General features: G+C 38.6%; 5 protein-coding genes and 2 long non-coding RNA genes across 13 annotated transcripts in view; 1 reads left to right on the plus strand and 6 right to left on the minus strand.

Annotated features, from left to right (window-relative positions):
- The window catches only part of rnf19b (ring finger protein 19B), a 21,552-nt gene extending 3,890 nt beyond the window's left edge, over window positions 1-17,662 (minus strand). Inside the window, exons 1-8 of the mRNA XM_026930053.3 lie at window positions 17,363-17,662; window positions 5,857-7,091; window positions 3,438-3,637; window positions 2,560-2,704; window positions 2,269-2,431; window positions 1,018-1,132; window positions 358-498; window positions 36-225 (exon numbers count right to left, since the gene is read on the minus strand). Coding sequence (XP_026785854.1) covers window positions 36-225; window positions 358-498; window positions 1,018-1,132; window positions 2,269-2,431; window positions 2,560-2,704; window positions 3,438-3,637; window positions 5,857-6,443 — 1,541 coding nt within the window. The 5' untranslated portion in view covers window positions 6,444-7,091; window positions 17,363-17,662. The remainder of the gene's footprint in view (window positions 1-35; window positions 226-357; window positions 499-1,017; window positions 1,133-2,268; window positions 2,432-2,559; window positions 2,705-3,437; window positions 3,638-5,856; window positions 7,092-17,362) is intronic.
- An 819-nt stretch (window positions 17,663-18,481) lies between these two features.
- On the minus strand, window positions 18,482-24,240 carry ak2 (adenylate kinase 2). 2 transcript variants are annotated; one of them, XM_026930014.3, is made up of 7 exons: window positions 24,049-24,239; window positions 22,967-23,092; window positions 22,702-22,812; window positions 22,519-22,613; window positions 21,650-21,722; window positions 19,358-19,553; window positions 18,482-18,670 (listed from the first exon to the last, which is right to left on the minus strand). In XM_026930014.3, the coding sequence occupies exons 1-7, from the start codon at window positions 24,145-24,147 to the stop codon at window positions 18,663-18,665; spliced, it is 708 nt and encodes a 235-aa protein (XP_026785815.2). In that variant the 5' UTR covers window positions 24,148-24,239; the 3' UTR covers window positions 18,482-18,662. The 2 variants fall into 2 exon arrangements, with proteins under 2 accessions (XP_026785815.2, XP_026785813.2); XM_026930012.3 differs by having other exon boundaries at window positions 18,482-19,553; window positions 24,049-24,240.
- Window positions 24,241-27,873: 3,633 nt separating this feature from the next.
- On the minus strand, window positions 27,874-39,433 carry anln (anillin, actin binding protein). Of its 4 annotated transcripts, none has more exons than XM_026929908.3 (25): window positions 39,206-39,433; window positions 37,201-37,351; window positions 36,467-36,886; window positions 35,923-36,257; window positions 35,440-35,818; window positions 35,112-35,311; window positions 34,916-35,020; window positions 34,575-34,671; window positions 34,264-34,356; window positions 33,949-34,088; window positions 33,496-33,644; window positions 33,260-33,401; window positions 33,038-33,173; window positions 32,774-32,962; window positions 32,205-32,331; window positions 32,069-32,117; window positions 31,936-31,989; window positions 31,769-31,801; window positions 31,176-31,197; window positions 30,975-31,087; window positions 30,616-30,669; window positions 30,217-30,303; window positions 29,995-30,102; window positions 29,734-29,906; window positions 27,874-29,514 (listed from the first exon to the last, which is right to left on the minus strand). In XM_026929908.3, exons 1-25 carry the CDS (start codon window positions 39,221-39,223, stop codon window positions 29,400-29,402), a joined length of 3,489 nt encoding a protein of 1,162 aa, XP_026785709.3. In that variant the 5' UTR covers window positions 39,224-39,433; the 3' UTR covers window positions 27,874-29,399. The 4 variants fall into 4 exon arrangements, with proteins under 4 accessions (XP_026785709.3, XP_026785705.3, XP_026785707.3 ...); XM_026929904.3 differs by having other exon boundaries at window positions 33,949-34,187; XM_026929906.3 differs by having other exon boundaries at window positions 33,949-34,169; window positions 39,206-39,432.
- Window positions 39,434-43,088: 3,655 nt separating this feature from the next.
- On the plus strand, window positions 43,089-47,176 carry LOC113536353 (uncharacterized). The gene is made up of 3 exons (XR_003403676.3): window positions 43,089-43,149; window positions 43,519-43,625; window positions 46,889-47,176. It is a non-coding gene; the product is annotated as an uncharacterized LOC113536353 (long non-coding RNA).
- ptp4a2b (protein tyrosine phosphatase 4A2b) lies at window positions 43,817-67,660 on the minus strand. The gene is made up of 7 exons (XM_026930236.3): window positions 67,501-67,660; window positions 51,235-51,512; window positions 50,822-50,930; window positions 50,606-50,698; window positions 47,181-47,311; window positions 45,030-45,104; window positions 43,817-44,945 (listed from the first exon to the last, which is right to left on the minus strand). The coding sequence occupies exons 2-7, from the start codon at window positions 51,237-51,239 to the stop codon at window positions 44,834-44,836; spliced, it is 525 nt and encodes a 174-aa protein (XP_026786037.1). The 5' UTR covers window positions 51,240-51,512; window positions 67,501-67,660; the 3' UTR covers window positions 43,817-44,833.
- A 2,693-nt stretch (window positions 67,661-70,353) lies between these two features.
- On the minus strand, window positions 70,354-115,995 carry col8a2 (collagen, type VIII, alpha 2). Of its 3 annotated transcripts, XM_053228460.1 has the most exons (5): window positions 115,682-115,995; window positions 115,366-115,454; window positions 88,362-88,419; window positions 79,408-79,594; window positions 70,354-75,392 (listed from the first exon to the last, which is right to left on the minus strand). In XM_053228460.1, the coding sequence occupies exons 4-5, from the start codon at window positions 79,559-79,561 to the stop codon at window positions 73,489-73,491; spliced, it is 2,058 nt and encodes a 685-aa protein (XP_053084435.1). In that variant the 5' UTR covers window positions 79,562-79,594; window positions 88,362-88,419; window positions 115,366-115,454; window positions 115,682-115,995; the 3' UTR covers window positions 70,354-73,488. The 3 variants fall into 3 exon arrangements, with proteins under 3 accessions (XP_053084435.1, XP_026786034.2, XP_053084434.1); XM_026930233.3 differs by lacking the exon at window positions 88,362-88,419 and having other exon boundaries at window positions 115,682-115,993; XM_053228459.1 differs by lacking the exon at window positions 88,362-88,419 and having other exon boundaries at window positions 115,366-115,993.
- A 22,116-nt stretch (window positions 115,996-138,111) lies between these two features.
- Window positions 138,112-144,179, minus strand: part of LOC113536340 (uncharacterized) — a 14,242-nt gene continuing 8,174 nt past the window's right edge. Inside the window, exons 2-3 of the long non-coding RNA XR_008300808.1 lie at window positions 138,869-138,944; window positions 138,112-138,439 (exon numbers count right to left, since the gene is read on the minus strand). This is a non-coding gene — a long non-coding RNA (uncharacterized LOC113536340). The remainder of the gene's footprint in view (window positions 138,440-138,868; window positions 138,945-144,179) is intronic.

The raw sequence follows: 144,179 nt of genomic DNA on the forward strand, positions 1-144,179 counted from the left end.
GCTAGATTATGTTAACAATTGGGACTCTGTCACACCTGCTGTATTTTCCTGTCCGGGCTCCGAGAGCTCCTCCAGCTAGTGTGTTGAAGTGGGGCGTGTCGACGAGACCCCCGGGGGCCACAGACAGGCCTTCACTAGGCGAGGTGGTGCTAAGGCCACTGGCTGCTCCCTCTAGGCTGCTCTCACCAAGGCTGGGGGACTTCAGTGCACGCCATGCGTCTGCAACTAGATGAGCAAAGATGGGGAGCAGAGATGTGTTAAACATTAAAATGAACAACTAAAAGCATTATTCATAAATAACAAACAAGATATTATTATTATTATTATTATATGTCATGTTACAACAAATGCTGTTACCTGTAATGGGTCCATCGTCTTCATCAAAGTCAATCCTGACGCCTCGTCCCTTCCCTCTGCTAACCCCACAGCCCCCACCGCGACACAGTGATATTGGCACCACACCATACACGTACGCCAACATGATCGGTACACCAATACCTAAGAGCAAGACAAGTGATTCATCACTAAACATGTCTTTACTCGTAAATGTACAAATAATTATTAGGAACAAGTTTAAAAACCAGACAATATTTGTTTAACAAACTACAAACATTTATTATACAACAGTTAGTTTCGGTCCACTAATTTGACAGGACGAGTGGCATTACAAGAGTGCTGATATTTAGTATAATTGCACTGGGATGTTTGACTGTGTGTATCACTCTGCTCACCTGCGCTCACCACATAAAATTCCACTTCCTAGTTCGAAACGTTTACTACAGTAGTTTTAGCGACATCGTCAGTGGACATGGCAAACAATACTTTTTTCATAAATATGATTTGGACTTGAAATATGAAAGCTTGTCAGATGAAGATGAAAAGGAAGAAGGGAAGCCAGTTTCAGCCTGCTGCTTCATGCCTACGCCGAATCACAGCTGTGCCGATATTCAGTATGATCGCACTCTTGCTTATGATATTGCTTATTTGACTTTTTCATACTTTTCCACGAAAACTTACCAACACTGACAGCTGCAATAACCGGGGCTGTGATGATTGACAAGGCTACACCTCCAGTAATGGCCAGGTTTCTCCTATGCTGAGAGTTCTTCTTCCCCTCATAATGGGCATATATCTGTGCCAGGAAAGTAAAAATAGTATTACAATGCGCTGCCAAGCGGATACACACTATGCTTTTAAATGTGCACATTCACACTGACTTAAACATGAAGACATAACTTTTGCACAGTTTGTGCAAAAGTTATGTGCAAAACTGTGCCAAACTTTACATAGCATCTGATGTAATAGAAAATGAAGTGCAGTTCAGGAAGTTCCCTTTCAGGAAGCTGAGCTGTTATAACAAGAAATGTGTATTTTGCTTAAAGCTCCTGGTGAATTCCTGTTTATTCAGTTTCGCATTTTCGCTGCTGTGGGTGTGGTACATTTCGTAATTGAAGTACATGTGGAAAATTCAGGGGAAGTGAGACTTCTTATTTTTGGTGTACTGTGCTGGTCATTTTGGGGAAAAAGTCTAGGGATTTTTCTGTCTTTAGAGATGAAACAATGAAGATTACAGTAAATGTCATAAAGAGTGAATGCTTGTTTCAGTAAGGTCAAACAACCCACTACAAAAAATTCTTAGCAAGTAAAAATATCTTGAAAATAGGCAAATTCAATTAATATCTTTTAATTAAACTTTTCAAACAATTATAAGCTTATTAATCCTATTTCTAGATAGATTTATCTTTATCTACCTCATTTCAAGCTTGAAACTGTCTTATTCTATTGGAAGACAATTGTGCTCATTTCAAGGGTTTATTTCTGCCAAGAAGCAAAATTATCTGCCAATAGAATAAGTCCATTTTAAGCATGAAATTAGTAAATATGTTTAAAAATAGGCTTAAGGGTCTTATATTTGTTATATAGCAATCTCATATTGAGAAATATTAGGCAAATCTTCCATTATTCAATATATCTTCACTCGTTATCATTTTTTTTAAAGAGAAACAGTGCCTTGCTTTGTAGTAATGTTTCAGTAATGTTGGCTAATGTCCTAACAGCTAGTACTACACAGTAACAGTATTGCAAGGATAATGTACAAACCACACTGTGAACAAACAAGGAAATGCTCAGCCATATCACTGACAAGAAATCATTAATTATTAAATGTGGTTCCTCATAAAGTCCCTGGTATTAGTGTCTAAATTCCGAGAACTCCACAATAAAGGGAGTTACTCATGGCACTAGTGTGACAGAGCAGCAGGGTCTCACCTTCCTTCCTACGTAAACCGGGATGCCAATGACCATGGCAGGCACTGCAATGCCAGCGATCAGCGTAATGCCAACCGGCGCACCGATCAGAGTGCCAAGCTGCCATAGAATCTTTTTCTTTCGACTCCATGGCTTTTTACCCCAGAAAGTACAACCTGATGGACTGAAAAAGAAAAAAAAACCAAAAAAAACATGAATCGAAACCAAATGTAGGCAGAGAGGTAAAATACAACACATTTTATGGACGTTATAGGAGTTTATCAGAAACTACAGAACACTGCTCTGTGATACCTGAGGTAGTGCAGGTCAGAGATTTCCTTCATACACAGCCAGCAGAACTCACAGCCACACACAGCGCAGGTCATGTGATTACAGCTTCCGTCATTCATCTTGATGATGTAGGCGCCACATCGGGGACAGGGCTTGATGTCATCAGCTGAGTGGGGATTAGTGGAGTTAGGTTTAGTATAAGCAGAGGCATACAGAGACTCCTGTAACAAGATATGCTGAGGAAGCGCTTTCCAAATGTCAGCTAGTTTAAGAATTTTAGAGCAATGATCAGGGGTAACAGTTTGAACACACATTTTTGCTGTGTGCTGTGAACTCACAGCCTTACTAAAAAGGTAAAATTTGGGTCAGAGGCTGAAAATATATTTTAGAAGGTAAAAACAAAGCATGCACTAGTAAAGCATCATTATATTATTATAGAACATTCATGGAATTTCAGACTTTTTTTTATCAGAATCCTAATTACCAGTTGGAAGCTCACTATTTTGAGGTTGTACATCCATAAGCACATTCAACAGTTAAAAGTAGCTACGAGTTTAATATATCAGGAATTGTAATCTGCTGCATTTGTCACATTTCATCAGTAGTCCATTGTAATGTAGGGTTTAACTTGTTACAGTGTGGTTAAGAAAACTGCTAGTAATCATATCCATTAGTGCAATATGCATTGCCATAGAAATGACATATTAGGAGATGAATAACTCGAAGTTCTCATTCTTTATACACAGTCATTACGACATGATGTGAACACACTGTTAAACACTTTTAGTTATTATTTTATATGATTTATCGCTATGAGTTACACTGCATATTGTTTTGAAGAAAAGCATCAGCGGTATAAAAGCTGAGACTGAAAGATGAAGTAGTGGAGATGGACTCACTGGGCCCTTGCTCGGCTGCGTAACTGGGTGAGTGGTTGCTGTGTGTTCTCAGAGACAGTGCCCTTTGCTGCCGGGCAGAGTCACACGTCTGGTTCGGATGCCAGGCCTGCTTGCAGTGGTAGCAGAACTCGGCACCGCAGCCTTCCCTGCGACATACAAGCCTGGGGCAGCTGGCACAGCCTGATGCAATGACAGCAAACCTGGCAGAAGCGACAAGAGCAGGTCAGGGGAGCTTTCTGATAGGCTACAATACACTAGTATTACCTAGAGCACAGTTATGCTTGCATGCTACACACAGGGAGGGAAAAAAACACAAAAAAACCACACACAGCTAGTATGGGCGCAATTTACAATGCATTTATGTGCCATACAATAGTTCTGAAGAATGTTAAAGAGAAAGGCAAGAGGGAAAAAGAGAGAGAAAGAGAAAGAAGGAGGAAAAAAATAACGAAGAGGAGAGATTGAGGGAGAGAAGCTGGGCCCTACAGTGTGCACCTTTGCTGTGTGTGTGTGTGTGTGTGAGAGAGAGAGTGAGTGATTAAACTAGCGCTGCTGATTGGTGAGCTGTTTAAAAAAAAAAAAAAAAAAAAAAAAAACCTTCTGTAAAAGATATTCTGTCAATGTATTTCAATGGGAGAATTTTCCACTTTAAACTTACTGTCAGATTTATTTATCTTCACTGAAAATACACACTATAATGTTGTTAAGCGTTAATAAATTCTTATGGATTTATGTTATGCTGTTTTGGGCTGAATAATAATAATGATAATAATAATAATAATAATAATAACAATAACAACAACATGAAGTACTGTAATAACTGACTAAGGAGGTAACCCAAAATGCCACACTGGTGTATCTAATTTCATGTTGTAATATCAACAAACTTGAAAAACAACTCTCTTGACCTGCAAGTTGTTACGTGTTGCTAAAGACAAAGATTAGGACATTAAGGAAGTTTTTTCCTGTAAAAATGTTCCGTGGAAAGCCTACACATAAACAAACTAGTCTGATCAAGTTCAATACAGAACAATAACAGTTCAGAAAAATATTATACTTTCAAAACCCAACATGTTTTTACGGACTCAGTCAGGGAAGTAGGGGAAGCAAGGCCTCACTTTATAGTTGACAGAAACACGCATTATAGAACACACACATGGTCCAGTAAGGAGGTAATGACCGCTTTAATTAAATCCCCTCCTGTGTTACCCCTAGCAACGCTGGCTCCGAACTGCATCCCAGTCGCCATGGAAACTGATAGTAAAATGGAAAGAGAAGCCTCAGATTGGGAAAGAATGTTTCAAGATGAAAATCATACACCGGCCTTAGTCTGACCCTGAGTAAACTCACAAGCGGCATGGAAATTAACCATTACAACTGCTACTGAAATGCATTTCTCTTTCCCTCGAACAAAAACGTCCCTTTCTGAAAACTCCCGTCTGTAGGCTGGAAAAGGAGGGGTGCTGACTCAAAAGACAGACACAGGCATGTCCCTGATATGTAGGTCACCAACCCACTACTGAGATTGACAAATCTCTTAAATGCCACAATGTCGTGCACAGTAAACATATAGTCTCTAAATGACACATCTGCTGAAATAGGCTTCCCACACAGCACTCTCTCCCTGACCTTTAAAAGCACCTCCTACACTTTATAAAACAGCCAAAAAAGCAGGGATACTCACGGTGTCAAACATTTATAAACCAAATTATGTTAAAAAAAAAAAGTTTCCAATACACAATATAGAGATTACATCCTAAGATACTGAACTATCAGTGAATGAAAGCTGGTAGGAACTAATGAGATCTTATCATTTGATATGATTATGGTTACTAACATTCTTATCTCATTCTGACATTTTATATTTTTAAACCTATTCATGTAACCCTTTAAATTCCCAGGACAGGGAATGTCAGGGAATCAGGACTTGTATTCCATACTTCTATAACCATAGACCTTCCTTATTATTTTAACCCTTATGTACTGTACTGTTATGCTTGTAGATGTTTGCAGAACCAAAAAATAATGTTACTAAATGCTCCATTTCCTCACTATCTCATATTTCTACTCCCACCTGTCAATGGACTTCACTTGTCAATATTAAAGGTTATATTTACATCATTTTATGTAACAAGGTGTCAAATATGGTTTATATGAGTAATATGTGCAGTGAAGCCATTGACGTCTCGGAATTGTAAGCATCTATAATATTTTTATTTTGGCAAAAATGACTTACTGTCATTTAAATGCCTCAGATATAACCTCATAATTCCACAGTATGGACATAGTGTATTTTTACAACTGTATAGCTATGAGTAAAAAAGATAGAATGGGTTAATGAGATGTCACGTGTTAAGTAGTGAACAGAACATGAGGTTTAAGTGTTCTAGAAAGTGCTCAATATGACTTTCACTCTTACCCGCAGTCTGGAGCCGGACACCAGCGGCAGTCAGGGTCTGAGGCGAGGCACCGCCTTAGCAGAAACTCCTCATACTTTTCCAGCAGGGCAGCGTCATCCAGGATGAGTGCCACCTGCCTGGGCGCCAACCTCTCGGCACACTCGGGGCAGCTGAGCTGCACACGGCTCTCTGTGATCTCAATGCGCAGGTACTGGCGCAGGCAGCAAAGGCAAGAGCGATGACTGCAGCCCTGAAGCTCTGCCAGCTGATCCCGTGGCTGGCGCACCAGACATAGTGGGCACTCGAGGAGCTCCTGTCCTCCCAGAGAGGCCTGGCTGGAGGATAAAGGCTCGGCTGAGTCGGCAGTAAGAGGGTCTGGGGAAGCAGCGGTAGGAGTGGGAGGCTGAAGGAGCTGCTGTTGCTGCTGGTTGTGCTGCTGCGCTAAAGGTGTTCCCGAATTAGCTTTACTCCTCCTGGAACCACGTTTGCTATGAAAGAGGCTGGCGAAGGTGATCCTGCCCTGCTTCTTGCCCGGACCACGACATTTAGGATTGGGAATGCCACTGACAGAGGAATGGGGTGATTCAGAGTCTTTTTCTGAACCCATTGCCCAGGAACTATCTGATTGCCTTTAGATTCTTTCCTAATAAGGTTCTAATGACTTTGAACCAAAATCTTTAAATACAGACTCTTGTGTCAGGATTCTTATTGACAGTGGATGAGTACTTCAAATGCCAAAAAAGCTGTGTTGTCCCAAACCAGATTTTCAGATATCCAGTTACTGACACTAGTGAAAGATTCCCGGCAAACAGTCACTCCTTTTTTTCTGTACTTATCATGAAACAATAGAAACAGAGCTTACCCTCAATGAACAAGGTTGACGCAATGGAAAGAGAAACTAAAAAAAAAAAAAAAAACCCTTGGCGTCCTACCGGTTTGTTCTTGTAACACTCAAGCAGGCTGATTAGCAAACAATCAAGTAAACATCTATAATTTCCAATACTACAGACTCCAAAATGTACTCGTTTTTAGTAAAACTGGGGTTTTTAAGTTTAAAAAAAAAAAAAAAAAAAAAAAAAAAAAAAAAAAACGTAGATGTCAGCTTCTATAACAATATGAAATATAATATGCACTAGAAAATATGTCCTCCGGCTCAGACCGTCCTCCCGTCCTCAGCTTAATGTCCTCCGATGCTTTGGTTGAATCACACGGCTGTGCTGAGCTACTCGTCTCCTCTCCTTCTCAATCAGCCTGTCTGTAAGGAAGCGAAATGGCACAGGAAGTTAGCATGAAGAACCGTGTGTATGCGAAAAGGAGCATGCTCTGTAGCCCCCTCTCCCCACACACACACACGCACACACGCACACACACACACACACACACACACACACACGCACCTCTTCTCAGACAAGCTGTTTCGATTTCACTGTTAACTCTTCCCTCTCAGCAGGAGCAAAAGTATCACAGGTAGCACTCTTAATGATGAGCGATACTGAGATCATGTATTCAGAAATACCTCTACAAACAGTTACGTGGAAAACAAACGTATTTTCAAACACTGAGAAAAGAATCGGTCCATGTTCAACTGTAACAGGCCTCTATTTATTTAACTATTTAACATTTTACATGCATTTATGTACAGTATATGTCCATGTTCATTATTATATGCTGTGAGTGTGCCAGGTTGTAAGTATTAATAAGGAATAAAACACAACGGGCTGTGCTGTTACAGGAAAACAATTAACGATGATGACCCCCACACAAGTTATTCATGAATACCAGACAGCGCTTTTAACCGCTCCTAGTTACATTTAATATTATGTAATGTCTGCAAGACAAGTCATCACTTACGTTATAACAGCTATAAACAGTGACTCTCTCACCAACCTCTCTTCATGTCCCTTGATTTATCTTGAAGTTAATAAAAAAAAAAAAAAAAAACCCACAGCTTGTTACTGAGAAACCCTGGACGGAAACTTGTAACTGACCTTGATAAAGCTCTGACACTGGAGACATCTTCCGTAAATGTTAAATAAACGTCACCTTACAGAAAGCTTCACCAGATCAATGATTATACACTTTTCTTTGTTAATTAACAGCACATCTTTTAATTAATTTATTATTTGCTTCAGATTATGTGGCACGTCCTCCATACAAACCCCTGTCAATGAGCTGTTACTATAGAAACAGTGACGTATTAGAAAGAGCACATTAAAATAAACGTACGATTTGTGTCACAGCTGACGCTACTGTCAGAGCTGCCGTTATAGAAAATTAATCAACATCTTCTGACCAATCAGATTTGAGAATTCAACAGTGCTCTGGTCTAATAGTTATTAATGCCATTTCGTCAACCGGCTCAAGTGTATGCATAACCATGCTTCATATTTATCATAATAAAAATAATAATAACAACTAAAAGAGCAGTCAGGGCTTTTTCCTACATATCATTAATCAGTAAAAGAGTCAGTGGTGCATGTCTGATCACACACAGAACCCACACATGACACACACGACACACCATTGCACGATCTATTTGTCCAATTTTCAAACTGTCCTCATTTTTCTTCAGTCCTTTGTTCATTTATCTCTCTGTTCTTTCTTATCTCACTCTCACTGACACCTTCTGGCTTTCGCTTAAATGCACAAGCACACACTCTTCAGCTCTCTCTCTCCACTTCACACTGCGCTACTAGTGCGGTTGCCATGGTGATCCTCACTACCAGCACCACAAACACGGACGCTTGCAGTGACTATGCCACTTATGAATGCACACAAACACACACACACACACACTATTATACTATACTATACACACACACACATTATATATTATATATAATATATATATATATTATATACGCATACATATACACACACACACACACACACATGTATATATATGACTACTACGTTATGTACTGTATATACAGAGTGACAATTTTACATTTTAAATATTACAGGGTGGCTTCAGATCATTTGTGTGTACGATACAGTACTTAATCACACCAGCTATATACACACACAAAGACACACACACACAAACACTCAAGGCACATGTAATGTCCTGATTTCCTCTGTTAACTGGCCAACTGCCCTTGCAGTGCAAATTTGTTTTACGGGAACAGAAGTAAAAGAGGGAGGAGGGGGAGCGATACCATACTTGGAGCAACAGCTCTAATCTAAACTCTTATCTTTCACCATGATCAAAGCTAACGTGTAAGGACAAGTGCTGTACACTAGAGCTTAAATCAAGACAGTTTCTTTTTCTCAGTTAAGAGTTAATGAGATTTCTAAACACATTTGCCTCTTTCTCCTCTTCCAAAAAATCTAAAACACTCATTTCCACCAGTTTCAAGATTAGTACACAGATGAGTAGGCTAAAAGAGAATACGCTACTGATTCCTGTTTTCTGATCTTAATGGAAAAGGAGAGCCACGATTGGAGTCAGTGTGACCCACTTCTATGTTAATGCCAACAGGAATTATTGTGACCTGAAATCTTGGCCGATGCTCACAATCATATGCAATGACCTGCACAACATGTGCCCTAGACCCTAATAATAATCCTATTGTTTAATATAGCACACACAAATAACCCTGACCCAGGTCATTCACACACACACACACACACACACACACACAGACCATAACTCAAGGTGCTTTCCTTAGTCACAAAGGCCGTTCCACTTTAGTCTCTCTTCAGAGGAAGCAGCAGGCTCTGCTAATGCACTTGATTACAAATAATAACCATCTGTACTCTCTGAGGTTTGGTGCATGTGGAGTGTGTGGGTAGACAAGCAAGAGTTCACTTGAAAAATGTGTCACCTTTCAACACAAGAGAACAAGCTTTTTTACGGTGTTAATGTTTATTAAACCACGGAGCAGCAACAATAGCTTCAGTCTACCATAACTCCAATTCAACAGAAATGTAATCAAAGAACACTGGCTGCACGTAATGTCAAACGAAAGCCCAGTCAGGAAAAGGTCTAGTTTTTTTTTTACTGATTCATTTCTGTATCCAAAATGTTAACCAGGTTTTAGGAGTGTTGGACACTGGTTGGTGAGTTGAGTCGCAAAGACGTCTACGTACATGCAGACAACATGCAAATGGAAGTACTACATTCAAACCCTTGTTCCTCATTACAAACATATTCCTCAGTCCTTCTTTCTGAGCTTCACGCTAAATCAGCCACTCCCTTTGCTTGAACTGGAATTTTGAAGGAAGTGAGCCCAAGTCTAGTTTCAAATCTAATTAAGTGGAAGACTATTAAAATTCAGACCTATTGAATCTATACCCTGTATGATATGTAGGTCACCAACCCACTACACCCTGTATGCTGACCCAACACATCGAACCGTGGACTCGAAAAATACTGTATCAGATCTAATCTAGGTATGAAAAAAAAAACATGAACTGCCATGATATTTATAACATCGTGGGCTCCGTATGACAAAAACAGAATGTTTAAAGAGTGGACAGAAAAGTATGTGTTTATTCTCTTCATGTTCAGAACAAGTATCTCATTTGGTCGGAGTCAAAGATGGCGCTTGTCAAAAATGGTAATACGAAGCGCCAGTGCAAAACAAACATAAAAACATAACCACTTCAAACTGATGTCTTATTTGTGGCCATGAACTAATCATTAATGGTTGCGCATTAAAAGGAAATTGTCGTCAACATTCAGTAATGTTAGTTGCTTACCCAGACTTTTATTTAACTGGACTGATTCTAGTTGCCAGGGCCCTGTGGCTTTATTATTTCTCCCACCATAATTAAAGTGGTGAAAAAATATGGCTATTTAGACAAACTGGGATATAATTTGGCTAATATGATCTACACGGTCATCTGCTTATTGCTGTGCTGTTTCTTTTTTCTATGTACAATTGAGAGCAGTACGTTTCCATGTTTTTAAGTGGAAAACAGGCAAATGTACCTCTGTTTTACTGTTTCTTTACAATTGAGTAAGTTCCATTAATCCAGTAATGAGTTGGGGTTATATCAAAGCCAAAACACAAGGCAAACTCAACAGAAAGCTAGAATAAAATAAGACAAGCCAAAAAATAAAGAACATTTTGCCGTGACCCTTTCTATCTCCAAACTAGATCAGCAAGCAGCAGTATGACGTCTGGCAGCATTAATAAGATATGTGTCACAAACAATGGACAAAGATTTGCCAAGCAATCTGGCAGTTATAACAGATATGGCAGGAAGAACTGGGGTGTCGAATATTACATCTGAGACCCTGCAAAAGCTGCTCAGAAAATACAAGAGGTTGGAGGCAGGCACGTTATAAAAGAATATTTATATCACATTCAGAAAGGGAGAAACTGGCACTATACAGTGGCACCTTTCACAGCTCCTCTGGCAAAAGCAGTTCAAATAACCAGACAATTTCATATCAGGTTGATAGCAGCTAATTTTAGCAACACACTGATTAGGAAGTTCCGAAGAAAGTGAATAAGCAGCTCTAGTTTTCAAAAGCACCCGCGCTGATAAACAACAGGAAGCTAATCAATGCGATCCAATGTTCAGAACACATTACACACTAAAAAATATGCATTATTACATAGATATAGCTACGCTGTAGCAAGGTTTCGAATATGCATTAGTTGCATGAAGTCTATGAGAATGAACGAGGAATGAAGTCTAATGATGGAGGTTTCGCTGCCTTCATCCATCAATCACAGACAGAGAACCTAAAATAACACCAGCAACCAGAATGGAGCACCTCTATTTCGCTTTAGGAATTCACACTCCTTAAAATGTTAAAACAAAGCATGAGGTTTAATTTAAGTCAAATTATCTCTTTTTTTCCTTTCCCACCACCACCCCCTTATTTGAAGGACAATAAGGACTCCCTTATCAATATCTAAACTTACATTTATTATTATTATTATTATTAAAGCAAAGAGAGAGAGAAACACACAAAAACTCTCTTTGATAGCAAAACAGGGAAGAATACATGGGAGAACGAAAAATATTGGAAAAATTATAAAGAAAAGAACAATACAATGGGGAAAATTCTTGAAAGTGAAAGAGTAGCAAAAAATGACTAAAATTAACATTATAAAGTTATCATATGAAAGTACAGATGATACTTATTTATATGTGCAGAATTTCAAAATGGATGAGACTGATTTTTTTTTCTTTCTCGGCCTAATAGTTTCTCTTGAATACAATGCCCTCAGTGATAAATCCCAACCTGCCGCCTTTCAACAGCACAGACACAATGCAAATATTCACACACTTAGGTCTATGCCCTCTGTCCTGACTAACCTCCATCACTCTTTTGGAAGATAAGAGCGATCTCATCTCATTCTTCAGGTCTCAGCATTTCCAGCCTGTGCAGACACAGACAGAGCATCTCAGCACTTTAGCCTCATCAGCTCGGACCCTGCCGCAGTGCCACGCTATCCATCAGCAGCTCACTAACAGGGCTCCATCTCAAGCCCTCTCCATCTCTTTCAGCCATCCACACACACACACTCAGGTTACATGATCAGCTTTGTGTGAGGTGTGCCTCTGAATCAGCTTTCTGTTACATAATACCTTGAGTCACATTTGCAGCTAAGCAGGTACGTGTGCTCAGTGTCACACACACGTTCGGACTTGCTATCAGAACCTCTTCCATGACTACAAGAACAGGAGAAGGCTTGTTACAACTGGATTAGTGTCTCACTTATATTAATGCATTCCTCTGAAAGAACTTGTTTATCTAATTGACAGTATGCTGAAGGAAAATGTAACTTGAGCTTACTATACACATACACTAGCTGTGTGCCACTAAGTCTAGAGGATGGTGGTGTATTACACTTCAGATTAGCTACACAAAACCGGGTTTATCTCTGCAGACTGACAGAAACTGGCATCATCAGCAACAGATGGCCTAATGAACTAATGTGATCAATTCTGCGTGCTTAGTGAAGGGAGGCTAAATTATTCTGTGTGTGTGTTGCTGATCATTTTCACATTTTTACAAAACCACCAAACCGACTAACAGTACAGATTAAGAAACATAATATTCTTTAAGGACCACGAGACCACCACTCAATCATAATATCAAAGGTCTAACCTTTTAATATCACGTACGCACTATGCTAACACACTATGGTTACTCTTGAAAAAGGTGGCCTTAGTTATAAATAAATCCTAACCAGCCATCTATCGATAGCCATCAAAAAAGAGCAGAGTACAAGCTGTACACTCAGTCACATAAATGGAGGGGTTTCCTACAGAGCATTAAAGGTGCATTAGTCAATTTTTAAAAATTTCTTACCAGTACAGATAACCTGGAAAATATGTAGAACATGATTAAAGAATAATTGTTTAAGCAACAGAATCAGCACAAGTATATTACAAGCTGAGGAAACTGAGCCCATAATACACTGAGACAAAGCCAGGTCAGACTGCTTTGTCCGTTTACATGGCCCTGCTGTCAGTCTTTTTATAGGCACTCCCCAACACCCTTTCACCCCACCCCCATCTTAGTCTGTCCAGAAAGTTAAACATGGCAGAAACCAGTAAGAGCCCAGCACAGTCAGATACTGTGGGGGTGATTCTCATCTATATCTAAATAACAATGTCAGACAATGTCCTTAATAAAACAGCCTACCTCGTCACTTGAAAGTGATGCCATGATCAAACTCGAACTGAACGCCGCTGTAGACTATAGGGGCGTGGCTTTGTGTACATGGGTGGAATGAGTGGCACGTTCAAGGAGTTTTAAAAAATAAATAAATAAAAATAAAAAAATAAAAAAAAATAATTCCAATGTTGTTGTACTTCACCTACTAGAGCTCCAATCTTAACTAATCTTGACTAATGCACCTTTAAGATGCAACATGACTAAAGCTGCCACATTCCTAATCCTCTGATTGAATCTGCTGAAAGGGGTGAACACAGAGGATATCTCCAGCTGAAATAAATTCTCAGCACCCAAGAGGTTCTTACTGCTTCTGAAACAGGGTAACAACGTAGGTCTAGTCTTTAAATAAGAAAACACTACTGTAAACTTCGAATCAATTTCAAAGTCATTAAACTTTTATAAACTGTAATAAACAGCAGAATATATTTATGAATAATCTCACCAGGATACTGTAGACATGTACCCAAGAACTGCTGCTGTAATCATAAAGACTATTTGTTCCCATCCCAGGATTCCTGTTAACAATATGCTCATACTGTACATCCTTCTAGCACATCGGCTACTGTTCAACTTTATAGTATACAGGTGTAGAAAAATAATCATTTACAATGATTTATAATCCCACTATTCAATGCGTTCCCTTTTCAGCCTGCTTCCTCGGAACATTTCTTCCTCATGTTGTCTCAGGAAGTTTTCCCTTGCCATTGTCACCTCTTGCTTGTTCACGAGGGACCTAAATCTACATCCGGATTTCTACAAAGCTGCTTTGTGACAGTGTTTGTATTGTTAAATACACAATAAAACTGAATTTAATTGAATGGATGATCAAATATTTTGGAGTACAAAGAATTTTCTTAAATGTACAGCAGGATAATAAAATAATAAAATTACCAGACCTACAAGCAAAATACCAAGTATCAAAATAATAATAATAATAATAATAATAATAACCAATACAAGTATAAAGAGTAAAATATTATATGAAAAAACATTCTGATTCTTTATTAATTTTTCTATTTCTGTTGAGGAGTCTTTAACCTTTGGTACGTGTTTCCTTGTTTTAAAGTTTTGCTTCCAAGCACACACCTAAATATCTAATGGTCAACTGGTATTTGGATGATTAGCCACGCCCACTCAACAGCCCATAGCAGATATAGCTGAACAAGCTAGTATGTCTGAACTGAGCGCTCAGCAGCATATATTTAGTTTAGCTACGTTACAGAAGCACTGCTAACAGAAATATGATTAGCTTTTAATTTAAGTTGAGCTACTGCTTTGTTTGCATCCAGCTGTGTAGCAGTTCAAATAAGCTAACAAGTAGTCAGCTAACTGCTACGTTACAGAAATACATCAATAATATTTCTATATATCTATAATAAAATTTTGATTGAGCAATCTGGGATGATTAAATGGGTCAAAGTGTGTTTGAGAATCAGGGAAGTTAAAAAATGATCTCCTCTAGTTATGCTTTGATCCAGGAAATGGCCGTGACATAAGAACTGTATTTTAGCCACAGCCTACTAGCCCCAGTTACCTGTAATCTTACATCAAGTATTGTTCACGCGACTTTACTTGCTATTAAATATAAACAAACATTAAGGAAGATAAAGCGGAAATGTTTCTGTAAGTAAATCCATGTTTATTGAACCCCTGTTTACCAAAAAGTGGGTACAGATTAACTCTGAATACTCAAGATAAGATATGAAAGTAACTGCCCCGGTGTTGGAGTCACCTGAGAGGAAATGCGACGAAACTGTCGTAAGGTCAAGCAAAGCCTCTGGATACTGAATGCATCTGTTGCCAGGAGTGAATCCTCATTCTACAGCTTTCTGAAAGGTTGACAACAGACTAAAAGTAGCTCTGTGCCATTGTGTAACACTGATCACGAGGACTTTTGTGGCCTTATCAACCGTGGCGTACTGACAACAGGGTTTCCCCCCATTTCCCATTTACATAAAGTACATTTGGTAAAAAAAAAAAAGAAGTATACTATTTATCCAATAAAAGGCCTCTGTAGCAAAACTGTCACTGGAAACAAGTCGAATGTAATGCAGACAGTGGTGTGCTTATGTCTCCCTGTAAAAACCCTATGGAGAAAAACTATATGTCTGGATCGTTGTTTTGGAGTCACGGAAAAGCTTGCTTCATCATTCTTACACAGTAAGAACACACAGCACAGTGTTTTATCATTTTGACTTCTCTGTGTTCTACATTTCAGGCGTTCAGCCGTAAGTGAAAGTGAGGACCTGCAGATACCCATCACTGATCACGACATTCAACTGAGCAGCAAGCAGCAAAATAATCCCAGATACGATTTACAAGTGTCCTGTTCTTTATCAAACCACAACATAAAGACAAACTGTTTACTTTCATGCTGCAAACATTTCCTATATTAGGGATGACTTCTGTCACATCATCGATCTGCAGCTGAATATTACTGAAACTCCAAACCAAAGAAGGAACAATAATTTTATTTTAGTAATCACTTTATCCCATTTAGGATGGGTCACTGGAGGACTAGTAGCTAGGCCACAGCGTGGTCACCGCCACTGCCCGGGTTCGATTCCCAGCCAGGAAACCAACCCCAGCAACTGGGATTGCACAGGACAGTGCACTCCCAGTAGCGGTCCCAAGCCCGGATAAAAAAAATTAGGGAAGGTTGCATCAGGAAGGGTATTCAGCGTAAAAATGATGCCAACTCAAATATTCGGACCAATAATCTGCTTTGGCGACCCCTAACAGGAGCAGCCGAAAGAAGAAGAACAAGAACACCTTTATACCGTTTAGGGTCATGGTGGATCCGGAGTCTATTCCAGGAACACCGGATGTGAGGTGGGAATACACCCTGGATGGAACGCCAGTACATTGCAGGGCACCATGCACACACACTTTTTATACACGCTTTCTCTACACTCTTTCTCTTCGTGTCTGTATGGGTTTCCTCTGGGTTCTCTGGTTTTCTCCCACCTTCCAAAACATGCCAGTAGGTGAACTGGCTATACTAAATTGCCACTAGGTGTGACTGAGTGTGTGAATGTAAATGGCCTGAATGAATAAATGAATAAACACAACAGTAAAGACATTAGAAAATCTCAAATATTTATTGATCAATTTGGACATGTAATTAGATAAAGGTGGTAAAGATGGTGCTCCAGCTTGACCAGTTATTTGTGTGTTTGGGGAGCTGGAAGCTGCTCAGACTAAAATAGCTTTTTCAGGAGGAAGTTAAGTGACAAAATAAACTCCATATACTGTACAGACGACATGTAAGTGTGAACAAAAGAATGTGAGGTATACAGAAACTGTTTTTTCCGCCTCTGCTCAGCAGTTATGCCTGGCATTATACAGTGGAACAACTGACTTTCCACTGAATTTAGCCTGAACCCGGCCAGCAGCCAAGCCGTGCGTTAGACTTTCACTGGAACAAGCACACAGGCGGAAAAACGCTACAGGCCTAGGATTAGATCAGGAATAAAAGCGGAATGCTGAAGGAAATATGAACAGGAAGGAGGGGTTAGAAATAACACAGGCTGTGTGTGAAGTGTGTGGGAGCTAAAGCAAAGCCCACCTACACATGACACCTAAACAGCGTTATGTTTATAACAAATTATAAGCACATACACTGTCAGGAGCTGTTCTTTCGGATCATAGCAGAAGGTGATAAAGCTGTTGGGGGGAAGGATGTGAGAATAAAGCCAGGATGACGGAGTTAGGGGTGTTTTAATTAAAAAAAAAAAATCCTGACCGCATTAATCTGACCATCTCCCTGGTTCACACATCGATCATTTGTGCTCATATAAAAATATATACACATGTATCATCATTAATGAACATAACCATCATCATCCACGTTACAGAGCGATCACAAAGGCACGTACCTTAACCCGGATCAGTGCTGGTGGGAACAGGGCGTTACACTGAGAGCTGCTGTCTACTCTGTCTATTCACCCAACTCCCCCTTGGAAGCGTTTCCTTCAGCACACTTATGAAGCCCACACAGAGCTCTTCAGTCGGCTGGATGAGCTGTCTGGTTCGTTTTCTAGCCCTGCTCCTCTGTATCCGCACCGCACACCGCACACCGCGACGCCGATTAAACCCGCAGCTCGCTTCTCTTTTCCATTTACGTCATTGAGGAAAGCCCCTGCTCGCGAGCTGCGAGCTTCTGGAAACCCCGCCCCGTGACGTCACACCACTCCCTTCTGATTGGTCAGCGCGCGGATACCGGAAGCGGTTTGAACACTCAAGCCGAAACAGAAATCTAACGGGCAGTTCTACATTTACGAAATCAGTGTTATTTCCAGGTGAAATCCTAGACGCGCCATAATGAAAGAACATACTGATTTACTCATTTTAACACCAAACATCCCCCACAGAAAGGGGGGGAAAAAGCAAAAACACTGATTAGAACTCTTTTGATAATGATCTAATGACAATGAGATGATTTAAGTAAGGAATAACACCCTGAGAGGCGTGCTGTTACAGGAAAACAATAAACAAGGCCTTGTGACCTCTCCAAGTGTTTTATTCCTCCTACACCACACCAGTTTGTGTTTGATTAGGATTTTTAAATTTTTTTTAAAAGAATGTGTCATACCTTTTATAGGTTTATAATTAAGAAACATTTGTAACATTCTGATATATTAATTTTAACAAAATATTCCTCACACAGGAATAAAAGCACAAACTACATAATTAAACTTCAGTTTAATAAATAAAGATGAGATGATTTATATAAGGAATAAAAAATGATAAAGCATGCTGTTATAGGGGGGAAAATCCAATGTCTCAAATTGTTTAGTTTCTATTATACCACAGCAATTTTCCAACAATTATGATTTTTATTTATTAAAAAAAAACAACATGTTGTATGTTTTATCTGTTTATAATTAAGCAACATTTGGTACCCTGGTAACATTCTGATTTAATAATTTAACATAATATTCTCCTCCCAAGAAAGAAAAAAAGAAAAAAAAACACAAAGGGAAACTACAAGATGATTGAAGACAGTAGAATATTGCCTTTTATTTCAAGTGATGGTCAGAGTCATTACACTGTCTGTTTTAATGTTGGTAAACTCTACAAAAAAAAAGCAGATCATCGTACCCATGAATAAACTTATGTTATTGACACTCCCCCCCTTTGTCTCATCAGGCTCAGACTGGATGGAGGAAGCAGGTTTCAGATAGCTGTAGAAGGAAAAAAAAAACGGCTTAAGTAAATTAAATATTCTATTCAGCACATGGATGCAAAAAGGGAAAGCAAGGACATCAATTCTTTTCTTTTTTCCACTGCAGAATGCAGCAAACAAAAATATTAAATACACGTACCACCTGGTGGACATGAGTAGAATTACAAGAACAAAGTGCAACTACAAAAAACAGATGTTTTAGTTTTTGGAACTGATTAACTGTCATGCAGCACTGAATCAGAAAGATTGGGCAAGAAATAGGAGATGTTAGAAAGAAAATGACAGATTGGTCATGCGGACCTAGTGAGAGATTTCTGAGTAAAAACACATCCTCATGGTTTTTTTTTGTCTAGACCTACTGCTGGTTGCTTGGACACAAATGTAGAAAGCCTCTGAAACTTCAGCCTACTTTGTTTTCAGTTCCTAACAAGGCATTAATATTACACAGATATAAAATCTGTGTGTGCCATGGTGTGTAGTGTAAGAAAACACAGAGAGTTGTCAAAGCTGTCATGTTTCCACAGGCACAGGTCTGACAACTCAACCACATGCTTCCTCCAAACTCACACACTCAAGTGCAGCATTTTCCTTAAAGGCAGAACCCAAACCCTTCCATGAAAGAGATAGACACTAAGGAAAAAGAGCGATGGAGAAAATGTTTAGATGAAGAACACAAGGTCTTTACAGGTGGCGGCTGAGAAGGCAGCAAGGATGGAGGCAAAGACGATGTCGGGTGACTGAGCAGCATCGATGGCACGGTGTATACCACGTGCGCTATAGTACTGCACCAGCGGCACTGTCTGTTTGTGATAGGCCTCCAGCCTCGAGCGCAGCGTCGCCTCGTTATCATCACTACGACGAATCAGAGGCTCCCCGGTCACCTGAAGGCACAAGCAGAGAGACAAATATTCATACCAGTACATGAGACCAGAACATGAGGCACAGTTAATTATCTCATCAGGTCTAGGACAAGTGTTACTCAACAAAGAACTAGAGTCTATCTGACCTGGAAACCTCTCAGTGCACATTTTGCCTCCATCAGGACACACAACAAAAACACCTGATGTCACACTAATAATAAACCTGGATCAAAAAATTCCCTTCATCTAGGAAACTCTCGTTCTTCAGGCGGAAGTACAAAACATTTTTAACTACAGGTTGATAATGGGATAGGATAATGGGAAGACTTATGTACGGATTAGAACACAACAGGACATGTTGTTATAGGTCAATATTAAACAACCGGTTGTTTTAAAGCATCCTGACATCCCAAAGTGTTTTATTCCTCTTATACCATGACAATTTGCCAATGGTTACGATTTTTATGTATTAAAAGAACAATACTTCATACTTATTATGCATTTATAATTATTCCTGTTCCACTTATGTGACAGCAGTTATAAACAGTTTCCTCACCAGCCTCTTCTTTTTTACTGAACTTGCTGACGTTACAAACCGCTGACACCCAAGACTCCTTGCATGAGTGTTACACAATTGTCTTCTCACAGAAAGCTTAACCATATTCTTTGTTAAATAACAGCACATTTTTAACAGCACATCTGTTTGTTATTAGACTTTATATATGTGGAGCATCCGACATACAATTCTGACACTCTCACTAACTTCTTATTATAGTAATGAGAATATATCAGTACTAACACATTAACGAGTCATGCTGTTATAGAAAATGACCTTCTGACCAATCAGATTCGAGAATTCAACCGAGCTGAGGTGTAAATGTATTTATTCACCATGGCCTTATTGTTTTAGCTGAAATGTTAGCTCTGTAGGTAGTAGAACAGCTAGCTGACTTTCCTGAGGAGAAATCGGAGGAGTTTGAGCTTTGACATTACTGTAAAGCATTCTAGGTTTAAAAACCTTTCCAGCATTAGTGAAACAGGGCACCTTGAAGACACAGGACACATGTGGCATATGTAGAGCCAGGAAAAGAAGTGCACCTGTTGCATTCCTTATGCTAAACTGGCAGCACAAAAAGACATTCTGAATACCAGTTTAATACGGGCATGACAAAGTCCTTCATTTTTATCACGTTACCCATGTACAACTGTTTCAGTGAAATACAGGGGATGAGAACAGCCGAATTTGGGCCAGCGGTAATTACAACACAGCTTCATAAAAAGTGACGAAAAAACATTGCATGCGTCTTTTTCTAGTTACCACTGCTGTACAAACACCCTGCTGTGCAACTACAGGTTGCACAATCCTGACTTCTTCACAGATGACTAATATTTTAAATAAAGTTCAGAGCACAAAGAAAGCAGATATATGAGATTTAAATGCATAACAAAAGTGCTTCAGAAACAAGTGTGAAATGGACTTTAGTCACTCAATTATTCCAACATGTCCAGTGCTCCAATATGAACTTTTCTATGAAACTGTTATTAAAAATGGCACATAGATTTTTATAAAGAAAATGGGCTACATGAAAACAGTGTAGTTCACCTCATGAGCTTGCATAAGCTACCAGAACAGCAATTACACAATACTGAACACTTTCTATATTTTGGATCTGAGGCTGATAATGGCTGAGGCTGTAATAAAAGAATTACTGACTATCATTACTACTGAATTACTAATGTTTCTGGATGTAAAAATACTAAACACGTTAGTGATTTGTCATAATATTTACAGCATAAACTACACACAAATTTGGCAAAATCACAGACAACGCTAATGACGTGAACAAACTGAAAACTGATGCCTCCGGTTACAGGACACCTTTAACAATAATAGAGAATGACTGTAACCAGTAAACTTATAATATCTGCTGTGTAGAGTGTTATTACAGCAGAGCAAGCTGGCATTGTAATGGAGCTGCTGTGCTGATACCTTTAACTTTAATCTTTAACCCAAGATCCCAGGTTTATGAAATTTCCCTCTTCAGTTTTCTACTGGATGATTTGGCAATATTCAGATACATTATACAAACCTGTACTTCTAAACCATTTAAACTTACATCATCCTTCATAGGCTCCTTGGGCGGATTAAACTCCTCATGGTACGAGCGACCACTGGGCTGATGAACAAGTCTGAAAATGCAACAGACCAAAGAAAAAAACTCAAACATTCTTTAAGAAATGCTGCCAAGTCCATCTCCTGAGGGAATATACTACTGTAAGGTATAGTAACTGTCCTAACACGTCTAAATCGACTCAGAGGAATTAACTCGGAGTTGAAACGAATGATTTAGGACGCAAGACTGCATAATAAAGTGTCAGTATCAGACTGAAATAGGAATTTATGTGTAGTCTTGTGTTCTCATGCTCTGGTGCAGGAATCAACAGTCAACACCACTAATATCCTTATTTAGGGTCTATACAATGTTTGCAGAAAAGAAAAATCAGGCTTGAATAGTGCACTAATTTGTATGTTTCTCAGAATACTTTGATAAACACAAAAGAAATCAAAATAAATAAATAAAACAAAAAAAAAGCTCAAAGCACAAGTTCTCCTGTGGTTTTACATTTCCACCTTGATGGACTGAGGAGCTGTGTATTACAGATGCACTATTTGTTAATACAATTAACAATGGTTGGATTTCAAAATAGCAAGATGTAGCAGATCAAAGGTTAGGGAAATTTCAAGTGCAACGTCTACAATATTTTTAATTTCAACATGCACCAACCATATTTATATTCTGATCCTCACTCAGTGCTCGCCTCAAACACAGACATTCTCAAACTGACTGAGAAAATCAGATCAGTTTCAGTTCCACCTGTAGATTATGACTGATTTATGAATCAGTGCAGGCTGCATTCATACACAGAACTGCAGCAGCACACTACACACCTTTTGGTTTAATGCACACTTTTTTCCTCCTCTTACCTGCCACAGATCCTGCGCACAAGGAGAGAGTCATCTACAGAGAACTCGATTACAGAGTCCAGCTTCTCGGTGCGTTTCTCAAGCAGTTCATCCAACTACAGGGGAGAAGAGGAACATTTCATATAACAACAACGAGTGATTTATTAGAAATTTTTCTCACTAGTCCAGCAACACTAAGTTTACCATTTCTGCTTGTTTAACTGTGCGAGGAAAACCATCCAACAGAAACCCATCTTTGCAGGCAGGAGTACCCAGGTTCTTCTCGATGAGCTCGACGACCATCTCATCACTCACCTAAATCAGACAGAAATCAGACAGCGACCCAAAAAACAAACAAAAAAAAACAGCAACACTTTTTAAAAAATGCTAAACGAAATAAAAGCTTCTGGAAAAAGGTAAAATCTCCAGAGCAAAGGTGGACTTTTTTTTTTTTTTTTTCCCACATTACCAGTTTGCCAGCATCCATTGTCTGTTTTAATCTTTTGCCCAGGTCAGAGCCGGAGGCCACCATCGCTCTCAGCATGTCCCCAGTGGCCAGATGACACACACAGAACTTCTCTGCCAGCTTGGGCGCCTGTAAAAGCCAAAGGACAAAGCATTAAACCAGATATCATGTCCAGTTAAACAGGGTGCCTTGACCACTTAATAGTTTATTTTAACTTTTTTTTTTTTTTTTTTTTTTAGCTTTTTTCAGCACATTAACTTTCTTGAAAGTAGTTTTATTTCAGCACTCTGTGAAATTCACATATTAAAATCCACACTCTCTTTACTTAGAAAGTTTTTAGTGCTCATAAATTCAGATTCAGTAACTCAGTTCTCAGTCAGACTGGGCAGACTGGTGCTTCACACAGCTCCATGGTTCGATCCTGTGCTCAGGTTACGGTCTGTGTGGGTTTCCTCCGGCTTAATCGTCCCATTCGGGGCAAATTCTCCTGCCCCACACCCAGTGTTCCTGGTTCCAGGGAGAGGCTCTGAGTCCACAGCGACCCTGACCAGGATAAAGCGGTTACTGAAGAGGAATGAATCAATGTCAACACCACTGGAAAATGGTGATGGAGGAAAGAAGATCTTACTCTTTGGTTTTTCAGAGTGAACAGTGAAACCTGACTGTTATATCTTACCTCACAGGAATAACTAAAATACACCACCAAGCAACAAATTAGCAGCAGAACCACTAAACACATCACATATTTCACTAGAAACATATTTCATGGTGGAGTTTTCCATAATTTCAGGTCCTTCCTAAGGTAAAATGCTCCAGTCAGTTGAATCACTTTATTCCACAAGGACTTCAATAATGCCACAGAGTCAAAGGTTATGAAAGCGCAGTGCAATGGAGCAATCGATTCAGGAAACAGAGGGAATGTGCTGGATCCCAACCCGGAAACTGCACTGAACTTTATCCTGTATACACTGATAGCACCTGAGACTCGATACTCAAGCGACACGGTGCCATGAGAATGAGCCATGCACTCCATTCAGGCGCATGTTAGCTTAGCTAAGCTAGCTGACTAGCATATGGAGTCTGACCTGAGTCCCTTTCCCCGCGCCGGGGGGCCCCAGCAGGATGGCCCGAATCCCTTTCCGAACACCAGAGACAACATCGTCTGCCTGCGAGCTGGGCGCCATGGTCGACTTTTCACACCGCGCTGTGGAGCTCCGAGCCTCCGCCAATGCTCCACTGCTCCTCAGCCTGCGAAAGAAAGCGCTAGCACCTCCTTCCCGTCTCTATGGAAAAGTCCCGCCCCTTAGACTAACACAACACGCCCTCTGATTGGCTGGAGAGACGTCTTTCAAAATAGCTCGCGCTCGTCGCAGTTACGTAAAATCCGGCTTTTTTTTTTTTTGTTTTTTTTGAAGTTCTTTTTTGAAGTTTTTTTTTTTTGAAGTTCAATACCTGTAACGTTAACGTTAAAACCACTGACAGGTGAAGTGTATAACACTGATTATCTCATTACAGTGACACCTGTCAAGGAGTGGGATATATTAGGCAGCAAGTGAACAGTCAGTTCTCGAAGTTGATGTGCTGGAAGCAGGTAAAATGGGCAAGTGTAAGGACCTGAGTGACTTAGACAAGGGCCAAATTGTGATGGCTAGATGACTGGGTCAGAGCATCTCCAAAACGGCAGGTCTTGTGGGATATTCCCAGTATGCAGTGGTTAGTACCTACCAAAAGCGGTCCAAGGAAGGACAAGTGGTGAACCGGTGACAGGGTCATGGGCACACAGAACTGGACCATGTGGGCAGCCGGGTGTGTGTCCGTCGTTTACCTGGGAAAGAGATGGCACCAGGATGCACTATGGGAAAGAAGGCAAGCCGGCAGAGGCAATGTGGGCAATGGAAAAGCATCTCAGAATGCAAACACATCGAACCTTGAGGAGGATGGGCTACACAGGTGGGTAGAGTATCCAAAATCTGTACTCAAGTAAAAGTACAAGTACTTATGGGAAATATTTACTCAAGTAAAAGTAAAAGTAACGATCTTAATAGTTACTTGAGTAAGAGTAAAAAAGTATCCGATGAAAAAACTACTCAAGTAGCTACTTACTAGTTACTTCTGATCTGATTGATAGGAAGCGAAAACCCTGAATTTCAAACTACTTGGAGAGCTTTCACACACCTCTCCTTGCAAGTCTCTTTGTTCTGCTTATATAAAACCATCTCAGTCCTGTGATGGGCACATTAACATCACATAACCTGTCATTTGCAATAAAATCTCAAACACACCCAGATGTTTTTCTAACAGTTAACTCTGTCTTTATTTTCACATTCACAACACAAACAAGCTAACAGAGAACAAAAGAGAAGGTGTGTGTGCAGAGTGTGTGTTATTATGTTTGTGTATGAATTTGTGTGTTTGCGCTTCAGTATGTGGATGTTTATTTGGTCATATGTTCTTTCTTGAACAATCTGTTTTTACAGAATTTTAATGTTGAACTTCAGCAGTGCCCATAGTTACCAAATTACCATTAATAGGGTTCAAATAGGCGTAATTTTGACACTTATCGCTGCTTGTTTTTTCAGGTTGGAGCTGGAATTCTTGTACGCTGCGAGGTCAGTTCGTTTTGATGCACTTAGCATGCATCGCATTATGAAACTATTCTTTTTGACATCTTGGAGTGAAAACATAGACTGAACATGAGGCCACGGGTGATCTGCCTCCGATAACTCGCACACGTCTTCCTCTGCTTCAGCCATCATCTTCCAACTAATCTTTTTTTTTTTATCTTCCAACTAAACGCGCGCTAAACGTAAGCGGGAGATGCGTAGCAGCCTCTCGAGAAGCAGCCTCTCCAACGTCTCGCGAGACTTGCGAACAAGTCATATAAACTAATTTACAAAATCTCATATTTATTACCATTATCACCACTCTTACAAAATGTACTTGAGTAAGAGTAAAAGTACACATCTTTAAATATACTCTAAACGTACAAGTTACCCAAAAAATGTACTCAGGTAAGTGTAACGAAGTAAATGTAATTCTTTACTGCCCACCTCTGGGGCTACAACAGCAGGAGACCGTGTCGGGTTCCACTTCTGTCAGCCAAGAGCAGAAAGCTGAGGCTGAACTGAAGACTGGAAAAACATAGCCTGGTCTGATGACTCTTGATTTCTGCTGAGGCACACAGATAACAGGGCCAGAATGTCTAAAGGGATCACCCATTAATCCTTAGTAACTGTTTCATAGTAACAGAGTAACTTAGTAACAAAACTAAGTTCATTAGGAAATAACTGTGGGCGTGGGATTTAAAAAATGGTCTCGCGCACACCTCTATTTCAAGGTACACATGAGAGCTCTTATGTTAGCAAAAATAAGACAGGAAGTACACAAATTTGAGGGAAATGCAAATTTAGTTAATTCAGAATTTAGTTCTATGCACAAAAAAAAACAAAACATTACCTTAATGACATTTAAAATGTATAAATGCCACTTCCAACATGAATTACACAATAAATTTTATAGCATGTAAATGTGACATTCAATAAACTATTTAATATACCCATCAAAAATCACTGTTTCCCCCAAAAAAGTGATTCATGAGTCAAACATTTGTCTGGATGCTTAGTGTTTTCAACCTCAGTTTTTAGTGACACAATCTGTGATTTCAGAAGAGTGTATGCATTAGTCAGAGTAGCAACCAAGGCCAAGGGGCAACTCAGCCCAAATGGGCTTTCCTATGGCTTGCCACTCTTTCATAAAGTTCAGCTTTGTGGAGTATGTAGGCTATCACTGTCTTGTGAAGAACTTCTACCAAAAGAGTTGAGGATCCCTCCAGTTTCCTCAGAGGTACGCTGCCCATTAGGCAGTTGTGGTTTTGCCATATTGTTTACATATTTGGGGGGCAGTCGTGCCCTAATGGATAGAGAGTCGGACTTGCAACCCGAAGGTGAACCTGAAGGTTGTGGGTTCGAGTCTCAGGTCCGGCAGGGATTGTAGGTGGGGGGAGTGAATGATTGAATGAGTGAATGACCAGTGCTCTCTTCCACCCTCAATACCACATCTGAGGTGAGACCCTTGAGCAAGGCACCGAACCCCCAACTGCTCCCCGGGCGCTGCAGCAAAAAAAGGCTGCCCACTGCTCCGGGTGTGTGTTCACAGCGTGTGTGTTCACTACTGTGTGTGTGCGCACTTGGATGGGTTAAATGCAGAGCACAAATTCCTAGTATGGGTCACCATACTTGGCCACAAGTCACTTCACTAATTACTAATCACTAATTACTAATAATGAATTTAATGGTGCTGCAGGCCATGGGAAGTTCAATATATATTCGTCTTCGTAATAACCAAACCTTGATTGATACTTTTCCAGAACATTGTCCCAGATAGTTCCTTGGTATTAGTGATGCTTTTTGTATAGGAACGTTCCCTAACAAAGTCAGGGGCCTTCCATAAACAGGTGTATTTACATTATACAAGATCAAGTGTCACTTTAAACAGGTGGACTCAGGGAGGGTGAATCCTTATGTAACACATTGTACATGTTCATAATTAGTGAAATAAATATTGAAAATACCAACCTGGTTTGTTTAAACCACAGAAACATTTTTGAACTCTCCCAAACCTGACAGAATACACATGTAAAAGGTTTGAATGATTACTGTACTTAATTGGTCTGAGAAATTTATTAGAGCCAGTCATAGATTTGTTGCACTGCCATCTCATAACTAATTAGTTACTCATCACTGCTGCCAGAATTGTGGCTCTTGTACAGGAAAAAGATGGTTGGCTGTCACTCGCTAGTATGAACAACAGGGTTACTGCTAAAGTGTACATCAGCAAGGTACTGAGTGACATCACTGAGAAAGTAACCTAAAAGAATTAATGCATAATTAAAGTGATACCCATGCACAGGATTGGTTAAAGCTGCTGGCTTTTATTGGAGTGTCAGCACTGCATATTTCTTGACACTACATTTGGAGTGTTTAAAACAGGGTGGGAAACCAAGAAGCATACTCAAGTGCCTTAATAAATTTGTCCACTAGTCACAGCAAATCACAACATAGTGTTAAGGCTTTTAAGCAGGCATCTATGTGCATTTAAGCCATATTAATAGAAGAAAATGCTAGTAATAAAGGAAAAAAAGCCATTGTCTGCTTTGTGTCAACAACAAAAACTATATGTGTCTACATAGTTCACATACACTCAAAGTGAAACTGGTGTGATGTAGATCTTTTGTCTTAAAAGATCTACTGCAAGATAAAACAGTTAAAGCAGCTATTGACATTAAGTGTGCACTTTAGTAGTTTCAGCAGCTAAGAATACAGTCTTGGCACTCTGCATTATAAAGCATCTTAAAGTTAACTGATCACGCAAAAATAAATTTAATAAAATAAAGTGAAAAACAGTTCCGACGTCCATCGTCAGCCTTGTTGACCAGCCGAATTCAACTGTTCATACATGAAATGTTTATAAAGTACTTTGACATTGTTCAACCCACAGAGAATATATATAAAACTAGAATAAAAGTTCCCTGAATAAAAGCAAAACAACCCTCCTGATTATATATAAATGACATGCTCTCAGTATTTACAAATATACTAAGGTATAGTAACACCATAAAACTAAAATATATCTAAGATGTAAGCATGAAGCTTGACATTGTATTAATAAAATCCAAGACATGTAGTTCTCAACATATTGTGTGTAGCAAACACTCCAGCGTTAATATTAAATAAACACTGTCCTATGTTTTATGATTATATTGAGCACTGCTGAAAATAATATACTAAAAATGCTTTAGTGTGGCTTATGTTACTGTGTAAACATTATTCCACTATAACTGAAGCGGTTACTATTTTCATATTTTATTACAGCACACATATTGGCAGTTCAGCAAAACCTGGTTTAAATATAAAGATTGAAGCAGAAATTTTACATATCTGAATGCAAGCCAACTGCATTTTATTGAGGAAATTGTTCAGTATAGTCTAGAGCTTTAAACTGCAGTAACTATGCCAATCAAACTAAATCTTGCTTCCTGTATTTAAGAGAAACCCTACAAAGTGTGTCACTGATTTCATTAACCATGAACCAACACATGGCTTTCTTTTCGATATTGTAAACAGTCATTTGTGATTTATAATTCAATACACTGTTCAGGTTCATGATGTTAAGTTGTACAGTCAACATTTAGTTGCTCTAAACATCAGCATGTACCCTTTACAAAAAATGTGAGGTGGATTATTCTCTTCTACGAAATGCTTAAATGTTGAGCATTGCTTTATTAAATTTTAATCTCCCATGTCCATGACTTCACTCAAATATACACTTCCTTAACTTTATATTCCACTGTAAACGTTTTGTAACTTTGATATTGTATTGCACTTCTCAGCAAACAGTTTGATGTAGAATGAGAGCCTATGATCTTTTTCTGGCAGGGTCACACTGGCCTGTAACACGAGTCTGGCTGCCACATGCGCAGGTCCACTAGGATTTGATTGAGCTTCCGCATCCACAGATTTCTCTCTTCTTTTGTGTCAGCACTAAGCCAGTTCCTGTATGTTAAATGATGCAGACATAAATTACTGGTAAATTCCAGAACTGAGATTCCTTGATGCATACATACTAGATTTGCACAACATTTTCTAGCATTTCTTTATTTATCTTTTCACATATTATTAGAGATAGTTGGATAGTGATAGTGATATCCATTCCTAACCACTCAGAGTTACAGATCACAGATTGTACTGAGCATGTACTGAGTAGAGTCTTACTTTGTGACACACATGGTGTTCTTGCACTGGCTGACCAGAGTTTCTTTGTCATCGTCCCTTTGTGGTCTCACTGTAATCAGTTCAAAGGTGTTGGGCCGGGCACAGAACTCACGGTTAGCAGGCTCCACTTTACGACTTGTACAGCTTGCCAAATTGATACGACCAATAGGATTCTACAAAAAACAGATCACGTATTTAACAATTTATCTTCCGATTTGTCAAAGATATAGCATTGATGAAATCCCACTCTATTTTGCCGACCTTGCGTTTTTCATCATCAGGATAAGTCCAGTAGGAGATGCAGTACCCTGAGAGGACACACCATCTCCTGTGCCAGGCTCCAAAGCCACTGACATCTTCAAACATGGTCTATAAATTGTGATAGATGTGACAGTGCAAATATTATTACCATGTCAAGCAATAATATGTATTATAAAGAACTGATATTTTGTGATCCATATGCAAGGGCTATAGGACACTGACCAAAAAGCCCCTTTCCTGCACATGCGAGTCGACCTCACACTGCATCTTGAGGTAAATATGGCCTTCCAAAGGACACAGAAAAGGCACCTAGATGTTTGGAGGTGAAGATGGGAGTTTAGAAAACGTGCTTAACAGTTTCAGTTAAACATGTGGCATTTAAAAAAAAAAAAAAAAAAAAAAAAAAAAAAAGAAAGAAAGAAAAAAAAAGAAGAAACGAAACATACAGTATTCGCGGAAAAGAGAGAATACCCAATGGGAGGGTAAACAAGTGAGGACACACAAAGGTGACTTGGGTTAGTAACACAATGTAAATTAGTTGCAAAGCAAAATACGATTAAGACAAAACAGCCAACAAGCATCCAACCCCTGTGTTACTGAACATGAAACAAATATAAAAACCTTATTCTGAAACATGTCACTGAGAAGCCTGCTCTCACACCCTTCATATCTGATCTATAAAGAGAGAAATGAGTGCGCATAAACAAGCTGATCTCTACAAGTAGCACTGCACCATGCTAGTATTAGGAAGACTTTAATGCTTTGCTTGGGGAACATGCAAATTAAATGCATACAAAGAACTCTCTTTTGTGTCCTGAATAAGCCCATTGGAGGGAGAGGAGGAGAAAAAAGAAAAAAAAGAAAAGAAAAAAAAAAAAACCCAACAACAACAAAAAAAACCTCTCTCTCTCATCATGCCAAAACCATATTTTTTTTAATCTCAACTGCAAGAATCATACAAAGCACACCATGAAGTTTACCTTTTCCAGAGGAAATTTGTTTTTTCCAATAGCAGCCAAGGTTAACTTGTGTGATCCAACAAGAGCAAAGTTGCTGGTGCGCACTGCATTCGGACCCCCAGGGCTTGCCACTACTACAAACACAAACACAGTGTTATCCAAGCTGCATGCTTAAACTGTAATAATTAAGCAAATTAAGCATTGCTTTTACTGAATACTCACCAGGTGTTTGTAGATTGCTTTTCTGTTATAGAAGACAAAAAAAAGTTTTTTAATAATATCACAGAACTAAACACCTGTCAGCAACAGATTGTCCAAAGCCTTTAGTAAATATGAATTTAAGATGGAGAATGTTCAGATAATTTACACATTTTATTTATACATGTACCATCAGCTTTTAAAAACAAACAAACAAAAAAAAAACCTTACACTACAGTCAGGTTTGTCTGATATATTTGATAACACTAAGCTTTAAAATGATCTCTATCTATTTATCTATCCATCTATCTGTCTGATTCACTGGCAGTCTGCTACCACATCAGCCAATCACTTTTGCTCTTCATTCATGAAACCGTCATCTGCACCAACATGGTCAACACAACCTTTACTTTTAGCTCAGAACTCCTTAGTAAGAATTCCTCGCAGCACATTTGTGAATATGTTTTAAGGAGAAACTCTTAGTCCCTCTTAGGAGAACACTCTGCTCCTTAGTGCCTCTTAGTGGTAAGATAAGATTCTGTGTGAATACGACCCCAGAACATTGTGCATTTCATGACAGTGCATAAGCAATTAAGAATTTGCAAGAGTTTACTTACAGTGATAGCAAGGAATCTCTTGGGGGTGATTGCCTAATGGGAGAAGACAAAACATTAAACAGTCTCACACATTACATTTGTAGCACACCAAGGACAGCGAGTAGATTCTTAAAACCCTATATTTTCATTTGCACTAGTAGTAACAAACAAAACAGAAAGACTCGTACCTTGGACTTAGCGGGCTTCTTTCTTTTATCAGCGAACAGCTCACGTTTCAGAACCTGAGAAAACAGAATATCTAGCACTGAAAAATGTCTAAATTATGCATGATTAAAAACAGAAAATGAAAAATTTACTTACAAGATAGTAAACCTCAATATCAATCTCAAAGTCACTGGATACATCAGGCCTGAAATGTGAAAAGAAGAAAATGAAAATGGATGTAATAAAAGGTGGGAGTAATATCCACACTGGTGACAGAGCCATTTAGACTCACAGAGTGAACTTGGTGGAAAAGGTCAAGGCATCCCCACTGAGTGCATTGTTGGTGTTGGCCAGAGGAGTAGCAACTGTATTTTCAGCTCCAGCACGGATCATCACAAAGAAGTAATGGCTTCCAGATTCTTTATTTAAAAAAAACAAAAAATAATAAAAAGTAAAATAGATCTCCAACGTAACCACTGAACAGTGATAAACTACACATTTAATTAATGAAGTTTGAAACTGAAAACATCAAAATCACCATATGGACGCAAACTGCATATTTTGATTGGGGTGCAATATATCTTTTGATAAAAATATCTTATCACGATACTTGACATTTTCAAATGTAACAGAACAAAATAGATTTCACTGTCTAATCAGCTAATTTTACTTTAATAACAGAGTCAGTGTTATAAAAGTACTGACTATACTTACAGTACTCTCAGAAGGTGCATGTTGGCATTGTTTATTACAATATCTGTACTATAATCTTCACATCATCAAGACTTAATACTGATATCTAATCTTTTGCAACAGAACCTTTACAGAACACTGAAAAAAATAAAACAACACAGGACGTACCAGGCTTATTAGCGGCGGAACAGACAAAGTCGGCCTTAAGAGGTAATCGAAGCTCCTGCAGTGTGATGGAGCCCTTGGAGGCAGGCACGCCCATGTCATCCTGGGCTTTGGAAGAGCTTTTCTTCTGAACTGCTGGTCCCTCTGCCTTCAGCCGATCCAGCGCAGCTTTCAGAGCCACCCTCCTCTCAGCTGGACAAAGAACAGGCCATTATATCTAATACAAAAAGCAATGGTCTAGATCCCTGCTGGTCACTGGTCACTCACTGGCTATAAGCAGCAGCCTCTCAGCTTCAGCCTCCACCTGAGAGCCCTTTCCATGCTCCTCGTCTGTGCAGCAGTTCAATGCCTGACTGGCTTGATGGATCACTGTCTGCTGCATGTTCATCTCATTGGTCAAAACCTGAAAGCACCAACGAGACAACTTGAAACTAACTAACCACACAAGTACATATTTTTCCAGACAAAATCATTGTTACTTTGAATCACCTGCATCTTTTGTTTAATGCTAGTGTGACTGGTATTCCGTGGCTCTTCCATTCTTTGTGACACATCTTCCTTCCTCACAATCACCTGTTTCACCTCAGGTCTCTCGGTCTCTTTCACTCTGGTTGATCTGTATGCATCAATGCTGAAATACAGAGGTACCCATTCAGTACATATGGTGGTATGATGATGATTAATGGTATTTAGCTTCATATTTAATCATGGCACTGTATGATTACCTGTAGGGAAGTTTGTGCTCTTCTTCTAGGGTCTCAATGCTGTCAGAAGAGCCAGCGCGAAGCATTCGTGTCCTTTGGAATTTTGTGGGCCTGGAAACACCTTCAGGAGTCTTATTTTTCTCAATAAATGAGCTGGCTGGGGTTGATGTCTGATACACCACAAGAAAAACGTATGTAGTATGGAAATAAAAACGTTTACAATATTTTGGTGGTAATTATAGTTTTTGGTCCACCAGGCCTGTAAAGCAGGGGTGTCAGACACTAGTGTCGAATGGCCACAGCACCGCAGAGATCATTTAAACGCACCCAATTTAACTAACCAGGCTTTCTACGTGCTGAACTTAGTTCTTTACAAAAGGAGAATACAAATCTGATTTGAGACGTAGTCATCCAAAGTTTGACACTACAGATCTAAGCATAATAATGACACTGCCTTTCCTGTGCTAGACTCACCATGACTTTCCTCTCAGGGCTCTTGACCACAGCGGCTACAGTCTCTGCCAGCGGGGTGAGGAGAGACATGGAGGAGATGTTTAGAGCATCTTCCTCCTCATCTTCTTCAGCATCATGCTCATCATTCTCCTCCAAAACATCTTCAAAAAGATGGTTAATGACCTCAGAGTTAATGGAGCCATCTACATTCATCTCGATCTCATGTATCTCCTCCTCTGTTTCTACAAAATCAAGAGGAACTGTTTAAGGACATTCACAGATACGCAACTACATGCAAACATGACAAGCAACATGGAGAGCTTTTAATCTTCTTGCCTTTTTCTCTTTGCTCATCCATTCCTGCTTTTTCTAGAGGAACATCAACCTTCTTCATTGGGCTTGATAGGACAGGCTTTATATTTGATGTTTCTGATGAAGCAAAGAATCTGGTTAGAAGATAACTCTAGTAGAAGTTAATCATCAAATCATTGTGCCTAGGCCATCAGATAAGTAGGATACTTTAGTACTAATGAATAAATGCAAGGTACCAACCGTACTGGGTTAGTCAATCAACATTACTGTGCTGCATTATATTATTTCTCAAAAAAATTTAGACTTTTTTAAGGGTTAGACTTTTTTTTTTTTACCATTTTCACTGAATTTCGTGTGCAGAATATCCAGCTGTGGTGCCAATGGCTCATCGTTAAGGACTGGGACAGACTTTTTATTGGGTTCTTCCAACTCCTGAGAATGATAAGGAATGCTGCAATCATACCTGTGTTTCTTTCACTTTGCATTGGAGTAAACTCTGAGATTCATTTAAGCTATGAGGTTACATAATTCATAAAGACTGCTTAAAGAGTTGTTTATAGACAACATCTTAGTTTAAGGTGATTCATCAAACAACATTTATGTATATATACACCCAAGCCATTCAGTTCATTCTACATTTATTCAGTCATTATAAGTAAATAAAAGCATTGGCAACCTTAGATTCCGAGTTATTTGTGTCCTCTGTGAGATCCTCTCTGCTTTTCGACATCTTGCTGTTCTGAAATCGACTGCGAACCTGTGCCAATTCTGCCTCACGTTCCTAAGAACAAAAGAAAATTATTTTGTCAGATAAAAATTGAACTCTAGCCACTTCACAAAATATGAAGAGGAAAAAAATTAAGACAACCCACCATTTTCTGCTTCTGAGTGAGGAGGGTAGTACTGGAAGCTCCGTGTGTGACAGTAAGCCTCTCCTGAAGCAGTCTCGATTTGTGAGTGGATGACGGTGTAGCAGCAGGTGTACGAGCCAGACCCACACCGTTAAGAGGAGAACCCTGATTACGTTCTTGGCACTTTTCCCCAAAACGCTCCAAAAATGACTTAACACCCCCTAGGGACAATGCAATGATTTGGACAAAAAAGATGTACATAATAAAATGAAATACCACAGATACCTTGCTTTTTAACTTCTTGCTTTAAATGCAACTTAAGAAATATATTTTTTAATAAGTCACTCACCAGCAGGTCCAACTGGGCCACTTTTCTGTAGGGGTGTTGTATCCTTGTTCAGCCTCTCAGTAGCCTGAGGGAGCACTACACTGGAGGAAGAGTTGGCAGGAACGTTTGTTTTTGCAGGACTTGCATTAACAACTTTTCCTGGTCCTAGTTCTTTGCATGGGGCCTGAGTTTTCAGAGGGCTTTGGGAACACTGGCTAGTCTGAGGAGAAGACGGGACTCTTCCAGATTTGACTGGGGTGGAGTGCTGACTAGAGAAACTCTTCAGGGGGCTGGATGCAGGGGAGAGGTGTCCTTTAGCCAGTTTTGGCTCAGGCATCTCAGTCTTCTGTGGGCTTGGAGGAATCACCCTGGATGATCTGACTGGAGAATAGACTGGTGGCTAGAACAAACCAAACATGAAGTGTGATTAACATCTGGATTAAAAACAAAACAAAACAAAACTCTTTTTTCATGCTCTATGAGAATATGTTTTGTGTTTCCCACCTGCTGAGCGCTGTGCACAGGCTTGCTAGCAACCGGCTGGATAGACTTAGCTTGCTGTGCAGCAGCACTGGTCTTGACACTGGTGTTCATTCCCACACGTGCTGGAGGAGGAACACAGGCCGTGCCAGGCTGCCCTTGTGCATTGTCTCTGTAAGTGGGTGGATGCCCAAGATCATCTTCCCAGGAACTTATTGTCGCAGCAAGGTTTGCCAGTCTGCCCTTCCTGCCTAATGGCTTCTCTGATGTGATGGCTGGAGCTGGATTAGTAGCAATCTCCATCCTCTGGGATTTAACAGGGGACAGGGCTGCACTGTTGGGGACCGGCTCAAAGCTACCTGTAAATACAGTTCAATATGAATGAACATTTTGTATAAACAGTCCCACTGACATTTTAATTAATTCACCACAAGACACAGAGGTGAATTTAATAGTAATCCCATAATCAAATCCTACGGTGATAAGCAACCACATCATAACTTAATAGGCCAATTATGTAACTAAATAAGGTAGCTATTCATCCAAGAACTAACTGACTCAAGCTTACCCTCTGAGTCCCAGTAGTGCCTCTGTTCTGCCAGTCTCTGTAGACGACATTTCATGCCGCTGGCAGCTGGAGTGGGAGCAGGATCGCCTTTGAGAGCTTCGCTGCTTTCCTCCATCATAGAGTGCTTTATCACCTTATCTGTGCATCCTGTTATGGTCTGTGAAGGACAAGCCTCCATTTTCTCATTGCCTGGAGGAGGGTGTGCAAGCCCTGTGCTCGAGTCTGAGCTAGAATGGACAGCCAGTCTCTCCGCTGTGGCTGAGCGGATACTGCTTGGTGCAATGGGGGGCTTCTTGTCCGTTGCGGGATCTGAAGCTGTGACCTGAAGAGCCATGGGCTCCTTGTTCTCCTCTCCAGTGAAACGAGCATTCTCCTCTGAGCAGCGACGCTTAGAAGGAGAGGGTTTGGAAGGGGGAAGTACTGTAATGCAAACAAGTTATTTTATAAAGACAAATTTAAAAATCTGAAATAACAGCACCATCAACAGCATGGTCATTCTCCTAATGAAACAACAAACTTTTTAAATCTTAGCCAAAATTAAGCTATGGGAATTGCATTTCAAAAATTAAGCTAGCGAATGATCGATACTGAGTCTAGTGCATTAAAAACAAAGCTCATCACTCGTATATATTTTGACCCCTGACAACGGATGTTTTCTGTTGATTTAAAATGCAGTTATTGTGTAGCCTCATTCAAGTTAACCTAAACTTAAACTAATCTAAACAAGATGGCACCTTTTTCAGCTGGTGGCTGACTGACGACACTGTTTGTCTCTGTCAGTGGCTCTCTTGACCTCTTGGTCATTTGTCGATTGGCTGCTGTGGGTCTCTCCGCCATCTTCTTCTGAAGATTCTCCCTGCGAGCTCGCGTGCGCTCTAACAGTTTCTGAGTAAACAGTAAAAACACACAGTTCTGTTGAGAAACTCTGCAGGAGACTGTTATATGTTAACAAGGATGTTCAAATGACAAAAGGACCAATATAAAGTTTTGTTAAAAAAAAAAAAGGAAAAAAGAAAAACCGTGATCTGCATACAGACCCAAGACATTTTTTTTTTAAACAAATTGTCTGAATAAAGAAAGGAATTATTTGTAAGACTGGACAAGTAATTGGTATGTTAATATACATTTTAATACCAAATTTTAATCCCCTTTTGATTAATTAATAAAGAACATCTATCCAAAGGTCTCTATAACAGCTGCTAGTCAACTTCTTTCAACTAATCTTTAAGCCTGCTTGATCACAATCTCATCTTTAAGCTTCCCGTTTTAAGCACTGTACTGTTTTTAAATGAATTTGAATATAGCGGTTTCTGTTCCCTCCTCACACTTGCTGTGTGCCTCGTCTGACTAACTGTTCTTCATAAGTGATACAAGCAGAAAGCAATTTCAGTTTTAACTGAGGTTTTATATTTTAAAAATCAGTAAAAAGTAGATATTTTCTAATACAAACTCCATTTTATTTGCTATTAAAAACAGGAATAGAGATCACAGGATGAGGCCAACATGAAGTACTGTCCTCACAGTATTATGCGAGTCATTTTAGTTATCTGTATTGATATTCTTTAAATCTGTGGTTCCCAAAGTGTGGTCCCAGGACCCCCAGAAGGCCGTGAGACATAGCCAGAGGATGCGCAATTATTTTTATTTTGTTACAGTGTTGAAAATCAATAACTATCCACCATTATCAGTGTTATTATATTTGAGTTCTTATAGTTATTAACATGTTTTACTGGTTTAATGGTTTTTGGTTAAATCCAATTCTCATTACTTCAATAACAAGTAGGCTGATAAATAATGTAAAGTTGAATGAAATGATAATTTTAATAAAAATGCACAGGCAAAATATTACTGTACACATGTAAATAATGAACATGGTGTTTGAACTGTAATCGAATCTGTACTGAAGGGGTCCTGGGAATTATTTTAACAGATAAATGGGTCCCCTGGCTGCTAAAAGTTTGAGAACCACCTGTTTAAACAAAGAGATGCTTTTATGGTTTGTGGAACCTTTTTTTTTTTTTTCCCCCCTTTGACTGCCATGATGCTGTTTCTTCCATTGACATTCTCCAGTTTTTGAAACATGCACCCTGAGTTATATCTGCCAATAGTGAATGCCGACCTTCTTAACAGCATGCATATCAAAGACATGACCAACAGCTCAGCATGATCACACACATCCCCAAACTCCTGCAGTTTGGCAGCCTCCGAGCAATGAGTGGAAATTTCAGTTAGTGCAGGTCATTCCCAAAAAATGCTGTCACGTGACACCATTCAGCCATTTCATTGGTGGGATTTGGACATAACCCAAGTCATACCCTGCTCACTGTTAGCTAGTTTTGAGCGCATATATATTTTAAAAATATATATTTTTCAAAATTTGAGAAGTCTGTGAAACCATAAATGAAAACTGTAAACTTCAGAACAAACTCTGAATGGCTAAGACACAGAAAGCCACGCCTTAACATGGTGAACTAGCTAAACAAAGATATGGGTAGTTTGGCTAGCGGGTTATTAGCTAGCGATAACTGCATAACTAGCCACTTATTCTAGTCATTTTTTTAAAAAAGGTTTGCGATAAAAACAGCTACACATCTATTTCACATTTAAATGAATGTACAGTTGGAGTCATTAGTTAGTCAGACAGCTGGCAGCATTAGTGAGTCGTTAGCTACAGTTTGTCAGGAGACTAACATTACTGTTAACTCACACCGCTTCAGAATATTAACAGAAGGTATTTACCTCGGTGAACGGGTCCATTCCGGAGTAGTTTAATCCCAAACTCAAGCTAAATAACACTGTTACACCCCGCTTTCCTCTCTCTATAACCTAACTGAGGACAAATCTTTTTAAATTCCCTTCTACACTCACACACAAACACACACACTACTGCTGCTACTTCTGCTGCTGTTCAAAATTTGAATTTCAGCGCTGCTCTCACTGCGCACTCACTAACGGTCACGTTCACGTCATCGGCCCTCCTGCTCGGCTCGATTCCCATTCAGAGACTATCCACTTGCACTACTCCCTTCAGCGAGGGAATCTGTCTCGGTGCAAACCTGTCAAATGACGCTGGAATATTCAAATAAAACTGAATGTTAATTAATTTTAAGTTATAAATCACCTTTACATTTAAGATTTTAATTATGTTTATTTATTTTAGCTGAAAGGGAATAGGGAAAGTGATCAAGGACGTATTTGAGTTACAGCCCATACTGATGCGGAAAACATATTGGCACCTCCCGAGGGAGTTGCTAAAAGCCCGTTGATGTTTGAAAAGTGTTGGTCGTGGAACATTCCCTGAACCCTGAGTACTGAATACTGAATACTGAAGAGCATAAAGACACAAGCAGGAGAGCTAAATCAGGCTTAACAATGACTACAACCTGTACAGAAGGCACAAACACACACCTTGGAAAGAGCAGATGAAACGGTAGCTAGTTTGACTGGAAGCAAGGCATTGTGGTTCCCAAAGTGCTTTAAAGTTACACTTCAGTGAACAAAAAATGTCCCAGACTTTAAAAAAATTATTATAGCACTTTTACTATGCCCATGTTGTATTTTTAGTGTAGTTTCTCCAGTTGATTGAGTGGAAAATGTGAATCATGGTGTGTCATGTTTATGTAGTATTCCCTGTGAGGGTGCCATTATTTTTGATACAAGCAGGAGAGGATAAATCAGCCTTAACACAGACAACAAGCTATACAAAAGACATACATGCTACTTTGGAGATAGTGGACAGACAGACAGCTCACTAACAGCACTGTTGAATCTGGTTGCTCAGGAGGTGTTGATTAGTTTTCTGTAACAGCACCTCTGATAGTAGTTCAGCCTGTAAGTATCTATCTATCTGTAATACACACACACACACACACATATACAGTATATATGGATGGTATGGTATATTAAGATGGTATGGTGGATACTCCATATAATCACAGGCTAACTATAAACATATTTAAAATATGTGTTATGTACCAAAGAAACACATACTGTAGAATCATTGATATGGGAATATAGGAAATGTTTATTTAATATTTATTAAAGGAGTCTCCGGTGTCAGCTCTTTGTAACTGATATCGTAATTGATATTGTAATTGATAGTAGGTTTTCCACCATGGGACAGTCTTCAGAACAGAGGACTTTGCTTTGTTTATAGCTGCTATAAATAAGTTGTGTCACAGATGTTCCACAACATTAAATGTAATTATGAATAGTTAAAAAGTAGTACATACTATTCATTAACAAATGAAAAAGTGTCATTTTGTGCACTATTAGCGGAAAATAATCAACTTTGCCGTCTTTGGTTATTTTTCTGTAACAGCACACTCTGTCATGGTTTTAATGTCACTATCCACTATCAAAATTGTTATAGTTATTATGCAGTAAATGGCACAATTATAGATGTACACCTCATAAAATTGAGCAAATATCTATATATAAAATGAATAACATGCAGGGAGTGATTTTGAGATTAAACACATCACATATTATTTGACAGTTTTTTTTGTTGTTGTTTTTTTTTTAAGATTCTGCAATACTGGCACCTCCATGATTAATATCTGGAGAAGCCTCCCATGTAGGGAACAACAGCAGTCATTTCTGACAAGGTATGAGACACTTGTATAAGGGATCTCAGACCCTTCTCCATGCAGAAAGTACAGTTATACCACTGAGTTTGTACCTCCCCTCATCCGATCTTGTCTAAAGAACATTTCAAACACCTTTATATCCTCAGGTTGGTGCATGTGGTCTGCATTCATATACAGAGGATATGCCACTGCAACACACCGATTGTGTCTCTCTGCAATGTGTTTGGTGTCAGTATTATAGTTTACAGGGCAATCAGATGTATTTTCTTGTATGCAGTTCTTGTTTTGTTCTAAACATATCAACTGTGAGCATAGCCAAAAAGACAACACAAAGGTCGTCACTGGAAGTCCACTAGCTGCAAGTCCTGTCATTAATACACATGTATAGTTTACATTGACAATTTGCCAAAATTATATTTGACACATGAGTATTTTACTCACTGTTTCCATGCATATCAATGTCATTTTAGTTCCAGGTTTTTTTTTTTTTAACATTGTTCAATGGGATTTAATTTAGGAGTTTTCTGTGCAAACATCATCAACCAACATTTGTCAGTATTCATTTATGAAACACGACCTCTTAGTCTGGGATTTCCTTTCTCAGCAGGTTTTAAGAAGAAACTCGTAGTTAGGAACACAGGGAAATTTCTAGTGGTAAGTTAATTATTTCTGAATATGAATTAGGGTGGGTGGTCACTAGGGCTACACAATATATATCGAAATATCACAAATGTAAATATGGCAATATGCATATCGCACAGGCTTGCGATAAGTGAGTGAATTTAATACTTCAAAAAGTTACGAAAAGTCAAAGTTTTAGGGCGACAAAGATAGATATACACACACACACACACATACATATACACATACACATACACATACTATATTGCCAAAAGTATTGGGACACCCCTCCAAATCATTGAATTCAGGTGTTCCAATCACTTCCATGGCCACAGGTGTATAAAATCAAGCACCTAGGCATGCAGACAGCTTCTACAAACATTTGTGAAAGAATGGATCGCTTTCAAGAGCTCAGTGAATTCAAGCGTGGTACCGTGATAGGTTGCCACCTGTGTAATAAGTCCATTCGTGAAACTTCCTCATTAGTAAATATTCCACGGTCAACTGGTAGTGGTATTATAACAAAGTGGAAGCAATTGGGAACAACAGCAACTCAGTCACGAAGTGGTAGGCCGTGTAAAATCACAGAGCGGGGTCAGCGCATGCTGAGGCTCACAGTGCGCAGAAGTCGCCAACTTTCTGCAGAGTCAATAGCTACAGACCTCCAAACTTTGTGTGGCCTTCAGATTAGCTCAAGAACAGTGCGTAGAGAGCTTCATGGAATGGGTTTCCATGGCCGAGCAGCTGCCAAGTGCAATGTAAAGTGTCGGATGCAGTGGTGTAAAGCACGCCTCCACTGGGTTTGGCAGTTGCCAGGAGAACGGTACTTGCCTGACTGCATTGTGCCAAGTGTAAAGTTTGGTGGAGGGGGGATTATGGTGTGGGGTTGTTTTTCAGGAGTTGGGCTTGGCCCCTTAGCTCCAGTGAAAGGAACTGTTAATGCTTCAGCATACCAAGACATTTTGGACAATTTCATGCTCCCAACTTTGTGGGAACAGTTTGGAGCGGGCCCCTTCCTGTTCCAACATGACTGTGCACCAGTGCACAAAGCAAGGTCCATAAAGACATGGATGAGCAAGTTTGGTGTGGAGGAACTTGACTGGCCTGTGCAGAGTCCTGACCTGAACCCGATAGAACACCTTTGGGATGAATTAGAGCGGAGACTGCGAGCCAGGCCTTCTCGTCCAACATCAGTGTCTGACCTCACAAATGCGCTTCTAGAAGAATGGTCAAAAATTATCCTCTTGAGACCCGGCAATTCATTTTTGTCCACTGTAGTGGACATTAAGTTTTTGCTCATACCTCTCATACTACGCATTTCACACTATTAGTTCATATTGTACCTTAAAAAAAAGACATTTGGCCCTTCAAAATGATGTCACATGCGAGGGGGTGTGGCCTTGCCAACTTCCTGATTTTGTCTTTTCAAAATGGCTGCCATTGGGACAAGCACATTTTATGGAAGAAAGAAAGGTAAGCACAATATTCATTATTAAAATGCTTTTTGAACATTTTTTTGCTTGTTTCTAATAAGTAAATATTTCAGCAATATTTGAGTGAACACACTCCTAAGTCTTGTGGAAAGCCTTCCCAGAAGAGCTGAAGCTGTTATAGCTGCAAAGGGTGGGCCAACTCCATATTAAACCCTACGGATTAAGAATGGGATGTTATTAAAGTTCATGTGCATGTAAAGGCAGATGTCCCAAAACTTATCTTATTTTTTTTTTTTATCATATCTTATCTTTCTTCAATGCCATGCAGCCATAGTGGTCAGTGCTTTAAGCTATAGATGATGAAGGGGAAAAACATGGTCTCAACATGGTATTCATCTTTTAAATCCAGTAGGTGGTGCTACAGACAAGGGTACTACACCATCCAGGACAGATGGATAATGTCGAAACCATTCTCTATTACTGCTCACAAGCAGCATTGAAGCGCTGAGAAACAAGGTGCGTTACACAAATATACAACGTGTCAGTATGCAGACACTCCCATTAGTTAGTTAACTCCATGTTAGTTACATAACGCACCTGTGATATGATCCAGGAACCCCTCCTTAACATAATGTTAGATCTTAAATTGGACAGAACTATTCACATACAAACACCAACAATATAAAAACACAAAAGACAAAGCAGAGTTCATATCAATGGTTTGTTTATTCATTTTAAAAACAAGATGGGGATATTTTCAAAATGTGGGCAAAGAGTTTAAAAAAAAAAAAAAAAAAAAAAAAAAAAATCAAGTTTCCCATCCGTCATTTCCTTGAGTGTGCCTATGGGCTGAACAATAGGGTCACAGCAAAAGTGTATGGACAGTCCGGCCTACAGCAAAGCCTTTAACTGACCCACTACTAAAGAGTAAGCAGACATGGCAATTGAAAAGTACCTAAATCAAGCCATTCTCCTCTGTGTGTGTGTGTGTGTGTGTGTGTGTGTGTGTGTGTGTGTGTATATGTGTGCGCATGTAGAATAGTCCTAAAGAATGATTGCTTTTCTAAACTGGACTGAATATTGCACTCCCCAGAGATTCAGAAAACTAAAATGAAAGAACATGGCTCCATAAAAGGGGAAAAGTGTCCTGGCCCCAACCATACTCCTGACAAGACTCGATAATTATAGTGAATAAATACAGTTGACATTTAAAACCCATTCTGACCCTAAATTAAAAGTGACTTCAGGAAATGGAGAAAAGAGCTCTTTTGGTCCTTTTCGGCAACTAGAAGTGGTGTTGTTTTAATAAAACAAGTTATTGTCTGATTTTTTGAAAACTGTGTCTATCCTCTTGTCCAATTATAACAGCAATGTTCAGTTTAATCACAACCAACAGCATTACACAAATACACATCTTTTCATTATGGTTAAAATAATTCATTTTAGAATAATGGAGAATAAAAAGTTATCCCATGATTGGACATTGGGAAGTCATGAGGAACTGCTGTGTGTTATAGCCGTGACTGGTACACTGGTAACCAGGAGGCAGCCATATCTGTGTGCTTTGACCTCTCTCATTCATACAGCTGGTGAATCCACAGATCAGGTTTAATTTGTTACATCTCGGTAATTCGATTAGTCATGACTCAGAATATTAACCATCACATTAATTACCCACAGCTTGCACTAGGTGAATTTTCCATTAGTTGTTTACAACTGGCACTTTACTGGATGCAGCAGTTGTGACCGTTGGCATCCTTGAACCGCAGGCGCATCTTAGGTCTGTATTTTTCGAGGTAAAGAAGCTGTTTGGAGTTGAAGGCTCCACGTCTCTTCCTGAAAACAGAACAGGCAATGGGTGAGAGTTGAAGCCAAGAGATGAGTAGTACCAATAAAAAGTCCTGCATGAGAGTTACGTACTGCCGGATAAACTGCACTGCATCCTCATACTTCATCCCACTCTCGATCAAGGCCAAGGCCACAAGTACAGGTGCTCTACAGGAACAGAAAATCATTATTAATCATTGTTATCCCTCTTTTTTATATGAACTCAATACTCAAACACATTTTATATATTTATTCTCTCCCATTATTCCTTTTTATTGCTGTGAACCACTTTGGTTGCATTTTTTTTTATGAACAGTGTTAAATTAATATAAACACAACACTTTTTAACTGCTGTATCATTGTTCTAATAAGTATACAATAATTTACAAATGTCAATGAAGCCTACTGCTCACTACATTTATAGAAAGGGATGTACCCCAGTAAGCCAGTGGTTCTCAAAATGTTCGTAGCTAAGGACCCCATTAACTGTAAAATAAATACCGCAGACCCCTCAGTATGGATTCATTTCATTAACATTATTTAAATTTGCAAATAATATTTTTTGGGGCAATCCACCGATAGAACACATTAGGTCTGAGCTGACTTCGGTGCTTGGACCCGTAAATACAATAACTTTGATAATGTGGGTTGTTTAACAAAACAATAAAAATCCCAGACCACTTGGCTATGCTTCACGGACCTCATACTGAGAACCTCTGCAAACAATATCAAAGACTATGTATAGACTATGTATATATACTCACTTATCCTGAAAAGCAGGAGTATAGTGATAGCATTGGGTTGTCACTAAAAGTGTGCATCAAGACTGGGATCCCACGAGACTCAACAAAAAAGCCGTGGGAGCGGGCGTGTTTAATTTTCATGAGAGCAGACAGATATGAAGCTCACGGCACAAGGAACGTACTGGACATGGTGGACTGCTCAGGCACGTGTTTACATTCATTCATTTTTATCCTGCTCGTGGTTGCTTTAGTTTAGATTACCATTTGGTTTTTTTTTTGAGAACAGGACCAACTAAGTTCTATACATGCAAAAATAACTGAAGGAGTGATGAGAATTCCTTCAGGAGCCAAAGGCAGTGGGATTTAAAACAAACAAACAAACAAAAACCCTCTAGTTGTGACCATATTAACAGCTATATTATTGATCAAAGTCAACAGGTGTTCAATAATAGTGATCTGCATTCTCAAAGAAAGTGGGCACTTGAATTCTTAGAAAGAAATGCTGAGTGAACACCTGTTTTGGGCTCTCAGAGAAGAAACCAGTGCTTCCATGCCTGGTCAATGTTGTGTCTGCTGGCTTCACTCCACTGTCCATTCAATAAAACTGTTTTGTTTTAAATCTATCATTGGGTAACCTCTGGGTGAGGGTTTACTTGTTCTGACAGAAACAGTGAACTGAGATGCTGGACTATGAGAGTTAGCGTGCTTTCACACCTATTAGTTTGGTTCCTGAGTTCGAATCAGAGCAAAATTGATACTTTTGTTTCATTTACCATTTGGTTTGGGTTGTTTTCTCACTGCACATATGTAAACAAACCCAAAAGTGAAAAAATGTTGGCTGGAGGTGTGTAGGGTTGAAAACACATGTAGAGTGTAAAACCCTTTCATTCATTGGTCAGAAATACGACGACAGGAAAAAATAAACAACCCTTAGAAATCCTAAAAAACCCTGAGCATAGAGAACACGGAGCCTCACTCAATATATTACTAGATAATTATAGAAGGTACTAGTTTAAAACATGTTTCGCATCCAGTGTTTATTTACTTCTTTGTCAGTCCAAATCTCCAGAACGCATTACATTTCCACAGCTCTGCCTTTTTGGCTCGGTTTGCAGCTCAGTGTAGCAGTTCAGATCTACAGAAAAATGTCTTCCACAACACAAAACATATAACATGTTTGGTTCACTTCTTGTATTTGGGCCGATACAGGACTGAATTGCTTTCTCACTGCAACCGAACCGCGCTAGAGTTCGACTGGAACCGTACGGGTTGTTGTGCTCCTGTGTTCTTACCGGCACCAAAGAGGAAAATGCACCAGGGTTCGATTCAAATGGACTAAACACTCTATGAACACTGAAAGCACCCTTAGATACACCCTCACCGTAAGTTTAACCTTTTCTTACATACCCAAATATTTACACCATTCTTAATGAATTATCTTTGTAAGATACTTATACTCGACATATAATTTTTGTGAACAATTCCTAAAGGTTTTACTCACCGTCCCAATCCTGCTACACAGTGCACGGCAATGCAGCATCCTGGTTCATCGCGGAACTTGGTCTTCACCAAATTTAGCCAATCATCAACAATCTGGGTGGGGGGTGGAGCTCCATCATCAAAGGGCCAGTCCTGTATGGAAAAAAAACACACAACAAAACATGCAAGCAAATATGAATAAGTCATGTCTATTTCATAGTGCATACCCTTTCTGAAAACACCATGGAATTCAATACAGCTGAGGTTTGCATGTGTTCAATGGCAAGTCTGAGCTATGAAGCACTTACTACTAAACTAATCTGAAGAGCTACAGAGAGAGGCCCAAGGGTCATCTCTGAGCTAGAACGCATAGCGAGAGCATGGAATTCTCACAATCTATTCTTGACCACAGAGATCTGCCAACCTCCTCCCAGCCAGAGTAACAAAGAAGAGTAACAAAGATGAGAATGCAGGAGAGACAGTTTGGGCCAAAAAGGGAGGAGGTAGTCCAGAGATTAAAAGATAATCAGGCTGAGAAGATGAGATCAGTAAGGAAGGATGGCAAGGATGGGAGGAGAAAGGAAGACTGGGAGATAAAGTCACGGGGCAGTGAGTGGGAAATGGAAACAAAAAAGGAGACTGGGTAAGCGCTCTGAGGCAGGACGTATCGAGTTCACTGAAATGACGCACAAGTCCAATGTCATCTGGAGGGAGTAGTTGGGTTTTCTGACAAATTCATTGTCGAAACGGGGCCTAGCAGAGAAATCAATTATTGCAACAATGAGTGAGAGAAGAAAGAAAGAACAAAAGAAAAGAGACTGGGAAGGCTGGCTGCCCTACTATGTTCCCACTGAACTGAAATTTCTGCTCACTACCGGCTAAAACAGGTTCTCTCTCTTTACTTTACACATACCTTCCCTCGGTCTCTGCATACTCTCTTTCTCTCTCTCTCTCTCTCTCGCTCTCTTTCTCTCTCTCTCTCTGTCTCACACACACGCTGTGAAACACACTCTGGCTTTTTTTTAAATATGGTAGACAAATTATGCTTGTTTTTTATCATTTTGTACAAATACATATGTGACAACTGATATCCATGGAGAGTGCAGAATATTTTCTCCTTGCGAAAAATGAGTTCAAGAACTGTTCCAAGACCCTGTGCTCTTTTCTTTCCTTCCATACCGCATTGCTTTTATTCATTTCCAGCACATTTGTTTCATTTTAATTCCTAAATTAGTTTAGCTGGGTCATGACCAAATAACATTTCCAGAAACAAATCGGGAGTTTGCTGAGCTGGGTCAAACGTTTACAGGATTAGAACAAGAACGGGTTGGAAATTTCCACCTTAAAAAAGTTGCTGGCTTCTCTCTTAATCTATAAACCTCTGTCAACCATATAGCCAAGACGGAGAGATTTTGACTTTTATAACTTCCACAGCTGTCTAAATATTTATTCGTGACATCCATTCAAAACAGGCACAAAATACAGGCTGCATGTGACACCATGATAGTAGATAGCAATTTACAATCTGGCAGTGGACAAAATAAGGATTAAAACAGTCCTTTAGACCAGATGTTTAAAATCTGTGCTGGGACAGTATAAAACATTCATGACAGGATAATTGTACAACCTCATCAACCTCAAATCATCATGGTTCTTAGTACATCCCAGTATAAAGGCCCCACCCCAATCCAGGGAGAGAAAGGAGGAAAAAAAAAAAAAAAAGGTATAATATAACTTAGCAGGCTTAACTGTCCTTGCTTGACTCCACTCTTCTCTCAGTTTCTGTCTCATAGCTATCTAGCTATATGGATGGATCACATCCAAGCATGACTTGCATTTTTCTAACAGCAGCTGGCTACCATTAATTTGTGATATTTACGAAACCAGCACACATTTCACATTGTGCATAGCATAGCTCTGCATCATTTGCACTACTTTAGATCCTTCATCTAAGTTCTTCATCAAAATGCAGCATGACTTCGGCTTGTGTGCAGACACACGTTAATTATTATGTGTGTTGATTTGAAGCACAGAAAACTGATCCGGACGCAGGTTAATGCAGTCGGAACATCCACTCTTTGCAGCCCCACGACAAACATAGCTTTAAGGCATGTATATCAGTGGCCTGATATGAAATGGTATCTAAAAATCTTCAGCTGTTGACAATTTTATAAGTGTATCTTCTAAACCCGTTACACTGCCTACTAGAAACAAATATGATTCATGTCATTGCTGAGCTGAAGAAACTACATTAAGTACAGATTTCACATTTATTTTAGCAGAGGTGCCAAAATTTACAGTTTAGCCATAGCATTCATGATTTTTAAGCCGTTGCTATGACAATACAGGAGCCACCTGAAAATATTCTTCTCTGCTTTTTTTTTTTTATTTCACACTGCAGAAAAGCCTATTCAATGTAGAGGAAAAGGATGTGGGATGTGAAAGATGTGAATTTACGTCCGGTAGCGGTTACTTTCACTTTGCTGAGTTTATCCAGGCAAACTTTGACCTGTGAATTCACAAACCTCAGTCTTGTGAGCCAACAGAAACCAAATGGGTGGGACTGTAGTCTCTTTGGCTGGTTTATTTAAAAAAAAAAAAAAACACCACCACCAAGGTGCTGCATTGCCTCGTTTTCTTATTGTTGACTGACACTCATCTGGGGGAAGAATCTTGTCCACTGACACATGCTAGAATTTTTGTGGTAAAATTGTGTTTTTTCCCTTCTCTCTGCCTTCTAGGATTTTCTTGTTAGCAATGTTGGCACCTACTTATACTGTACAAAGCACCAAAATATAAAGAAAGCCAATCTGTAAAATGCTGGATTCATTTACGCGATTTATTATTGAACACAGTTTATGATTTAAAATTACAGATTTAAAAAGCATTGATGACTCGTTTAAATCACTCACAAATAAGAAAAAAGAGCAGTAAAGAGAATGTATTCCTCTACTGTGAAGTCTTGTAAGTCACACAGGTGACATGATAAAAGAACAAAAGAAGCCTCCATCATGAGGCTCATTACTGACCACACCTCTGTTACTGTTATGTATTTAGCTTGTTTTAAGTTACTCGCTGCTTCGACTGCACTCAAACTCCTGTAAGGGGAGACTGTATAGCAGCAGTATGTTACTACACTGCTTAGTTTATTGCTGTTCTTGTACAGACTTGTATACTGGAAGAGGAAATGCTGACAGTGGTTTGTGGCGACAGTGCACCCTGGCTGATACCACTGAGAGTTATATGACAGAACACTATACTTCTGTTTTACTGAGGCTTATACACAGGGGGCAGCTCCTCTGGATTTTCCTTGCTTGAGGGGGTTTATGTCAGACAGCAAGCCAGAGTTAGTCAGTGCATGGTGAGTGAGAGCTTCTCAGTGTGTGTTCAAGAGTAATCTGAGTGTGCAAGAGGCTTATAGTAAGAAACCTGAACAACAGTACTTACCAGGACCTGGATGCCCTCCCTCTCCACCGGCGCCTTGTCGTAAGTGGCCTCGCACACGCGCACAAGTGTGTTTACCTCAAATTTCTTCAGTTCCTTGAGGGCAGAGTCAGAGGAGCACAGGTTACTTCCTTGTGCATTACACACACATACACACCCACTTAGAGGAAGATCAACACACACACACACACACACACACACACACACCCACCCCCTTACCTCTGTGAACTTGTTGAGCGTAGAGTTGGTAGGGTTGTGCGTGATGAGGAATCTCATGCACTCATAGGTAATTTCAACAGCGGCAGGGCGGTTCATGTTGGCAAGACGGCTTTAAAACAGTAATACAAATGTTTGATTCCTGTTCCTTAAAAACACTTTGGCTCAGATTCAGCAAGGACTTTTAGTAAGGTAAAATAAATTAAAAAAAAAAAAAAAAAAAACGAGCACGGGTGAGATGGAGGGCACTGGACTAGAAAAAATAAAAAATAAATACAAAAATGGAGGATGGTCTCGTCCACAGTGCACAAAGGATGTATAAATCAGGATGAATGAAGGTAAAAAGGTAAAAAATAAAATAAAAACAAAAAAGAGAGACTATCCTTCAGTCATCTAATGAGACAACTGTAGATTACCCCATTCAGGAGAGGTGTTTCGGATTGACTGTAGAGACAGAAAGTGGCAGGGGAGGGAGAGAGAACTTGTTTGCGCTCAAGTTGAGGACTACGCGTAATCCCAGGGGGATTCAGGAGAGACAGACTGGGCCCAGTGCTAGCTGTCAGGGGGGTTTCTGGGTAGCGTAGTCCCGCGGGGGGCTGATGATTCACTTGCTCACAATGCTGAGGTGCTGAGCATGGCAGAAGTCTCCACTCACAAACGCCATAAATGTGCGGCCTGGATCTGCACGGAAACACTGTCAAGAGAAGAGAAACAAAGTCAAACCCTGATAGCGCAGTGAAACTGCAACTACATCTTCAAAATCGATATGTTTGCAAAGAGCAGCTTTAAAAATACATATTACATTATCTAAACATTAAATCTATTTAAATGGCATCTAATTTAAACCAGAGATGAAACATGGTGCCTAGCAATTATACTTTAATTGTGCTACATTATAAGCAACCAAACTCGTACATAATCATCAGGGTTTTTTTCTTTTTTCTTTTTCTATCTAAGGGCGGTTAGTGATTTCGGTCTTTATTCCATTTTAGAAAGCCTGAATTTTAAATCCTACACTGAATTTCTGACGAAAAGATAAACCTGATTAAGCACCTTGCATAAGCAAGCAAATGTAAAATGACATACATGCAACAGTAAGAGAGACACTTTCTCACAATTACCCAAAGTTTCATTTCTTCTATATTGAACAGCTTGAATATACAGCGAGTGTTATACAGGTTCAAAACATTTTTATTTATTTGTGCAAACAAGCATGATATTGCATGCTAGAGCAGTCTAGCATCAATCATTCTCTACATCCTAAGTCCCTACATTAATTCGCTGCCACAACATAGTAGTACACTACTGGCAATGGACTCTACAGCCTCCTTATCTGGAGAGAGACTGATACAAAAAAGAGACCGAAAGACAAAAAGACAGACATATACTGTATGGCAGTGGGTGATATGGCTCAAAAATATGAATTTAATTTTGTAAAAACTTGTAAAAAAGACAAACCAAAGGAAATTTATTCTGGCTCTTTAGCAGAGTACAACATTGGAATGAACAAACATTAGTGGATACGAATGTAAATATCAGGATTTATTTCTATAAATAATAATAATAATAAAAAAAAAAAAAGTCATGTTTTGTGCTGCTTGTTAGATACCAACACCTGCTTCACACATCTGTTCCGTGTTTTAACTGACATAGATCAACGTGCAAGGGTCCAATACTGCACATGTTCCTGTTTCTATATGAAAATTAGCATCATTGCAAGCTACACTATCTATACAAATATAGTCTACATATAAAAATTTAGACACTTTCGTGTTTATTTGTGAATAGATGCATCAGAATTTTCTAATAACCGATGCTGAGCATCTCTACGATTGATTAAGCTATCGATCTCACTGACATTTCAGTGGAGCTGTTCAGAGTCATTAACTTTTCCCATCAATACAAATGTGATTATTGACTAACCAATGACAGCACTTCACAGAGCAGAGCTCGGAGTGGCTGAAAGAAAGACAGTGCAAGCTGCGTTGTGTTTGCAACTACCACAAAATAAATTGTGTTCTTTTATTTCCCACATCTTTCAGCCTTTTGCTCTGTTGTGTAGTATTAGTTTTGTTTTGTGTCAATTAGGTGGAATTATATTGTTTTATTTCCACAAAAAAGTTCAGTACTGGTATAACTGTATGGATAAAATCCACACCTTACAAAGAATTACAACCGGTATACTGGATCAACCGTCATATTGCCCAGTAGAGACAAGAAAAACAAAACACCAAAGGAAGAAAACAAAAAGAACTAGGTTGGGGAAAGAGGAGGAAATCTGCCCAGCCTGTTTCACAGTCAAACACTTTTTTACTAGGGGGAAAAAAAAGAAACAAACCAGTGAACTATAGACATACACATAGCACAAAACAGGCACTGTGGAAAAGCTGTCCAGTCATTCTTGGCCTTTTGGACACAATTCGCAGACAATAAACATCTGTGAAAGAACTTCAGAGAACCTGGGATAGACTGTGACCTTATAATTCATAGGAGAAAGGGAGGACTCAAAAACTACTTCCAAAACAGGCCACTGAATGATCAAACAGTCAAACAGATCGTTTTAAATAGAAACTAAGGTACAAGGTCATGTGATTGTGTCAGAGGAGACAAGGCGAACGAGACCTGGGCTACGAAAATCAAGAGAAGCATTCTCAAACTTGCAACAAAGGGCCCAGCACAAGCACTGGTTCAAAGAGGATAACCGAGCCTCAAGTATTCCCACAGGGCAACTGAGACGCAGCACAAGACACGCTTTTATAGCACACACTACACTACACTTAAGTAAATTAATGGGATCATCAGGAACATTTTTACATAGAATAATTCAGCTTACCAACCAGTAAACAGGACTGCAGCTGTTTAGCCTGAACCTTTAAATAGTTCCTCTGATCTGCTGGGAACTTTTGCAAATCACACTGCCACATTTGCAAGCTTTCCTGTAATTACACTTCTACGCTGCACAGATGGAGAGGCAAGTAACATGTGCGTGAAGAGAAACGGCAAGTTTTTAGAGTGAAATGAAAGTCTCAAATTGTTGATGGGTTAAACTCAACATGAGAAGTAACATATGATATCAAGTGTAATGCCACTTCTGCCCACAGAATTGCTACTACCAAAAAAAAAAAAAAAAAAAAAAAAAAAAAAGCTAATTTTTGTTGTACACACCATTCTGTTTAAACTTGAGACCTTGTGCATGAAATTCCCACATGATCAGCAGTTTCTGAAATACTCACACCAGCCCATCCAACAACCATGGTCAAGGTCACCGAGATCACATCTTCCCCCATTCTGAAGTCTGAAGATTCAAACATTAACTGAAAATCTTGACCGTTATCTGTACTACTGCCACATGATCGGCTGATTGGATAATTTCATTAATGAGCAGGTGCACAGGCATTCCTATTAAAGTGGACAGTGTGTGTACATGTATTACATAAATGAAGGTTAGTCATGCTATTTATTTTTCTGTAGTCCTCAATTTGACCCCATAGTCATGCTGGAAATAAAATAAGATTTTTTTAAGACAGAATTATCAAGCTGCATCACATGTCTAAAGATTCTCTTACATGGGATGAGATTTTGCTCTCTGGTAGGACAACAGCAGATGGCTATATGGTTTTCATTTTGCCAATTAAAAGTATATTTACCAGTATGTTAATATATATTCAACTTTCCTCTCTGACCGTCTTGCACTATTTACTCTGGGGAAAAAGGCTAAAACTGAATAAATAAATGTTAAATGAAAATTTTAACTCATGCAGCAGTTGCATGCAGTGTTTTTTGTGGGTGTTTAACAGTGCTGTTAGCAGAAGACACCTTCCGATACATTTTATTTCATTTTTTGTCACTAGCACCAAGGCAAACCCCTATGAGGTGCCTGCTGTGTTACAAACCTTCGCCACGCAAAACACCTCGCCAGCCACACACATCCACCCACACACACACACCAGCTGTATGCCGCGTGAACAGACAACGAAAAATGGGAACTTCTCAGAAATGGCTCAGTGTTCTGTGAAATGCGGCTTCTCGTTAACTAGCAGAGAGTTCACAGGGTACGCACAGTAACAGTGCCACTCTTCTTTTTATGTTACACACTCTTCTCAGTGTCCTCATTATCTGTTCCTTACTCTCTTTTCTTCACAGACCGCTCTGTGCAGCTGGGAAATAGAGAAAACAGCCCGGCTGCCGTCTACTTGCATACAGTGTGATAATGCATGATAATGAGTACGACTATCTACGAATACAGAGAACGCACAAGTCCAAAAAGTTGATAGCTGCTGGGAGAGCTAGAACTCTAGGAAGGATGACTTTGCACTTTTCGATCTAGCGTTTTCTCCTTATTCCTAACACATGCTTGCAATGTTAGCATGAAAGTTAAAGTCCAGAGCAGCTGCGTGAACCACACTTCCTGTGTAGTAGTAAATGTACTCCAACGGTAAGAAAAGAATAAATGAAAGCTCTACAGTTAATAGAGTATTAATTCTACACAAATCTGTGATTGTCTTACAAAGGGATAACATAAAGCTTGCCAAGTTTATCAGAAGTGGCATGAGAAGCCTTTTTCCTCAATGCCTTGTTCCACTTCTCCCTTGCTGGTAGAAAACAGGGGGGGATTAAGGGGCTTTGGAAGGGCTAACATGCCCTACTCCAGAGTGCTAATCCCCCACAGATCCCTTCAATTTAAGCTACAAATCCTTCCATGGCACTTGAGCTGTACTGTACTATGTCCTTCGGTGAAACACATCCACAGGCTACACAGATACCCAAGGAGTCAGAGTGAGAAGTCACATCATGAAAGGACTCGCAGGACTGCAGTGCTGCCTGTGAGGAGCTGATTAGGAAAAGGTTGGAAGCAGAAAGATAACAGAATTGAACTTCACTATTAAACAACACCCTACAAATGTGCAAGTAATAAAATAAGTAAGGAATGAGGCCCAACACCAAGCTAAGCTACTCTTACTATTGCCACTTTTTTCCTAGAACACCCCGAAGCGTCTCATTCCTCTTATACCACAACAATTTTCCAATGCTAACATTTTTTTTAAATTAAAAAAATTAAAAAAAAAAAAAAAAAAAAAATCTTGTACATTTTATCTGATTAGAGAGTTACGTTTAATGTTGTGGAACATCTGCAAAACAATTTTTATTTTTTAAACAATTATTACTTACATTATAACACACAGAGTGTATAAACAGTTGTTCCCTCACCTGCCTCTCATTTTTCTCTCTCTTGAAGTTAAAACAAAACAAATACAACTTGTGTTACAGGGAACCCACAAAGCCCTCCACCTCAAAGACTTTCTCCGGTCAGAAAACTTGAAGCTACAGTTTTACCTCTACCCGTCAGTGTTGTCACTGGAGACTCCTTCCAAAAATGCTGAACAAACATCTCACAGAAAACTTTAAAATCCGTCTCAAGATTACACTTTAAAATCCGTTTATGTGGAGCGATCATGCAACTCACTACTGTTACTATAGAAACAATAACATATTAGAAAGAACAACTTTATATAAAACTTGGAAACCTTGTAAAAATTACACACCAATCAGGACAAGTCAGAAGAAAATTCAACAGAAGTATGGTATAATTCTTAATATCAAGCAAGCCATGACACAGTACACTTGAAGACAGGAAACAAACTAATATACAGTAAAGTGGAGTATTAATATTTGATACCAATTCAATACTAGCATTTTCAACACCCAAAGTTTTAACACTGTAAGGCACTGAACACTAACATGTGTAAACCTAGTTGTGAGCTATAAGTTGATACTACGTCCCTGTCATGTCTGAATACTTCTAAAACTGAAGTATATTATTTACCTCTCTGTAGCACTATTTATTAAAAAAAATTTTGAGTCATATTAAAAAACTATCCCTCTTACAGCAAAGCAACTATTGTGGCTACTGGTGACAATGGTAGTCAGCGGAAAGTTACAGGTGTGGTGGAAAAAAACAACCACCACCAACTGGATTTTGTCCAGATCGAACCATTGTATAAGGGGCTGTATAAAAGCTTTGGTAGTATCTGAGTCAGCTGTATAGACTAGCTCCTTCCCAGGACAGGGCTGCAGCTGTAGAGTGAAGCTTTGTCTCAGACTGCCTAAGGATAGGTTGGGTGAGATTAGTGGCCTTGGGCTGGGGGACAGCAAGAACAGCAGCACGAGAAAGGGAGATAGGACACATGCCAAATCACGTACCTATACACTTCTGCTAGGACTAGAGCTGGATTAAGCAGCAGGATTTGTACCCCGATTTGATCCCCAATTTGACAGTTTGAAAATTTTTCAAAACATGACGCAAACGTCCATGTCGGTGTACAATGGCAACCGATTTTCTGGTAGTGCGTCAGGTCAAGGAGTCAGTCTGATACGTCTTTGCTGCGTATACGTAAAATTGAAATTTTTTCATTGCAAAACACGTATGATATTTTGTCTCAAATTCTGTACCCTTGAGACAATAAAAGTGACTCCATTCTCAAAATCCTTATGAATTTTAGAAGCTATGTAGTGTATGCCCAAGAAATCTTTTGAGTCAACTTGGCATTTAAAAAAGGCCAACCCTAACATTACATTCTGCCTGTAAGCAAATCGCATTGTGTATCTTAATGAAAACAGGGTTTGTGCCTTCAACTTTAGGAAAAGACGGGCTCAAAGAGTGAGACTTGGGTATATTTTTCCTTACCTTGCTGATAAAGACATGCAGTGAACAGATATAACCTAATATGCAAAAGGTGTTATAAATCCACTGCAAACAGCCAACAGGCAACTTGGCAAGAAATCTGGGTAATAAATCTGGGAAAAAATTTGTGCTGCTTGTCTAGTTCGACAAGCAGCATGACCTAGACTTAGACTTAGCAGGTTACATGGTTATGTCCTGGTGACCTTCTGTAGGCTAAATATGAAAATATTTCACTGAGTTTATACAGTAATACTGCTTTTCCTGTACACAGACATGAAGCTTGTGCCAATGAATTAACTTCTTCACAACTGCCATTACAAACTAGTCATGTAATTTTTGCATAGCCTAATTTTGAAGCAGTGTGATAAGCAGGGGTTGAGGTTAGACACGCAACACTGTAACCCATTTTGAAGAACACTGCACTCCCCACATCTTGACTATTTCTGACTTTAGCTTGCAGTGGTTACAGCACTGGGCTTAAACTATAACTGCTATCTCTACCATATCTGTGAATGTATTCGAGCAGAACTTGAGGCATTTACATTCAGACAACAGCAGCTTGCTTCCTGAGTCATGACTGTTCAGAGCTGTGCTGCTCTAACACATCAACTCAGATATTATTAACCAAAACGATGTTTAAATTATTTAGTTGTTTATTTGTTTTATTTAACTTAGAGTTTTAAAGTCATATAAATGGGACTGTAATTTAGGGCTTACAATTTGAATTCTGGGTGCTAAATAATTTCTCTCTCTCTCATTCACTTGTTCATTCATTCATTGCCAAACTATTCAAGTATAGTTTTGTTATAGAATTGTGATACTACAACCTACAACCTACTGGGATCAAAGTCAAAACTTCTGTGTCACAACAACCTTAATTCAAAGAGTTTTAGAGGACAAGCAGCAGAGGACAGCTTCCATGCGCTGATGTGTGTACTGTATACCCATCACACCTAGCGGTAAAACATCCACCCACATACTCAGACATAAACCCCACCCTTCCTTGACTGCAAAGGACAAACATTCTGACCTAGTACACACAAACTGTGTTCTCTGGCCAAGGTGACAGTGTTCCCCTTGAGATAGTGCTGTCATTAATCGCTGATTCACCAAGCTCACCAAAAGGGCAAAACAACCTATTGATAACCGTGTGGGCGAAGGCACACTCGACATCCAATAACTGGAAACTTTCCCTCATGTTTGTGTTTAAAGTGTAAGTGCACTCGTGATGACGTCCACACAGGTGCAGGTATCAGCCCAGGTAGGACCCTTTCACAAAACAACAAAACGCACTGAACAAGCCTTAACAGGCATTTAAAATGTCTAATGCAGTATGTATACACACACACACGCACAAAAAAAAAAAAAAAACATTAGCAAACAATTTTAGATGTCTCTAATTGAAGGGAGTCTGATCATCCTGTAATAGTCTCAAATTGTTGATATAGCCATTTTGGTAGTGCCACTAAGTAAAATACAATACATTCAGTCATTAAATATTACAGTCCTACTGTCACTTTACAGCTAGATGAAAACTATTCTAAAAAGTTTCTTATTATAACTAGGCAAGGCACTCTCTTGAATTAAACACATGTGGGCTAGATTTCTCATTACAGCAACATACATACAAAGCTGCAGTTATGTTTAGGCTGACATTAACACATTTATAAGAATGCCCCGTTTTTCAATTAGACTGCTGACAACTTGGCACTGGGTTAGTTGAGATGTTACCATGGCCATCATTCAAGGTCCTTGACCAGTTTGAGCTACTTTACACCGCCACCATATAACATCAAGTCACAAAATCCACATGGTTGCCCCATCACCAACCCACACAACTGCCCTAACATCCGAGAGGTTAAAATCCACCACCATCCTGATAAAAGAGAGCTGCAGCCAGTGACCAAATACAGACAGGACACTTTACTTCTTCCAAAGTGCACTGTTGCACATACACACTGATGGATCCAAAGGGAACATACTGAACATGAATAAAATAACAAGGAAAAATGTAAAAACATACCGCTCACTCTGCATTCTTTTTGCCTGAAGGTGTTTCTACCCAAACCTGAGAGCTCTTGCGCTTTGTTTCCGACAGTCCCAAGAAAGATTAAAGGTTAAGCGTTTCCAACACTCACACAGGGGGGGAGGAAAAAGAAAAAGAAAAAAAAAAAGCTAGGTGAAACTATTTCCTTTTATATCCATTTAATTTAATTGGTAACGTTTAAAACCTATGCTGTATGATGAGTGAGATAAAAGAAAACTTCATGTAACCAACAACCGGTATAAATACTTAACCATGTCCTGGCGCTAGTGTCAGCTGGGTGTTTTTGTGGTCACGTTTGTATGTGCCTCAGCACCACAGAAGAGTAATGAAACTTGACTACAGGAAGAGGAACTTGAATTGACAAGAACAGAAACACTTAACACTTTGAATTCTGCATATTCAACAAAACACAAGGGACAGTAAATGTCAATTCTCAGAAAAGAGTTTGCACACAGATGAAGCTTGAAGACAGGAACAAAGATGGCCAGTGCCCATATTTAGTATGTGGTAAAATCTTCACGCATAATTAAGATTGCCTGAAAGAACTTGCACCACTAATAACACAGCCATATACAGTATTTAATCGGGGCCAAAAATAAAACTGATGAATATAGGCTTAGGAGCTATAAATACACCTGAAGCCATGTGCTTAAGGCCACACACATTCCAGTGGCCTGTCTGCCTACATTCCTCAAGTGCTTTCTAACCGTGAAAGGAGGACTCACCCCTTATAATCCAACTCAATAGTTTATCGCTGATCGCTTATTATGGAAAAATATCCATTTTACATTCACTTTAAACTTGATATGAACATCAAAAAGAGTTTCCAATAATAAAATAACCTTTCAACAATCCATTATGTGACAAGTGACTAGATTACTTATCAAGTACAGGGCCAACTACTGAGCACAGATTGATAAACCATACCATCATCAGAAGCCACAAATGCCAGTGTCTGTAGAGATTCTTTCAAAAACCCACAGATGAGTGATACTGGGCTAATTCAGACACACTAAACAGTAAACTTGGACCTCACGTTCCCAAGATTTAACAAACTAACACACTTTTTGACACCACCACATACTAGAGTTACTATACAAACACAAGGCATTAGGCATGTAATATAATAATGTAATCCTGCTGACCAAGTCAGACTCATTACTGATAATCTTGTGTCAGTTTAAGGACCATTCAACCAAAGATGTATGATAAAATACCTGATAAGTTTCAGCCTCTTGGGCCCAAGAGAAATTCCTTCCTTTGCCATATTTCCCAGGAAAAACAGACAGAGATGGTAGCGGCATTAAAGAGACTTAAGTTTGTACCAAAATGCATGGTAGCGTGCAAGGAATCACACCACCATTTTTAATTATCTTTAGTAAACAAATGTAGCCTTGTGATGGTAGCGAAATATTCCACCAACCTCATGATAGGTGGCTGTCAGAATTTCATATCCTTTGGTAAACTTATTTGACCCATTACTTGGCAGAACATTTAAAAAAAAAAAAAAACACACACACACACACACACACACACACACACACACACACACACACACACACACACACACACACACACACATCAAAATAATCTACATCTGCACCAGTAACTTACAAGATAAGCAAAGAACGCCACCTTTACCACGCTGATCTTTATCAGCCTGGGAAAGGGGGTCATTTAAAAAAAAAACAAAAAAAAAAAAAAAAAAACTATACCACATGATGGCAACTTGCACATTAGATTATTTGAACAAAAAGATACAAAAATACTGCAGGTCATAAATAAATCTGAAATTAAAAAGAGAAAAAAAATGGCAAGGGAAAGTCTTCTGACACTTGTTGGGAGGTTTTAATCTCTAACCTTTTTTCGAAATGGGCACAAAATAAATGACTTGTAACTGACACTCAGCAACATAATTTTTAGGCAATTACTTGGGGAGTTACAGTATTTTTATACATTTTATTCAACTGAAAATGGAAACCTAAGGCTTATATACATGGGTAATTCTTTTGCTGTATTGAAAATATATTGTATCAAGACACCATCATTCATATCATATAGAATTTGAATTTTCTGTATTGTTAAACCCCTAGTACTTACCTACTTAACGGTGAAACTCTACTGGTGGAACTATTTGCTGACTACAATATCCCTGAAAGGAAAGTGATTACTGCTAGAGTATAGCTCCAATTATAAAACAGACCAGAGAAAAAAGCAGGATACATTACAAATTGCATTACACATCTGACTATACTGACTACAGAATACGCGGCTATCGCAGGCCATTTCATCACTGACGAGAAGCAATAGCGGTGCATCAACCTGCAGACAACAGCGGGAAATATTTTAATAGAGAAAATGTGGCCGGGGACCTGGAGTGCAAAGTGCTAGCAGATGTGCATGACAACAGCAACAAGACAGGTGCCATTGCCAAGAGACAGTGACCAAGGAATCGGCGCCTTGTTTTCCCATACACTTCAGCAGGCCATTAACAAGGGATTTAAAGCTACCAGAAGGAACAAGGGAGGGAGACGTTCTTCATACCCTCAAATGAACTCAGAAGCAGTGGATGCTGGAGTTGCTTTTGCTGCAAAACTTGCTGGAAATCAGCTGCCAGTAAGTTTGCAGCTACTGTGCTGTTTTCTGACAGGAGCATAACCCCACAGTTAGATGCCAAATCTCTGGAGTTCATCACTGACCACTGGCTGAGTGAAGAAAACACTGCCTGGTGTGAAGGTCACCAGAGACACGCTGGCCAGTGACACCACTGCAGTGACACCATTGCAGTGTCTGTGGTCTATCCAGTTTTGGCCAGTTTTCTCCTGATCAAGCATGGAGGCCATCAAATATAACAAATAAAAAAATATATAAATATCTGCCTCACTCTATAGTCACACTAACAAATGACAAACCTCTCTCAACCAACAAAGCTCTCTCAAGTAAACTACAGTAAAGCGACAGTCCTACGGCACATGCAGTCCAATGCTTCTTCAGTCCCCCATTTTAAATCCTACCTGAAACGAGTTATGCTTTGACAAGCAAAAAATTATAACCTTATCTCATCTTATCCTGTAATATATGCCTTCTCATTAAATACGTTTGGAGACATTATGAAGAAAAATAAAGCTTGGAAGAAAGTAGAAAAGATGACGGCACTGATGGCTCTGGTGAGTGTACACAGCTAGTACAGTTATCTTGCTTACTTGCTGGTGCGAATGAGGGTAAGAGCTAAATATTTCGTATTAATATAGTAAATACAGTTTTGTATTGTAGCATCATTACGAGATCATATACCAAAAGCTGTAAATGATTCAGCCTGGTTGGGCTTCCTATTTCAATTTCATAATTACGGTAACATAATTAAGGTAACACAATGCAGGCTGTTTGACAATAATTAAATAACTTATCAATTAATCAATCAGGCTAGGGAGTTTATTTCAAACAAACATATCTTCCACCACGTGCCGATGAAAAATTGTGACTCTTAAAATATCCAAATTTAAAAACAGACACAGCATTTCAAATCAAACAAATTCTGTTCTTTGTTTTGCAGACATATAGAAAGTAGAGACAGAAGCATGTTAAATTTATCTAAAGTGGCATAAACACAAACTGCTGAGTCAACCTCTCTCTGTGTGTAGCTGCTACCGGCATACCCAAAGTTCTCGAAAACAGACCAGTTTTCCAAAACTGACCTCACTGTCAACAAACTGTGAAGCTTACTAAGACCACAACACGTCTACAAACTAACAACACAAATGTGCGCAGTGTTAAAATATGAAAGGCTCTTTTACTTTGATTACTGTACCTAGACCTTTGTCAACTCAGACCATAAACACAGCATCACTGGTTGCGCATAACTGCATATTTTTTATTTAAGCAGTTTACAGCATAAATTGTGTTGGAGCACTACCCAAAAACAAACACAGCACCTTACCCACTCACAACCAAAAGCAGACTGTGAGGAGCTCAGCTGCTCAGACGGCAACGTTGACCTGCTTTTTGTAAAGGCGCAGACACTTGCAAATGCTGTCACAAGTCGGCCACTTCCTTGCTGTTGCCACTTCTGTGACAGTAAATTTGTAAAATATGAGGCAACATGCAAACAAAGGAACCAACTGTGTTAAGAAGCCAGGTGCTTCCACGTTCACTGTTCCATATATTGAAAAAAACAAAACAAAACAAAAAAATAAATAAATAAAACAAACATTCACTCTAAAAATACTCGAGTCACAATTCTTCCTGAAATTTGATCTGTGTTCTTGTGTACTGCTTATTTTCTCCCCACCCATCTACAGAAACCATACAGACTTGAAAACCAATTTCACATGAACGTGCAATCTAACCATCTTGAAAAGCGATAAAATTAAAATTAGCCAATAAAGTGATACTCACGACAGATTTCACCTACATGTTAATGTTCATTCAAAATGCCTAAGCAAACCCAAAAGTTGTAAATCTAAGTTAGATAGAGCCATTTGCAGTAGGCTAAATATCTCTATCCCCCCTCTCCAATCTATTCACTGGCAAAATTTACATTTTACAGCTTCTGGATCAAAGCATACCATCTAGCATGTGCCATCTAGCGTGAAGAAAAAAAAAAATGCTGATGTTGATATCCTGAATGAATATAGTGGCAGGAAGGGGATCAAGGTTGAAAGAGATTGGATAGAGGTCATACGGATCTTCTCGTGGAAATGGTTCCTTTATAAGAATCATTCCATGTATACGAAAGACCAAAGTCCTGAAGATGAGCGAGAATTTCCATTGAAAGCAGAGAACAAGTTAATACCACAGTGCGTTTGGAAACTTTGCATTTTTAACAGTTAACTAAAAAAAATATATGGTGTACGCTCACAGAGGAAATATTTTACAAACCCTATCATCTGAAGTAAATATATCCAGAAATGTCAAACGGTTCATGTTGGAACCAGGTGCGTACTGGTTTAGTTAAAAGAAATCTCTTTATCTATGTGGTTTCTGTTCAGTTTCACCAAAGCATTCGTTTGACATCAGGCAGAATTTTAAGAGCAGTGCAGTATTTTTTAAAAGAAAGTCTATGAAACAACCCAGCAAATGTTATGCTGTTTACGTTATGTGTAGGCTTCTTTATTTTGAGCTATGGGTTTTTGCCAGTGGTGTGCAAAGACAAAGACAATTTAAACCACAGTTCATTTGGAGGGAAAGGAAACTGCAGAGTAGACACCTTTCCATGTCTAAGACCTGCTTAGCTTCTTTTGCTTCCGCTAATGACGCAGCGCTGAGACAGATGATCTCTGACAGATGATGTTAAGCAACAGTGATATGGCCTCCAAGTTAAATATTAATTACACGATTGTAAGTCATTATGTTGAAGCCTAAAGACTTGCATTACTAAATAGAAAGGTTAGTCTAAGTTTAATCAGTTATGAAAATGAGTTTTAAAGGTTACTGTAACAAATTTATATAAAATACTCTGCCCTGTGGATTTGCTCTAAAAACTAACCATTTAGTGAAAGTGCAATGAGTAATTTGGTAGATTTAAATGAGTAAATGAGACATTTACTGTGCTTTACTCAGCTGAGCCTTCCAATTCTCTGCCCACCAAAAATACAGCATCATCAGTGACAATCCCCAAAATGACGGCCACTGTTGCGGTTTATTCGATGTCATCAGAAGTCATCAGAATATGTTAGCTAGTTCAGAGCACTTCAGTCAACATCACACTGAATCCCTGCAGATTATTCACAACATATTTAAATTAAGCAAATGGCAATTAGCCTTAACAAAAGCTTAGGTTTGCTCCCTTACCATACTCAGAAACCTGCCACAAAAGGTGGATCAGTATCAGTAACAATCGGCGGATGATTTTTATGCTGTAAACATATGTGGTGTTCACCGACACAGATGTTACACTGAATATAACCTGCAAACTGTCCTAAACCACGCCGTCACAGAGTTCATTCGGCTACAAACAGGGTCCCGGTATCGGCTCTGTAACGGGTACTGCCTGAGCTCCGATATCGATATTGTATCAAAAGCAGAAACAGGGTAGGGTCTGGTTCACACCTTAACAAAAAAAAGTGTCAAAATGATCTAGCCATGTCCTTTGAAAACCACTAAAAACAAACTGAATCACATACTGTATCTATCTATAGTGTACTATTACATTATAGTGTACTATTACATCTAATGGTGCCAATTAATTTCCTACAACAGCAACTCTGACACGAGTGCCAGCTGTAATTCAGATCACAGGTTTATAGTAATGCGCTTTTATTGTCTGTAGTAACAACTAACGCAGGAACTTGTATGGCGGACGCTCCACATAATCTAAGGTTAATAATAAACAGTTTAAAAATGTGCTGAAGTTTTCCATTCTGGAAGAGTCTTCGGGACAGACGACTTTGCCCTTTCCGGTTTCTCGGTAACATCACAAGCTGCATTTTTTCATCTTATCAACTTCGAGAGAGAGAGTGTGTGTGTGTGTGTGTGAGAGAGAGAGAGAGAGAGAGAGAGAGAGAAGAGAGAGGCTGATGAGGGACTAACTGTCTATAGTAAATGTAACTATAAACTAAATGTAACTCTAAACTGATAAAAAAAAAAAGTATAATGTGTTGCTCAATCAAAAAAAAAAAAAAAAAAAAAAAAAAAAAGAGAAGAGAAGAGCTAATAAGTGTAACAAAACACTTCAGCAGGTGTGATGAGATACTATCTATAGATATTCTGGGCTACAATTCCAGTAACCAAGCACACACACAAGAGCCTCCACACTGTTAACTAACATTTTAAAGTAAGGTACAGAAATAATCAACACAGTATTTAATCTCACTCAGTTTACTCAAACGTCATCAGGAAAAGTATTACCTACATGTCTGTGATGTGGTATGAGGAAGTGTTAAGGAAGTTCACTATCTACCTCAAAGACATGGACGTTTTTGGTCTTTGGTCGTTTTTAATAAACCGTTTTGTCAACGGTTTCATTAATTTAAAAAAATGCCCTTGCTCATGTCCAGACATGTCTGCAGCACTTGTTCCCACTTGTCACAAATCCATGTGCTGCGTGATCAGAGGAGATCATAGCAAACTTAACTAGTTCATCTCACACACATTACAAGTCCAGAGAGAAGAAGGATTGCTGTTTGACTAACCTGTATTTTGGATTTAAAAGGATGTTGGCTACCAGCAACAGAACAATCTAGATAAAATCTAATGCTAGCTGCAGACTGCCAGCTGAACTCCCTCACTGCAAACGGATCCAGAAATTGATGCTAATCTATACTTATATATACCGAAACAGAAACGCTCCTGTTTGAGAAAACACTTCTGGTAAACCACAACTAGACAAGACTGAAGACTGGTTCAGCTAGTTAATGTTGTTATATTTCGTTAGCAGCCGGCTAGAAGCGCTCTCAGCGTCAACCGCGCTAACATGGACACCTAGCAAGATTAACATACATGTCTAACTAGCAGCTGGCAAAAAGCAAACCCAGGAACAACACAATGTTCGAGCTTAACGTTTAGAGATGACAGTCAGGCACTCCATACGCCAGAAGTCTGTAGCTGTAGCTTTCACTGCTAGCCAACTGGCAGTCAGACGGAACGCGTGGCTGGCCAGCTAGTTAACCAGCCAGCTAACCAGGCTGAACTAAACCACAGGTACACAGTGATACTTCTGCGTGACATATTTGTAAATTCTATAATAAAAAAATAGTTTATCATACCATAAATTATTGCACAGAAATGCTAACCAGACAGATTATATGTGCTTCTGATATGTCTCGTGCTCGCAAATGGCTGCCACATTTCCCCGTTAGCCTGCTATGCTAGCTAACCTAAACGCCCGGCTAGCGGCGACTGAATGCTAGCTAACTACACGGATCCTGAGACGCTGCTGCGGGGAAAAAAAGCCTTTTATTTGCTACACCGTTCTCAAACAAAGTGAGAAAGAGAGAGGGATATATAACTACTTACAACAAACAGGCTGAACATTGAAATCCCGTGACAATGGCTGAGAAGGCGGACAGGAGCGGGGTTTTAACGCTAAGAGCTCTTCTTCCTCTTCACACACTAAACAAGTCACTTCTCTCGACTCAGTAGTATCGGGGGCGAGGCTACTAAAGCTGGGAGTCGATTCACTGGGAGTCGATTCGCAAAAGAGTCGATTCTCCAAAACCAAAGGAATCAAATACCATACAGTGAAATTGGTTCGACACAAAGATATATGTAAAAAATTTAGAACGAAGCTGGCGTCAGCAACTCTAAAGTATTTTAAGGTAATTTGTGTAATATTTCTCACTTAACTGCTCAAGAAGATGGTAATTAAATGCTCAAATCTAGCACATTAAATTTGGTAAAAATGCCCAGATCCATTGTCATTCGTTGTATCAACTAAAATGGTGTATTAAGCACTTAATTGTTATGGCAGTGTTTATTTAATAATAATAAGATCTTTCCTATCCTGTGTTGAGAAAAGTGTCGTGTGGAATCAGCTTTTGGGATCAGCCCTGGAATCAGAGTCAGAGTCGATTCAAACATATGCGGAATTGAACAGCCGTAGAGCCAACCGGGGTCGTCGTGACGTCATATTTACGTCAAAACGCCCTTTGACAATTTTTTCCAGGGGCGTGACGGTGAGAGTGACTCGGTCATAAGATTTATCTTGCAAGAAGTTGTTCATCAGAACCGTGTGTACTATTCGGTTGCATGAGGCCTTGATAACTCTTTGCGTAATGTCCTCGACACGTGTTACAACTATAATTTCAGAAAAAAAAAGAAAAGAAACGTACTTGTACAACGGCCAAGATATGCCTCAGGCCTGAATGAGTCATAGAGTCAAGTGACTGGAAAAGTGAATCACACATGACGTAGAATAAAAGATGAAAGAAAATCTTTAGTTCAATGAAAGAAAATCTTCAGTTCACGCATGACCTACTCATCTTGCTTATTAAATCATCTCACATTTACATTTGGTCCTACGAACAAGTCATGTTTTTCAAATTTTCAGCTTAATTGTGTATGGTGCATATTAAGAAATCTATATATACACTGTAGGGCCAAAAGTTTGTGGACACCTGATCATCACACACGTGTGGGCCTTCTCCAAACTGTTGCCACAAATTTGTAAACACACAATTGTACAGGATGTATTTGTATGCTGTAGCATTACAATTTCCCTTCAGTGGAACTAAGAGGCCCAAACCTGTTCCAGCATGACAATGCCCCGTGCACAAAGAGAGCTCCATGAAGACATGGTTTGCCAAAAGTTGGAGTGGAAGAACTCGAGTGTCCTGCACAGAGCCCTGACCTCAACCCCACTGAACACTTTCAGGATGAACTGAAATGCTGACTGCACTCCAGGCCTCCTTGTCTGACATCACTAATGCTCTTGAGGCTGAATGAGCAAAAATCCACACATCCACATTCCAAAATCTAACGGAAAGCCTTCCCAGAAGAGTGCAGGTTGTTATAACAGCAAAGGGACAAAATCTGGAAGGGATGTTCAACAAGCAGATATGATTGTAATGGCCAGGTGTCCACAAACCACTTTGGCCATATAGTGTGTGTGTATGTATATACAGTATATATATATATATATATATACATGTGTGTGTATAGAAATTTGTTATTAATATTTCAGTGTATATATATACTGATTGCCACTCATTTGTCATTTCCTTTTACTTAAAGAACACCAGAGAACAGTGACAGAAATGAAGGTGTATAACCTACGGTTAGTTTCACATTTATTTTTAAAAGTTGTGCATGACATAAAGTGGACACACCTACAGCTGACACTCTGAGAGCAGGACCCATCTCTCAGTCATCACAGCACTGACTCATCCTTTAAAGGACAATGACAATGCCCATGACATGGCATGTGAGTCATGACTTGATTCTGTAGGAAGTCAGGGAGAGGGCTTGACTGATTTCCACAATAGCAAATAATGTTTAAAATGCACCACATCCCCACCAAATCCAAACAGACTCAACAGTGGCATATTAACCACGCTAAATAATGCAGCAAAGGGTTTAATACGAGCTTGTTTTCAGCTGTGTTTCTCACTGTCAGTGTGTCCTTTCTCGACTCTGTCATTTTAGGTATCCTAGAGAAGAGCGTCTTGGACTGGTACCAGGTGTTCTGACAAAATGGCCTATTTAGGGGTCCTAACATTTGTTTCTGCACATACACACTTCACTTTTGCATGCCTATAAATTCACATCTTCATATATTCCAATGATGGAGGCTCTTTCTGATCATAAGCCTACCAAAATATGCTGCATGTTGTTCTCCGCTGGAGGCATGAAGGTCACAGTAATAAAATATACAAGATAGCACAAAATACTTGCTGTACTGTTTTATTATTCCCAGCGGAAAGTAGCTCATGCATTCTCAAAAAAAGTGTTACCAATTCTTTTAATGCATGCACACAAAGTCACTAGAATTACCAAATGATGCTAATTCACTAATTTGCATATTCATTGATTGACATGAGCATTTGCATATCAAAACATTACATGAAGAAGGAATAGAATAGAATAGAACAGAGTTTTATCAGAATAGAAAATAATAGATTATAACATATGTCTCATCGAAAGAAGTTGTCTTTGGTCATGACACCACAAAACAACTGTTTACCTATTTACAAAATGTTAAACAATTTATATTAGGAATGCAGACAAAAAGAAGCAGGGGTAGTAAATATTTGGGAAATAGATTTAAAAGAAATAAGTTACAAATAGAGTTACAATTATAGATGGGACAACAATGGTGATCAGGGATTGGTTGTTGGGAACATGGGTTAAAAAACACAAAAAATACGATCATCATTTGTACAAGAGAATCTTTATTGATGTTGCATCAATACTATCAAGTATTGCAGATGTATAAACTGACAAAACCTTTGATCAAAGGAGTGCATTCAATAGCTAATGTCTATCGCACAGCATAAATGCAATAGCCATGTATACGACACAAAATCCTATAGAATGATACATAGTACATTTTAAAAAAAAATAACTAAAAGAAATAATGGTGAAAAATATTCCTTAAGCAAAAATAGTAAGCTAACTACAATGAAACGCATTAATGTTGTTAAATAGGTTAATAATAATAATAATAATAATAATAATAATAATAATTAATACAAACATACATACAAAGAATTATTTGTATGTTTTATTTATGTGGGTGTTCAGAAGGCATTCTTGTCGATTTATCACATATGCTTAAATATACCTTCATTAAGTTCATGTGCAAATGGGACCAACTATTGTATTTATCATGTTCATAACAACAAACATCCCTTACAAACGGAAGCAAAGATTTTCATTATTTTAAAATAAAATAAAATAAGAAAACAGTTAATAAAATAAAAAAACAGTTCTGAAAGGACAATAAAGGACTCAGTGTCACTCAAGAAATTGAAACAAAAGCTGTAATTTAAACAGACAATAAGAAGCAGGTTTGACAATATAGAAAACCAGAACTTTACATACATGTTTAAAAATGGTAATTAAATGAAAATAGTTGAAAAAAAAATCATCTTAAATGTTATTATTCTTTTGCCACAAGAAAAGCATCATACTCATCTTGTGGGAGTAAATATCTGAAAGACAGACATAAGCTGCTGAGAAAATGCTGATAGACCACACTGGTATATTTAGCAGAATATGTAGTAGCCCTAGTAAATCATGATGATTTGAATCATATTTTTTATTTTTTTTAATTTATTTTTTGCTTCTTTTTATTTTTCCTTTATATATTTATTTTATTTACTTATTATTGCTCTGCTCTGATTCAGTCTTGACATCATAGGACTGAAGTATATTAGACAAACTTTGTATGGCTCTGCTTTATCAGGAACTCTGCTGTATCTATTTATGTGGAAAAAAGGGAGGTGCCACATGCATAAACTTGTTTTGTACAAGCATAAACTTGTTTTGTTCATGCAATGCTTTTAACCAGCAAAGGCAAGTTGTGAGACAGTTATTGTCCTCCACTTTAGCTGTCTCTCTTTCATCATGAGTCGATCTAAAATTCAGCACAGCAAAATTGAAAATATTGAAAATAATTTTAATTAAAAACATTAATGTATTTTTGACAGTATCATTTACATCATTAGCTGTCTTTGCACCACAGCTGAAGCACTGTGCAAATCGTATGTATTTCATTATCCTTTGCTGGTTTATAATAATAATAATAATAATAATAATAATAATAATAATAATAATAATAATAATAATAATAATAGGGTGATTCCTGCATCATCTGTATCATCAACATTTTTAAAATCCAGAGTCTGATTGCTGGATAAAACATTCTTAATGTTTTATTTTTCTATGTTTATTTTATATATCTTAATGTTTTATTATATTGCTGATCTTAGTAACTAATAATACTCCCAATTCTATGAGAACAGAGCAAATATAGGCTGGAGCATACTGACACTTTTTTTGTAAACTTTAGATGCTGATATGGCTCTAACTCTATTGTAAAGCCTGTTGTAATATCTTTTTTCTTTTCACAGTAGTCTGGATAATTTTCTGTCTGCATAATTCACACTGAACCAGTCAATGCAATAGTATGGCAACAGTTTATTCACGTATTTCATTTAATTTGGTAAATGTGAAAAATGGCATGGCATGACTTTGAAATAAAACGTAATATATTGATCCAAAGAATAGAAATTACAGTATAGGTGGCTAAACAGCGTCTGTGTCTGTTGCAAAAAGATACTGCACTTAATAACACTCAGGAAACCACTATGTCTGGTTCCTTGTATACTAGCACATAAGAATGACTTAATATTTTAATATATTTTAATACATAAACCCAGTGCATTCATTAAATCCGTTCATTTAATATCTGTCTACAAAATTTATGAACTGATTTATATGTAGTAAGTTTTGTGTGAATTGTTACCATAGTTGGGAAGTTAGAAGTAATTCAAAAATGTATCACCTATGGATTACTAGACATATCAAGCACTTAGCTATTTAATATTGAAGATGATTAGTTTTTTAGAAAGTACATAATTGATAAATTGGATAATTGCCAATATCATGTTATGCCTTTATCATGGACTGTCAGAATATTAACAAAGTTAGAGCAAAGACTGATTTACATATGTTATACAAGCAAACATATGTTAACAGACAAACAATTAACTCTTGGTTATTTGCTGAAATGTTATCATAAAATATATGCTAGCATTATAGGGAGAGATAATACTCATGATGTCATTAGTATTGTTACACATCAGAAGCTCAGTTTGCATTCAAAGTAAACATTTTGAATTGTCAAGTAAAGCCTTCCACTTCAAGGAGAAGAACAATAAACTCCACATAGATGCCACCAAATCAAAAGGAGTAGCAATGAATTGTATCCTTTGTGACTGTAGGCAGATTAAACAAACTATTTTTTAATTTAGTCATTTAAAATTACCAGGCTAGTACAGATAAAATGATATATTTTTTTTATTTTTACAAATAATTTGTGAAATACGACAGTGAGTTGGAAGCCTGTTATTTAAAGGGAAAAAAAGAAACACTGAGTTCAAACTAAATGTGACTGCAATCAGGGGAACACACTCCCCAGAGTCAAAGAGATGGAGTTCAATTAGTCATTTTGGCAGAGCGTGCAGTCACATGGGTAAAACTGTTAGTTATGCATTGGCTGATTCCAATAAACAATAACATCAAGTACATGAATAAAACAATAACAGCAACAACATTAATACAACAGTTATAATAACATACTGTGTGCAGAAGATACCAAACACACTTAAAGTAAAACCATAATCAGACCTTTAAAGCGCTAAAACAGATACAGCATAAAGTTTCCATGTCCTAAATTTATCTTGGTTTTTATGATGTTCAGTCTCTCCTGTTTTTGTTGTTACAGGTGTTACGTGTGTGACTGCAGACCACTAGATAATAAATGATGAATAAGATGGCCTGTTATGTGGGGCACAGTAGGAAGCCTGAGAAGGATGAATGAATATACTCAGTGGAGTAGAGCCCATTTGCTTGGTCGGATGGCATCTGCACCCAAACTTGGTCATTTTCTTTTAGCTCCAGCACTGCACTACCTGATGCCTGGTCCATATAGCCCTTCTTGTATTCATCATATGTGTATGTGGCAGGCACATTGTTTCTGTATAGTGCCACCCACAGGCTGGTTCCCTTTACATGAACATGGTAAGAAAAGTAGTAAACTCCAGGCATTGGGCTGGTGAAGATGCCAGTGGCAGGGTTATAAGCATTCTGCCCATTGTAGAGAGTCCTGTCAAATTTGATAGGCATACCAGATGGTGGAAAGGGTGTTGTGAGAATAGCAGTGAAAGCAGGAGCTGCAGTAGCAGAAAGCTCAATCCTATATTGTGGTTTTCCATTTTGACTTGGTATTGTCTCTCCACCAACATCAAGCCCTGACACTGCCACTTTGGTATCTCCATTAGAAGGACCCGGTGGGCCGGGTGGGCCGGGTGGACCTGGAAGACCTCGAGGACCACTTATTCCAGCAGGGCCTGGTTTTCCTTGTGGCCCCTGTGGACCTGATGTTCCCTGATCCCCATTCTTTCCATTTCCTGGGGGTCCTGGTGGGCCTTGCTCTCCTTTCAAGCCTGGAATGCCCTGTGGTCCCATATGTCCTGTGGGCCCTGGTAGCCCAGGAATCCCAGCTATACCACGTGACCCTGGGGGCCCTGGAAGGCCATTTTCTCCTTTGGGGCCTTGAGGCCCAGTCAGTCCAGGATTACCAGGCAAACCAATGTGACCAGCATCACCTTTAGGACCTGGTTTTCCAATGGGTCCACTTGATCCAGGAAGCCCTTTATCCCCTGGGAGGCCAGGCTTACCCGCCAAACCACTGGGACCCTGATCCCCTCTTAGTCCAGGCAAGCCAGGAGGCCCTTGGGGACCAAAGTCTCCCTTCAGGCCAGGCAAGCCATGTTTTCCTGGAAGACCCATTGGACCTGGTAAACCTGAAGGTCCTGGCTGCCCAGCTGGCCCCGTATCCCCTGGTAGTCCTCCTATTCCGGGTTCCCCTTTATCACCTTGAGCTCCTGGTAATCCAGCAGGGCCTCTGTCTCCTTTCTGTCCTGCAAGACCAGGTTTACCATAACCAGGAGCCCCAGGAAACCCATTAGGTCCCCTTAGGCCTGGTTCACCTTTTGGTCCAATTTGACCTGGTCTACCAGGTACACCATCCAACCCAGGTTTTCCCACTCCAGGTGATCCAGGTGGCCCTGGCAGTCCTGCAGACCCAGGTTTTCCTGGAAGACCTTGGTCCCCTGGAAGCCCCGGGTTTCCTTTCTGTCCAGAAGGCCCAGGTGGCCCATTCAGTCCAGGTTTTCCCACACCTGTATTACCGGGAGGTCCAGGGGGTCCCTGAAGGCCATTAGGTCCTCTTAGGCCTGGTGGACCTGGATTGCCATTGCCATTTTCTCCTTTGTCTCCTTTCTCACCAGGCAAACCACGACCACCTTTTGGTCCTGGTTCACCCATAGTTCCTGGTGGGCCCCGAATTCCAGGGAGCCCAGGTTTGCCATTTAATGAGAGACCTGCAGGACCAGGTGCTCCTGGTTGCCCTGGTAATCCACGTAGCCCAGGCTCACCTTGAAGTCCCTTGTCACCATCATTTCCTTGTGGTCCTTTGGGTCCAACCTTTCCTGGCAGACCAGGTAGTCCTGGTTTTCCAATTCCTGGCAACCCTGATGGGCCCTGGGGTCCTGGCTGACCATTGAGACCTGGTTTCCCTATTCCAGGTTTCCCAGGTAATCCTGGGGGCCCAGCTGGTCCTCTGGGTCCTGGCTTTCCTTGTGGGCCAGGCTCCCCTTTCACTTCCATTGCAGGTGGATACTCTGGGAAAGAAAATGAAAATTAAAGTACATTTTTTCAGAAATTGACAGACACATCGACCTGCAGACCCATTTAATTAATTTTAGTAAAATTTATCAAATTAATTCAACACTATGTAGTAAAGTTTACATGCACTCCGCTTGTGGCTTAATGGCTGATGGTGGCAAGCTAGCTGGCTAAATAAACAGCAAAACTAGCATATCTGGCTGCTCCCGATGTGTGTATTTTTTCTTACCTAATCTATGTTCTCTGTTCTCTTGTTGCCTGACGTGTATGTGATTATCTGATTTGATTTGTGCTCTCTTTGATGTCTTTTAATTAATTAGCTAGTGTAACTGGTTAGTTTGCTTTTATCAGCTATGTGTACCAGAAAGTTGGGGTGGGACCTCTGACTATGCTATTTTAAGTACCTTTTCACCAACTAAACTACAGCAATCTCCATGTCAACTGAAAAAATACAGTTATACAGTACAAAGTGTCACTAATGCGAAGAATCATTGTTGCATAGCATTACTGGTGCCTTGCCTATGGTAATGCCACAATGATTGGGTTATTGGGTTAACCTGATAGCTTTCTAAATGCGAGAGTATGTTAGTTACAAAACTGGGTGAATGAAGTGCTTTGCCTAAAAAAAGAAAAAAAAAAACTTTTCTTTTATAGATTTAGAGCCTACTTTTTCTTTCATAGATTTTTTTAGATCCTACCATCACCCCCTCCCACCCTCAAAAAAACTATGATTGTCATATCTTCTTAAAACTTAATAGTTAATGTGACACACTGATACTTACTTACACTGCCCACACCCCTGTGGTGGAAGTTTGTGAACAGATTGACATTTTTTATAACAAGCACTTATGGATAAATAGGTTGATTACCAAATGTGATTTTACTGACTAGACTATTCTTTTTAAGAAGTGTTGTAACCGCTGTTTAACTACAACTATTAACACAATGTCTTGTCAATTGCTTTTACCAGCCTTAAGATAAAATTAAATAAGATGCTAGCCTGGTTTTATCTGAGGGATTTGGTGTTAGTTTTGGGGCTTACTTTCAAAACTGCTCATCATAATAACTTTTGCTTCTTGCTGAATTATGTAGCTTTTTACATAAACAGTAAAATCACTCCAGTTTTGTGTCCTCTGTGGCATAATCTCTTCTATCAAAGACATATTTAAAACACCTAATAAACGCAGGCAGCTAGCAAGTTTTATTCCTCATGGGTTGCTTTTTAAGAAAAAGAGGGCATATGGAGCTCAGTCAGAATTAATCTGAGGGATGTAAAATGTTAGTAAAGACTAAAACAAATAAATTGTTGTTATCCATTGCATAACACTGCTGTTGATCACAGATTCTCTATGGTGCCTTTGAAAATACACAATAAATAAAGGTCTAGAAACACTATTTAAAACCTCATCTTTAAATATTTAAATGAAAAATGTATATAGTATGCAACATAAACACACAAGAATGTAAAAAGATAAGGCAAAGGATATTCCCTTTGTTTCTTCTGTTTTATTTGTATCATCCACTAGATGGTGGTACGTGCATTAGCCTACTACAGTCAGCGCTCCGGCCTTGCGGACAAGATTCTGAATTTGTTCTGCTTTACTGAAATGGTAGAACATCAAGCCTCTGCCGCCTACAGACAAGTATTTGGTTCAAAATAAGACAAATATAGCTTTAAAGAATTATGAAATACATTTTCAACAGTGATGGGCTGTAGTGGTCTTATTACTATTCCTACTTTGTAATGGTTAATTTCCAGGTTTCACAGATGTTTCATGCATGCTGTGTTTCACAGATGACAATCAAAGACAAGACAAGAAAAAAAAAAAAACTTCAGTGCTTTGCACTTGTTACACTGTACATTGTACTTAGGTTTGTACCTTGGGGGCAATACCTAAGAGTAGAATGCTACAAGAGAAGGCTTCTCTTTCAGAGATGGTTTTGGGTAGAACTAATTAGAACTGTCCAAAGAACCCTCTAGGAACACTTTATTCTAAGAGCGTAGTATTAATTAGTTCAATCCTAATTCAAGTTTTATATTCATCAATCTAATAGCGCATTAAGGAAGAGTGTTCACACACACACACACACACACACACACTGACCAATAACACAGGTAACAGCTACCAGATGCTCAGATGGGCAACTCTTTTGTAGCTAGGTCAGTCAAGGCTTTATCAGCATTTGCCAAGTCTGAATGTCCATCAGAACAAACTGCTGCAGGCCACATACTATATTTATACATTTCTACTCAAGAGTTCATGCACATCTTTTCTGAATGACCTTTTAACATTTCCAATAATAATTTTTTTTCTACCAAACTCACACTGTCTTCTCTTTATTTTATACAATCCTCAAAATATAAGGAAAATGCATGAACCAAAATTTGTAGAAAGTAACTTTGATAAATGTATTAAGGTTCATAAGTTACTTTGTCAAGTCAAGTTATAATTTACTTTGTCAAGATCTGGAGTGCCTGAAGTATCTTCTTCATTTGTTTATTTGACGTGGGAGATCATGACACAAAATGCTGCTGTCTAATATTATTTCTGTGAGTAAGACTTAGGGAGAAGGAAAGTATTCTAATGAGCTACTAGGGAGGCTATTTTGCTGAATAGTCCAGACATTCATATAAAACCTCTATGTCTGTCAAAAGCTCAGGACTGTAAACATTACTCCATTCTCTCACTCTCTCACTACTTGTGAAATAGATACTGCCTAGCTTTAGTAGTTGAGAAAGAAGTGTTCTCATCCTACTGCCTGCCCTGGCTTTCTCATCATATCCTGGCTCCCTCAGCCTTTCACCATGCTTTCTGACACTATTTCCTTCCCCTCCTTTCCCTTTTGTTACCCTCCCAAGGATTGAAGTATATGCACCTGTGATATACTGCTCCAAAGGGAGTTAACTTGAACCCTCTCAATCCCCCTCTAGCCTTTTCTTTTCTTCTTTATCCCCCTCTGATACTTTCACAATGCTCCTCATAAATCATAGAGGTGAGAGGAGACACTAAACAACAACCTGTTCCTGTCCTCTCATTGTTCATCTTTGCTACTCCCTTAGTCTGACACACTTTTGGCTCTTCTTCCTGACCACTCACTGCCTGGAGAAAGTCTACTGCTCAGGCTAAAGGCACAGAGATTAGGTTGTGTGTCCAAGTGTGACACATTCAAGGAATTGCCTATGTGGCACTCTTATAGGTACAAAGGAGACACTTTGAAACTTTCGAACTGTTTTTTTGTCTAACAAAAAAAAATCTTACGTTTAAACCTAATTTTATGAGCATAATAACCAATCTATCTGAGTTTATTTGCTTGAATTTATTTGATGTGTTGCTGTGGTGAATTTATATTTAAATGACTGAGCCCACCCACTGTGTTACTCAGTTTAGCCAATGAGAAGCACTAAAGGCTCTTGCAATTGGCTAGTATAGCTTAGCTGTGCTGCTTGTACCTTAGCTAGCCATCAAAAAATGTCCAAGTAAAAGTTAAGTTGTGTGCATTCATATACAACGAAATTCAACACTGAATGGCTAGCATTATCTCCTGATTATGGATGCATTCATCAAGACAAACTGGAAGCCTACGAATTTTACAGTGACGTTTGCAAAAAAATGTCTCAGCTGTGCTAAACAAGGACAAACAGGTCTCAAAGGTTGCATCAATGGTGTGGAGCACAGATAGAAAAAGAAGACCATGGCAGACATGGCTTCATTGCAACCCTCCCAAACACTCCACGACTACAAGACAAAAAGGGTTTATTTTCAAACTTTTTCATTGACTAATTGGAGTGCTTCAATGCTATAGTGATGACATTAATGCTAAAACATGGTAATTTAAAGTATTTCAGATAAATATATTTATATGTGTATGTCAGTACAATTATTTTAGAGTTTTGGCAGTTTTGACAGCATTTTTAGTAGTTTTTGAAAAATCTCACACAATGGAATTTTCTGAACTTTTCTGAGAGGTATGCAATTAATGTGCTTTGTTCAGTTACTTAGCAACACTTACCAAGATACTGACCCTTCCCCTCTCTGAAGGGAGGGCCGACTGGACCCTTCATCATAGGCTGCACGTACTTCATCTGGGGCATAGGGGCATAGCCACCACACAGAGCATTACCCCCCAACATTAGCAGCAGCACACATGTGGATACCAGTGTCATGGTTGCCTGTCTTCTTTGCTCAGAATCTCCAAACTGTGAAGAGAAAAACAGAATGAATAAGTGACATTCCACTCCTTATCAATTCCTTTAAAGGTAACATCTGCACACACAATTTCACAAGTCTGTTGGTAAAATCCAATTATCAGTTCTGAAAGCCAGATGTGCCAAAGGGCTTTTGGAAGCTAAAACACATATATCACTCCAGAATAGTTGAGCTATGCTTAATAATATTAGGTGTTTGATTCTCACAACCTGCCATACTTCTAGTTATGAATGAGGCCTTATTACTTCCTGAGACTTTTCATACGTAAGTGCTAAAAATTCCACTCCAAAATCTTTTCAGATGCCATATTTATATTGGCTTAATTGATATGTTTGGTTAAGTCCTTAGCCCACCAGATGTAGAGCTAGGAGCTGGAGAGATACTCTGTAACATTGCCAAACATAAACCATTCATGCTACAGGGACTTGAAAGGTGATAGCTACCTTATGACTGAGCACTGACTAAGAAACATTGCATATCGGATAGCATGGAGGCTTCATTCTTCATGGTTGGTTGTGGGCGGATAACTGAGTAGTTCAAGTTTGAGCTAACATGAATAAGAATGTTTGCCTTGCAAGGGTTGGGCTCAGTGGTCTTGACTGTCTGTTTGTTTAGCTTGTCGTTCCTGGTGACAGCTGTACCTGTTTACTTTATTTTGTTCCAGGAACTAATTTTTTATTTTATCCTCATGTTACTCATCATACCATGCCTACATTTCATCAGGTGTAAGGGACAGGCCATTAGGTGGAAGCAGACAGGCAGTGATGGGAATAAAAAAAATCACTGGGCCCTTAAACTGGGGATATCCAGGATTTGAGGCTATGTTGAGGCTATGTCTGCTGTACATTTCTCTGGAACTGATACCCTGTTCAACTCTCCACATATGTATAGTTTCTTTAGACACTCAGTCAAGCATTACTATTATCCTTGGACTCATCTTTTCCACTTGTCCCGATGGTTTCCAGACGGTTTCCCTTTTGGTCAAACAAACCTGTACTTTTATTGAATGTGACAAGCACTCCGGAAATCAAAATGTCTCCCAGCTCTCCACATCAGTGCTGCAGAAGTTTCCCAATAAGGAGGTCCTGCTGGACAGAACAAAGACACTGCTCATAGGAGCATTTCAAGAATCTTGTCTGAAGGAATCATGGACATCCATTCCATGGTTTCAACGGTTTATGGGTTTCAGCTTGCCCATGAACTTAAGTGTGGTTGTATTTGAATCTTGGATAGCCTTGTTTGGACACTTTACTAATCTACTGCACTTCCTCATTCTTTGTGTGGTTTGACGCTGTGAATTATAACCACAATCCTTAAAAAATGCACAGAATGCAACATGCAATCAATACAATGTTGACTAATACTGAGTGTTAGTGCATAAATGTAGAACTTTGTTGTCATCTTTAATTGATTTTCCTGGTAATTCAGTCTGGGAACTAATTTATAATCTACCCTTACTGTAATGTTCTCGTGATCAGTGATCACTGCCTCAATGTAGAACAACTACACGTTCTAATATGGTGCCTGGGCACATCTAACTAATTTAAAACAGATTCAGAAAATACACTAAACCTTTTTGGGAAGGAAAAGTGCACACTGCAGTGTGCACATGTAAAAGAAATTATTGAATATAAAATTTGTCCTGAATTTAATGCATGTCTGTCTCAAATCAGGGAAACATGGCAAAGAGCAAATCTGTCTAGAGCTACACCTTTCTGGCTCAATGTCTTTCCCCCCAGCAAAGCTGTAAAGGTCTGACTTCATGGTCTGAACACAGACGGGAGAAGTCTCAGCCATGCCATGTTTTCCCACTCAACACGGCTCCAAACAGGGCATTCTGTGCCTGCTTGCTTTGCCAAACTCACTGCGGTTCACTGGCTTTCTCCTCTTTTATCATTTTCATTTATTATTATTATTATTCCTGGAAGAGGGATGAAGGGTCTGTTTGGCTCCCAGAGGAAATGGTTAGGCTGAAATCTCATGGCGAGGTCTCTTAGCGGTGTGCGATTTTTTTCTGCCATGGTGAGCACATAGTTCTGTGGCTTGCCATCGGGTTTTACTGCCATGTAAAGATGTGAAGTTCAGAAACCATGAGCAATAGTCATGTCTGAGCTTGCATCTGTGTTAGTGCTTGCGAAAAAACATACGCTTCCTCTTAGCTCAAATGTAGCTGTTTCCCACTCCAGGAAAAACACAATCACGAGACAGACTGGGAAGGAAAGCACAGAGGCCAGAGACAGAGGGAACAAGAGACAGAAAGAGAGAGAGAGTGGCGGTGGCAAATCAGTGTTCGGTGGTTGAATGCTTGGCTGAGGTTGCCTGTCGGGTGGTACTAATCCTAGTGGCTGTGGTTTTGTGGGGAGAGTAATTTAGATGTGTTTAACAGTGTACCCAACATGGAGCAGGCGTCCTAACACTCTCAGTGATCAGAATCAGACATGACTTTTGTTCCCCAGGCCAGCACAATCTGTTTATCAAATATTTTTCTTGAAAAGGGCTGCAGACACAGTTAAATAGTCTCACGCGATCTGTCTGGCCAAGTGTTCACCCGTGCATCCACACGTATTCACACACTCTCTGTTTACAATATATACTGAAACTGAGATCTAAAACATCCGTATGCACACATTGATGGATGATTGCCAAACAACTGGCCTATGAGGAAGATAAAAGCAAAGAACCTCTGAGAAGCCAGAGCCATTCATGACAATTAAAGGTATCCAACCTCCAACCAAGCCTAAAATGGACCAATCTGGCAGATGTCAGTGCATTTATTTAAAACAGATTTCTCAGAAAAAGGTCTCATACAAGAATATATGGTAACAGCCACCAAAATTTAAAACAGAAGTGCATATTTATTTTAGAAAAGGGTGGAAAATAAGGAAGCTTGCTACCAGTCCCTAATACACCTTGGACTTTCTTACACTGAATTAGCTATACTGTAAAATAGTTCAATACATCTTTACCTATTCCCCTAACACCATGTAATAGCAATAATACAGTGACATATCTTAACATAAGCCCTTTTCTGAAAGCATACAGTTCTTTGGGAGACAGAGAAACAAACTTCAGCTTGAAAATTTTTACCTTTTTCTCTTATATTGTACTGTAAAGCACTGCGGCCAAGACCAATAGTGTAATCTCTAAACCCAACATGGCAGCTCAGGTGACAACCAAAACACCAAAACCCCAAGAGCCATAAGTAAATACTCTCAGAGAAAAAGGTAGACCTTCTTTTCAACACCTTCATTCAGCATCAAGTGGCCCTTACCAATGTTTATGGAGTGTGTACTGCACACTAAAACCCACAAAGAGCCTTGTGGACCAATGCCCTTCTCAGGTGGAGACACAGTAAGCACCAAGGGCACTGAAGATATCCATGACAGTGGATACAATCTTCTATTACAAACCACATAAGCAATGCTTTTGTCCTCCAAACTCATACAGTAAAAACATTTGTAATAAACACAGAACGTGTGAGGTTAAGTAAATGCGTATGTGTGTGTTTTTGAATGGTGTGTTTTGAGGGTACATATCTGGCGCTTACTGAGGACAAGGGAGAGCAGGAAAATGAGCATTAGTTTTTTATATTGAGAATCCTCTTTTCAGCAGAAGGTAAGCCCCAAGAGGGACTGAGTGGCACTTTGCTTAGCAGCCTTCTCTTCTCCACCATCAACATTCAGTTGCTTATTTTTTAAACCTAGTGTTTGTGAACTGCCACTTGTAATTCACCCGGAGAGCGCCATTCTGAATTGAGCAAACATAAGCAAGCAATTATGGCTGTGACGCTTGTTTTCAGCAGAGTATGCACTCACTTTTTTTGATGGCATGCCACATTAGTGGTGGCCCTAACCCAGCCCATGTGTTTCAATTGAAATGGAGGCCTGGCTAAATTGGTTCTCGGAGAGCGTTTCTCAGAGACGGTGGCTTGAGAAACAGACCACAAAAGGGGGTCTATACTTTGCAGCCATCTCCCTGCTCGGCTGACATTTAACAGAATCATTAGCAATAAATTATCCGTTTAATGCTGCAGGAGCTTGCTGAGGCATGACGTAAGCTGTTTACACTCCTAGCGCAGGTTTGGCCCTCAGTTTTCCATCCCTCTCTCCATCAGCAGGGCTTCCAGCCTTCCCCAGCTCCCACAGGGGATTATGCAATGATCCTCAGCTAAGGCTCTCGTCAAGTGAAGTGACAGGCATGTTAATTTAATCACCCCTCCTTTGCAGTTCCACCTCATCCAAACAGGACTTCCACACACTGAGAGCAAGGGAGGTTTGGTAAGTGGTGCACAGGATGTGGAAAATGTTTCCCCGATAATTCAGATGTGAATGTCTTTCTCCTCCCTCTCTATAAATGCTCATTGAACCATAGCACAGAACAGACATAATTCATCTTGCTTGTATTTCGTTCTTGGCTTCAGGAATGATGCTTGGGCCTGGCGTAGATGCAGGAATACAGTTTGCAGGAACACACATTCACAAACACACTGCTTACTCTACAGAAGTGTGCACTGATGATAATCGGATGTGTTTCATCAGCATGGGCTTTAGTTAAGGTTTCAGGCTTCAGAAGCGGAGGTCATTATGGAGAAGTAAGCTAACAAGATATAGGCCACTAGGGTGTCCGGAAAAAAGATGTCGGAATATTTGGGAAGCTGGGTAGAACATTACAGTCTTACAACATGCTCTATATATATATATGAAGTGTGTAGTGCTATGTGTGTGTATGTGAGTGTGTGTGTGTGACCCAAAAGCCAAGAATGATCCTGATCAGGATAAAGTGGTTACTGAAGAAGAATGAATGAATATGTGTGCGTATACAGAGAAAGGCATTTCAGAGAAATGTATGAAAATGATTAACTGACTTGTTTCAAGGTTCTTCCCTGTATAAGTAAAAAAAATATAGATGAAGTAATAAGAAAGAGTGCACACTGCTTTGTTGTTAAACTCTTTTGGTGTCTGTGTAGTGGGCGGCCTGGACAGAGTCCATTTCAGCTATGACTTGAGCTGTGACTGTACAGGCTGTAACATCTGGTCACTCTCTCTGTTTCTCTCTCTCTCTCTCTCTCTCTCTCTCTCACACACACACACACACACACACACTTTTTATGATCCTTTTAGTTTAAAAAAATCTTATTTGTTAAAGAAAATGTTAAATTGGATCGCCCACTGGATGTCCCACAAGATCAAAATTATCATTTTTTCAATTGTCACAGATTTGGTCCACATAAAGAGATTAGAACATTCCCTCTCACACCCACACACACATGTAAGCCACAGTTGAGATACACATTGATCTTTCTCCAGACATGACTTTTCAACCAAACTATTCCACATTTCACCTTCAGTCATGAGAAAAGACAATAAAAGCATTTTAGTCGAGCCAGTAAACATTTTCTGAGACAGATAAATGACTGTGGAAGGGAAATTGGTAATCTCCTACTGAGATGAACTTTGTTTCAGTATTTGTGGAGAAACATCATTAAGGCAGATGAAAATACAATCCAGGTGTTACCTTAAGACAAGACAGCTTAGCTCACAGGAAAGCACAACCATTCTTTCCTATTTTGCAGGAAAGGAGGGAAAAATTGTTTGTAAAAGAGCATTCACAATCAGAAACTGATGTCTGGGGTTCTTAAGAATCCAGAGGGAACTAGAGAGAATAAAGACAGAAAGAATTTCTAATGATTTAACCACTTGTGCTCTGTTACAAACTTTGGCTTTTTATCCAGTAGTTACCAGACAATGTATTATATGTTATTATATTATTAAGCTAATATTCTAAGAGTCGAGAGTGGAAATGTTGATTCCTTGATATTTTGGAGGTCGATAACACAATGACAGGTCAATAGTTTTTCACACACACACAAACATTTCACACACACACACACACACAAACACACACACACACACACCATGTCTTACTATCTTTGCGAGGACCTTCCATTGACATTATGCCAAAGGGCATAATTACATAATTATAGATATTATATAATTGCAGCTAATCAATGCTACACCTAAACTTAACCCTGACCTTAACCTCAGTAAACAAAAGGAAACCTTTGGCTCTTTCAGGTTTTTTTTTTTAAATAAAAGCAGCAGTTTTTGTAAAAAAAAAAAAAAAAAAAAAAAAAAAAAAAAAAAAAAATCATATGGAAACCAGCCAAATGTCCCCACAAGATTAAAGCTGTCAGATATTCTTATATTTGTGTGGACATTTGATTATACACTATATGGCCACGTAAAAGTATGTGGGCACCTGACCATCACACCCATATGTGGTTCTTCCCCGATCTGTTGCCAGAAAGTTGGAAGCACACAATTGTCTAGAAGGTCTTTGTATGCTGTAGCATTACAGTTTCCCTTCACTGGAACTAACCTGTTCCAGCATGACAATGCTCCTGTGCACAAAGCGAGCTCCATGAGCACAGGTTTGTCAAGGTTGGAGTAGGAGAAATCAAGTGGCCTGCACAGAGCCCTGACCTCAACTCCACTGAACACATTTGGGATGAACTGGAATGCACCCCAGGCCTCCTTGCCCAACATCAGTACCTGACCTTACTAATGCTCTTGTGGCTGAATGAGCAAATCCCCACAGCCATGCTCCAAAACCTAGTGGAAAGCCTTCCCAGAAGAGTGGAGGTTATTATAGCAGCAAACAGGGACTAAAGCTGGAATGGGAGCAAGCACGTACGAGTGTGATGGTCAGATGTCTACAAACTTTTGGCCATATAGTGTATCTTGGACCAAAACATTCCCCAAACACACCGCATGCCACGCCACCCTACAAACACACTAGCCCTTCATATTATGTGGCATAGCCAGCAGATAGAGCTCTAACTCTATACCATATCTATACGCCCCTCAAAATTCAGTCCCAATGTTAAATCTCAAACAAAAAACATCCCTTTTCATTTTAATTCAGTGGTCCAGTGTCTAAAATACAGCAAATGCTTGAAATAATCTAATTAGAGGCAAGATATTAAGCAGCTGCTGTAACATGTGAGATTGCTGTTTTTTTGTAGCTTTAATGTATAACTATAACAGACTCAGCTGGGTTTTCTTGCATGACCTCAGCGCTGGCTGTACCTTGGTCAAGCTGTCTATGGTGTGTGTTGTCTGTCTGTCTTTCCTCAGGCACAGACACAATATGATCCCTCTGTCCTTTTCTGCCTCCCCCATTAACAAGCTCTGTTTTTCCCCTTATGTCTCTATCATTTTCTTTCCTTTTCTTTCAGTCTATGATTTTTTGAAGTAGAACTGGCTAGATTACCTCTAACCTTTTCTTTTCCTTCTGTTCTCTCTCCTCCAAGCATCCCAATGCAGCCCCCCTCCCCATGCCGACCTTACCACAGCAGATTGCCTGTGTGAATGCTCTTATTGTGGGCTGCCAAGGCCTGATGAAGCTGAGGCCCCTTTTCTGCTCATGTCTCTGCCTTTAAACGCTGACACGTGCTGGCTGCTCATCATGCACATTTTCCTCCGGTGTTAAAGGAAGGACAAAGGCAAATGAAGAGTTAGCTGTATAAAAGGATTGATGAATGGACACAGGAGTGAATGTAGGAAGTGTGCAGCTTTGGTACACAGATGTGCTGTTCAAAGAACATCATCAGCTGGGTGTGTACTGTCTCCACAGTTTTGTGCCATGCATTCAATGTGGATGACAAATGGCTAGCCTTACTTGTCCATGTGGGTGGTACTTGTCAGTGAAGTGAGACTTATATGCATAGGCAAGCTCCCTGGATATTTTAATAGGGAGGAAAACATGTACATACCTATGTATAATGTAGCTTTGGGGCCCCAGGAATCTGCAGAGCTAGATTACTCTGGGATCCATATAGCAGAGAGGTGTTAGTTTTTATAAAGTATCACTGTATTTTCAACCTGCCATGACTGTAAAAACACAACTAAGCAATGGTTTGCTGTAAAAAATATCTGTTGTTACAGTATGTTTGTGTTTTCCTTTATTGGGTGGAACTGGTATCAATTCATGATTACTTTCAGAACTAAACATGACATCTTGAATTCTGTGAACAAAGATTAGTCTGTTGTGAGGATAGTATGTTTTGTGCATGTTTTCTGTCTTGTGGTTCGCATGAGAGCAGACACAACCGTAGCCTTGACCAGCCCGAGAATTTAGGTTGTTTAATCTTGTCAGTAAATTATCAGTTAACCGTATAGTTAACTGTCTAAAATGCTTGTATTATTCATTAATGAAAAGAAACATGAAGAAATTTAACATAATTCCAATATATCATTTCTAATGCCAGCTAGTTAGACACAGCTAACGCACTTCTTGCTCTAAGCATTACATTTCTTAAGTATCTGATTACAGTAGGCCTTTAAGGTTGCACAATATAATTATATTCATCAACTGAAAAAGCATTTTAACATTTACTCAGTTTTAGTTACATCTGTTCAACATATATTACTTATCTATGCTAATTAGTAGTTATGAGGCAGTTTTGTCTGAACGAGATATTATTAGTTGGGCCAATTTCACTTAATTAGTCACAACAGTGCAGCTTGTTCAGCAAAGTAAGATTTAGTCCCTAGCAGAATGTATCCACAAAAAGAATTGCTATTTTAATCAGTACTTTTTTGAGAAGATGGTTTCTTTTTCTTTTTTTTCTTTTTTTTTTTGTTGATTCTACAAAACCTATAAATCTATTAAATTAGAGACTGGATTTTGCCAGTTCATGCAAAAGCCTAACCAGATCTATGCATTTCTAGTGAACAATATAAAATTTTGCGTTACCGTATAATTGGCTTCCACGTAGGAACTCTTACTCAATCCAAAACTTCATTGATCTTTCCTAAGATGGAAAAAATAAATACTGGTTGTGACCTTCAGTATTTTTCAGAAGGACTGTTTGGTTCATGAATATCACATGATGTCTGATCCATTTTTGAGATCTAAATGAATTGTTAGGCTAAGGGTTTATATTGTCATAACCTGGATGTATTGTCCAACATGGGCCTCGAGACAGAAGTGCTTAGCATGGGCTACTCTTGACCATGGAGTCTCAACCCTGATCCATTTCAGACATGTGCCATGACAAACACAGTCATTTCTCTTCCTCTGTTGAATGGGCCAAGACACAAGGTAATCCTCTGGAATATTTTCGCAACCTGGCTGTCAGCAAAATTTGTCCAAGCTCCTCAATGGGAATGGAGGTGAGTGAGGGGATTATAATTTAATAAGATCCAGGAAATCTTTGTCAAATCCCACTGAATGGAATTAAATGTCTCAGTATTCAGATTGCAGACTGCAGGCTCAGTGAGAAAGTTGTTCAGCCTAAGCAGAGGATTCAGACTACAAGCTTGATCAGCCAGGTCTTCTCATCACTGTCTTCTGATGTGATGTGAAAGGAATTCAACATAATGCATAATGCTAACTTATCCATGCCTGTGGTAACAGTGTAATGGCTTGGCTTAACTTTGTCTACTCCAAAACATCCCTATAATGGAATTCATGCAGGCTGCTGTTATATTTACAGAGAGACTTCTATAAGGTCCCATTACACCTCCAATGAAGATCTTGGAAATACAGAAGCCCAGCTGCTTCCCCCCATCTGACAGAAATTAATGTACCGAAAATTATGGCCCCAAACTGTGAAGTTTATTTTTTGAAATCTGTGTGCAGTGTGTGCGTGCGTGAGTGCATGTGTGTCTTTGTGTATACACTTGTGTGGTTGAGAAAGTGGATGAGAGTATGTCTTGGGTATTTTGGCTATGTGGGAATGTGTTAAGCAAACTTTCAGTGGTCTCCACTGAAAGCACACATTGGCCAGTGAATAAAGCGGCATCGGCGTTTCATGTCAGTCCATTATATGGTGAAAAGTCTTTTGTTATTTGCCAGGAAAAATGTAAAGAGCCTAATTTGTCAAGGTTTAGTTTAAACAAACATGCAGTAACAATTGTTGGGACAACATTTATTCAATAGGACCCATATGGCCACATACCATTTTAAATGACCACTTTACAGGGGTCGGGTAATAAGAAGACTCGGGTAATTAGAAGATCAGAATCTCCTAGAATGCGTCATTATTTTCTTGGTCTCAAGCAGTCAAGCCTCTCCTCTACTGAACCTGAGATTTGTTTTTCCCATTTCGCTCGTGAATAGATGAACCTGAAACAAACAAGTAGGTTTGTCACCAGGACAAAAGTCTCCAGCTGGACCTTGTAACTGGAACAGCTATGCTCCCGTGGGGCCAGTGTCCCACACTAGGCCTTACTGTTCCAACTTGAACTACTGTCCAACTTTCAGAAAGCCTCAATATGCAGTCAAAAACCACTTCTCTCTGATGGAATTGAGTATGGCTTTGACTTGGCAGAGACATTTGCTCTATGGAGAGTGTTTTACCAGTCACCAAATTGTGAAACTTCCTGGAATAATGTAACAATACTGGTGAGGACTTTCACCTACTTTGGAACAGGGGGATATAGGGACAGATATATTCAATGGAAAGCTAGGGGGCAGCACTCGCATCTTTGATTTATGGGAATAGCAAGTGGAGCTCCAGTACTATAATTTGGTGGAAATTTAAGACAAACAAGGGTAATAATAATGATAATAATAATAATAATAATAATAGATAGATAGATAGATAGATAGATAAATGCCTTATAGATTTTTTCATTTCATAATTTAAACTTTTAACTGCTGTGTTTATATATTTAAATATTTTGCTAATTTAAAGACATTATTGTGAAATGTTTCTTTTCCAGAAAAAAAATATATTTTGATATTATTTTGCAACGTAAGTTCTGGCCACTTGATTAAAGTTATTTAACTTGACTCTGTCTGTGTGTGTGTGTGTGTGTGTGTGTGTGTGAGAGAGAGAGAGAGAGAGAGAGAGAGAGAGAGAGAGAGAACCAGACAGACAAAAGTCCTCCTGTGAGAGTACAAAGCGTTATGGTGTCTGCACAGATCTTGGCCATTTAAAGTGATTTACTGAATATTGTGATTATGACAGGCAGGAGAGAGTTACAGGGAGGGAATATAAAATTTGGATGTTTAGGAATTTGATGAGTTGGAGTTCATGGAGTTTCCATTTTGATAAAATGTGTTTTTCTTGCTTTTCAAGAAGGAGTTTATAACATATTTCATAGGAATTCAGCAAGAAAAATATCTGTGTTGTTTGTTCTACAAAAATAAAATCTAAAAGAATGAAACCTTCAGTACATTTACTGGGGTGTAGTTAAGGTGTTAAGTAACAAGCAGATGGTCATGACAATATTCTGTGTGGTGATAAACTGGAATCATTTTGTTGTTTAGAATGTGCTCTGTCTAGACTTTGCGGGGTATGGGAAAGGTCCTGGACTCACTGGAGTCGCATTAAAGCCTCCAATCTACTCTTGGCTCTCCTAGCATTCTCATTCTATTTGTTTATGCAATACCTTCAAACTCTTCAGTTTTTTTCTGTTTCCAACTTTACTAGTCCTAAATGACTACAGTGAAATATGTGCATTCAGAGCAAATGGCCTATGCATAGGGAAAATGTGAAATTTACATCAAGTAAATGAGTTTTCTATACCACCAAAAGAATTACAGCCACTAATGAAAATCAAGCAAAGTTATAAATGTGCAATCACTATTGCATTACTCATACAATCATCATATAACATCATTTCCCCAGCACATGTGGCAAACTTACACACCATTAGCTGCATAATGCAACACATACCTTTCAGACACACACTGAAAAAAGGATAAAGAATGAGATGACAACTCTATCCAACAGTGCTAAAGCTCACATGAACAGTAAAACCTGCCATAGCCAAATTACTAACAATCAAAGAACATATCAAAAACAGATTGCGAGGCAAATTTCGGTGCTTCTGAAATTGAGGTTAAAGAGACAGAGAGGCTTCGCTATACTGTTTTCATCTCCAGATGTGCTTCAGCTACGAAGTTGTGCAGAAAGAGGTGGAGGGGGAATAAATCTAGTCCAGAGCTGGCCATGAGATGTGTGACTTTCTGGAGAGGGGTTAACTCAATAGTTCCTCCCTCAGAGTTATGGAGTAGTCAGAGTTATGTTGCTCTCTTTTATTCTTTTATTGGCTTCTTTCATGTCTCTCCTATTGTTTTACTGTTGTCACTGACCTTTTTTTTTTTTTTTTTTTTACATTTACCTCATTTGGCTGATACTTTTATTCAATGTGACTTAAAATTGAGACCCCCCCATCTTCAACAACAGAGTAGGGGGTCAAGAACCTAACAGTAGCAGCTTGGCAATGCTGGGATTTGACCTCATGACCTTCTGATCAGTAGCCCAATGCCTTAACCATTGAACTAAACTTTAGCATCCTAGGTCTATTGACACTAGCTGATCCAAATCTTGTGTGCCAATACAGGAACTGGCACGATGCAATAAATGGCAATTGTTATAAAATAAATTGCATGCAAGACTGAGGGAAAGATCCTGTCCTAATTGTCTCGAAAACCTTAATGCAATTTCATTTCGAAGAGGCAGACTAGGAATCATTTTCACAACTGTTCCAGTCGTAAACACACCAGAATTAAAGCACATTATGGGTAATGGTCTGTTAAAGCGTCTGGGACTCACTGAAACTGTCTGGACTGAAAAACATACAAAATAAAAAAATCTGAGTTTAACAACATTGACTATGCACAGATAATTACATCCACCAGAACCCCATTTCCGCCTGTTCACTAGCATTCCTGTATGCATGCCAAACCCCAATAAAAGCCTGAGTGAATTTAGTCATGGCTAAGCTATACACAATAATGCCTGCCCTGATTATTCATTAGCTAAAATGCCCAATTCAAGGCCAAACTATGATTTTTTGTGTACTGTGTACTGTATCTGTAATCAGTTCTCTATAGAAATTGCATTTGTATGTTAGACTCTTAAATGATTGAGGATATCTGCACTCTTAAAAAAAACATTAAAACTAGAACCTTAAAGCTGTATTTGGTTTGTTCCTTTGGGGGAACCTTTACAGGTTCTTAGAACAGTGTGTTTACCTATGAGGGAGGGTTCTGAGTAGAGTTAAGGACCACTGAAAGACCCTTTTTCTAAAAGCATTTCCAATGTTTTAACCAAGACCTGTACATGCATCAACATGGATTTAATAAAATTACTGTGGTTTCCTTGGGCCATGCATTTCTTGGCATTCAGCTGGGGACTGGTAAAAGTAGAATATGTGTATTACTCATTAATATTTCCAGTTGGTTCTCAAAACCACATAGACCATAATTTTCAGCAACAAAGATGTAATCAACAGAAAATTAAACAGAATCTGAGTCAAGGCAGATAAGACAGAATTGTTGGATAAGTTGATAAGTCAAATATGACATCTGGACTGAAATATTGAAAAAAAAATACTAACTTGTACTAGACAACTGTTAATGTAGGCTCGGCACATGAACATTTAGTTCAGACCTGACCCTTAAAAAAGCCACTGTTGTGTTGAGTGAGAACGTCTGGCTCAAAGATTGTGAGCCTCTGTAGGGTGGGCAGCTTTATACTCTTATGAGTAAAAACAAGCAGTAGTGAAGGAGAGCTTGCAGGCTGGGCAGAGAGAGAGAGAGAGAGGGAGAGAGCGGGGGACTGTTCTTTAGGCTGGGACTGTTTGGGCTGCTGTTTCCCAGATTTGTTTTAAAAGGAGATGTTAAGCAAATGGGCAGTGGGAAGAGTGAGGTGAGGAGGTAGATTTAGTGATCCATGGTCTAACTAGGCACCCCTGTGGTATTATGTCATGGGGAGAAAAGAAATGTGCGACTGTGTGTGTGCCTGACACTCGCTCTTTTCCCATAAACTGACTCATCAATGTCAACAACCTGCAAAGAAATGGTGGTGGCTAAAATAGGCCCTTTGTTTAACTGCTTAAAGTACTACATTGTGCTGTGTTCCATTTGTACTGATGGCCTGATACAACCTCTGTAAGGGAGAGGCAGGGAAAAGGGAGCACCTTATTGAGGGATCCAGTGGACTGCACACTGGATAGTCCTCTGGGGAGAGTGCAGGAAGAGCTGAGCATGCCCATTGGACATGTAGATTTCAGGTGGTTTGTTTTGTTTTGAGTGAAGGCCTCTGCTTGGCAGTTGCATTTCTGTGAAAATTGACTCACTCAGAATTATGTAGGTTAGATGGCTGAGAGAGAGGAAAAAACGAGAGAGTCAGATGAGACAGAAGGAAACCCAGAAAAACAGTAGAGCAGAAACCAGATATGGTCAAAACTTTGCAGTATTTGCTGTGTGTAGCTTGCCATCAGTGTGCTGGTTTGAAAGAAAGTAAAGAAAACTGTATGCTGAAAAATGAGCACTGAAGCTGACACTGTGCAGATGCTGTGCAGGAAACCGAAGCCTGTCAACTGGATTGTGGACAGAGACATTACAGTCATAATGTTTGATCTCAGACTTGAATGCCTCTCACAATTTAGAGGAAAAACTTGGAGCTCTGTTCTTCCACCCCCTTCCACTTCTTTAAAGTTCACTCTTTGATATAGAAGTTCCTCTCGGTGCATTCCTGCTGGGCTTAGACAATAGCTCTGTAGAATGGTAAACCAGGTGCATGGGTTACAGTGAGCGTGCCTTTGCCCAACTGAATGTGTATGGAATTATAGGTCTCGGGAGACTTTATATGAATCTTAGAGTTCAAGGGAAAGTTATTATTCCTCAGCCAATTTGGGCATTGTGAATACCAACCAACTGCAGCAGCATAGTTTGTTTATATGTGGTCAATTTGGTACTTGGCATTTGACATTTGAAAGAATGTAACCCTTAAACTGTGAAAACTAGCCTTGGCAACTACAGATTTATCACTTTGTTGCTGTCAGTAAATGAAACCTGTCAAGATCAGATTATCATACTCCTGCACCTACTGGACACACTCTTTGACTTGAATTGACCTAGGAAATCCAATTACAAGACAATCTCACAGGTTAGTAGGTCAGCTTTCTCTGGTAGCTCCCTACGGGGGCTCATTGGTCAGGTAGGGTTTGGTTTGTGTTGATCAGCTGATATTTTCAGAGTCAGGAACGTGGAGCAGGTATGTGGAAACACTGAGGAAACCAAGCAAAATAAAAGTACAGTGTAAAGCCATAATATAACTATCCTGTTAGCACAACACTTAAATAGCTAATTACCTCGCCATACATTATTACATTATGTTAGCGACCATATTTTAGCCTGGTCAATGAGAAAAACCAAAATATGAGATGGATTTATTAGCTAGCCCAATGGGCAAATGAAAGCTCTAATATGCTCGCCATATGCTCATTTGCCCATTGGGCTAGCTAATAAATGTATCAATAGTTGACCAGTGTAGTAGCTGCTTATCACTAAAGGCAATCGCTAGCATTAAGTGTGAAGGCCTCCCTGCCATCATGGGAGAACTACCAGAGAAACTGACACATTATGGACAGTAGGCCTATGTAATCATACTCAATAGATGGTATACAGTATAAAAGTGCATAATGCAAAACATCTCATGTATGGTTAGATTTGGGCCTAAGAATCTGACAAATATATTTTCTTCAGACTTTCTTTTGCAGGTTTGTTCATAGATTATGTGTTAATAGACACCTCAGTAACATTTGTATCTGCAGTCTCAGACACAGTTTTATGCCCAGTACATTTATCATAAGAATCTCTTTTCTCTTAACCAATTTTATTAGGTCTCTGACCAGTCAGCCCAAAAGCTAAATTCAAACAAATATATAAACTCATACTTCTGCAGAGCAACAGTTGATAAGTTTGCAGATAAAAAGCCAAAGACACACTTCCACCCAAACAAGTGCTCCCGCCAAAGTGCATGTCTCACGGGAGGGATGAGAGACGGCTGTTTTTCAGGGCTGTGTAAAAACAGGCTGGCTCGAAAAGAGTGGCTCAATCACTATTAATGAGATTATGATCACTATTATTTTCTTCAAAAGAGACTTGGAAGACTGTGTATCAACACAAACATAAGATAGCAGCTCTAATGCTGTCTTAATGATTTCCGTGCCCTGGTTTTTATTTTCATCTGGATGGCGAGCCCCGGTTTGACCTCCATATTTGAAAACCCCGTCAAATCATGAGTCAGAGGCCTGTGCGATTGGAACCACGTGGAACCTGTGCTTCTCCGTCATTATTCCATGATCACACACATACACACACACAAGGCATGAGGCAGACTGCAGATCCAGGTGGCTAGAGGGGAAGAGAGGGAGAGTCCAGCCAGCACAGTCAGGCCTAGACACATGGAATGGCTAGACAAACACTTTACTGACCCGAACAAGAATCACCTTCATGTACAAAATCAGCCTAAATCCCTCTCAATACAAAGTCTGGCAAATGGCTTTTTAGAGACTAATGTGAATATTTCTAATGCATGGCTGGATCTATCTACTAGTGAATGGCTCTCTGTGCAGTTGTAAGTAAATGGCTTATGGAGGTTGAATGATAGCGGGCTCATTTCTGCTATAGCAATTATCATGTTCCCTAAATCTGCTATTTAATGGAAATGCTTGCTCCATGCCAAACTATGTGCCTGTCCTGGCCAGCCTTGACACAATAATGCATTCCTGTACTCTCCTCCTTTTGTTTTGTTTTCTTTTTTTTTCTTTCACTGGAGACTTTGTCTCACAAGGTTGCCTTGTCTGGACTGGCCATTAGGTTAACAGCTGCAACACAATACAACTCAACATCTTTCTCTTTTTCTCTCTTTTTCCAATGAGAGTTGGAAAAATTGTCACATTTACTGATCTGAGAGGAATATTGCTGTATTGCCAAGAGACCATCAAAATCTTTTAAATCCAGTCCTTTTCGATTGCTCAATTTAAAGACACTCATTCAATATAAAGAGCTTATATTCTGATTTATATACTCTAGCACTAATCTACTTTCTTTATTGAGGTCTTTGATTGGCTATTTGCTATTTGGTTGGAGGTATCTGGCTATTCATCAAGTCAGGGAACAAAAGAACAATGTTTCAGTGATAGCCAGTAATGACTGTTAGGGTTGAACAATGCATGAGGTCTCACTAATGGCAATAATAATAGTAAAGGCAATGAATTACAAACTTATAGTTCTTTTGACTGTCTTTTTATAATTTGTACTGTGTGTGCTTAGTCTAATTACATTTAATTTTCCTTCCAAAGGCATTTTGGGGAAACAAAAGAGGACAGACTAAATAATCCACCTTATTCCTATTCAGTATACCCATGACAGTATTTCACATGCCCTTTCATAATCACTCTTGATGATGTGTTATCTATATGTCCACAACATGGGCTGAAAAATATAAAATCAAATTGAGATCAAATCTACATGGTGTTTACAAAGAGTGAATCACCTGACCTGACTGATAGGCTGCAGGAATCTACAGTCTGGGCTAGACAAAAATCAGCCCAAGCCCCATTCATTCATGCCATTTTTCTTATGACCATTGGTATTGCTGTTGTGCTTGGTTCCACAAAATTATAAAATAATTAAACTTAAAGCATTAGAAATTATTTGTTAGCAACAAATAATATGATGTGGATGCCAAAAATTTAAACTTTATATTAATGTTTTATTTTTAATCTTTAGAAGACAGTGGTTAGCCCTGCTAGTGCATTTATACCAGTCAACCCTGACCAATTTGCACCAATAATTAAGAAGCATAACTTCATGTGATATGGAGTGAAAAAATGAAGAATGCTGCCAAACACTATCACAAGATATGTTATCTATTAACTAGATCCATACGAGAAATGCTGTATTTTTAAATCCTGTTGCTAAATTGTTTAAAAAAAACAGGAAATCTATGTAAAAATGCTAAGGCCATGTAATACACAGAACCCTATTATGAGTAGAGCAAACTCTGATGTGGCAAGAGATAATAACTTTCAGTTCAGGATTGAGCTCTTCTCATGCTTCCATCCATCAGGTACTGACCGAGCACTGTTCTATTTAGTACAGTTTGGAAGAGAAAGTTCACAAAGCTCAATAAGAAAAACAGCCATGGGAAAACCACTCCCTGACATTGAATATGGTACAGCTCATTTATACATACAGAGGGGAACAAGTATAAATCTAACTACATGGGACAAATTTATGAGTCTCATACCAAATTGCCAATTTAGAGCATTTTGATAGACATATTTTATGTCATAAAAAAAAGAGTTTCATATTTTTAAAAAATGATATTGTAAAACCAAGGTCACTATTAGACCGCAGACCACATTGGACCACAGGACCAGGGTCTTTATTTTTCCATTTTCAAATGAATATTTGTGACTAAATGACTGTTACAGACATTATGATAATTACAAATAATCTTTAGTGACCATGTTAAGCCATTTGTGAGAAGCCGCCAGTTAGTCATACACTAGGAATTCATTCTTTCTCTCATTTTGCGTGCTTCTTTTCTTTCTTTCTTTTTTTTTTTTTAAAGAGGGGTAGATTAAGTGCCAAATTAATCCTTGTTGGACTACTGCATTTTTACTAGACAAGATTCTTTGGCACTTTAGGTAAGCTCTGTGGGCCTTTGCATACTGGGCATGTATCCATAGACACCTTGGACCTCTACATATTATTGCGATTCAGACCATGGAGAAATAAAATATTTAAGAAAAACATGCAGCTGTCTTTATGTCTAGTAAGTCAGTGGACAGTCTGCTACAGACACTATTTAAAGATCGGCTGGAAATCTGGAGTATTTGTGGCACAGATTGATATAACTCACAACTGTTTTTGTAACAGATTGTATCAACTACCATTTTCCTGGACAATGCAGATTCTTTGGTACTCTAGCTCTGTTGGTCTTTGCATACTGGGCATGTATCCACAAACACTGGAACTTGATATATTGACTGTTGTCAACAACAAAAAGATCTGTAGTACTGGTGACACAGGTCGATAACCCACAACTGTTCTCAAATGGCAAATTTGAGCATGTTTGAGATGTAGAATTATCTTCTCCAGTTACCCAGTATTTATTTTGTAAGGTTGATATGCAATAAATATTTACCTTATGCTTTGAAATAATGGCTACAATGGTAATATTTGTGGGATAACCATAGCAATCTACACTGTGAATCTACACTCCAGTACCCTTAAGCTTTCTTTGGTTTGTCCCTCTGGGGGAAACTTTAAAGTTTCTGTGTACAGCTTTCAGAGAGGATTCGAAGTAGCTCTTAACTATCCAGAGAACCCATGACAAACCCTTTTTTAGTTTGTTATTGCATTATGCTTGATGGATATGGTACATCATAAGAAAGTGAATATAAAACACATTTCAGCTTATTTTGTAGGATATGAGGTGTTGAGAGAGGATAATACTGTCGTGGTCTCCGAAACAATGAGAAAATAATGCAAAAATAATAGTCATGGAATGTTCAGCTGTACAGTGCTGTTATATGGTCTGGATGAGAACTTCAGGCCATAAATCAAATTGATGAGCCCTCATTTGGAAATACTGGCTTGATCTAGATGAGATTTCTGGATGTAGCCATATTGTCTCTGCTAAAGGAATACACTGAAAAAATATACTTCCCATGAGGTGCGCGCTCATGTTAACATTCTCATTAGAAAAAAAGGAAGAAAAACAATCACACCCATGCAGAATGGCAGGAATAAGACCCTTTCACACCTTGCTTCCTACACAGTAAATCCTGCAACGACATTCAGCACCTCCACAAAACCTGGCAAGAACAAGACAAAAAGAAACACCAAAATAAACATGGTTTGACAGACTTTTTCATTGCTTTTTTTTTTTTTTTTTTTTAAACCTTTCTCAATCTTTTTTGCTGAGACATAGGCTACTTGTGGTTTTTACTGGAATAAATTAAATAGTGCTTAAAATCCTACGGGAATGTAAATAGTTATATGGGGAGGTATGGTGTATGTTCATGTGCATCAGTATAAGTGAAACAGAGCAGAAAAATGTGTGTGTGTGTGTGTGTGTTGTGAAGGTTTGCATATAGGTACCATGGCTGTACATTTCCATGCAGTCTCATAATTCATATAATGATGACTATAGTGCTGGGTAAATTATGCTAAATTACCCATGATATTGAATAATTGAGGCAATTGTTCAATGCTTAGTGTAGAAGCATTTGAACTGTCCAGTATGAGCAGACAGTCAAGCATCTTCTCCTCCCTTACTGTTCACTCCTGTGTGCAGCCACATATAGGAAAAATGCAGTTTCCAAATGAGCAGTACTGCTCTCCTTTATCCTCTCACAGGCAAACCAACTGAAAGCAATTACAGAAACATTCCAGCCATGTGCAGAAGAGTGGGAAAGGGGCAGAGAGGGAAATGGGTGGAATGGATGAAGGCTGGAGTGTATCTGAGGTGACTGGCAGTGCAGATGGTGAGCACACCACAATCCAGCTCCCCAGATAATGAGATGTGACTTTATTTCCCACAAATGCCCTCTGAGACCGAGATTCTCGCGGCTGAAGCAGGAACATCCTGTTACAAAAATCTGTTCAGAGATCTGTTCTGTGTCTGGATCTATCTGAACCCATTCAAATTGCCCATTCTCAAATTCTTGTGTATTCCTGCAACTCATTTCAAGTCTCTGACTGCATGCATGAGTGTATTATTTGTGGGTGAATGGCATTCTAGACCCAAGATTTTGAAAGAACATTTGATGTTTAAAGAACTGAAGCATTTGAAAGTCTTATTAAAAGAAATTCTTACTGTATTCTTTGCCTAATAAATGGTCTTTAATGCAACTTTACATTATTTAGGATCTATTATAAAGTAATAGCATGTCTGAAGGGAAAAAAAAGAACTTTTGCCAAGTAAAGCTGGGCAACATGATCTGCACCTTTTTTCAATCTTATACTAACAATCTAACAATCTTGTTCATGAAACTACAAGAAGGGGGTGATCATGGAAGGAGGAGCAGATTGTTAGATTAATTACTTTATCCTCTACTAGACACATTCTTCTGTACTGTCTATTTATATCCATGCTATAAAACTGTCAGTAAAAAGAAAATATTTTACTAAAAAAGTTTTTTGTTTCATAACATTATTAATTAGTTGCAAACCTCATTTCTTATTCTTATCCTCTTCCTATTTTCCTATATATCATGTATGTATTAAGCTGTAATATATAACATCTATTGATGAAACAGGCATGCAAGACAAAATTTAAAAAATGCCTAAGACTTCCATCCATCCAATTCTATCACTTATTCTACACAGGGTCGCAGATATGGGCCTGGAGCCTATGCCAGGGGACTTGGGGCACACTCTGGATTGGGTGCTAGCCAATTTGGAAATGCCAATCAGCCTCCAACACATGTCTTTAGACTGGGGGAGGAAACTGGAGTACCCGGAGGAAAACCCCTAACCACGGGGGGGCAGAGGGCAGAGGGCACATGGGGCCGAGGCGAGATTCGAACCCCCAACCCCATATGTGGTTCTTCCCCAGAATGATGCCATAAAGTTGGAAGCACACTATTGTCAAGAATTTCTTTGTATGCTGTAGCATTACAAATTCTCTTCACTGGAACTAAGAGGCCCAAAGGTGTTACACAACGACAATGCCCCTGTGCACAAAGAGAGGTCCATGAAGACACTGTTTGCCAAAGTTGTTGTGGAAGAACTTGAGTGTCCTGCACAGATCCCTGATCTCAACCCCACTGAACACCTTTGGGATGAATTGGAATGCCAGGCCTCCTCACCCAACATCAGTGCCTGACCTCACCAATGCTCTTGTGGCTGAATGGATAAATCCCTACAGCCATGCTCCAGAATCTACTGAAAATTCTTCCCAGAAGAGTGGAGATTAATGTAGCAGCAAAGTGGGACTAAATATGGAATGGGATGTTCAAAAAGCACATATGGGTGTGATGGTCAGGTGTCCACAAACCTTTGGCCATGTAGTGTTGTATACTATATTGTATAGTATACAATATTGTATTGTATTGTGATTTTATTAAGTAATGTACCATATTAAGTAAGAGACCAGGTTTCTGATAAAAGCGTCATCAAAGCTATTTAGGATTTTACATACAGAGACAGAACAGCTGTTTCTTCCTTTTTGTTTTTATTACATTATTAATACAGGACACTCATTTCTGTCAATCCAAACTAGCCGTGATGCAGAAAACCAAGATAAATATCAAGATGTTATCATCACATATTGTTTCAAGCCAAATGTTACCTTTTAAATGCATGAAAAGCTCATGCCTGCTAAATCACAGCTATTATTGCTTAATTGCACAATGATTTTATTATAAATTATCCATGGGTGTTATTAATCAGTAGCATCAGCAAAAGTTAGTATACAATACCTAAAATACAATATTACAAGACACTTGTTGCACAACTGAGAATTACTCTGCACTTGTCCTTTCTTAAGACTACAGTGAAACAGCCTCATGCATTGGTGGGAAATAACATTTTGCAGCCATTAGTCATCACACTGCTAGCCTTCAGCAATGAAAACTCAAAAATATGGGCTTCCTGCAATTCTGATTATTAACATGTGCAAATAAGTTAATTAGAAATGTTTTACTGTGGGGACCACCAATTTGTTGGATTTGTTACTGTGGACTACAGGGTGGGCTTCCTCTACAAAAGTCTCACTGTGCACGGTTTTAACCAGACCCTCCACACAGAGATGCAGCATTTACGGGACTACTGAGACTCTGTGTGCAGATATGTTCTCAGTGTGCTCTCCTTACAAAGTTTTTGATTGAGCTAAAACCCATGCCAGGAAAATAGATCTGACAGGGATAATAATGTTTGAATTGAAGGAGATCATACATTCTTTGTGGAAAGGGGTCATCTTCTAGCATGCCAATCTCCACCCAGGAGATGGGACGGGTGACCCTCTGACTTGGATAAGCCTCATTTCATCTTAGGCTCAAAGGTACAATTCAGTCTTTGTCTTCACAGGGGTTCATGTTACAGGTGACTTTGAACTCTAGATACCCCACAGCTGACATCTCATCAATTGAACAATATTACCATGATGACATGTGGAGATCAGGCTTGGTCAGAGCCCATAATGAGTCAAGTAAAGGGGAACCCAATGCTGACAGTAGATTGAGGATGTTTGAAAAGTTAAGTAGGAAAAACAGATTCTTTCCCAGACATTTTAAAGAGAACATCGAATTGTGAATAAATATTCTAGGTTCTAAGTTAATCAGCAACCCTGTTTCTACATGTAGCACTTATAAAAGTCAAGTTACATGCTGAAATAGGACTATGACCATTCTGATTTCACAATCAGGGTTAAGACAGAAACAGGTACTATCAAGAGTATGACACCTGATTTATGGCCATTCAGTCACAACAGCATTAGTGAGTCTACATCCCAGTTCATCCCAAAGGTGTTTATTGGGGTTGAGGTCAAGGCTGTCTGCAGGCCACTCCAACCTCGCTTTGTGCACAGGGGCATTGTCATGCTAGAACATCTTTGGGCCCCTTAGTTCCAATGAAGTGAAATCCTAATGCTACAGCATACAAAGACATCCTAGACAATTGCGTGCTTCAAGCTTTGTGGTAACAGTTTGGGAAAGGCCTACATATGGGTGTGATGGTCAGGTGTCCACATACTTTTTGACATATAGTGTATGTCCTATTCATAATATAGTGTACTATACTGCAGAATGTTCCAGAACATCCATGAAACAAATGAGTTCTTATTATCACTTACATTATACTAGCTATAAACAGTTGTTTCTCAGCAGCCTCTTTTTCACACTTAATAAAACAAAAATTGCAGCTTGCATATTGCAGACAAACTGAAGTCCTGAAGACTTTCCTGTGTCTACTGTTACAAAGCACTAACACTGGGGACTCCTTCCCAAACTGCATCACAAAACTTCACTGTATCAGCAATTACATTTTTTTTTTAAAATCCCTGTGTAAGTTGCTACTATAGAAAGCATAACAAATGAGGGCATTAATATACAGTCAGGTCCATAAATATTGGGACAGTGACACAGTTTTGGTAATTTTGCCTCTGTACACCACCACAGTGGATTTGAAATGAAGCAATCAAGATGTGACTGAAGCGTAGACTTTCAGCTTTAATTCAAGGGGTTTAACAAAAATATTGCATTAACCGTTTAGGAATTACAGCCATTTTTTACAGAGTTCCTCCATTTTCACAGGCTCAAAAGTAATGGGACAATTGACTGATAAGCAGTTTCATGGCCAGCTGCGGCCTGTTTCCTCCTTATATCATGATAAATTAAGGAGATAAAAGGTCTGGAGCGGATTCCAAGTGTTGAATTTGCATTTGGTAGCTGTTCATGGGAACTCTCAATATGCCGTCCAAAGAGGTGTTGATGCAAGTGAAGGAGGCCATCATTAGGCTGAAAAACCAAAACAGACCTATCAGAGAGATAGCAGAAACTTTAGGAGGGCCAAATCAACAATTTGGTACATTCTTAAAAAGAAGGAATGCACTGGCGAGCTCAGCAACACCAAAAGGCCTGGGAGACCACAGAAAACAACTAAAGTGGATGATTGCAGAATTCTTTTCTTATTGAAGAACAACCCCTTCACAACATCTAGCCAAGTCAGGAACATTCTGGAGGAGGTAGGCCTATCATTGTCAAAGTCTACAATCAAGAGCCACCTTCATGAATGTAAATACAGACGGTTTACCTCAAGATGCAAACCGCTGGTAACACTCAAGAACACAAAGGCCAGATTAGACTTTGCTAAAAAACCTCTAAAAAAAGCCTGACCAGTTCTGATGCAAGATTAACTTGTACCAGAATGATGGGAAGAGAAAAGTATGGAGAAGGAAAGGAAGGGCTCATGATCCAAAGCATACCACATCATCCGTCAAACATGTGGAGGCAGTGTTATGGCATGGGCATGTTTGACTGCCAATGGAACTGGGTCACTGGGGTTTATTGATAATGTGACTGTTGATAGAAGTAGCAGGATGAATTCTGAAGTGTACAGAGCTGTACTTTCTGCTCAGATTCAGTCAAATGCTGCAAAACTGATAGGACAGCGCTTCACAGTACAGATGGATAACAACCTAAAACATACTGTGAAAGCAGCCCAAGAGCTTGGAAATTAAATGTTCTTAAATGGCCGAGTCAGTCACCTGACCTCAACCCAACTGAGCTGCTTTTCACTTACTGAAGACAAATCTGAAGGCAGAATGACCCACAAACAAGCAGCAACTGAAGATGGCTGCAGTAAAGACCTGGCAAATCACCTCAAGGGAGGAAACTCAGCATTTGGTGATGTCCATGGGGTCCAGACTTCAGGTAGTCATTGACTGCAAAGGATTTACCTCCAAGTAATAAAAATAATCCTAATATTTATGATTATATTAGTTTGTCCCATTACTTTTGAGCCTGTGAAAATGGAGGAACTCTGTAAAAAATGGCTGTAATTCCTAAACAGTTAACGCAATATTTTTGTTAAACCCCTTGAATTAAAGCTGAAAGTCTACGCTTCAGTCATATCTTGACTGCTTCATTTCAAATCCACTGTGGTGGTGTACAGAGGCAAAATTACCAAAACTGTGTCACTGTCCCAATATTTATGGACCTGACTGTACACGTTGCAGCCTGCACTAATGTCTGTGCTGTTATAGGAAATGAATCAGCACATTCTGACCAATAAAAATTGAGCATTCCACAGCTCTGGGGTACAATATGTCATAACACCTTGTAAGAAGCAAATTTCTATGCAAGAAGTAGACATTTATTCCCTCTGATTTCTCTTTAGTGAAAAGTGAACATCAGTAAAACAAACTGTTTTGGCAAACATATTATGGATGAGGCAGCATGAGCATTTCATAAAATTTAACATTAGACTGAGATTGCATGCTCATCTTAATTGTTCTGAACATTCAGTGACATGACTAACAAATTACAGGAAGCAAAGGTTTAAGTTGTATAATCAAGTAAAAATATTTACCTCCTAGCAAATATGGCAAGTGAACAATTTGAAACCACTTCCAAACCTCTCACAGATCAAAGCTCCCACATGCTGCTTACAAAATTACTGCACAAGCAGACACTCGCATGGTGATGAATATTGTAGCTTGTAAGACATGAGAATTTTTCTTTATTCCCATCCACCCAGTGTGTCTACAGGGTAGGAAAGAGTTTTTTGCACTTAAGTAGAGTTATTGGCGCATCACCAATCACCGAATCTCTGGTTTGCATTAGAGCAGCAGCAACAAAATAGAGCTTTGATTGGCTGCATTGAGGAAGGAAAAACGGAGAGAGAAAGTGCATGTAACCAGCTGTAGGCCACATGAAACACTTTGGTAATGGATTAGAAGCACACAGTAATTAAATATTGTGTTTATTGGCAAGAGAATATCTCCTTTGAGATGATTAGTAAGTAATTGCTGTATCTTTTGGGAATTTGGAAAGTTGAAATAAGGTTAAGTATATTGATCTATAGGTACCCAACTTTCAAATGCTCTTCCTGAGGCTTGTTTAAAAAAGTGTAGAAAAATGTTGTTTTTTTCCCCTTTATTCTCAGCATGTCTCATCTCTATTATCTTTCCAAACAGGGCAAAAGTCCCATCTATTGCTACCATGGACTACACCCTTTCAGAACATAAATGGCCAGTTGTGCTTGAGAGCTGGATGCCATATAGACCATATGGTTGCTCCCATCTTTGGCCATCTTGACAAGCTCATCTGTGCTATGATACAAAATGATTTGGTGGTCAGGAGGTTTGCTGGAAAACTTGCGGATAAGATATGACAAAGGAATCTCAGTACTGCCCGAATGCTTGGGAGGTAAACAACTATAATCTACTTATTATATAATGAAGGCATTAACACAGCTTCAAGCAAGTAAGATACATGACCATTGGTGGTTTTAATTTAAGCATAGCTACATACGGCACTAGGTTGATAGGAAAAGTGAAGTTCTGACTAAATTTGATGATTGCTACCTACAATGTAAACCCCACTGAGTAAATAAATAATAAAGATAATAATAATAAAGATACAGCATTTCACATACCACCTCAGTGAGGATGAGAATGAACTACTGAGCTACTGTTAGCATTCATCCATTCTAAAAAGCAGCCTAAATGCACTTAGTGAACACATGTAAAACAGAACTCAGTTTTTAAAGTAGAGTTTAAATAGCCACAAAAGCCCTATTATTTATCCCAGTTCTAATAAAATATCAGTCACTACCTCTACTCCTATAGCTAGTATGGAGGGGAAAACCTTGGCTGTAGAGCACAAAGAAAAGTTATAATTTAAGTTTTATTTGAAGGACCTGAACCGTGGAGGAGCTGGCTCTGTTCTGTTTTTCGCTCTAGTCTGGGAATCCCGTGTCATGATTCGCTGCCAGACATGGTTCAAGGGAAAAGGGGAGCAAGAGCACTGAATCAAACATTACAGCAAATAAAAAAAAAATTCCCCCAAACACACTACATCAGCCTACTATTTAATCTAGTATAAAGCAAGGCCTTTGTTTCAGTTGGGGTCTGATGTTCAGGTATAGAGCTAAACAAAACACAGACTAAGTGCCTCCAGCTGGACTTCAGCTCTTATTAAGGTGGCTCTGACCTCAATGTTTTCCAAGCTTTTCTAAGAAAAAAATAGCACAACATTCAAGCAAAACCTGCATCCAAATAAAGGCCTTATCCTGACAAACCACAAGGGAAAGATACACTTCCCTAGACAGTTGATTAAGACATGAGAAACTCATTCTACAGAGGAATACTAAACGTCACACTTAGTTAAATCAGTGCATTGCTTGATCCAGAGCTTAAATTGTACCCTGTGTTTCCTTTCGGTTTCCTGGAAAATTCGACGGAATGTTAGATTAATATTTTCTTCAAGATAAATCAGGGATGAAAGACGTCAGGAGTAGTGTAATCTGGGTCAGTACATCCACTATTTCAAAACATCGAACATCAGACATCTAACAAACTTGAATACACACTATAGACATACATTTGTTCTACCCTACTCTGATGGAAACAGTTAGGACAGTGGTTTGATGTGTGGATAAACATAATGAATTACTCTCCAAAATATTAAATTAAATTACGACATTTTTAACTGAAGTTTGGGAGAAAGGCCAGGCCTGAAGCACCACCTTCTTCCTAGTTAGCTTCCTATAAATTCCCATCTCTCTTGTTCTCCAATAGTGATGAAGTTTTCGCAGCCACCACCTCCCTGTCTTGCCTTGGTAATGGTAGAAATATAAAACAGAAGAAATAATGTATTCAAGAATTTTAGAAAAGAAATGTAGTAAAGAATTATCTCTAATTCTGTTTGTGCACAATGGTGCAGGATGTTGGCTTACAAACATAACTTGATATGTAAGAAAAAGATGTCTTACAGCATTTTATACAAAGCTTCAAGGTTAAAGAAATTTTAAATCCAAATATTTTCATATAAAAAATATAATAAAATATTAAATAAAAAACATACATTATACAAAGATATAGATTAGATATAAAATGCTTAAAAAATAGAAAATATTTTTAAAACATAGATTTTTTAAGGCTCTCAAAAAATGTAACAAATATAAAACACTCAAAATATTGCACTTTTCATAGCTTTAAAAAAATATTTATATATAAATTCTTTAGATAAGCTCTCTAAAGTTTAACTTTTTAAGTGTTTTTATTCATTTGTTGAATTAAAAGTATTAAGTTGAATACTATAAAGAAAAAAAATGAAAGAAATTCATTATATAATTAGAAAATAGAAATAAAAGCCTATATTACAGTAAATAGTATTGTATTTTGATTTTTGCAGAACCAACAGTTAAAGTTCAAAACCAAGAATTTAAGGGATATGTAGAGAAAAAGATCAATGATGGATACAATTCTAAAAAGGAAAACATGAACACATCCCTTATACCCTCTGTTGGTGGGAGCACAGGTCTACACTCGGTCCCTAACCCGGAGATGCCATCCACAGAAAGATTGCTGATAAGCGAGCTTTTATTCTACTGGTAGAGACATTTACAAATGCCCAGGAATGAGAAAGAGGCTGCTGACAGAGCTGATGGTGAGCAAAAGGAAAAATAATAAGAGCAGCCCGACAAGCTTCCCTATTTCTCTCCACTGCCAATGGAACGGAAAAACTCGTTGCCGTCCAGTGCACTTTCAAAAAGCAGAAAAGAGAAAGCAAGGAAAATGAAGGAGAGATGAGAATGTGAGAACGAGACCTGGCAGAACTTAGGAGAGTTAACATAAAATTTGAGAAAAAACACAGCTAAAATGAGGGACAGGAACTCACAGACAGCACCAAATGAGGCACAGAAACCCAGTGTTGTTTTTACCACTATTGCGCAGAGTTTCGTGCTCAAGTGCTCAACAAGAGAGAGCACAGAGCAAAGCCAACACATGTTCTAAGAGTCGGAAGCTATTGATGATACTTAGATGAAGCCCCAGTGGGGCCATATGACTTTGCAGATTTAATATTAGACAGTGGGTTTCATTCATCAGCCTCTGACTCTTTCAGCTGCAGCTGTACATCAGTTTCTAAGAAAGAATGCATTTGTGTACATTATGTGTTCTATCAGAAATATGACAGAGCTTAAACTTGTTCAGCTGTCTTTGTTAAATTACTTTCTGCACTGTTTCTCATACAGTTACACATGATGTTCAGCATTTTTCATGAGGAATAAGGCTCACATTGTAGTGTTGCAATAAATCTTATTTCAGTTTGTATTTACATATTAGATTTATATATATAAAAAATTTAAATGGCGATACAATGTCTAATGTTTAAAAGATTTCCTTATTACATATCAATACCCAAAGACATTAATAATTTTCTTTCAAACTTGCTCTGTCCATATTTGCACGATGGCAATATTGTAGTGTGCTTGGTTCTAGGGTATTTATTAAATTAAAGATAACACCCATACATCATGACATCAGATAATAAGCAACAAGGCAGAGACAACCATCTTTTATGCCATGGCTGTGTAAAAATTGGGACTTTGAATATGTTTTGCCTGTTCATATCTGAATTTCGTGAAAATGATCAAACTCATTTTCATTGTATTTAGCTAAATTACATTGTATTCAACTACTTTTCAAGAAACTACCCTGTTTGTTATAAGATTGTTGTTATGGCTATATCCCAGAGGATATTATCCCATGTGTGTGTAGACAGAAGGCCTAATTTTTAATGGAAAACACTTCCATGCCTTGCACTCTACAATTTTCTACATAAAAACATATTTTCATTTACCTGCTTGATAATGAAGGCAAGCGCAAAGTGAACACATGTGTAGCTTACTACTAATACTACTACTACTACTATATGGGGTTGTGTTCACTATGTTTATGAGATGATTCCATATCATCGGCTCTTGCCTGCTCTTGTGGTATTCCTGTGGTATACACTTCGGAAATGGCAGCATCCATGGAAGTTAGCTTTGCGGTCAATTCTAGTGTAATTCTAGTCATACCGTGTCTTCTTATTAGTTTACCAACACATCTGAGGAAAAGGTTGATATTCATGATGGTTTTGTCTAATTTCCAGTGTCATTCACCCTTTACATTGCTCATATAAAAAAGCTAAATTGTAAGCCTGGGTCTTTAGCTAGCATATGCTCAGTGTCCATATTTCCTAGCTTAGCCACACTGTTTTTATAACTTTAACCACTTGAATAGTGAGCATATTTTGAGAAGTGAGAACTTCTCATGTGTTCCCATATTAAAAGAAAGCCAATATAGCAACCTGTGCCAGCCAATCTGAAGTGAGTATCTTTCATAGAGTAAAGTTTATTTATTTAGAGTAGTGTTAGATTTCAGCAGCCTTGGAGCAGCTCTGGACAAATTTCCTACTAAAGCATATAGTTAAATGTAAGAACATGGTCATAAAATGAATGAAAACACAACACTATTTGCTGAAAATATTTTTTTTTTCTAAGAAGAATATGTAGAGACAGAAGGCCCAACAAAACAACTAGTGATTGGATTAGCCATCATAAAACCCAAGGCTGTCTCCTTCCCTGTCCAGGTCAGTTTATGTACAACACATGGGAATTCAGCGACAAGATGTTAAACCTGTTGGAAATAATCTTAGTTGACATCTCACCGTGACTTATGAAATGTGCAGACACACACACACACTAGCACACACTATCTAATCGCTAGCGTGGCCTAAGTACTGTGCTGATTGCAGACCAAACTTGTGCCAAAGTGCTGTTTCCGACAGATTTCAGGGTGATTTCTCATCTGCTGTTTTGCTTCAGTCTGCCGTTCCCTAAGTGGAGAGCGGGTGGAATTACAATCGTGTGCAGCAGGAGCACAGAATACAGAGACTGAGTAAAGGCAGAGTGCCTGAGAAAGGAATGCACTTCTTGCCTGGACTGTTTTCTCTTCCCTTTCAGGGAGCAAAAAGTAGTGAGGAACAAATGGTAATGGTGAAAGACTGGGGTGTGGGTTCCTGGAAGACAAGCAGGCATTTGCTTTGCTTTTCCTGGAGAATGAGTGGTATTCTCCTTCATTTCCTGTTAGCAGGTATGAATCCTACCCTTTCTGCCAACATGCAGAAAATTTCCCTTTGCTTTCTTTGGGAATGATAAGATTCCAAATACACAGGATTCTCAACTGGTGTGGTTCCCAACTGCTTTAAAAATACACAAACATTTATGTTATAGGATTTATATAGTCATGGAATTAACTGTTATGCATGTGTTAAATGTGTGTATGAATATTTACCAGTTTCAACCTCCATCAATATCATTTTCATGATATAAACAAAAAAGTAAATGAAGCAATACACGCCAATCTTGCAAAAAAGCTAAGAGAAAGTCATGACAGAATTTCATCATGACTAACATGGTAATGCTCTTGACTGGCACAATTGTTATGTAGTACAAAGACAGGGCTGTGCTTTAAAATGTGTTTAAAGTCTTGGCATAATCTCTGTTCCCACATGCTAGGGGTGGGACAGTGTTTGTAACATTCCTCTGAAACACATTTCCCTACTGAGGTAACATATTAAAAAGACTGCCCTCTAGTGGGAGTACTTGAAAACAACTTTTGTGCCCACCTTACAGGAGAATTCAGTTCCCCCCCCCAAAAAAAACAACAACAACAACAATGAATTAATTAATAAAATAAAAACAAAATAAATATAAATAAGTAAATGAGATCTGTTTTCTCTTTTTTCTTGTTCTCTCTCTCTCTCTCTCTCTTTTTTTTTGCCGGGGCACAGAATGCCATGACAAGCCTGAAAGAGTGCATAATGTTTAACCTAACCTTATTATATCAAGCCATCATGTTTTCTGGTGATACTGTTCTTGTTATACTAGCCTTCCTTTGTTCCTATACACACTGGTCAAATTATTTACACTATACACTTCCAGAACAAGTCTACTCAGTGCATCACTTCACATAAGTGAAGCAGTAAACTAACCCCAGGTTTGCATTCTTTTCTTTATCAGCAGAGTTAATGGAATATTCATTTATGAGCCACATAACAGCAAAGTGTCTGCCTCATTCTGTGCCTTGTGAAGGATAGTGGAGGTCATTTTACTTTAGAAGCTTACATTCACCAAATACATCTAAATCATTTCAAAGCACAGTAAAATGTTTTCAGTTTTGCTTGTTGATGAATAGTTAGAGACTTCCACATGAATAAACATCAGCGTGTGCATTAAGCATACTTTCTGATGGATCTGGAGTAGATATATTTGCATACTGTATTTCAAGAGATGGGAGATGGGCAGTTTGTTCTTCCAGTAAAACTCTCCATCCTCATTTTAACTTTTATCTTTTGGCCCAAATTCTAGGGAGTGCACAAGTTCAACCTGCTAGTCTATCCAGTTGTATTGGGTCTCCGTGGGTCTCATGATTGACTCCTTCAGCATGGAAAAATCTCAACAGGGAAGTAAAATTGCAGTTCTCCATTACAGACTGGATGAAAAAAATCCATAATGGATTGGATGCAAGTCTTATTCTTTTCTTTTTCATGTATTCAGCCTCTCCAGAGCAGGCAACCATGCCAAAGAATTTTTGCATCCACTCCTTAGAAGCAAAAGAGTGCTAGAGAAGAGGAGAGGAAAAGACAAGCTGTTTAAAATCCTTCCCAAGATGTATATGGTTTCTGGACTTAAAAGCTCATAAAATAGCTTCATTGAGAGTATATTGACTAAATATAACCATGCAGGTGGTTTGTGTAGGAGCAGAAGCTTCTCCATCAGTCAGTGAGCACTGATTATGACCGGTCTATATATCAAAGCCCGAGTCAGAGGGCTGGGAGTGCAATAAAGAATTACATACTTTTCAAAAGCCCCTGCGTGACAGAGCTAACTAGTATCATAAAAGCAGACAGTGAAGTAACAGGCCACCCCAGAGATGGGCATCCATAGTTACAGCACATTCTTGTCATTACTGTCAGAGAGAGCCAAAGAATCTCTGTCTGTTATTCTGTGATTTCCTAACTACATTGTGAAGGAGGGTTAGGGAGGGGAACTGAGCCACATTGCTGTAAAAGTACTCTGATTGTTTGCAATGGGTCACCATTAGATATGGTTGCTGACATCAAGGTATCTACTACAGTTAAAATCCCATGTGTGTCATGTGCCATTGGTGCCCAGGGATTCTTGTGAATGCAATTATGGATGTTTACATTCTTACTGTAGAGACTGGAGGAGAAAAAATACTAGAGCCCCCTTTTTCCTCGATTCAAGGGTTGAGGAATCGCTTTTAGTTTTCTTTTGAAATCATTGAGATATTTGCGGCATTGGTGGTCCAGCCTGGGGCCAACCTGGATGTACATCTGAAGAAATGTTCCCTACACTGCAAAATAATCACATCTTAGCAAGTGGAAATATCTTGAATATAGTCAGATTTATCTAGTATGTCCTATTATAAGTTTACAATAAACCAAGTATATGATTACTATACTATTTCTAAAAATTTTTACTACTTTCAAGCTTGAAATAATCTCATTCTATTAATCAGATAATTATGCTAATTTTAAGCATTTATTTCTACAAAGAAACAAAATACATCGCTACACCTCTTACTGAACATAGATGAATGGCAAAACCAAAATTGAAAAAAAAAAAACCCAAACAAAACAAAACAAAACAAATGATTTTAGGGCTATGCATAGTACTACAGCACTTAAAGGATTAATCCAGTGGTTTTCAAACTCTATACTGACTGTGTCTCTAGTGTGTGTGCAATTAGCATAGATCATAAATTCAACACATTTGAATAATCTAGAAAGAACAGAGAATCTATTGAAAAAAATATATAATGGAAGTCTAAGGGCAGGTGTTGAAGTTACAAAGTTACAACCATTACAGTCTAACAAAAAAGATCTTAGGATGAGACAGACCACTAAAGGTGTGTATGTCATTTTATGTAATGTCCCATCATTGAATCAATACAGTAAAAAGCAAGTATCAGGAAACAGAGCTATCAGGTGTAAACCAAGGTGCTTATATTATAGGAACTATGATATACCTACCTCTGGAAAAAGTAGTCTAATCTCCAAAAGGATGAATTATTAACTTATTGACACATCAACAACTGCCCTTAGACTTCCATTATTAGTTATGTTGTTTTCTCAGCATAGGAAAAGTTGTGGACATTCTTGTCCATTGTATTCGCACCCATGCTACAGATGTGGTAGATTGGGATCAAGCTGAAAAACACAGGAGCATTCCTTTCCTCCTTCCTATATCAACCAAATGTTACACATTACTCAATATTCTCTACTGAACCTTATAAAAGATACCAATAGACAATAGACTCTTCTGAGTGTCTCTGACACCCTTCATCAAACTTCTTCCAAGAGTTCAGCTGTTAGGGACATAAGTGTCATAAGTACTTTGTTCTGAGTGTACTGCGTCAACTACTAAACACTTGCTGAAATGCCAGTGTTTTTGTTTGAGAACGTACGATCTTTTCCAGACTGTTGAAGCAGGGTCCTGCTACCCAGACAAGAAAAATATGTATTAATGTGTACTGTTCCTCAGCACAAATGAAGCAGAACGTTTTATTAAAGCACATTGTGTCCATTTCTCTGCCTCTGTCTTTCTCCAAAAACTCACACTCTCTCATTGATCCCAAGTGAAAAATGACATCTTTTGATGGAAATGCAATATTTAAAAAGTACTAATATAAAGCTTACATCCCATGCCAGCTAATGAGGCACAGTGCACCTGATGGCTGCTCAAACATGCCCTTTCAGGGTCTGAAGGGCAAGCAAGTGTTCATAAGAGAGGCTAGATATGATAGAGTGGACAGGACGCATAGCACATTATAGACCAAACAATCCCAGGTGTCAGTCAGAGTGGCTGTAGAGCAGTTATATAACTCGCTCTCTAAAACAGCTGTGTGACTTCCTCACCCCACTACCTGAAACCTACAACACAGTGACCAGGAAACAGACACACACATGCATATGAAGGTCTAAGCCTGCCAAAATAGCACAACTCAGTCAATATTATCTTTAATCAAATAGTTTGCAACAAAATTGGAAAGTTGTCAACCTTAATACCAAAAACTTTTGTAGAAATATGGTCAGTAGATTTAAAATGACATTAATTATTAAACTCATGACTGCATTTAGCAATAACAGAATATTCATAAAATTAATGAGAGAGAATGATATAAAATGTTGCATTATTGTTAATCAGCTGAACATTACTAGTGCCTAGTGTTAACAGTGCAATGAGCATTATGCTGGTCTTATGACTGAGAAATAAAGCCGTCTGTTTTCCCCTCTCTTTCTCAACTGCCCTTGGCTTCAGCCTCACTGGATTACAGCAACGTGATATGAGAAACAATTTCAAAGATGACATGCAGCTGTCTGTGGAAGCAGGCAAAGTAAAGATTCAGATGTGCAGTTACCTTGCTCTTCTGCTTGAGGAAGAAGTTCAGGGATATCTCAGGATCTCAGGCAGGTACCTTCTGCAGGTATGTTATGTTCTGCTCATGATCTTCAGAAATACAGCAGATGCGATGAAAGAAATAAATGAAAATATTTGTGGATTATCTCAGAACTTATATTGATTTTTAATATATCAAAAATCAGGAGAAAAAAAATCTTTATGGACTTCTTTTTGTTCTTATTTCTGTCTCTGGAGAAAATTTAAGTCCATGCGAGGAGGAAAAATGTCCTTGCAAAGCTGTCTCCCAGTTGACTAGAAGTAGATTTCAGACACACCTTCTGAATGACTGTGCGCTCTCACTCACGGGTGCAAAGGAGGAGGGAAAGAGAGAGTGAGAGGAGGAAAGTGCAGTCGAGAGGAAGCGTGAGGCAGGGTGCTTGGCTTGGCTAGGCTCTGACCGCTCTCGCTACACACACGGACTGGGCTTTTAACTAGGGGCAAAGCACCTGGAAGCTCCACTCTCCTTGGCTCTTGTCTCGGTCCCCCTCTCCCTAACTCTCTGAGTATTTTTTTCCACTGAGAGAGACAGGGTGTTTCTCTGGTTCCTTCCATACAAAAGGCATGTGTCTGTGGCCAGGCAAAAGGGAGGTAGGAGGGGAGACTGGAGAATGGGATGGGGTAGCCTGTGGAGAGGGATGGATTTGAAATTTGGCCCCCTCTCATCCATCAGACACCCCAGTTCTCCCTACTCCCTGTTACTGTTTGCCTTGTTTTACCACCTCCAACAGAAACACATGTAAACCATTTCATAATTGCACCAATAAATATTTTCATTCAAATTATCTGAAAAAATATGGGATGGCTAATACCATGTAATTTTTATCTTGAGGTTCCTTCAACAAACAGCTTAAAGCAGTCTCTCTTTGACATACCTATGTATAAAAGATATTGTTTGTAAAGCAATTACTACATGAGCTTAGGCACAATAGAATTCAGTGTTTTTGTAATTAGCAATAGCAACCTTATCATCATATCCTATCATAAACTCTATGATTAGATCTTAGCTCACATTAAAAATTGAGCTATTTGAAGCCGTAGCAAAAGACTGATAGGGCTTTGGATCATGCCAGAGCAGACTTCAGCAACAAGTGGGTTATTGTGCTCAATAGGAGCCACTGCTGGGACCTGCCACTGGATGCCTTCCATCCATGCAGCCATGGTTGGATATCAGATGGTTTATCAGATGCTTATCTGAGTGTGTGTTTCTCGTAAGCACTGGATCAGGCAGTAAACAGGCATGTGGATAATCTCCATCCTACTTACATGCACTGTTTTGTAGTAGTGGACCTTGAAAGTACAAATTGGTGGATTTCAGGTTAAAGAAAAGACCAATTTGTACTTGGTCTGTGTGGGCTGAAATCTGGCAGATTTCTGAATCTGATAGTAGCAAAGCAATTGCCAGAGAAAACGACCAAAAAATCTGGGATACAGGGAGATTCCTGTAAAACTGCAAATCCAGCATTAAAAGCCACAATATTTGACCTGAGTCCACCTATAAAAAGGAGGAAAAGGAAAAAAAAATCAATAATGATATTGATGAAGCACTTGGCTCCATTACAAATTTTTTTACTGTCCACAGTTTGGCCCAATATAAACCTGTTGTGGACAAAAAAAGCGAAACCATGAATTCAAAGTAAGAATTTAGACTTGATATAGCCTACAGAACCTTGTAGACTTAATCATATAAATAATTTGTGTTTCATGTAATATAAATATAGCTAAATGCTCGCTTTGGTAAAACCTATATGAAGTAGTGGCAGTATTGTGTAACATCACTAGATGTAAAGTAATATTTTCTGAACTGGCTTTATGTAGCAGATTGAGATAATGACAAGAAAAACATTTGAAATTTTGTCCTAATGGGTGAAATAGGGAACAGCGTCATCCTCAGGAAAATATAAGGTAAAGGGTGAAGAAAACCAGTGATTTAGAAGTAAAAACTTACAGCCAGATGGTTTATCAGATGCTTATCTGAGTGTGTGTTGCTCGTAAGCACTGGATCAGGCAGTAAACAGGCATGTGGATAATCTCCATCCTACTTACAAGCACTGGGTTGTAGTAGTGGACCTTGAAAGCACAAATTGGTGGATTTCAGGTTGAAGCCCAATTTGTACTTGGTCTGTGTGGGCAGATTTCTGAATCTGATAGTAGCAGAGCAATTGCCAGAGAAAATGACCAAAAAACCCTAAAAAACTTACAGCTAGACAATGTGTTAAAACAACTGCAAATGTTAAAACATTGCCAATGCCCAATTACCATAATTTGGTGTCTGGATGAACAATTGCTTTTTGTCACTCAGTTAGCAAAACCACATACAGATGCTTAAAGAAGAAACTGTTAATGTCACACACACACAAAACCATGCATTTTCTCATAATTTCATCATTAGCATGTATTTAGTGACAGATATACTACAGTTCTGCTCTTACCTAGAATTCATATTGGAGTGTCATGTAGAAGATGTGTCTGAGTAGTGTAAATGGCCTTCTGTACAAATTCACAGCATTTATGCTTATTATATGTCAATGGTACACAATCACAGTTAATTTGATCAAGAAAACTAACCCCTAATACAGAGGAGTGTCAATAGAACAAGCAGGGAGTGGAGTCAAAGTTGGATCCACTGTAATTATATTACAGCTCACTTAAAATGTGGAATGAGACAGTAGGACAGTAAACAAACCACATAGCAGCATAGGGCTTTTGTTTTTACTTGCGTGTCTAAGTAGTGCACAAAGCGGGTGTGGATTGAAATTAAGTTGGGTAAAACAGAAGCATCTGTTCTGTGAGACAAATGTAAGGCATGTGACTAAAAAAAATATTTTTGTGTGTGGATTGGCCCCTAATTTGAAAACTGTGAATTTATGACATATCACCACACGCCAGGCCCATTAAATTATTTTTTGGGAGTTTAAGCTGCAGTAGAGACACTATGACCATACCAAAGTCTATGCTGTGAACCATAAAAAATTTTCCAAAAATAAATTATTTCTGTTATTTTTCCAAAATAGACATAGATCACACATTCTTCTTTTATCATATGATGTACTGTTATGTTCTTGCATATTTATGGTGGAGTGAAGTCGACCAGGCTTTGTGCCCCACTACTGGCTAATTTACTGGTTAAGGTTAAACTTTCTGTGCTTTCCTCTTTTATTTTTATTGATTGGCTCTATCCTAAATGAGCAGAATGAGTCATTGATGACCATTTTTATTAATAGTTTTTAAACACTGGCTTTTATGTGCTTTGTGTGCTTTGCTGAGTTGTATCATCTCTTCTGGCAATTTTCTCAGTGGGACACAAATAATGATTACCTGTAGTAAAAGAAAAATGAGAATGTGTACTACAAGAGAAAAGGTAGATATAAAATTTAGAGCAAAATAAAAGATATGGGAAATAGTTTTCCTTCCTTTAAAAGAAGCATGAATAGAGTTTAGGATTCAGAACATAGCAGTTAAGATTTAAGTAGTCAAGCATTGTTTACTAAACTACCCCTTGTTAGTAACTGGACTAATTTAAAGAAAAAACCTACACTGAAAAAACGAATGGGAATTGAAACACACCTTAGAATAAAACCCTTACAGACAGATTTTACGAAAAAAAAAAAATGGATAGGCTGAGTAGGCATCATCTGGTGATGTCATCAATGGAGGTCCTGTGTGCAGCTATTTGAGTGCCAATTTCTGGTTTGCTACTCACACCCATGAACCAGGGTGTTTCTTTAGACAACTCATGGAAGTGGCATGGGGTTCAGAAGCAGGGGCAGCCTGCCACCAGACCTTTTTCAGAGACCTCTTGGGACTACTGCCTACCTCACCCCCTCCACCCCAGCTTTACAAGGTGAAACACTCCCTTAGAAAAACCATCTGGTAATAACATCTACCCTTCCCCCTTATTAACATTCCATGGTCAACGTACAAAAAATAAACAGCAATCACAAATCTGAATGCTATGCCATTGCATCACAGAGCCTGTTTTTCCTTTAGCTGCCTGTCAGGAGCCAAAAATAAGCTCTACCACCTGCATTAGGTGGCACCCCACCCATAGTCCACTTAGTTGACTCAGAACGTGCGTCTGTGCATGTGCGTGAATGACAAAAGGCCTCACTATGTGCTTGTTAATGTGTTCCGGGTGGACCTGTATACAGCCAATAAGAGCTTGATGAGGATCATGCGTAGAACTAAAGAAATGAGAGTTGCCACTGCTATGCCACTAGAGGCAACCAACAACCACTAAATACCTTATAGATATGAGCTGTAGAAAAGCACTATTAAATTTCAAAAGAATAGAAGCTTTTCAGAAGTTTATTTAGTAGAATTTTTTTTATTGGACCTCAGACAAAACTAACTGAATAGTATAGGCAAAATGATCAAATGCACGCATCTTTCTAGTATAGGTCCTGTTTCTCTTCAACTATTTAATAGTTGTTTTTTTTTTTCAGCTGATCCAGGCCAAACTTTGTCTTCTCTAACCTTCCACTGGAATGTCTGGGGGCGGCACAGAGGCACAGCGGGTATTGTTGCCACTCATAGCTCCAGGATCCCTGGTTTGATCCTGAGATTAGGATACTGTCTGTGTGGAGGTTCACATGGGTATTCTCACACTGTCCAAAAACATGCAGGTAGGTGGACTGGCTATGATAAATAGTCTGTAGGTGTGAATGTGTGTACTTGGACTGGCGTCCCTTTTGTGGTGAATTCTCCCAATTTACACCCAGTGTTCCTGGGATAGGCTCTGGATGAACTGCAATGTTGACTAGGATAAAACAATTACTGAAAATGAATGATGCTGGTAGTGGTGGCAGTTGTTTCTCATGGCAGCTGCTGAAATTTATTAGACATTCTCTGTGTGTAGAGCATCCAACCTACCCTGGCATGGCAAAATGGGGAGGAGACACTTCTGACATGATCTTCTGGCCTGTGTGACTATACTAGCCCTCATCCAATGGCCAGATGACAACTAATGGAGGAATGTTACTCTCCAAAAATCTTAGAAATGATATGACAGCACAAGTTTATATAGTAATGATAACATTACACAATTCTCTACTGTTTACTATATTGGTGTAACATCACAGGCTCAATATGATGATGTAGATCCATGAGCAAAAGTTTATTAGAGAAACATTCCAGCAAAAGTGCCAAAATGCAGTTTAGAAACACAACAAGAAAATATCAGTCCATAATTGGTATCACAATGCAAAAGCAATCTGAGAGTAAAGTCAAAGAAAGTGGTCCAATGTCACAGTCAATGAATAAATCCTCATGTTCTAGGAAACATAGTTCAGGATTTACAGATCTCATTGGCATGACTTTCAGAGAGTGTGTGTTTAAGTGTTTAAATTGGCTGATTCTAAATGAAGTGTATGTAATTTTGCTTCGTTCTATAAATAATTCTTGAAATAAGCAATCTTATGTATGCTAACAGAACAGGACAATTTCAAACCTAAAGCTAGGATAAATTATCTAGAAATAGACTTAATAATTTGTCATTTTCTAATCTCATAATAAGAAATATATAAATTCAAGATGTTTTCACTTGATAAGATAATTTCCTGCATGGAAACTGTGGTAAACTGTTAGTATTTGGGAGACTGCAGGTGTTGGCCAGATGTTTGATTACAGGGAAATGGTGTGATGGGATGATTACAGTCAACTGGTGCTGAGAGATCCCCTATGAAATCTACGTCAATGACCTGAACTAAGTGGTGTGTAATTTTATTGGGAGGACACAGTTCCAGGAACAGAGCCTGTTCCAAACCCCTATCTTCCATCTCACTGGTACTACAATGCACATTTTTCTTACCTCCAGTCTCTTCTCCTTAGGACCACCAAACATCTGGGACAGTACATCTGCTTTTCCATTTCTGGGTCTGGGGTAATAAGTCAGCATGATATGAAAGCATGCGAAGAAGAAGGCCCATTGCACTTGCCTTGTGTTTAGTCACTTGGCATTCCTGACATATTCCAAATTTCTTTGGTCCATAAGGATAAGAAAGAGATGCACTGCGCCCTCTAGCCGCTGTCTCCATTTTTCCACTGTTGGCTGCTTTAATGGCCAACATTTCATGGTTTCATACATCATAGTTCCTCTTTGTTTGTGAGAATAATAGGTGCACTGGGTAGAGTTTTTCTGGATTTCAGTGCTGCTGTGTCAGTATGATTTGAATGCTATACTCTGATTTACTTACTTACATGATGAAAGGCAGTGACAAGTTGGGATGTTTAAGAAAAGGGCACTGTTTGAGTTTCTGAAAAGTTTTGAAGGCTGCCTTATCTCATTTCTTTGGTTTACCCTTTTGGAGAGATTTGGGAGACACTGTGATAGTGCTGAAGCTTTGTATAGACTGACTGTCATACCCCAAACCCTCTGGTGTTCTTTGATGGTGTTAGGCTTGGTTCAATTTTATGACTGCATTTATTTTGTCCTAATCCATCTGTAAACGCTGGAGGCCCAGGAATTCCTTGTAGGCAAGGAATGAAACACTGGTGTTGTGGACTTCATACCTTGTGTATTGTGTACAATCACCAAGTAGTTAGGCTTTTCCCTGAGGAAATAGTCTTCCATGCATCTCCTAAATCAAGTTGTGCTGCCGAAATCTAAAACTTGACTATGTATATGCAGCAGATACATATACTTACATAGCAGTTTTTCATAAGCCAACAGATGATACACTATCTCAAAGGATAGCCATTCCTCTCTTGGCTGCTGTGATGGAATATGTATGTGCATACTCTGCAGCCAAGCCACCGTCTTGTTTCATGAATAGAACCTGTACCCCAGCCTCTTGCCTTGAAGTGGCATGGCTAACACCTTGTGGAAGAGCTCTCAAAGTGTTTGTGTGACTGCTTCTTTGCACAAACGCCCCCTTTCCTTTTTTTGTTACACACGTGCTGCTAAAGTGTAAAGCACATTAGATAAGGAACCCACACCACTTGTCAGGAGAGCTGTTTTTGCCATACTGGGGCTTGTAGGGGTTGCATCGTCAGTGGCTGACAGGGGATTGGTTTCGGTACTGGGCTTATTTGAAGGGATGAGCCTTGGCAGAGGTATACACATTTCTGAGATTCTCTGAAGCTGAAGGCAAGATCTCGCAGCAGTGCCCACGATGTGATTCAACTGCATAACCTAATTCTGATTCTTTTTTACGTGAATGTCCACCTAATCATGTCTCCGTTGCAGGTAAATCAATTCTAAGATAATGGCAGGGAGCTTGATAGGTCTGGAGAAATGGAAACAGCTTTGGAAGAATCAGTTCTTCACTGCTGGGACTTGAGCTATGTATATGTGTTTTTGAGGCTTTTTTTTTTTTTTTTAACTTTTGTGACTGTCCGCCTGATATAGAGGTCCAATCATGTCACTGTTGGATGTTAATTGGAGTGCTGTGAAAAGCTTCAGAGATATCCACCAGGTCAGACCTCCCTATATCACACCTGCCAGCCACATCTGCACATCCACAGACATTGTAGCCCTCAGGAAGAGTCCAGGAACAAACTTTCCCTGTACAAATATGTAGGTTTCCTTCAAGATGAGATCATCTCATTATTTATTATGAATTAAGTACAAGCCAGTCCAGTCATTCTTGGATCGCTGTACTTAACTCAACACAATCCATACATTTCCAGGGCTAGCAGAAAAATAGTTTATCTCCAGAATTCCTGGACCATTGCCTCTGGTTCCAGTTCATTTCTACCTCCGTAAAACATCCAACAGGTTGATGTCCCATGGTAATACATTTTGGCAAATGGACCTGAGATCATGAAGACGTTTTTAAAGGGCTTCATAAGTTCTATTGAATTGTGGAAAAAATCCTGTTTTTCATGTCACTTTGTGTGCTTCACACATGTGACATAAATTTGTGAGAGCTATAAAACAGCAAAGAGAAATAAATTCAAAGTACATCTTTCTAGTCTGTAGTTTGTTCAGATAAAATGGTGGTATGCTTTGACTGACCTGTGAGTGTTGCAGTTTTTGCTGGGGCCCTCTCTTAAGATGTTTATACAGAATTTCACCATCTAATAGGAAATTGTGGGCTATTACATAATTCACTATTTTTCATTTAACTCAGAGCTTGTTTAAAGTGGAACACCTGAGCGGACCTGTCTTATATTGTGTTATTGAATGGAAAGACACTGTAGCTTAGGAGTGCTGTTGCATCTTAAAAACACAGTCTACACTATATTTTTGATTCTTCAGAAATTAATGTTGATAAAATAATTTAACTCTGCTCAAACAATGTTTCCACCTCCCAATGAGAAATACATAATAGCAATGTATTGTTTAAGTTTGTGAACTGGAATCTACCAGAGTGTCTTTATAAATAAATAGTTGTTCCTGTGTAATTGAGAAAAGTGATGAAATTAATGTATTTATTCTAGGGATGTCAGTCTATCGCAGGGCATCATGCACACACATTGACACCCCTTCACACCTAGGGGCAATCCAGAACAGCCATGTTTTTGAGAGGTAGGAGGAAAACAGAGAACCCTGGGGGAACTCACATGGACACAGGAAGAAAATGTACAGCAGCTCCACACATATAGTATAGTAGCTGTGAGGCAGCAATGCTTGTATTAATATATGCTTAATGTAAATTTATTTTATACTTATTTGTGATAAAGCCTTTAGAGCAACATCAGTGCTGTATAGGCATACTTCATTAATTATTGACCTTTTAATAGACATAGTAGTGTATAACCTGGATGTCAGGATGTATGTAGACAGCACTGGCTCCAAAACAGTCCTCACCTTTGCCTGACCTCTGACAGTCAGCAGCTATCTCTGTGATGCTCAGAGTCATCAGAGTCCATCAGCAGAGTGAGATAGCTGACTGCAGTGGAAGGTCAGCATTCAGACAGCTATCTTGTTGTAGTTTTATTCAGCAAAAGGCATCTGTCCCTGATCTCTCACTGGCTAACACCTGGTAAGAGTTAGAAGAACTTCTAAATGTAAATGAGATGTAACAGTAGCTGCTGGGTAATTCTAATGTTGGAGCGAGCAAACTTAAGCAAGTAAGTGAGGAAAGAGAAAATTTCAGTAAAAATTTTCAGAAGAAGTGACAGCCTAATATATATTTTTACACAAACTCATTTCATTTAATTTCAACATATGGCAGCATGGTGGTGCAGTGGGTAGTGTTGCTGTTTCATAGCTCTACGGTCTCTGGCTTGATGACAAGCTCAAGATACTGTCTTTGTGGAGTTTTGCATGTTCTCCCTGTGCCCGGTCAGGTTGCCTCCCACCTTTAAAAAATGCTGATTGGTGGACTGGCTGTGTTAAATTGACCCTAGTTGTGAATGAGTGTGTCAATATATGTGTACACAGTGCTGTTTGATGGAGTGGAACCCCATTCAGGCTGTATTCCTGCCTTATTCCTAGTGTTCTTGGGATTGGCCCTGGATCCACTCTGACCCTGACAAAAATAAAGCACTGAATTTTGTATTCTGGGCAACATGAACCTCAAGGCTTAAAATACTAATTTCCCATGTTTGTAAACCATATTTTTAATCATGAACTGGTTACTTGGAAACTTCTACATTGTTATATTGTACTATCCCTTGTGTCCTTTACAAAACACACAGTTAGGGTGATGTCCTCAAAACTATGGTCAGCATGCTACCATTGCAGTAGAGTGGAAATCATTGCTGTACTAGCCTCATGCCCCATCATTTATATATATTATGAGATTGAGAATGGTCAAGAAAGACAGCTGAAGGCCAGATGCTAGTGAGCGATAATATACAATAAATTAAGTTAAATAAAATGAATTAAAGTCTATCACAATAAATTACTAGACATGTGTTTGTGCATGGCATACCTTTCACCACTATATGTCTTGATGTTGATGCACATTTACCAAATATAATATGGTTTATTCACATCTGTTTGTTCACATTCAAATGATTCAGTTCAGTTTTGGTATGCCATTATTTCTGCGTTAGCAGTAAAACATCTAACCACAATTACATTTTTAAGAAAGTAGCCCAGACTCCTTTCAGTTCATGCTAGACTACTTCAAAAACAAACAATTATTCAGTTAATAAGGAATGCACCAGAAAACAGACAGAAAAATCTAATGTGACGTAAAACATTCCCTTTGGGAAATACTGTCTGATTAGACCAAATTTATTAAAATGGCTTACTTTTTCTGACAGATATACAAAGTGAGCTGGAGATAGAAATATGTTTGCATACATTACATAAAACAGACTGCCAAAATAACATAAATTCATGTGAATGTGTGAAAGAAATGTCAATGGCCTGCATATTATTTGAGGAGATCTGGACTGCCACTGATGTAGGAGCAGACATTATTGAAAACAGCAAGTTGTCTACTACAAGAAAGTCTGAAGCTGTAAACCACACACAAAGAAAACCCTGCCGCCAGAGAGCCATTAAGAGCAGAGAGAGACATGCCAGAAAAATAAAGCTATCTAACACTGCACAAACACATGTCTGAAAAAAAATCTTTGGACCACACATGATGGTGGCAAATGTGCACATGAACCCAAGAGAGAATTCTTGGCTCTCAGTTTTTAAATCTCTCCGTTCAGTGACAAGTTAAAAGTTGCAAAGAACATTGGTGAAACCTGGGGTAATATTGTATGACATGGTTTCCTTAAACAAATCACATCTAAAGATCTGAGGATGCTTCAGTTTGAGAGCTTTAAGTTCGGTATTGGAGACATGTAGCCTTTGATAATTAAAATACAGATTTTAGATAATATGTCTGGAGAATATGATCATGTCATAATCATTAAGTGGTTACACGACAAGAATATTAATGAAGCATAGTGCGTATTAGACATTCTATCATGTACACTTGGCATTCTCTGAATGTGCAGCAAATGGCAAGGCCTTTTTCAAAGCCACAAAAATAGTGGAAACCATACTCATTACAGCACACCTAGGATTGTATTGACAGCGTGCTTGTATTGACAGATGGTATCAGTGCTAATGTACAGAAGAGTGTCAATATAAAGTCAACATTGCAGGCTTGGGCCCGACTAGCTACTAGAACCACTCCAATATGCCTTGGCATAGATTCTACAAGTCTCTTTAATGGTACTAGAGGGATGAACACCATTCTGCAACCTCAGCTGGTGTTTTGATGATGGTGGTGGAGAGTGCTGTCTAACACATGACTCCAAAATCTCACATCGTTGTTAAGTTGGTTTGAGATTTGGTGACTGTGAAGACCATAGCATATAATTTACATCATTTTCATACTCATCAAACCATTCAGTGAGCCATTGTGTCTTGTGAATGGGAGCACTGGAAGAGACTCTCGTCAGGATATATATGTTTAATCAAGATAACAGTGATAAGTCAAAGAACTTTGATTTGATTTGCAGTGACCCTTCCCTCTAAGAGGACATAGGGGTCAATCATTCAAGCTATACCAATCTCTTGGTGTAAGCCACACGTGGATTCTTCTGATATTCTTCTGGCAAGTATATGGAGAAGGATGACCTCTGACCATTAGGGAATTTTAATACTAATTTTAATATTCAAACATCCATCAGTTAATGAACAGATATTCAGTTAACCTCTAGAAGAGTGGAAAATCTCTTTAAAGTGGCATAATAATTTTTCTACTACTTTTAAACTTTTCTCCTAGCAGTACACATCTTTGTTTGTTTGACAGATGTAATATACAGAAAATTAATGAACAGAAAAATAAACACATTGCAAAAAAAAAAAAAAAAAAGTAAGTATCCTTACTGTTGCCATGCATGCTCTGGTGTGACAGAATTCCTGCATTTGGGGTAAATTGTAATGTACATGATTATGTTAATCTATTTGGCTAACTCTAAAGTGGTGTACATTTAATCAGTTTGTAGCAGACAAATGTAATATTTATGTATTAAATTTTGGTTGGTCTAGGTTGTATGGTTTTTGAGAAACTAAACAAAAAGTAAAAACTGTTACAATCATAATAACACTGATAAGCAAAACTAATGGCATGTCCTGTTTTAGAAGCCAAATGTCTTGCCAAATGCATTTTAATTTATATTTTTAAAATTATTATTGGTTGTTCTTCAGGTTTCACATATGACATGGTATTTGGGGAAATCAAAAGAATGTTCTTCTTGGTCAAATATACTATGCAGAAATGAAAATTATATACTAATGTATTTTTTTTTAAATCCCTTTTGTGTTGTATTTTTAAATATAATAATACATCCCATATGCAACTCTAAGCCATAATGTTCAGCTAACAGGCCCTATGTTGTATATCAACTTGAATCACGTTCAAGTTGAATTATGTCTATGCTTAATAAATTGGAGAGAATCTTGCCATACAAAAGTAAGACTGAAATGTCCCAAGCAATTTATTGGTCCTCACAGTATGTTCTTGTCTCTCTAACATTTAAAATCATCAGCATCTTAACACTGAAAAGACAAGAAAGCCTTAGTGTTTTTCCTTTCCTCAATCCACAACATATTCCTTTCTCAGACGGTCTGAGCCATAGCCCAATCACTGGCCGGCATTCTCCTCCAAACCGTTCACATGGAACTAGTTAGAACAAAATTCCTTCCATGAAGAAAATATCTGGCACAAATTTAATACAAAATCATAAATGGGAGGTCTCATCACATCCTGTCTCATTTTCACCCGTTTTACGTCTTCCTTTCTTCTTGTGTTTTTGACTTCTGTACAAAGGGAAAGGGAGTCCTCTAAGGCATCTCCTTTTTCAATAAAGGAACAAATGATTTTGGTTTCCAGTTCACAAAGACAGAATGGGATTTACTCTTTCTGTGTGCATGAACCTAAAGGACAGGCTGATAGAAAAGTCTGTCTTGTATTTTTTGTGTTGTGTATTTTGGCAGACAAGAGTGGGCCTGTAAATGCTCTGTAGATGTACACACATCAACAGTCCACATCTGCTCATACGTTAAATAACTATGTTAAAAGAAGCAATAAGCTGAATCAAAAGTCATCTATTAGAAAACAAACTTGTTGAATTTTGGATTGATATTAACTTTTTTTCTGACTAAACAAATCCATTTGATGGTAGACCTGAGATATCACTTCCATAGTTTAACACCACATCACCTACTGTATATTTGATGTGATTATTGATTTAATTACCCTCATTTATACCCAGCTGATCTCATTAGGGGCAAAATGTATTTAAGTGAACCTCATTAGAGAATCATTTTCCAGTCTTATTTTTTCCCCCATTTTTTTCCCCACTCTTTTTTCCCAGAGCAGAGAGGTTTGCTTCTTCAGTAATGCTGTTACACTGTAAGCCAAAGAATATAGCTGCACACTGGATGTAGAGGCACAGTCTGGTTGATGGAAGGCTGGAAAGCATTAGCCTATGACATATAGTATATTTTACTCTACAGTGAAGGGTAAATAATACTAATGCTGGTAAAAGAAAATCTGGCGAAGCCTAATGCCAACTCTTTGCTAAGAGCTTCCCATCTTAGATAAAAAGCTAACTTTCATGAAGCTCTGTGAATATATACATACTACCCATTGGTACTTCACCTTCTGCAACAATGACTATATTGATATGTCCATTCACAGTTTGTTTCCAACTTGGTTTGGCCCATCTTTTAGTACTTTATGAATCCTCCCCATTCCAGCATGCCAGGCTCAATTTGAACCCCCTCCAGCGGCACTGACCACGTCCTATCTCAGCACAAATAAAAACCAGTCAGCTTTCTCTGCAAGAAACCTCATTTAAATTCATCATAAGTCTTGATTAGGGGGAGCGTAATGATGATTCTAACAATTACTAATTCATGAAATAAGCAAACTGCCCACTAGTTTCCCATGATCTTATTTTACAAAAGTAATAGCAGGTGTGGTTGCTAGAGAGAAGACTCTGAACTTTCTTTCATAGACAGAATTCTTATCCTCCATTATACCAGTTAGTCTGCCAGGTCTTTGGGATTTTTGGTTTTCTATAATTGCAGTAGTTCCAAACCAATTTCCACTCTTCTCCTCCACTGAATACAAGAAGACTATTTATTATGAACTGTACCATACTGAAAAATCGTCACATATATAATTTTGCTCATTATTTATTTAAAAAAAATATCCAAAAATTACAGCCACTAGAGAAGTTCATTTGTGTAATAGTTTTGCTTGATTTTATTTGATTATATTTACAGATAGTGTATTTAATGAAAAATCTTTTTGTGTACAACAAAGTACATATAAATACTAGAAACATCCATAACTTAAGAAGTTAGATACTAGAAAAATCCATAATAAGTATATTTAGATACAGTAAACAGTAATCATCATATCAGAAAAAATGTACATTTTCACTCTCTGGGTGGAGGGATGCCATTACTCTCTTCTGTGTCAATCACAGTGTACACTAGCCAATCATGTGGGTCTATGAGCTCATGTATGTGGAAGAGGGTAGATAGCATTTTCCTCCGAGTGCATCACGCTGCCCTCTGACATGAATCAGCAGCTCAAAAACGTGTGGAGGTTGGCTTAACCTGTGGAAGCATGTGGTAGTCCTCACCCTCCCTAGTTGGCAGCTGGTGTGTGATTGGGGAGATTTAGCTAGTGGGTGGGAATTGGCAAATGACCACATTGGGGAGAAAACTGGGGGTGGGGGGATTGGATGTAGTAAAAATTAAGTGCAGTACACAAAGCTTCTAGAAAAACAGGACATTTTTGACAAAAGTCCTTCCTCAGCTGTGTAAGCAAACTGCTTCTGTGGAGAAGAATATATGTGAAACATCTAATCCCATCCAAAATGCATCATTTAAAATTAAGGGGAAATTATTACAAAACAGCAAAATATCTTTATCACTACCAAGTCTTTCTTACAAATAGAAAAAGAAAGATTGTGCTCTTTAGCCTTCCTTGAGTGTGCTAAATATTTATTAAGATGCACCCACAGTGAACTCTCACTAGATAAGGACACTTATCTTTTTTGAAAGTGCACATGACATCCAAATAACATAAGCATCCAGGCACAAAATCTATCTTAGCCCCTGTCCATGTGACCATGTTAAGGCCATCTAATCACATTTAAGATCTACATGGAGAATGGACCTTTCATCCTACAACCAAGTTAACAAGATAGGGTTCTTGAGAAGCATTGCATACATTCCTGAAAGGAGAAAAATAATGGACCTTTCTTTGTCAAACTTTAGAGGCAGGGGATAAAAAGGTGAAAAACGTTCTTGCCTGACAGTATGTTGATAAAACAACAAATTGCAAGCAGATTTTTTTGTCTTGGAGGGACGTGACTAGCCATTGTGGTAAGGAGGTAGCACTGTAAGAGATTTATGAGCACTGAAGTCAGAGGCTATAGCTAGGCCATGCGGCTTTCACTCTCCAGGAAGTTCAAGTTGTTCAGGTGGGACATGCCAAATTCTTGCTGAATGGGTAATTAATTAGTCTTCCTAACGAAGTGCTATTTAGACAGATGGACCTCTTCTCTTTGAACTGGCTACCCTTTTGCATCGGTATTTCCTCTCCCCAGTGCTTGCTATCACATTGTTTCAAAACACCGGCAGGCCCCTAAATGGGGTATCACCTCCTGTTTCGCTTTGTGTGTGTTCCACATATCCACAAGCCAAGAATAATTTACCTAAGGCAGGGACAACAAAGACAAAAGACAAAAAAATGTCTCACTTACTTAGACTTGTGTAACTATTTTTGAGAATAGTTTAAATGCAGTTGATTGGAAGCATCCCTAAATTCATGATGTACAAGTAGGGAAAAGTATGAAAAGACAGAATGACATCAGGGAACAAAGAGGGGAAAATGTGTAGTTAGATTCGAAAGAGTCAATAAGTGAATCTTCTCAGTCATTATTTTTTTAATATGTATTATGTATGTCATTGTTTTACTTTAAACAGCCGTGAGTTGTGCGTCATATTTTTAATTGCATGTATGCCAAACCTGATCTGTGCCTCTTAAGCCAGTGAATCCTGACCAAGATTCACTCTTCTTCCTCTCAGTGTTTGAATCAGCAGATCTTTTACCAGATATGGCAAATGCAAATTTTTTGTTTAGCAGATCAGTTGGACTCATTTAGTCAGAGCTGGAGATTTCTAGTGTTTCAGCACATGGAAGAATACTCTATGCTGGAGTGGCTGAGAAATGAATTATTTTGCTAAACACAAAGTGGCAAAGTGACTAGTAGCTTTTTTTTTTTTTAAACAATGCTCAAGCTGTTTATCTGTTTTAGATGATCAGGCTACACATTTAGGCAAAATGGTCAATGCATCTGAATGAATCATTTAACTGAACAGTCTGAAATCATTTGAGACAATGAAAAGTTTCACAATTTCACCTCTAGTTCTTTAAGTATGTAATCTATTTCTTAAAATGGATCTGTGTCAGATGTACATTTTCTTGTCTGAGATTTTCTTTTATGTTATTATAAGTACAAACATACAAAACATACATCATGCATATTTAAAACATTAGTCAACTTTATATCTCCATGTTATTAGTATGCTGAGACCCTCAACAATAAATGATGGCCTGTAATTCAAAATTATATAGAGGTGAGCTTTGTATGCATTAAAGCATGGATCATGCTGGTCTTTTACTGGTAAAGTGCAAGCTTCCTAGAGTTTGACATTTCCCACAACATGTTGTTCAGCATATCTTCACTTTCTGAAAGTACATATATTGAAACATGGCTTTACTAAGCTCCTGGTTCCTGAACACTTCATCAAAGTGGATATCTTCTTCCTTCCACTGATGAAGTACAAAATATACCCCAATAAATCATTCTCTCTGATCTCTCTAGAATTCCTGTGAAGATTGTAGTTGTCACACAACTGAGATTTCCAAAATGTGGAAATAATACCTCACACTGATCTCCCAAAGAAAGCACTGAATGATATTTCCAGTGCATTTATTTTTTAGAGATGGTGGTAGTGGGATTCAGAAATATTCTTCTGATCTTTTAAACAATTGAAAATGACTGAATTTAACTGAGATCATATGAATTATTCTTAGTAGACCACACACACACCCATATATATATATATATATATATATATATATATATATATATATATATATATATATATATATATATATATATATATATGGGTGTGTGTGAATGTATGTATACACGTTACTTATTATAATATTATAATTACTGTATAATTATGGAGCTGCATAATTGAGTAAAATGTTTTTGATGACAAAATGGGGGGCCATTGCTAATATAAGAAAATTAATTTCTTAAGGATGTCTTTGCATTAGTAGTAATTGTAATTGTAGCTGAAATAATGATACATTAGGGAAAAGATGAACAGTTCCATTTGCTAGGGGGTTATAATGGTGCATAGTTTTTATTCTTCTTTGTGTATCAATCAATGACATAAATGTGTTAAAGCAAATAAAATGCTAAACTCTGCCTTATTGTGCACATAAACGCCACAATTAACCATAGTTGTTCTTGGGGCATGAGACAAGCTTCAGTCAGAGCCTAGATAATATACTGTATGTTATGGACTGTATATGTACCATTATCTGTGCTTGCTTAAGCAAAGAAAAAAAAGCTTAGCATCCAATCAGGTTAATAAATGTAGAAAGGAACTATCAAGAATTGGGCCAATTCATCATCTGTGGTGATCTTCTCATGCTACACAACGTAGATAGCACTAGAGCTATTTGTATATGTGTGAATATTGATAAAACACTGGACTGCAGTGTGGAATTTGAGGATGAGCACCCCTGGCCCTCCCTCAGTAAAATTTTTCAATATGCTAGAGGAAGCAAAAGCTTGTATAAAATGAGGTGTCTTCATCTACTCCCTAGAAGGCATGAAATATTGGTTATTTAATTCATTATCAAACTACATGGCATTAGTCATGCACATGACCAGCAGACTTACAGAGATTGCATGATGTTTGTTAAGCAAAACAGCCTAGTTGCTTTAAAATGAAAATCATCTACTAACAGTTTTAGTCAAGCAATGAAAGTTACTTTTCACAGGAAAATATGTTATTATTTAAAACTGCATCAGTTAAACAATTACTTTTTACTTTTTCTTTTGAGTACATTTTTGGCTGAAAACTTTGACACATTGTCTATACTTTCATGTAAGTATAATATCTCAGTATTTTTTTCCACCCCTAGTCAGGGTTTGTCAGGAATATTATCATAAACAGTGTTTGCTCCTAAAAATCTAATCAGGTAGAAATCACAACCAAAAGATACTGATCAAAACACAATATGATTGGAATTTGACACCCCAATCGTTTCATGCTAGAAGATTTTTGTGGTGTGATGCTATTCCTTGTAAACAATGCTGAAATGAAGGTGTGAAATGTACAGTCTGTTGAAGATGGAACATATGAGGATGAGGAATGTCTTACAAGGATGGCTGAGCATGTGATAAAACTGCTAAAGGATAACTGCTGCCAAAGAACCATCAAAACACTTTTGTGGTTCTGATCATAAAAAAAAATGGGGAAAAAATGAATAACATAGCAGCTTGCAGACAAGAAATGCAAAATGTGCTCTTTTGATTGATTGATTCTGTTCTTGGCGCAAACCGAAGCTGCTTATTCATCTCATGCAAAATTTGTGAAATTGCACTAAGTATGACAAATTATCCTGTTAATGCTGTAGTGTGTATTTGGTATAATTAAATTCACATCGCAATTAAAACTTAATTATAATTTTGCATCTGTGCAATCAGTAAATGTGTTTAAAAAAACACTAGTCAAGCTGAACCACTTACATAAGAAAAGATAAATCTGTTGGAGAAAAACAGACTTTTGCATGGGCATGCACATGTGAGTTTCCCCTGGGTTCTCCAGGTCACTCCCTCCTCCCAAAGCATGCTGGTAGGTGAATTCTGACCAGTTTTCCTGGAATAGGCTCTGGATCCACAGTGACCCTGCCCACAATAAAGCACTTACTGATGGATGAATAAATGATGACTGATATAGCTTTGTCAATCATAGATGAAGCAGTACTGAATCTATAGATGAAGAGTCTGTCAGCTAGAGCTGATGTAGGACAAGAGCTCTGTGAAACCTGTAGTGTTTGGGTGTATTGGCTTAAAAATATGAAGCCAATGCACCCAAACACTACAGGTGATGATGTAGTTGGGGCACTATATGTATCAGCAACAGGAGAAGGAGACAGCTTTGGAAAGAATGTTTGCAGAAGGAAATGTGTTAGTCTGGTTCTCAACTACATTATTTCACTTCACAGTTCAGAGCCCCCAACAATGACAACTATTTCACTTGAATTACAGCCTGTTTAACATAGTGTAACTCACAGTGATTTACACTATTTGACTTTTACGCCTTTACAAGAGTCTAGACATGGCCCCTGCACCCAGTACCCCCAACCTCTTCATAAAGGGAGAAGACATAATAAAAAAGAGAGGAACATACTGAAAGCATAATGTTACATATTTTGTAAGACACATTAAACATAAAAAATACAGGGGAAGTAAACTTGCTGTATAGGCCACAATCATTTTACAATGATTTACAATGGAAAGAAAATTTATTTATTTTTTTATTTTTATTGCAGACTTTCTTGTAATATTAAAGAAAGGTTAAAGAGTATGATGTAGTACAGATCTCTCACTAATAAACATTGCTTGGAATGCTACAAGCATAAGGGAGCTGATAGGATCACTATAAAATCTAGACTAAAAATTAATGTTCCATACTTTCCACTTCTTGCACATAGATCATAGTAGAGTGATAATCCACAGTAATTTACACTGCTGAATAATTTGTGATTTATAATCTTATTGAACAACAACTTTAGGAAACCGTAGGAAATCTGAAAATTCCCACTCCAGTGTAATTTATGCTTTAATTTCTTCCAACATACTTTCCTCAGGAGTGACTAAAAACTAAAAACGAATGTCTCTGGACTACTGATCTAGACTACTACCTGATCAGAAAAAACCTGAAGATTTATTTCCCCTTTACATATACACTCATCACTATATACCCATACCCATTTTCATCATAATTCCATGTTCCAGGTTCTAGTTTCTTCTGCTTCCTGCCCTTTCCATCAACTTCTCATAACAAAACATTTGCCAAGCTGTGGACTTCAACATATAGACAACAAATTCCTTAGTGTTGAATTAACTTGTAAAGTGAACACTGATGTCCAGGTGGTTTTGAGTAGGTGTGAATTCAGCACTGAGAATTTTGTTGTACACTTGTGAGTATGACAGTGCCAGTGTTTGACAGGGCATAAGTTTGGGCTAGGCACACACTAAATATTTATCTACAAACCCCTGGAATCAGAGGGAATAGCACTGGTATTTGGACATGGAAAGAAAAACGAAAAATCCTTTAACCTATAGAATACGTTCCCAGTACAGAGTTAACCCATAATTCATAGTAGATACTGAATAATATACCATACTTTTGATGATAATTAAACAAAGGCTATACCACAGTGCTTTTTAAATGCTCAATTCTGATTGGTCAGAAAATGTTGATTAATTTTATATAACAGCAGCTCTGACAGTATTTCTGACTATAAGGTTTATATTAACAAGCTTGTTCTAATACATTTTTGTTTCTATAGTAATAATTTACACAGGAACTCCACATAAACGAAGGACTCTCCAGTGTCAGCACTGTTATATCTGCTATAATGTTAATGATAACAGTAAGTGTAATAGGAAGTAACTTGTTTCACAGTTATTCCACAACATTATTTGCCCTTACATTCAAATTTCTCAGACTGCTAGTGTGTTTGATCCTTAGTACACAATGGACATTATTATCATCATCTCAGTGTTTAATATAATTTAATTTGTTCCTTAAGGACCTTGAGGCTATTGTACTTTTTATGAACACAATTTTAATCTGTAGCTATCAGCATTCATGAGGTAGCAATTACGGATACAGTTCAGGGGTCTTTTTTTTTTTTTTAAACTAAAATCATTACAAATAAATGTACAACGGTTGTGTCTGTGCAATTTGTTTAAGGATTCAAGCATATTTGCATTGGTACATGGGGTCAGTTTGAAAATGGTAATGTATCTTCTAAATTAATGTGCTGTAAAATAAATGAAGCAGCATTCAGAATTCAGCTCATCGGCAGTTTGTAGAAGCTCTAAGCCAGTCATCCAAATTTGGAAGGAGGTATGGATATGCGATTGAGGCTCAGAATAGAAATCAAAATAGCCAAAGGAATGCTAATTACAGAAGAAATCAAACACCATCAATTGTAAGGTTTCAGCATTTTTGCATGTTCTCCTTCCCCTCCTTTAAAACTGTTCCCTCTCCAATTCTCTGCAAGACATGCAGAAGTATGAAAACTGTGCGAAAGACCAACATTTTTGGGAACAAGGAAAACATTAACATGTCAGATATAAAAGTGCAGACTGGTCTTTTTTAGCCTGTTCTGCTCTCTTAACTCAATCCAGAATCATGTGAGAAAAAACCCCAAAGAATTCACTAAGGAATTCATTAAATAAAAAACAAGCATGGAAAGATAATATACAGCATACGAGTTATGAGAATAGACCAAAGAATTTCTCCTGTAAATCACTTTAGACACACAAATTTGCGATATCAGTGTTTTATATACTGGATTTGAGGAGTTCCCACAGTTCAGTTTTCATAAATAGTCTCTAAGATTTTCACTACATTATAAACACTTGCTAGTGGAAAAAATGTATTGCTAATAACATCTAAAACAGCAAGTTGTGGCAAGAAGAATCCATAAAAATGAGACAGAAGGAAATAAAACTGCATTCATACATTGAAATGTATGAAAACCTTCATTATATCCCATTTCTTTAGCAGATTATGTTAGCGTTCAAGCTAGCAATGAGCGTAGCATAAGCCATAATGTTAAGAATTAAAATACAGAAGACTGAAAAATTCTAGCTAAATTATACAATAATCTAACAATTTTTCCTACATTCTAGTCAAACATTTTGAAACAAACAAACTCTTCAAGCATATAGATGTATGTTAGCTAGCTTGAAAAGACAAGGCTAGCTATACTTCCTTCTACCTAATATTTTTGGTAGGCTTCTAATAATATTTCAGAGATAAAAATCTCACTGCATTTCTCTCATGCAGTGAGATTTTTTTCTCTGATATTTAATGCCGCTACATGTTACATCAATTTGGCTTCTAGCTATCATCCTTTATGAACACTAGCGTAGCAGTATCGCTCTGATGCGTTAGCTCAAATGCAATATCTCTAACTAATTCTGCATCAGGTAAGCAACCTCTCAGACATCGAATCCCAATGAATGGACTCATTTTGGGGTTAATATGAATGAATCATCAACATAAATCTACATGAAGCTATAATATCACATGCACATCCAATGAGTTCACTTACAAAATGGTGGTGTGTTCATTTGGGAGGAGTTTCAGTTCTTCTCAATATGCTTATTGTATATTTCATTAGTTAACATTACCAAATCATGAACATAAGCATTAATGACTCACAAATAATGTAACAAAATAGCAAAGCTAATTAACACATGTATTAATTGACATTTGTTTAAATGTTAAGTCAATATCCAGGTAATAACTTACTAAACTCTGGTCTCCAGATGTAAATATGGGAACTTGTTTTTCAGCCTTACTTTTGAATGTTGCTAGGTGTCAACCACAATCATGTTCATGTGTTGGTTCATTGTGATCATCGTGCTTCATTTTACTTATTGGTGGTATGAACATTGGTTAATGCTTATTTGGTTTATTATTTTAAAAAAACATTAATTAACACGTTAGTTGATTTTTAAATGTTAGTTATTGTTTATTAACACTTGCACATGATTTCACAATCACAAGTATATGATATTAACTACAGTAATTTGTTACATTATGCCAGTTAAGGGAATCTTAATGTAAAGCGTTACCATTTTTTTCTATTGAAAAATGAAAGTGGGATCGTTTCTCACATATACACACGAGACTAGTGTTCATTTCATTTGTATGGGGAGGGTGAGCAAATGTTTTGACCTGTCTGTGGTAGGAGACTGCTTTATGTGCTTTATCTTGCCAACTTATCAGTCCACATCTCAGGCTAATGTCTCTCCATGAAAAATACTCCGCCTGTCTGTGAGAAGACAAACACCAAGAGGAAGAGACACATTAACAGCCGCACTCAAAGTCCTGCCAAGTGTCGCTGAGCATAACACTCTGAGTCAGACTGTAATGCTCTACTTCTGACCTCTGTTTCCTGTTTCCTGCCCCAAGAGAGCTGTGAGACAATTTAGGGAAATCATTCTGAATTGGGATAGCATAAGTAAAAGGCCCAAGTAGGAGGCTCCGGGGGGAAAGAGTCTCACTATCAAATTATTCCAAAATTAATGCCAATGTGCATTTGTTTAATAGAGTACAGATTTCATACTCTCTCTCTAATGTAGTAAACTGAGTTTACATGACTATGCTAAATTGGAAACACCAAGTGTGTTTTACTTGATTTACACATTTCAAACACAGGCAAATGAAGAAGTGCATACATACATTGTAATGCATACATTACCAGATATCAGGTGTATGTGAAGATGGGGAGAAGGTGCCTGTGTGGAGTACAGAGGACAGCAGGTGTGATGCTGAACCTAGATAGGCAGAGGTAGAAAGGGATATTGCAAATTATAGAAAAAGCCCCTGAATGTGTGCTTTATTCATGGCAAGCCATGCATTTTGCCATGTTCATACGAGGGTGTATTATCCATCCATCTATCCATCCATCCAACCATCCATCCATTTTCTGTACCACTTATCCTACACAGAGTCACAGGGGAGCCTGGAGCCTATCCCAGGGGACAAGGCGGGGGACACCCTGGACAGGGTGCCAACCCATTGCAGGGCCTGATCGCACACACATTCACACACTACGGACAATTTAGAAATGCCAGTCAGCCTATAATGCATGTCTTTGGACTGGGGAGGAAACCAGAGTACCTGGAGGAAACCTCTGAAGCACAGGGAGAAGATGCAAACTCCATGCACACAGGACAGCAGCAGTTAAGTATTTAGTACTTAATTTTTGTTTTCCTTCGGCAGAAATTGATACAATCACTCATGTCAGTAAAATGTTCAAAGAAAGTACACAACATTTCTGATGCTGATTCTCTGCTCCTTGAATACTGCAGACATGTTCAGACTTGACATGTCTAAACCTGCTATTTTGCAGGTCCTTGATTTCTTTGCCTTCTTAATTTCATCTAAAGGAATGGAAAACTCTAGATTGGGATTAATCTTACTTGCGTCATCAGGCTAACTGACAAATGATGCTTTCTGGAATGATCCATTTTCCTGTTTGAGGGGAGCATTTTCTCCTTCTTTCCTGGGGATATCTAATAGATTTTGTAGGAATGTTATGGTCAGCAAAAGCTTTCCACTATATTCAAAGCCATTTTCTTGACTCTATGATTTAAGAATATAAACCTGAGATGAAGCATACTGTTGTTCTACCATGTTAATTAATGGCTGCCTCTTTGCCCCCTATATAAACTGTTGCTGATGCACATAGCATAAAGCACTTCGGGTAGTAAAGGAACTCAAAGCAAAGGCCTGAAGTTCATGTTGACAGATTTAGAGTAGACAATTTCAGCATGCTTGTAAAACATCTGCTTCCATGACTAAATAATTGTTCATGACAATGTTTTCTCAGAAATATATGGGAAATTTATTATGTGTTTAAGTACATATATATTTAATGTCCATATAAAATAACAACGAGGGAATAGCACTATCCATTTCAATTTATATTACAGTATATTATGATAAGGATTTCCCAGCATTGATAACATAGCATTATGACTAAAGCAATGGTTTAAATATATCTTTTTCTGTACTATTGCCTTAATTTCATTAACTACAATCATGTGGCCAAAATTTCTAGTACTGGCAAGTTTTGGAATCAAAGTGATATCAAAATATATTCTGATTATTTTCTGGCAAAGACACACGATAAACTGATAAAATGAATCCAGACTCTTTCTTACCTCTTTTGAAAATTCAGTTAAAAGTTTTTAACTTTGTTGAATTTTCAACTCTGCTATCACGTTTACATGTAATAAAACTACTGTATGTAGCCATTTGATGGCAAAAGCAGTGCTGACGAATTCATCTGGCTATGCAGTAGACTAGCTAGCTAGCTAGCTGGCAACATATATGACAGAATATATAGGTCAACTACCAGTCATCTCTGAATCTTTCAATTCTGGAGCTATCACCATTTCTCATTTTTGCTTGCTGGCTTCCCAACATTCAAGATTTTTCTTTTTGCTTGACCATTCATGGTGACCCATAGCAAACAGGGGTTGGCATTAAGGATTATTCCCCATGTTCAAATTCCTTTTATAATACCTCTGGTTTATCACTGGTTTTATAGCACATTTTTTTCATTTACTGACTCCATAATGCTACTTAATTTTTACGTTACATGTAGTATATTTGACTCTTAGCAATAACACAGGATGTATAGATAAACTGTCTTACCTCCCTCTGTCTGCTTCTCTGCCAACACACAGACACACACACTGAACAATGCAGAGCCTTGAGTTAAGAAAGCAATTCAGCTGTGATCCAGATGGGAACAGACAGGGCAAAATGGCTTTACTGGCACATAATCTATGCAAGGTATGGTATAAAGTATGTTGTATGCTACCATCCTAAAACTTTGCAGACTACAGACTTGCATGGCAACATGGCTATGCTTGACATGGTTCTGCTCTCTGTACTGTTGCGCTTTTATTGCTGGAATTGCTGTTTTGGACAATGTGCTAGTCTTGCACGTATGCAGGCAACTAAATGTCAAGTAAATGTCATCACTAATTAATATTTACATACATAGATATATACTTAGGCTCTTTTCTGTTTCTCTCTGGCACAAAGCTATCCAACAAATTGATCAAAGCATGACATTCACTGTCTGAGGAAATCACACTTAGCCAGCAAGGTTTTACACAGCTTTAGGCAAACTGACTGTATTTCATTTGTTAAACTGATCTTTGCAGAAAGTTTAGGCATGTTTAAAAAGTTTAAATAATTCCATATCATTATGGTTTCTTAAAATTAAGGTGTCAAAATGTGTTATGCACGCACGCGCACACACACCCGCGCGCACGCACATGCACGCACGCACAGAGTAGAACATTGGTCCTTCCTTAACCTGCCCTTGTGCTAGTTTTGGTCTGTGGTGTTCTTTTCACAAAAATCATCTGAACATAGCATGATATACCACCCTATTATTCCCTGGATAATGTTTACACAATGGCACCCTTAGAAATGTACTAAAACTTTCCTAATTATTAGATTTAATGGATTAGAGTTGAGAGGGAAGCAGACACACATGTCTAATTTATATCATGAAACAACATGCTACTGTTATTTCAAGAATTAGGTACTACAGAAACCACTCACTCACTTTCAGTAATCGTTCAGGGTCATGGTGGATCCAGAGCTTATCCCAGGAACACTGGGCGTGAGGAGGGAATACATTCTGGATGGAACACCAGACAGTCACAGGACACCGTGCACGCACACATTCAATGACAAAGACTTTTGTCTTAGCATATCCACTTATTGGCATGTTTTTGGAGCTGGGAGGAGACCCTCATGGGCACATGGAGAACATGCACAGAAACAACAGTTACCCAAGCACAGGATCGAATTCAAGACCCTGGAGCTGGGAGGCAGCAATGCTGCCCACTGTGCCACCATGACGCCCTTCTACAGAAACCAAGAACGACTGTAGCATGGCCTTTCTGCCTTCAAATGAGAGCACTAGTGAGAGTCAAGCAGGTAGTTACGATGGCCAAAAATGAATGCACACAGACAGAAACAGACCAGTATATGACATGTGAGGTGAAGAACCCAATGTCCCAATGTCTGTAAATTATGCAAAGTAGTTAGATTCACTGATCAAATCTCAATCCCTGATCAGTACAGATTGTCCTCAGACAAATTCCAGCAATATTACCAGCATTACCTAATTGAAAAGTCTGAACTGAACTTTTATCTTTAGACTTTTGACTGAACCTCAGACTTGAACTTCAGAGTTCTGCTTTTTTTTTTTGAACAGCTGTGTGGATTTTCACAGACCACTAAATGTCTCTATATATTGGAAAAGGACTAATATTTTATATATTTATGTATAAATTGAGAGTTATGGACATTGGAGGACTTGTATGTAATATTTTCCATTGCAACTTTTCCCCATAGTTCACATAAATTATAATGAATAAAAGAAATAAAAAATAAGGCATGTTTAATATCAATCTAACCCAAGTGTATGGTAAAAAAAAAAAAAAAAAAAACCTCACAAGAAGGCTGATGACTGCATAGCTTGATTTTAATCACAGTGTGGGGAGCTGCTTTTGTAGAGCTGCCAGCTTTTGGTTATATGATCTGTGGCCAATTTTGTTTCGCCAATATTTCTAATGATTGTGGAATGAGCAGAAAATACACCAATTACCCTTCTGACCATTAATGATAATCACAGCTATATTCTGTCATATTCATGCACACATGGAACCATATTCTAAAACCCAGTATATTTGTCTGTCAGTACTTAAACCACTGAAACTTCAAATCTTTAAACATGGTGCCTACAGTTTTAATCACTGTGTACTACCATAAAACCTCAATCCTGTACACAAGATATTTTTTTTTACACTGAAATTATAGCAAGCCTTCAAAATATTTCATGTCTACCTGCATAAATTTCATCTATCACTGTTACTGGATCCATTTACCTACAACTGTTAAAATGTAAAACTTTTAATTAAAAACAATTTTAATACAGGCTAAAAATCCACAGTACACAAAACAGATTGTGAAATACCAGCTGTTAGCAGTCTGCACCAACATCGTGATTTAAGAAACCAAAAAGAATTCTGTACTAGGTTACTTTCCATAACTGGTAGATCTTTTAGCCACTCCATATCATAAAATAAACTTTTACATAAAACTTGATCAATGCATATGATCCAACTGGCCACACTTTATCTCTAAATACTATGAATTTTTAAAACCTTCACTATATTAAATAATGATAATAAAGCATTCAACGTGTGATACAGAGAGAAAAGTCTCTTATGTTTTTCTATGTACTATAACAAATACATCCTCAGCTTAAAGAAAGATCATTAGTAACACCATTCGTTGAATTTCTAAAATAAATCAAATTCAGATTCATGACAACAACATTTTAGTTTTCTGTTATAGATATAGACAAAAGTCCCTAGTGAAAGATTATGTTAAGTGAGTCTGTTTAAGTCTATGACCAATGTCTCTAAAAACACATTTAAGTGCTCATATGCATTATGATGTACTGTATGTTAAATGATACCCACTGGAAGTTGTACACTTGTGTATGTAAGAATATTCTCCATAACAGTTGCTTAGTGTCAGGAAAAGGGGAAGGATGCAAGTGCAGGTTTTGTAATGAACAAAAGACAAACAAAATAAACAAAGTCAAATCAAGAATCATAAACACAGAAACAAGAACTAGAGCAATGTGGCATGAAACACAACAACAAACCACACATGACAACAGGCTAGGCACCACAACAGAAGCTAAGCAATTAAGCTCAACCCTTAAATAATGGTGCTAAGGAAGGGAAAGACAAAACAGGTGTGAATGATTAACAGCACATGTGACAGGGTTATGTGATCTGATGGGGCTGATAGGAAACGGAGTCCAAGTCAACCAAATCATGCACTGATGTGACATCTACCTTGAGTCATTCTCAACACAGCATTGACACCGACATGGTATTGGCAGTATAGTGAAGTGTTGTGCTAGTACCAGTCTATCAGCAGCAGAAGCCTCCTCATAAATG

This window comes from Pangasianodon hypophthalmus, chromosome 23 (assembly GCF_027358585.1).
Source record: "Pangasianodon hypophthalmus isolate fPanHyp1 chromosome 23, fPanHyp1.pri, whole genome shotgun sequence".
NCBI lineage: Eukaryota > Metazoa > Chordata > Actinopteri > Siluriformes > Pangasiidae > Pangasianodon > Pangasianodon hypophthalmus.

What these genes read in the sequence shown, in the direction of transcription:
- ptp4a2b (XM_026930236.3), bottom strand. An exon ending in GGGAGGGCATCCAGGTCCTG is followed by an intron (nt 47,312 to 50,605) that starts GTAAGTACTGTT and finishes TTTTCCATACAG; the next exon opens with GACTGGCCCTTTGATGATGG. An exon ending in GCAGTGCAGTTTATCCGGCA is followed by an intron (nt 44,946 to 45,029) that starts GTACGTAACTCT and finishes TTCTGTTTTCAG; the next exon opens with GAAGAGACGTGGAGCCTTCA.
- ak2 (XM_026930012.3), bottom strand. Translation starts at nt 24,147, where the DNA reads ATGGCGCCCAGCTCGCAGGCAGACGATGTTGTCTCTGGTGTTCGGAAA. An exon ending in CAGTTAAACAAGCAGAAATG is followed by an intron (nt 22,614 to 22,701) that starts GTAAACTTAGTG and finishes TCTCCCCTGTAG; the next exon opens with TTGGATGAACTGCTTGAGAA. An exon ending in AGGAGCCTATGAAGGATGAT is followed by an intron (nt 19,554 to 21,649) that starts GTAAGTTTAAAT and finishes TTGTGCCTTCAG; the next exon opens with GTGACCGGGGAGCCTCTGAT.
- anln (XM_026929904.3), bottom strand. An exon ending in GGATGAGCAAAGAGAAAAAG is followed by an intron (nt 34,188 to 34,263) that starts GCAAGAAGATTA and finishes GTCCTTAAACAG; the next exon opens with TTCCTCTTGATTTTGTAGAA. An exon ending in GAGCACAAACTTCCCTACAG is followed by an intron (nt 33,402 to 33,495) that starts GTAATCATACAG and finishes TCTGTATTTCAG; the next exon opens with CATTGATGCATACAGATCAA.
- col8a2 (XM_053228460.1), bottom strand. Translation starts at nt 79,561, where the DNA reads ATGACACTGGTATCCACATGTGTGCTGCTGCTAATGTTGGGGGGTAAT. An exon ending in GGGGAAGGGTCAGTATCTTG is followed by an intron (nt 75,393 to 79,407) that starts GTAAGTGTTGCT and finishes TTTCTTTCCCAG; the next exon opens with AGTATCCACCTGCAATGGAA.